Source organism: Lygodium microphyllum, chromosome 17 (genome assembly GCF_053477565.2).
Source record: "Lygodium microphyllum isolate KBCC chromosome 17, Lygodium_microphyllum_v1.1.10, whole genome shotgun sequence".
Classification (NCBI taxonomy): domain Eukaryota; kingdom Viridiplantae; phylum Streptophyta; class Polypodiopsida; order Schizaeales; family Lygodiaceae; genus Lygodium; species Lygodium microphyllum.
The window spans coordinates 131162547-131306725 of record NC_141151.1 but is presented as its reverse complement, the minus strand read 5'-3'; the positions used below and the strand labels follow the sequence as shown (position 1 = coordinate 131306725).

General features: G+C 42.7%; 2 protein-coding genes across 2 annotated transcripts; one reads left to right on the top strand and one right to left on the bottom strand.

Moving 5' to 3' along the window:
* Positions 1 to 36710: 36710 nt before the first annotated feature.
* Positions 36711 to 96675, top strand: LOC148022353 (uncharacterized). The gene is made up of 11 exons (XM_087697977.1): positions 36711 to 37412; positions 37581 to 37656; positions 37895 to 38100; positions 38211 to 38297; positions 38410 to 38502; positions 38604 to 38758; positions 94276 to 94360; positions 94476 to 94562; positions 95080 to 95199; positions 95816 to 95917; positions 96071 to 96675. Exons 1-11 carry the CDS (start codon positions 37035 to 37037, stop codon positions 96236 to 96238), a joined length of 1557 nt encoding a protein of 518 aa, XP_087554103.1. The 5' UTR covers positions 36711 to 37034; the 3' UTR covers positions 96239 to 96675.
* A 16977-nt stretch (positions 96676 to 113652) lies between these two features.
* LOC148022352 (uncharacterized) lies at positions 113653 to 137444 on the bottom strand. Its single transcript, XM_087696847.1, has 10 exons — positions 136482 to 137444; positions 133035 to 133123; positions 132649 to 132749; positions 131700 to 131875; positions 130274 to 131503; positions 130027 to 130187; positions 127168 to 127238; positions 114355 to 114496; positions 114091 to 114240; positions 113653 to 113934 (listed from the first exon to the last, which is right to left on the bottom strand). The coding sequence occupies exons 1-10, from the start codon at positions 136675 to 136677 to the stop codon at positions 113653 to 113655; spliced, it is 2598 nt and encodes an 865-aa protein (XP_087552973.1). The 5' UTR covers positions 136678 to 137444.
* Between the last annotated feature and the right edge of the window lie 6735 nt (positions 137445 to 144179).

Sequence of the window (144179 nt, the reverse complement as noted above, 5' to 3'; positions counted from 1 at the left end):
AGGATTAAGAAATCGGATTGGAAAAGCATAGGGTTTACTGCTATACATCAGGGCACAAATCGTGGTAAACAAGGAAAAAAGAGTGTTTGAAATGATTAATGTCAGCAAGTGAGTGATTGGGGATAGCAAGACCTTGCCCATGAAGGGGTTTAAGGGCCAGGAGAACATAGAAGAGCTCATTTTCACTCTAGCATTGAGAGAGAGAGAGAGAGAGAGCTTCCATTGGTGATTCAATTTGATCTTACCATCGGGGAGTTCTTTGCACACGTCAGGTATATCAAACCCTTCGTCATGTGTCCTTGTTCTGATCTAGAAGTTTGTGTGCCTTGTGATTGCTTGGATCACTAGATTTAATGAAATCATCCTCGGTGTTGCCACCGTCATGCGCAACTTGGCCCGTCCAAGTGGCTTGTTTCTAGGTCGAGTCCCAGAATCGGGCCTCCGTCCTCTTGCATTTAGCCAATTCAGCCCGTCCGAATGAAAAACTAGGCCCTCGGCCCTCGCTCCTCGGCCCATCCGAATGTACCATTCAGCCCTGTTTTGATTCTCAGCCCTCGGCCAACTTGATTTGGCCCAAACCAACTTGGCCATTTCCACTCGATCCTTTTTAACTTGGCCACGTCCATTCGGCCATCCGAGCTGCAAATTTGGCCCCTGTTCCTACTCAGTCCTCAGCCCATCCGAATCCATTACTCGGCCCTTGCAATTCAGACGAGTTGGGCCGAGTCAGATTTTTGTAAATTTTTTGGAAAATTGCACCAGACCGCGCAAACCTTTGTGAGCCATCCTGACACCCAGAACTCGATTCTGGCGCAAGAAATGGGCGAATTCGCAAGATGAATCTGCTTAGCAGCTTGAGTAGGTTGTTGAGAGAGTCAGCACCTTAACAGCAGCCAGCAGAGTCATAGATCCCAAAACGAACCTAAAACGAGTAAAACGACGCAACAAGAAATCCTAAAACCTATCAAGACGGCCAAAAAATTAATCGAACAAGCCTATCAAGCCTAAGACAAAACGAGAGTACATAAGTTACTTAGCCACTCGTTCTTCGCACTCACCTTGATTTCCAGCACTTGAAGTACACCTAAGAATAATCGAAAACCTGATTGAGCATAAGTGCATGGAAAAGAACACACATATACACTTAGTGGAGGTAATTTGAGGATTGTATGCAATAATTAAGAAACTCACTCAAATAAAAGAACTTGAAGGAACCCACCAATAGGAGAAGATTCCAAGACATAGACAGGCAATCGGAGCCCAACATAGGACCAAGCAAACAATGACAAAGACGTGGATCTATCCGACATGCTTAACCTTATCAACAGCTTGGTGGAGCACCAAAATGCAACCATGTCAAAAGAAAGCTCAGATGAACGAGGAACTCGACTTAGGAGTTTTCCTAGAAGTGATCCAATAGTTGGTAAACAACTATGATTCTCAAGCTTGGTATAAACACCACAATAGAACGGCAAAAGCCATCATAGCTGACCTAGGGGAGAAAAGAAAGCTAGCCCACAAAGCATTGCAAGGCATAGACCAGCAGACTAGAAGCTTGAGGTAGAACGCAGAGATGCGAGAGATACAGGAGTGCTAAACCTAGCAGGCAAGAATCAAACTGACCATGAGAGAGCGCTAGAAGGAGACTTGACGTTGAGTGAGCTTCTCATGAAGCAGTTGCTAGATAATACAGTAGTAGAATAGAGCGCTACAGTATTAGCGACGTCACTACTAGTAGGGTTAGGGGTAAACCAAGGCTCCAAGAGCCAGTCTAAGATACCAGTTGTCACTAAGCAGCTTGATAAGTAGCAGCCCCACAATGATCCATACATCTTCATAGAGCAGTTCTAGCAAATCTCGAGGCCAACGATCTCACCGACCTAACTCAGCGCTCTCAAGCATTCGGGCTTTGCTTAGGCGACAAGGGTTGGATTTGGTACACAAGTCTAGATGCCGCAGAGCAAGTGAACTTCAATGGCCTCAAAAACCTCTTCATTAAGAGATTTTTTGAGCCCAGATACTCTGACAACCTGCTATTACGACTTGTGAATATCAAGCAGAAAGAAAAAGAGGACATCCATGACTATGTGACCCACGTGAGGAGTCTCTTCAAGAGAATCCCAACGACTGAAAGAGTAGTGTCGATAGTATTCATCAGTGGAATACGAAATCAGGAGCTTTATAAAGGCTTGGCAGGCAACTCGAGCTTACAACGAGATGCACTAGCTAGGGTGTTCGAAGAAGCCATTCGAGTAGATGACTAGCTGAAGGAGAGGAGCTCGAGGAACTCAAACCAAGAAGAGACCAACTCTAGAAGTTCGGAGAGAGCTTCAGCATCTAGCGAGCGATCAGGCACAAGTACCCAAGATAAGGGAAAGGCCACGGACACCAACCAGGAATTGGCTGACATGAAAATGGAAAAACCAAGATGCAAGAGATGCTAAGACGACCAACGTTCCCACATGTCCAATGTGTGTACTGTGGAAAAAACCACTTGCCAGTCGAGTGTCAAGACCCCAGGTCACGACCTTGTGATGATTGTGGTAGGTTTCGTCACGACGTTGTGCATTGTAGATTGCCTAGAAGACTTCCATACTCACAACTATACAATCAACCTTACCTAGTGAATAGGATGTAACAATTCTTTAGAAGGGGATCCCCATTGGCCCTTCATGCGCCAAATGACGTTAAATTGGTTGTTCCTAGAATGGACATAAATCCTACTGGAATACCTAGACCGCTTGGTCCCTATGTGACCCATCCACCGAGCGATGCTCCAATCCACTACGTGGAAGAGCCCAATGAGGAAGAGACTTACATATTCCCTTACATCTTGCATGATGATGAGAGCAATGCAGTCCTTATGGACTATCGACCAGTATCGGTGATGGCGTTTGGTAGGGGACAAGGTAGAGGCCTAGGAGGGTAGACCCAAGAACCATCATTGGACTTGCGGTCACCCAAGACATGTCTCATCACGTTGTCCTAAAAGGGAGCAACAAAATAGAGACAAGGCTGACCTAAGGTGCCCTGAGTGTGGAATCACTCATCTCTTCGTTGACTGTCCAAAGCGAAAATCATCCTCAAGTTTGGCTAACGTGCCATCCATCCCATTGGGGCTATTTAGTGTCGAGAATTAGGATGGAGAGGCTACACCTATCCCATTGCATGTCATGACCAATACACAAACGAAGCAGGCTAGCATATCACTGCCAAGTCTTAGCAATCTTGACGTAGCCTTGATAGGAAAGAAGAGCCATAGGCAAAGGAAGAAGAGACTCGAAGCTAAAGTCACGCTAAAAATTGAGAGTACCACAATGCTACCTGCTAGAAAGAAATTCACTGACGCTGACCCAGAGACATCAGCCCCAAAGACAGTTGAAAAGGGAAGTGCTAAGGTCGGGGAGGAGTACCCCAACCCAAAGCACCAACCAGAGGCCATCGAGAAGGTGAAGGAGTGGGTAAAGGAGGCCCAAGAACACCTGAAAGATGTTGGGCCCATCTTAGAGGACGAGATCGAGGATCTCTCCAGCATAAGCACACCAGTCTCACCCCCTCGACCAAAATCGAGAGATGCGACTGCGCCACAAGCAATACCGCTTAGGCAAATCCTTAACGCTACGTGCTAGCAAATCAATCAACCATTGGCTAGGACAATCCGAAATAGGAGAAAGAGGAGCAGCCAATGATCTCCTCACCACTCTAGTGACCACCCCTATGACGTTAATCTTGGGAGATCTGCTTAGGCAACATCCGACCCTATGGCAAGAATTGAAGTAGTGGGTTGAAGGATCATGAGAGCAAGCTGCTGCAGACCTACAAGAACATGATGCAGAGATGTAGATACCGATCTTGACGTTGCACTCCGTGCCTAAATCCTTGCACGTTAATGCTTTTTGGGAAGGCACTGAGATGTATGCAGTCTTACCACTAGGCGACACAACAAGGAAAGGGATTGTAAACACAAGGGCGGGAGTTAGTGTACTGAGCCACACAGTGCTCCAGACTTGGGGCAATCCACCTGTCAAGATTGCTAGGTTCAATGTCACATTAGCTAACGAAATGAAAGTGAAGCCATTCAGGGTGCTAGCCAGTAAAAATCGCAAGAGTCCAATTCTCAATTCACTTTATAGTCATTAAGGGAGTGGACTATGATATCCTATTAGGCTGCCCCTGGATGTACAATGCCGCCAGAGTGATCGAAGATTGGGGAAATGGTCTGATCTTCCTAGGCAATAGAATAGAAGCCGTAAGGGTAGAAATGGACTCTTGGAAGACTACACCAGTCGACCACGATGCCATTTCCGCGATACTTAAGGGTGATGCTTAGATCAAGAAATCCTACGGGCCCCTGACTAAGTATATCCCATGTCCTGAAGACGAGTGAGATTGAATGCATGTCCTTGCTACCTTTGACCTGCCATTCTCAAATAATGAGGAGTACAAAAAAGCCATTAAAATGATCAGTAAGCCCAAGGGTACACCCTTGGTACCGATCTACATGATGGCAGGAAATCTTTGCAGAAGACCCGACCCTGTCACTTTCCAAGTGCCAAACAACAAGAGGGAACTCCAGGAGATTTTAGAGTATTTGACCAACAAGCTAGCTGGCAATCCAGCAGCAAATTTCAAGCCACTCCAAGATCTCTTAGATGAACCAAGGTGGCAATGGACTAGGCTGCATGACCTAAACCTCATGTACAATTAGGCCCTAGTCCCCAATCAAAGACACGAGACATACCAAGACCAAGTAGTCAGACGAAGATGCTTCCGATGATGAATACGAAGATTTTTTCTCCTTTAGTGACGAGAGTGAGGGTGAGATAGATACCATAGAATATGACACTGAAGGATGAGAGATAGAACAGATACGAGTAGACTCCAAGCCACAAAGAAAGAACACCTTCAAGATAGAGCGAGGGGTCATGCACGTGGATTGTGACCGCGCTTGGTTGGAACATATAGGAACCATAGACTTTGAATAAGTAGGCCTAACACAACCAGGTGCCATGCCAGTGCTTAGAACAGAATCATCCTCTGAGCTATGACCATCGAGAGAGACTACCTCTTCTAGCAAAGACAGGGGAGTTCGATTTTGAGTTGGAAGTGAGTTCAGAGAGCGAGCCAAAAATACCTAGGCCTTCCAAGACTAGACGTACCAAGGGGGACCTACCGGTCCACCTGAGATGTAAACGGTTAAAGGAATAAAGGACAAAACAGCCTAAGGACGCACGAGCAAATGAACAACGAAAACCACAGGACTTCCCTAAGAGATTTACAAAGTTCAGGAAGGGTGAGAGGGTAGTGGTCTTGTTGGGTGTCAAATGTCAAGGGCAAGCAAGTGAACCCATCGAGGGACCTGCCAAAGTCAAGGAGGTGAACCTAGCCCGGGAAGCAGAAACACCCTGGCCTATCTTTATTGCCGATGACTTGACGAAGGAAGAGAAGAAAAATCTCGTTGCTCTCTTGCGAGAGTATATAGACATATTCGCTTGGTCCTTAGAAGATCTTAAGGGGGTAGATCCGCGTGTAGTGACTCATAACATACCCATGATCCTAGACACACACGGGTCAAGCAGCAACCGTATCCTATGAATCTAAAACGCACTCATGCGATCAAGGAAGAGATTGACAAGCTGATGAGAGTGGGATTCATCTACGAAATTGAGCACACACACTGGGCGTCACCCATAGTCATTGTAATGAAGAGATTGACAAGTTGATGAGAGCGGGATTTATCTATGAAATTGAGCACACAGACTGGGTGTCACCCATAGTCACATAGACTAAGTGTCACCCATAGTCATTGTAAGGAAGAGATTAACAAGCTGATGAGAGCAGGATTAATCTACAAATTTGAGCACACAGACTAGGTGTCACCCATAGTCATTGTAATGAAGAAAAACGAAAAGATTAGAGTGTGTGTCAATTACAAGAAGGTGAACGCTGCCACTAAGAGGGACAACTACCCATTGCCGTACACCGAGCACATGCTCGAGAGAGTGGCGGGCAAAGAGGCCTATAGTTTTTTAGACAACTTCTCTGGATACAATTAGGTGCAAGTGCATCCTGGCGATAGGCATAAGATTGCATTCGCCACTAAGTAGGGTGTCTTTGCCTACATAGTCATGCCCTTCAGGTTGACTAACACTCAGCCACTTTTCAATACCTTATGTACACTATATTTAAAGACATGCTTAAGAAAGAGTTAGAAGTCTTCGTAGATGACTTGTGTGTTCACTTGACCTGGAGAGAACACTTAGACAAACTCCGAGCAATCTTTGAATGGTGTCACCTATATCATCTCTCTCTAAATCCCTTAAAGTACCAAATCTTGGACCATTACCTTCCACATGTATATTGATGCTTTGAAATCTCAACTATCCGATTTAGCTTTGCTAGCAAACAACTCATTGAGACCGAGATGAACTACTTGACGACAGAAAGAGAAGGTCTGGCCATGGTATTTACCGTGAAGAAAATTTGTCATTATTTATTAGCCACGCCTTTCACTTTCTCTGTGGACCATCAGGCCTTGCTATATTTAGTAAACAAACCTTGTGCTACAGGACACGTAGCTCAATGGCTCCTTTTGCTTTTAGAATTCGACTTCTTCATGGTTGTACAAAAAGGAAAGTAGCACTACATGGCCGACCACATGTCACGAATCCCCATGGGAGAGGCCGGATGAGTTGCCAGACGTGCACTTGTTTAGCCTATCCAGTGAGAGAGATTTATTTTGGGTCAACTTGATGCCATATTGGGCAGACGACATAGTCCTAGTGCTTGAGTATGGACATAGTCTAAGTGCTTGAGTATGAACTACCTGAACAATCGATAAAGAAAGCCCAATTTATGTGGCTTATCCTTTAGATCCAACAATATTAGTTGGTAGCAGGCTAGCTATATAGGCTAGGGCAAGACAGATTGTTGCGTAGATGCATATGCGAGCATGAGATGCACGATGCGCTCTCAGAGGCGCACAACGGAATCACTAGAGGACAATTTAGTGGAGATATAACATCCCGCAAGGTGCTGCAGTCTCAACTGTGGTGGCCCACGCTTTTTCACAATGCGGCACAATTCGTTAAGCACTGTGACAAGTGTTAGCGGACAAAGGTCTCGATTTGCAAGGATCAAATGGAGCTAACCCCAATAATTGCATGACAACCCTTTGAAAATGGAAAATTGACTTCATAGGACCCATTAGTCCTGCGACACAATACTCGCAAGCCAAGTGTTGGGGTAAAAGGCCCTTGGGCATGCCCATGTACAGTGATCGCCCATATTCTTTATTTATATATATATGAAAGTGCAATAAGGCTATCATAACATTGTTGACAACACCTACACTGTGTGTGCTCTTCTCTCACGCGTCTCCTGCATCCCTTTCAACTGGTATCAGAGCCACTCCTTCGCAAGCTCTTCCTGACATCTACACAAGGTATGAGATCTTGTTCTCTCTCATTCATTTCAGTCCACATAGGTACATCAGGGTTTATAGGTTGGGGCAGCCATTGATGAGCTTTCCCCTTGAAGCTTGAAGCTTCCCCCCTTGAACTAGGCTTGTTGAGGCTTGGTTTGGAGGCTTCTATTGCCTTCCTTGAGCTTGTGGCTCCCTTGAGTCCCCCCTTCATCAAAAACGTGATCAGTCCCCTCCCTACAGTTTGTGCCAATTTTTGGCACTTGAAAGCAGCTCATGATCCTCTTCCTTCAGCTCCCCTCCTTGTTGGCTATTTATTTGCTGCTGGAAACTTCAGGGCTGAAGCTATTTATGCTATATTTGGGTTATGCATATTGGTCACGAGGTGCTCCTGGCTACTTGGTATGATGTCATGATGTATTTGGACTATGCCACATGTCTTGTTTATGCTCCGGAATGCTTTTATACTGAGATTAGAGCTTGATTTGGGTTTGACTGTCACTTCTTTGTAGGTGGCATTTCATCTATGACATGGTTTATGCCTAGGCTACCCAGTACAGGTTATGATGTCTTGGTGAATACTTTATGCTTTGGCTGTGGATGGCAATTGTTTGAGCTCGTCTCGACATTCATTTGAGTATTCCCTTGAGCAGTTGGACATTGACTTGGCTTTTTTCGTTACAACCTTGGATGCTATATGGGATTTGATGCTCTGATTATGGATCTTGGCTATTACTTGGATGCACTTATAGGTATTGAGCAGTGAACTGCTCCCTTGTTTTGGCAATTGCCTATTGAGCTGTGATTGCTCATTTGCATTTGACATGCGGGATACTTACTGTTCAATGGACTTGGATAGTGCTTGGGATTTACAATTATGGCCGTCTTGCTTCTCTGTTGTATGGTATTTATGCTATTTGGGCTGCTATTGCCCGTGTATGCCAGGGAGTAGTTAATCTTTATGGCCACTCGTGTATGCACATGGTCTGCTACTATGTATTTTACAGAGCCTCTTACCTGGATGCTTTTACACAGATATTTGGGCTTTTATTGGAGCTTGATTCTTGCAGGTATATTTGCCACCTGCCATTCTTGGCTAGACATGTATGTTAATACATGGTATGAGACACTGCAAAGTTATGTATACTCCTATGTTTCGGGGATGCTTATGCATTTATGGCTCCAAGGCATGCTTATGCTTTTATGGCTGCGAACTACAATGGTTGGATATGTCATGCTTTTGTCTGCTAGGCTTGTCCCTGTGGGAGCTTTTGCATCCGTGGTTGATGCCTTTGTGTTCTCCCCTTCTGGTTTGGATGAGTCCCCTTTGCAATATGCTATGAGGAGTTCCAACTCTTCTAGTCATGTAGACAGTCCTCTTGATGAGCCTTTTCTCTCTGATGAGAGTTTCCATGATTCTTTGAGCTCCTTGGATGTATTGGACAACCCTACTCATGCTATTACAGAGCAATTATCCTATTCTACAGGTTTTACAGGTTCTGTTTGCTTTCATTGTGGAAAGACAGGGCATGTGAAGCGTAAATGCTTCAAGTGGATTAAAGAGCAGAAAAGATTGCGCCGCACTAGACGAGAGCAAAGTCAGTGATACAGTAGGTGAGACCATTGTTGATAGTGGTATGGTGCATGTAGTTACCCACGATGATGCAACTAAGCCTAGACTCCTAACATCGTGTTACCCTGCAGATTACTTGCTCAGTGATACGGCCTATACCTTTGATTGGCTTTTAGACAATATGGTATCTTGTCATGTTACTCCGCATAGAGCTTGGTTCTCTTCTTACAGGGAGGTTGACGGATATATTTCTTTGGGCCTTGAGCACGATTGTCATGTTATTAGTATAGGGGATATACACTTGGCTTTGCAAAATGGGTCTTCTCTTATGCTCCGTGATGTCTTGCATATACCTACACCCAATCACAGTTGTGATCTCTATCAATCAATTGCATGGTGCAAGATATTATGTCTCTCTTGGGGATACTTCATGGAAAATCCGTCGTGGTTGCTTGGTATTGGCCAGAGGTGCTAGATATGGCAGCGATTATGTAGTGCATGTCTCTCATGTGGGAGATTCTATGGTTGCAATTATGCAAATACCACATGCATTGTTATGGCATTGTCGCCTAGGCCATGTACAACACACTGAGATGGATGCTTTATGTGATATGGGCTTATTGTTTGCTCTTCCCCATGCTACTTGCCCTCATTGTATTCATGGTTTGTGCAGAGCCTCTTTCGCTTATGGCGATCGTGTGAGGCATGCTCCTCTAGATCTAGTCCACGTTGCAGTATATGGACCTATGCCTTCCCAGTCACTTGGTGGAGCATCGTATTTTGTGGCCTTCATGGATCATGCTACCCACCGTATTTGGGCTTACCCTTTGGTACGGATTGAGGATGTTATTACTATGCTTGATAGGTTTATGGATTCTGTTTGGTAGCAGGCCTAGATGCTTGCAGATGGATTATGAGAGTCATGCTATCTCTCCCAGCTTATGGATCTGTTGTCAGCAATATGGCATTGATTTCTTATGCCCATGGTATTATGGGATTGCTCATGGCATGTGCCTGACTTTATAGGCACAGGTTGCTTCTATGCTTACCACAGCTAGGTTGTCTTATGGCTTTGGGCTGAGGCCCTTATGACGGCAGTCTACTTGGTTAATCGGACGTCGTGTTTCTCTTTGGATGTTATTACTCCGCATGAGGCATGGAGCGGCATGAGACCCTCCTATGATCACTTGAGGATGTTTGGCGCCAGGCATCTGTCAGTATGCCACATGAGCCTATGTCACGCATATGCATATTCCTTGGTTATGGAGATAGTGACTTTACGGCTTACAAGTTTTGGGATTTAGATGCCCAACAGGTTCTAGCAGCCGTCATGTTGTCTTTTATGAGACGCAAACACCTCTCAGGCCTCTTGATGTGCGTTCAATGTGCTTTATGGTTGATTCTACAGCCGTATGTCAGTCTTCCCCTTTGTTGAGGCTGCATACTGTCTTGAGACCCTGTTTGACTTGTGTCCAGGATGCTGGCCCTCTTTCAATGATTGACCTTAGAAAGTTTGTCTGCTCTCTGCTGTCTTTTATGCACTGCCCTGATGCTATGCACCACTCTGATGCTTTACAACCGTGTACTTATAGGTTTGCTGCTTGTTTCATGAGAAGTAGTCATGGTTTGCTCTATTGTCTAGAGCTATGAGACCACTTATCTCCTGGATGTCATGGACTTAGGGATGCTTGACTCTTCTTGTGAGGAGGTTCTCGCCACTTATTGCACAGCTCGCTTTTCGATTGGGCATTGGATGAGATGTCATGATTCCTCACCCTGTCTCTTTTCTTTTTTTTGTTTTTTCACTCCCTAGCCCATTGGCATTTTAGTGGGAGGTTGTTTGGGGTAAAAGGCCCTTAGGCCTGCCCGTGTATAGTGACCGCCCGTATTCTTTATTCATATATATATGAAAGTGCAATAAGGCTATCATAACATTGTTGATAGCACCTACATTGTGTGTGCTCTTCTCTCCCTCGTCTCTAGCATCCCTTTCACCAAGTACATCATTGTAGCCACTGACTATCTAACAAAATGGGCAGAAGCAAGAGCTATGAGAAAGAATGACGCTAGAATGACTGCAAAGTTCCTATGGGAGTAGGTAATCTCACAATTCGGCTACCCCATTGAACTGGATAGTGACCAAAGCACACACTTCATTAATGAAGTGATTGCGCATCTTCTATCCACCTTTCTAATTATCCATTGGAAATCCTCGCCATACTACCCTCAGGCAAAAGGCCAGTCAGAATCCACAAATAAAATTCTAGTAAACATCCTAACCAAGGTAGTCTCTGCTTCGTACAGTGACCGGGATAACAAGTTGATTGGCAACCTTGTGGGCTTACCGCACAACCTATAAAATGACTGTAGGCCAGACGCCTTTTAGGTTGACCTATGGAACTAAAGCAATTCTACATGTAGAGTTCTTCATTCCTAACATGAGGATCGCACTTCACGAACAATGGGAAGAAAAGGAGGCATGGACAGAACATCTAGTTGAACTCGAATGCCTCTCGGAAACTTGACTTCTAACTACCCATGTGCTCATATGTAAGAAAGCACGACGCAAAATATGGTTTGACAAGCGTGTCAAGCAGCACGACTTTGAATAGGGAGACTTAATGCTCTTGTACTACATTAAGGGGCATAAACAGAAAATGAAGTTTAAAGGTCTAGGGCCTTTCAAAGTTCGTGCCATCAGCCAAACTGGTAATGTCAAACTCAAGACTCTAGAAGGTGAGGGCATAGGCTTCTTCAATGGCAGTTGAATCAAGAAGTACTACCCTCCCACGGATCCTCTACATCAACCACTGATGTTAGAACCCCCTGTCAAGGTACGAGTAGCCACAATCACGAAGATTGACAATGAAAATGAGGAAGCTATAGAATCTGCTTACCTCTACATCACAATCACTGCCAAGCAGACATGCACTTTCAATGCCTTGATCGATGAGGAAGAAGACTGCAATGTCTTAACCCACGATCATTGGACCCACATTGGCAAACCACAATTACAGCCCACTACTACCAAACTAAGCCTATATGAGAGCCAATCATACGCACTCCTAGGGAGGTGCAAGGCCGCAATTTCTATCGAGTCTGAGAGCATACCAATGATCTTTTATGTGTTGGCAAACACTAAAGATGCAAGCACAAAGTCATTGCTAGGTCAAACCTTTAAAAAGCAAGCTCATTGCAATGTCGATTATGAGTCGCAGTGTATCCACCTAGCCATTGGCAATGCCTATATAGTGGTAGCTTTCAGCAAGGGTTGCGCAACTGCTTCAAGATCCTCAAAGCCATCAGTAGAAACACCTACATCCAAGTCTAAAGAGGGGGGTGGTGACTTGTTACAACCCAACAAGCCTCTACATCAACAACCCGCTAAGACCAAAGCCAATGCCCATGAACCCCAGTTTAGATGGGTACCTAAACATTAGAGCCTACCACTGAGGAGCAATTGACCACACCTTCGCAAGGCTAAGAACACAACCTAGGAGGCCAAGACAAAGCCACAGTCATCGATGTACGGTCAAGCCACAATGGGTTCCTAAGACCCTATTGCAAGCGCAAGGCTATTATAAGGGTAATGCCTGGATATGGATCCCTAAGGCTAAAACAGCCAAAGGCACTGATCAAATGTTGTCCTCACATTTAACCATACCCATCCATACAGCGTGTTAAGGCCTAAAGCTGCATAAGCCTCGAGACACCAAGCCCATGGACTCACAACTAATTATGCCCATGAGGACCAACCAAGTCTATCAGCCCAAAGCTTAGCCTGCTACTCCCAAACCAGTACCACGTAACTCTACCAAGACTCAAGAAGCTACATCTGCAACTAGCAGTGCCCCATTAGCAATCGAGTCCCAGCCCGTTGTGCAAGGGACCCAACCGCAATCTCAAAAACAACCGAAACCGCAACCATCTACTATCAAACTCTCTAGTTCTGTCAAACCCCAACCACCCATAGGCCTTAGACCCTCCTATGAATGGAAATCATTCTTGACATTGACCGTAGATCTAGCCAAAGACACTGGGGATAATGTGATTGCTTGCCTTAGATGCTTAGATGCCACATTCATGTCGTTGGCTCTGAGCTATGACCGCTTGGACTTGGACCTGTTGCAAGAGCCCTTAGCAATAGAAGTTTGTATGATGCCTTGTTCATGGGACACATTTGAATTTGCATTCGTCAAAGCATCCCACTTAGTTGCAGTGTTGCTCAACACTAAGATATCTAGAAAGCAAGCCATCAAATAGCATCTCATTACATCATACGATAAGTGAGCTACTTTTGTTATCACTGACCAAGAAATATAGGAGTTGAAACAGCTTGCTAAAATCGAATCCATGTTCTTACGAAACTGGTACGCTCTTCGATTACAATGGGAACTCAAAGGATGCCAAATAATGACCAGCGTTGAGCAGCGACACGCAATCAAGACATCAGATTATGACCCAATTTATGTCACTCCAACCTCGTATAGGGTGTTAACAACTATTTGTCGCTAACCCATGGAAAAGCACATCAAAGGACACCCTTACCTTGATCGCCTCCTAATCGAGGAAGGGCTACATATTGCTAGCCGTGTTGATTTTGGTGACTTTCTAATGGATGTCCTTACTTACATCACACACGTAGGCAGTCGGCCCTTCGATCTGAACCATGAAGCTCAGTTGGAGTACAATCCAGATTTCTATGCTTGGCTCATGCGAAGGTAAACACTCGACTCGTATGATGAATACCCTTGGCCTGCTAATCTTCAATCCTAGGAAGGATTCTTCTCAAATCCAGAAGGGGACGGGATAAGATGAGTCAAATCAGAACCAATAGAAATCAAGCAAATGCATAAACACATAAGAAAAAACACACTGTCGTAAAAACCTTAGTCTACACTTAAACACAAAAAGGAAAGAAACAATATTAACTTGTGATTGAGGAAAAATGTCACAAAAACTCTAAAATAAAGGGTGAAAAGTCTAGAATGAAAGTTTATTTTGGAGCTTAAATGTTTTCATTCAACAAACATGAAGTCTTTCTTTTCAGCAAATAATTGTTTTGAAAGCACTAATGGGAATCATGGTTCATGACACGAACGAAAGATGTCGCCGCAAGATCGTGCTCATCGACTCCCTTTCACAGAGGAGGAGAGAATGTAGTACGGTACCAACGTAGAAAATCGTGCTTATAATTAGCTGAAATCCCGTAGTATCCACAGTCTCGAGGAGGTGGTAGCCAACGAGAGGTTGCAAGGAGAGTAGTGGAACAATGTAACCTCTCAAAGTACTTAGAGAAGTTTACGCAGGAGCCTGACCATGCAAAGTGTGTGGAATTTCTGAGATGTAAATAGTGATGGCAGAAAACTTTAATCTCCCACACAAAGGTACCGTCTTCTTGCTCAACCACTTTGCATCCCTTGCTCCACCAGATAAGCCTCCCCTGATGATATCTTTGCTCTAGATATGGGTGCTCCAAATAAGAGACTAACCGCCCCATTGACCAGTTTAAGCTCTCCTACAGGTCTCAAATCAGCCCCAGCATGGACCTGCAATGCATTTAGCACATTAGAATATTTAGAAATAATAAGGTTTAATCTTATCAAGATTAACCTTATTCTTAAATTCCACTCCTTGTAGATCAGCTAATAAAATCGTGGACTTATTTTTTATCTATCCGAACTATCTTGTAAGGGCCATCTGTCAAGATTGTGGGAGAGAAGGAAGGAGTCTCACTTGTAGCTTTCTTGCTTGCACAATGGGGGAATACACACAGAGGTGGAGGCTGAAAATAGTTTTCCTCTTCTTAGTTGTGTAAGCCAAAAGAACTTTTGTACAAAGAAATAGAAGAACCCTATATATGGGTCTCAAACCAAACTCAACTAACTAAGGTGGCATACTAACTGAGCCACGAACTAGAGTAGATAAGGATAGCTGTCATGTAGCTATTATTCATGGGCGGTGTACCAACCGCATCTGCAACTGACACGTCGATGACATAAATGCACAACGATCACCCTGGCATATCACGAGTGGAGCTTGATATCTCAACACTCCCCCTCGAGCTCAATCCCAATTCTTGCACACCAAGTAGGTCTCTGAACTTGCGCAGCTTCTCTGTGCCCAATGCCTTCGTGAATATGTCAGCTACCTGATCCTCTGTGCTGACATAAACTAGATCAATAAGACCTAATAAAACCCTCTCTCGCACATAGTGATAATGCACCTCAATGTGCTTTGTTCTAGCATGATAGACTAGGTTATTTGCCAAGTGTATACTACTCATGTTGTCACAATAAATGACAACTGGCCCATCTGTAGAAGGCTGATGCATATCATAAAGTGGCTTATGCAACCAAGCTACCTCACATGCAGCCATTGCTACGCCCCTGTACTCAGCCTCTGTGCTCGACAAGGCAACTGTAGGCTGTTTCTTGCTGCTCCAAGTGACTGCAACACTCCCAAAAGAGAACACATATCCACTGGTAGATCGTCTATCAGAAATACTACCAGCCCAATCGACATCAGTGTATCCATGCAACTGTATCTGAACCCCAGTCTCATAAAATAGTCCATGCTGCAATGTGGACTTCACATACCTGAGTATGCGTCTAGCCGCATCCAAATGCGATTTCCTTGGAGCCTGCATAAACTAACTTACCAATCCAACAGCATAGCTCAAATCTGGCCTGGTAATAGTCATGTAAATCAAGCTTCCTACTATGCGTCTGTACATAGTAGGGTCTTCCAGAAGCTCACCTGCATCTGCGCTCAACTTCACATTCTGCTCCAAAGGAACTAAAATAGGCTTACAGCCTGTCATCCCATATTTGGACAGCATGTCCAATCCATACTGCCTCTGCAAGAGCTGTATCCCACTTGGTGATCTAATCACCTCAATGCCCAAGAAATAACGCAGCTCTCCCAAATCCTTCATCTCAAACTTCTGCTTCAATAGCATTTTCACATGAAGGATATCTTCATCACTGTCACCTGTCATAATCAAATCATCAACATAAATGACAAGTAGCATAATACCTTTCTCTATTTTTCTCACATAAAGTGAGAAATCTGCCTTGGAAATCTGAAAGCCAATAGTGACAAGATACTGACCTATCTTGTCAGACCATGCTTTAGGTGCTTGCTTCAACCCATACAAGGCTTTCTTCAGCCTGCAAACAAACTCAGGATGAACAGCATGCACATAACCTGGTGGCTGCTCCATATAGACCTCTTCTTGTAAATCACCATGCAAGAAGGCATTCTTTACATCCATCTGATGTAAAGACCATTCCTTTGATGCAGCCATAGCAATGACTGCTCTTACGGTTGCCATCCTTGCAACCGGACTGAATGTTTCTTCATAGTCAATGCCATATGTTTGTGCATACCCCTTGACTACTAATCTTGCCTTGTATCTATTCACAAAACCATCTGCATTGTGCTTCACCTTATAAACCCACTTACAGCCAATTGCGTTATTACCTTTAGGCAAAGGTACCAATTCCCATGTAGCATTTGCTTCCAAGGCATCCATTTCTTCATCCATGGCTTTCTCCCATTTTTCTTTTCCCATGGCTTGCTCAAAAGAAGTGGGTTCTGGTTCCTGTATCACTTTGACCATATATGCATAGTGAATGGCTGTAAATCCATCATATTTCAGTCTATCCACAGGATACCTAGCTCTCGTAGACCTGCGCAAAATAGGTTCACTCCCAGGTGCTCTCAAAACATCCCTGGTCTTCCTTACTCCAGGTGTAACAATAGAAGGAATACCCAACTCATCATCAATGCTCTGTTCTGAGCCACTGGATTCACCATCCACATAAGAGTGACCTGCATTCACATCAAGCATGGGCTGATCAACCTTCTCTTTTCCTTTTCGTGATACCTGCATACCACTATCTGCATTGCTTTGAGAAGATTCTCCTGATCTCAATCTGCCTGTCCATGGCGAAGAATGTGAACCACTGCTAGAGGACGCTCCAGGTCCACTAATATTTTGTGACTGCTGCTGTGAATTCTGTGCAGCATTACCATTTTGTGCATCTACATCATCAATCACATTTACTGGTTTATACCAGCTACTCATCTCATCAAAAACAACATCTCTGCTCACTGTAAACTTACGAGTAGAAGGGTTATAGCATCTATACCCTTTTTGCTGCAGAGAGTAACCAATAAAGATGCACTTCTTAGCTTTTGGATCCAACTTGGATCTCAACTCATCTGGCACATGTACATAGGCAATGCAACAAAAAAATTTCAAATGAGAAATATCTGGTTTCCTACCAATATACCTCTCCTCTGGAGTCATCCCATGTATTGCTAGAGTGGGAGTCCTGTTCATTATATAGATTGCTGTAGCAACTGCTTCAGCCCAGTAAAAATCTGGCAAGTCTTTTTCGTTGAGCATGGCACGAGATACCTCTCCAATATGCCTGTTTTTCCTTTCTGCAATTCCATTTTGTTGTGGGGTATGACTGCATGAATATTGCTGCTTTATGCCATGCTCCTGCAAGAACCTTGCAAACTCATTTGAGAGGTACTCTCCCCCTCCATCTGACCTTAGGCATTTTATTTGCAGGCCTGTTTCTTTTTCAACCATAGCTTTAAGAGTTTTGAAATGCCCAAAAACTTCACTTTTCTTTTTCATAAAATGCACCCAAACTTTTCTGCTATAGTCATCAGTAAAAGTGACAAAATAATGACAACCTCCAAGAGATACAGCTTTAGTAGTCTATACATCAGAGTGGATTAATTCCAATGGCTTCTTACTCTCTTGAACATGTCTAGGAAATGGTTTCCTTACCTATTTTTCAAACTGACAGGCTTCACATACCTTATGCATTTCTGCAACCTTGAATTTAGGCAATCTTGCAACAATGTTTTGGGCCTGCATTGATTTAAGTCGCTGTACATTAACATGACCAATGCGTTTATGCCAGATATCAATATCTGCAACTACACCGGTCCCATGTGCAAACATTGTTGCACTCAATTCAGGCATGTTTGCATCCAATGTAAACATTCTGCCCTTCTTCTTTCCTTTTGCTATCAAGCGATCTTTATTTTTCATATCCTCAACAAAGCATCCATGAGGATTAAATCTGACCTGCAAGCCCTGCTCAACCATTTGACCAACAAAAACCAGATTCTTGGTGATATTCAGGACATGAAATACATCGGACAGGTATTTCTTTTTCCCATCCTGCATAGACAAATGAATTTTTTCAATCTGCACAATAGGATGTGCAGTATCATCACCAGTCTCCACAAATCCTCGTTTTTCCATTTTCTTTGCATCCTCCATTCATTCTGCATGACCTGTCATGTGGTTTGATGCACCTGAGTCAACATACCACACATCGTTGCTTTCTTCTGCACTTATCACAGAATTGTTCATGTATTGCACCATAAACAAATGCTCATTTCTGTCGTCACCCTGTCTACTAGAAGATGCATAATTCCCTTGTTGCAATTTCCCATTCATGATGTCATTCTACTTTTTATAGTAGTCTTTAGCCATATGACCTATTTTACCACAGTAGTAGCATTCAACATTGGTGTTTGCATTTTGGCCTCTTTGCCATCCACCACAACCTCTTTGGCTCCCCCTGCCTCTAGAGTTACCACGTCCTCCTCCATAGGACTCGTTTTCTTGAGTTTGCTGCATATTCTGATTTCTACCACGGCCTCCAAATCGGCCTCCTCTACCTCTGCCTCTACCTCTTCCAGCATTTGAGTAGAAGATAGTTTCTTTTGAAGTTCCTCCTGAAGAAGATGCACCACCATTTCTCTGCTCCTCAAAAATTAGAAGAGCAATCAACTCCTCAAAATCAGAAAATCTTTCACGAACTGAAATGGATGTCCGAAACTGTGCATAATCCTTTCCTAGACCATTTAAGGTCACAGAAACTAAATCATCATCTTCCACTGGCGACCCAATGGAAGCAAGTGCATCTGCAATCTTCTTCACCTTCATGTGGTAGTCATTTATGCTCATACTTTCTCTTTGCACATTATGCAACTCTTGCTTGAGCTGCATTTTCCTGGCTTGCGTATTTGTACTATACATTTTTGACAAAGTATCCCATGCCTCCTTTGGCGTACTTGCATCCTGAATATGCACAATCATAGAGTCTGAAACACTGATAGGCAACCAGTACATAACTTTCCTGGCTCTCTCATGCCATGCTTTGAATGCATGCATTTGCTGTTGATTGGAAACATCAGGAAGAACTGGTTCTTCTTCATTTCCTGCAACAAATTCCCAATATCCTTTTCCCATAAGGAAATTCGTCATTCTAAACTTCCATGCTTGGAAGTTGTTCTTGTCAAGCTTTTCAGTTACAATCTGTGAAAGAGAATCAGACGCCATTACAGAATACTGCAAAAATTCTGTCACTGCAGAGAACACAGCTTCAGCCTCACAAGGGCAAATTTGCAAAACTGACGAAAGTAGTATTTAACCACACAGTCACTTCCTAGTGACGATTTTGCATCAATAGGCAACAAGGATGATTCTGTAACTCCCAATGTCTCTACGCACAGGCATACGATGCAATTTCTACAGTAACTTTTCACCGACCTGTAGAACAGTGGCTGCACAGCATAAAACTGGGCCTTTTCCTGAGTGCGTGCAGAAAACTTCCACCTCCAAAATAGGCCCCGAAATGGCCTCAAATAAAAAAAACTGGGTCGTCGAGGGCTAAAGCCCTCACTTGCAGCATATACTGCCCTCTTGCTTCACCATGAAGGGCGTCTCAACCTGAGACAATGCACTCTTGCAATTTCCGGTTGTGCTACCTGCAGAGATCTGCTCCCAAAACAGAGAATGAAAGCAACACTGCTCCTCTTACCAGAACACCGCGAGCTTGGCTTGCTTTCTTGAGCTCCTTACCACGAACAAGGCTCTGATACCATGTCAAGATTGTGGGAGAGAAGGAAGGAGTCTCACTTGTAGCTTTCTTGCTTGCACAATGGGGGAATACACACAGAGGTGGAGGCTGAAAACAGTTTTCCTCTTCTTAGTTGTGTAAGCCAAAAGAACTTTTGTACAAAGAAATAGAAGAACCCTATATATGGGTCTCAAACCAAACTCAACTAACTAAGGTGGCATACTAACTAAGCCACGAACTAGAGTAGATAAGGATAGCTGTCATGTAGCTATTATTCATGGGCGGTGTACCAACCCATCTGCAACTGACACGTCGGTGACATAAATGCACAACGGTTACCCTGGCATATCACGAGTGGAGCTCAATATCTCAACACCATCCCATCTAGGTTCCAGCTTTCTTGGAAAAAGCTCCCTACGCGCATCGTAATACAAAACTAATTGCCATTTTTTAAAGGTATACTTCTTCTCCTTTAGATCATGCAACCGCTTTATCCGACGTTTAGCTACCTCCTGGTGCAACAAACTCTGCAATTTGAGCTTGTCCAAGTGGGCTATAGTCATAAACCACTCAAATAAGGCATCTTCATCACCAAAGAATGATTGATTGCAAATCTTATGGTCAGCAACTCAATTTCTAGGGCAAGTCACACTCCTCCCCGTAAACTAATTTCAATGGGGTATAGCCAATGGCTCTTTTAAATGTCGTAAATTATACGCCCAAACCGCCACATATAATTTTGTATCCCAGTCCCATTTCTTTTCAGAGACTATCTTGGATAAGATACCCACAGGTTACTTATTGGTACTTTCAACATGTCCATTGTCTTGCGGATTGTAGGGGGTCGTCTTGTATGCTTAATACTCCATGCTTCAGTCAGGCTTCTAATTACCTTACTCAAAAAGTGAGTTCCACAGTCCGATACTATTTCCTTTGGGGGGCCAAAACGGCAGATGATCTACTCAAGTAGGAAACTAGCAGTCTCTTTTGCATTGTCTTGCCTCGTCACCCGTGCTTCTGACCACTTTGTAAAGTAATCAGTTGCTACTATAATGTATCTTTTTTGAGTAGTAGATGATGGGGTAATAGGTCCCACAAAATCGATGCCCCACTTCTCAAATGGAAGGATAGCCATAATAGGCATAAGTGGACGCTTCCTATTCTCTCGATTGTCGTGTCTTTTACACGTATCACATCTCTTAATATAGTCAAATGAATCTTGGAAGATGAACAACCACCAATAACTAGCTCGTAAAGCCTTATGTGCCATCAACCGCCCAGCAAAGTGCCCTCCACAAGCGGAGTCATGGCACTCTTCCAAAAGAAAAGAAACCTCGTCAGGCATCACACATCGGCGATAGATATCATCAACACATTGTCAATATAATGTCCCTCGATCAAGGAAAATTTCAATGCCTGCTGTTTAATCTTCCTCTTCTCGAGTTTTGGTAGAGTATCTCCAGTCTCTCCTGTAGAAAGATAGTGCATTATAGCAACATATACCAGGAGGGAATAGACGCCGTATCAATCTTAAACAATGTTTCCATGTCATTTCCTTTAGCCACGACCTCTTTTGGCTCTTTGAAATCCACAAGACACTCGACAATGCCCTGAAGCTTCGACAGCTTTCTCTTAATCTCATAATCAAACTCCTGCAAAGTGATTAACTACTTTGCTAACCGATCAGGCGGCTGTAACTTATTCAACAACAATCGAAGCCCTTCCGTCTTCGTATAAGAAACGACCCTCTCATAAAGAATGTAGTGTCTGAACTTCTTGGTCACAAATACCATCGCAAGGCACAACTTCTCCATATAGGTGTAGTTAATTTCTGATATGCCCAACTTCCGACTGCAAAAGCTATCGGATGGTACCACTTTTCCTCCCAAATTTGGGCCAAACAGCAGTTGATACTATACATAGTTACTGCTGAAAATATATAAAACATTTCACCCCTTTTAGGTGCTTTTAAAACAGGTGATTTGGCAAGCTCATGCTTTACATCGTCAAAATATACTTTGCAAGCATCACTCCATGAAAACTGACAATTAAAGGATAATAAGTTCGTCAGTGGCAACGTTCTTTCTGCCAAGGCATTGATAAACCTCCGATAATACCCTACCGATGACAAAAAGCTATACACTTCCTTTGGAGTACGCGGTTAACTCATGGCGACTATGACCTTGATCTTTTCAAGATCGGTCGCAATCCCTACGGAACTGATCACATGGCCTAACAAGAGCCCATAAGGGACTTCGAAGACGCACTTCCGTGGGTTGAGAGCTATGCAGAATTGTCTGTAATGCTCAAAACACTTCCGTAAGATAATTAACTGTCTATCTCTTACGGTGGCTGCTCCCAGCTCGTTAATGAATACTTTCAACTCCTCGGGGGAAATGTCACCAAAGGTTTTGTCGGCTGTTCTCTGCCATGAACCTGGTACATTACATAACCCAAATGCCATCACATGATACGCAAAGGTATCGAAGATAGTAATAAACATCGTTGTTAGCTTGTCTTGCTTAGTAATCGCCATTTGGTTATACCCTGCAAACCAGTCCATAAATGAATAGATTTCCCTACCTGCTAGTTGGTCCAAAATTTGGTCAATAAACGGCAACGGGTAGTAATCTTTAATAGTTTGCTTATTCGACTCTCTAAAATCTACGAAAAGCCGGATTTGATTATTATTCTTCTTCCTGATCACAACTTGTCAGCACCATTCAGTATGCTGAACAGGGAAGATCAAACCCGCTTTCTGCAACTTCTGTAGTTCCTCGAACAACCCGCCCTTAATTCAAAAGAAATACGCCTTACTTTCTGACGTACAGGGCGGGTACCTTCCTTTACAGGAATAATATGCACAGCTATACTGGGAGGAATACCTCGAAGTTTGTCATAGCTCCAAGGAAAGATGTCGCAGAACTCCTAAATCAGGGACATAGTCCTCTCTCTCTTCCGAACTGAGCATAGAACCCAAATTGATTGGCTGCGAATCATTAGGCGTACCAAGGTCCAGCTCAATAACATCCGCATCTCTTATTCGATCATGAGGCTCTATCAGCTCATTCAAGGTTATCTGATAAATATCCTCTGTAGTGGACCCTTCCTTAGATCCATCGCTCGATGACATCTCACTATTAGATGGATCATCTACTATTTCTAGTTCAGTGGAGGATAAAGGAGCTCTCTCATTGTGAGGAAACTCAAGGTAAGTATCTACTATTACACAATGGGCACCTCGACCTAGAATCACTCGACCAGCGGGTATATCGACTTGACAATCTGTTCGTAAAATCTAGGGCCTTCCTAGCAAAACTCGATAGTTAGGACATCCTGCAAACCTTATCACCCTAAAGTCCAAATAGCATTCCACGCTTACAACAATAACGTGGACTTTAGAGATGCAACCTTCTGGTTGTCTTAGACTATCATCAGCCATCCTAAGAAGTGTGGAGCCGTCTTTTTGAATTTCGAGACCTAGCCGCTCCATCAAGTCTGAACTTATGATATTGACGGAGGATCCAATGTCCACGATAGCATGCTCTACTAATATTCCATTCACATACGCTAGAACCCTAAGGCAATGCTTTTCAACATGATCGACTCTAGCTATACCCAAAGGTTCTACTATATACCCGATACGCATGATTTTCTTGAATTCCTTGCGTACTCCTAGAGAAAGTTTAATCAATTACAGAAGATTCACATCTGGTTTGACTTCGCAAAGAGAACTTGCTAGGTCAAAGTCATGGTAGTTAGCCAAAGTTCTCTTCTTGCGCCAAACCATTCTTTCCTTTGGTTGTTGGACCGTCGGCTTTAGTGCCTCTTTTTTGACTTTTGTCTTCTTTCTTGGCACCTCTCTATCCTTCTCGGGATCCACTTTACCGTCAATAGGCCTTAGAGTTCCACCTTCCATATCTGGATTTAGGACTCGCTTTTCCCTAGCATCCTACTTAGGGTTTCCCTCGACAGGTTTTACAGTTCCTTTATCACCCTCTTTAATCTTTTGCCCTCTTGTTACAGCTCGTAGATTAGAAGTTTCAACATCATTGACACGTATAGCCTCAATAAGGCTGACTCCATTGCCATGAGGCAACTCTTCTACAATAGCCTTTCCTCGTTGCAATATTTGTCTTGGTCCCTCATCTTGTTGGAGATTATTCCCTTGTGCACGAGGATTAACTGGACCAAGTTGTTTACTTCCTTATTGGAGAGAACTGATCTTACTCCAACAGGTAGCAGCTAAGTGGCCAGACTTTCCGCAAATACCACATTTGACATTCAGGCAATTCCTAGGGAAATGTTGGCCACCACACCACTTATAGCTGAATCTCGAGGGGCTCTTTAGGGCATCGACTCCCTATCAAATTCTATTGATTCTTAAGAAAATTGACATCCACAGCTATTTGTCGATACTGTTCAGAGATCATATCAATGTAGTGCTTCATCATGTCCTTACCTTCACCAAGGACATTAGAGGCACTCGACTTGTAGCCGCGATCGTTAGTTTGTCATCCCATGGGCCTAACCACTTGATTAGGGATTGGCCATTGGCAATTCTCAAGAGACAATCAAATCAAACTTAATAATCACACATTGTCATTTAATCAGAGTTGAGAATTTTCATTAATGAAGTATTATCTGCACTATGTAAAATAGTTTCTGTTTTTAAAGGGAGTCCTACATGCAGACACTTGATTATTAAAGGTCATAATGATTGTGGGATTGCTAATATTAAAGGCCATTTGAAGCAAATGTTTGAGATGAAGAATTTGGGTGAGACAAGGTACTTTCTTGGTATTGAGGTGATAAGATGTGCTAATGGTCTATGGCTATTCCAAATGTAGTATGGCTTAGATATGTTATCCAAGTATGGTGTGATGGTGTGTAATCCTCTTTCAATATCATTGGAGTAAATTTTAAAGTTGAGTGCTAATGTTGGGGATGAGATAGAAGACTCTACTATGTTCGAGAGGATAGTAGGGAGTTTGATTTATGTGACTATTATAAGGCCAAACTTGAGCTATGCTATCGAGCTCATGAGTGAGTTTATGCAAGTACTTAGGAAGCCTCATTTGGATACAATGACATATATTGAGAAACAAAACTTCTAACCTTATCTTCGAAGTTAGCAACCTCAATAAGTGACTTTGAAATACCTCCACGATATCCTCATGATGTGTGTATCTTTTTTTCCCATGTCACCCTCAATATAGCTAATAGTCTCTCTCCTCTTCTTGTTCTTTAATGCATTGAAGTAAATGGCAGAGGGTGCATCCCCATCTCACTCCCACTTAGCTCTCAATTAGATATAAGCAACTTGAAATTTAGCTCTAGCAATGTTGTCTAAAGAAGATATCCTTTTGCAAAGAGAAGCTCTACCATATCTCTTGGCCTTTGTAATCACAATACAATTGCACTCAATCCATGTAGTGATGGGGTCATTGTTTGGCTTTTCAGCCTTTTTCCACATATGCTTGATCCTCATGAGAAATTGAGATTTCGTCTAAAATAACATGTTTAACTTGAAAGGCAATAGTTTGTGTTTAGATCTTCCACACAAGAGAAATCAAAATGTTAGTTGCATAGGACAATGTTCACAATAGTTAGGACCTCAAATCTACAATCAACTACATGAGTCACCAAGCTTCATTATTTGCATAAATGCTATCCAAGCATGACACTCTCCATGACTCACTTCATTGATGGCTATGCCACGAGAATGGGATTTAATTACTTTTACTAGTGTGGTTTGTCTTGCAGGTAGTGCACACTCTTAACATAGATGATTGTGCTTCTCCTCCTTTATCAAGACACCATAGCCATGCATATTTTCTCAGTTTCAAATGCCATATTCCCATTGCCTCTTAGTAGGGTTGGAATTTCATCCAATGTATCCCTTAGTAGGGCCCATGGAGTTGCCCTCCTCCTTGAGATAGTTGAGGTGTAAATCAAAATTACTTGCACACTTTCCCCATCCACCATCACCATTCAATTGTGACAAGTTAGGGACAAGAGAATTCTTAATCAATAACATGGATCCTCCTTTCCCTCGCATATAGCCTTAAGCAATGGAATGTAACTAGGAGCACCAGAATTAGTAGCTCCTTGTTCACCATGTTGAAATTCCCATAACATTGCCATGCTAGGCTTGTGATGCCTCAATATATAATGCAATACATCCTTACATCTCTTAAATCAAAAGACACTTATATCCCAAAAGATCATGGTCACCTTATTTAATACACAATCTATCTTGGTAATAGATCTCATCAAATAGCAATTCATCACCCTCGATTATACCATAATAATTGTAGTCTATCATTTGGAGCCTTGCTAGCTCTTGTTGATGGATAGTCCATTTCCATGGCTGCCAAATTGACAATTAGAGGTTTCTTCCCAATTTAGCCATCCTCACCATCAATAGGGGGAGGCCTCTCCCCCAAGATGAGCTCTATATGCATGCAAAGGGATGTGATATCCCCTATTAAATTTACTTTAGTGATATTTTATAACCACTAATATTAGCCACCCATGATGCCTTAAAATTTGTTAAACCCTTGATTAGTGAGTGTTCTATGGGACTTACCCTTGAAGCATGTTCTTTTTTGCAATTGTAAGCATTATCGTTAATGTATTTCTCATTATAAATGCTAATGTGCTCAACATTTGTTTTCCACATTTTAAAAACTAATGCATTTAGAATTTGAGGTTCCTACCCCTCAAAATTGGAATCAGTAGCCTTAAAAAAGGACTATCTTAAACAAAAGCAAGGAAAATGCTAGCAGGTAAGAACTACATGCTAAACATGGTTAGAAGAGTGTGGGAAATAGATGCATCAAATAATGAATCAAGGGAAATATTCAAAGGTACTTGGTCTTTAAAATTGCCTTTCAAGGACAAGGTGTTTCTATGGAGAGTAGCAATGGGCACCTTCGTAAATGCAAGCAATTTGAATAGAAGAGGCATTTCGAATAGTAAATGTATCCATATAGAAAAGGAATTGCTAAGGCACATTTTTGGGGATGGTGCCTAGTGATGGGCACTTGGTAGGAAGTTCTTCCTTGCTTAGGGTATGAACAACAAGATAACAGAAGCTTGAATCTATGTATTTTTGGAGAAAGTGCCAAATGGCATAGGACCAAGCTATAAGGGTGATGCACACTAATAGAACAATCACTCTATAAGAAATCTAACATGCAAGATCCAAAAGGATCTTTGATGGGTTTAGCCTAGATTCCAATTGGCCTAGAATTAAGCAACAAAGTATGGTGGTTTATGAGGTTAGCTTGTAAGTTTGGTAAACCAAACCAAAGGGATTTGGCTAGGATGGCTCCTTTGCTCAACTAGCCAATCTCCAAAAATTGATTTGGCGATATATTTTGTACTCCAATGTTGAGACATCTATTTGAATCTAACATATGGCACTTAAACCATGCATATACATATACATATATTTGTTGAGACCTCATTGTTGTGATATGTATGAGAGAATACGTTGAAAAGTTAGGATTTGACATTTTGAACCCTTTATCTTTGTGTTGTATGACCAATGATTACTAACATAAGACAGACACAATGGAAAGGGTGCCTTAATGTGAGGCAGTGGATGAAGAGATATAGATCATTGGATTGATGGAAAACCAATTAATGAAGACATCGAACATCTTCTTCTGCCTAATCTTACTACTATATTATTTTAACTATAGGTTACCTCCAGAGGGCTTCCCGAACCTACCCCCTTTTCCAAAACCCCCCCCCTCCCCACCTCCCTTTTTAAAATTAAAACCCTTTCCCCTCTCTCTCACTTATAATCTCTCTCTTTCTTTTCCCCCTCCCCTTTTTAATTAAATTCCTCCCTCCTCCCCTCTCTCTCTCTCTCTCTCTCTCTCTCTCAGATTAAACTTTTAAATATAAAACTTTTGTTTAATTAAAATAAGGAGAGAGAGAGAGAGAGAGAGAGAGAAAATAAGAAAATAAAAAAAGAGCTACTTTCTTATATATATATATATATACACACACACACACACACATATATATACAAAGAGCAAAAAAGAAAGAAGAGGAGAAAGAGGGAGAGAAAGGAAAAGAAAAAAGGAAAAGAGAGGAGAGAGGGGGAGAGAGACATAAAGAAGAAAACGAGAGAGAGAAAATAATAAGAAGAGAGAGAAATTGAATACGAAGAGAGAATTATAGAGACAGAAAATTTAAAAGAAAGAGAAAAGAAAAAAATTAAAGAGAGGAAAAAAAAGGAAAAAAGAGGGGAGAGAAGGAAAAGAGAGGAGAGGGGGGAGAGAGAGAGAGAGAGAGAAAGAAAGAGAGAGAAGAAGAATAAGAAGAAGAAAGAGGAAGAGAGATGGGGAAATAGAGAAAAGAGAAAAGTCTTTTTAAAATTTAAATATTTTTTGAGAAAGAGAGGAAGGGAGAAAGAGGAAGGAGAGAGAGGGGAAGAGAGAGAGAGAGAGAGAGAGAGAGACGATATAATTTAAAAGAGAGAGAAGGAGAGAGGAAAAATATAAAATTTAAAAGAGAGAGAGGGATAGAAGAAAAAACGGAAAATTAAGAGAAAGGGGAGAAAAAGAAAAGGGGGCAAAGAGAGAGAGAGAGAGAGAGAGAGAGAGAGAGAGAGAGAGGGAGAGGAGAAGAAGAGAGTGAATATAAACATAAAGAGAGAATTATATATAGGGAAAATATAAAATTTACATACTTTAAGAGAGACCAAGGGGGGGAGGAAAGAAAGTGAAAGAAGAAGAATAAGAAGATGAAAGGGAGCGACGGATCGAAGGTTGGACTTGAGAGCTATGGCGGGAGAGCAAGAGCAAGAAAGGGAGAGACTAGAAATGGGAACTCCAATAGTCACAATGTGTGACCGGGCCTTCCTTTATTCAAACTGTCACTAAAAGAATAAAGAATAAAGTGACGGTGACGGGCGCCCGCCACCTGCAGTGTGCAGTGGCAGTGATTGTCAGTGTAGTAATACACAAGCAGCTAGGCAGAGGCGCCTTTACCCCCAACAACCTCCCACTTAAAGGCAAATCTGCCCCAGTGAGGAGTGAAAAGAAAAAGAAAAAAGACAGTACAACATGTACACATGTACAATAGGATGAGGAAAGACGTCATCTCATCCCACGCCCATCAACCTTCTAAGGAAGGCAAAGCGCTTTGTAGAGAGGCTTTTCGTGAGCAGATCTGCATGATTCTGGTCAGTTGAGATCTTGAGAAGATCAATAGACTTGTCCTCAACAACCCCACGTATGAAGTGATACCTCACCTCAATGTGTTTCGTCTTCGCATGGAAGACCGGATTCTTGGCTAACTGAATAGCACTCATAGAATCCGAATGCAGTGTAGGGATAGCATCGATACCAAGGTCAGCAACTAAATGACCCAACCAAATGGCCTCCTTATAAGCCTCAGTGGCTGCAACATACTCGGCCTTTGTAGTAGAAAGGGCCGTGCATTTCTGCACCCTGGACATCCAAGAAACAGCACCTCCAGCATAAGTGAATACATAGCCGGAAGTGGACTTCCTACTATCTGCATGTCCTGCATAATCAGAGTTAGTGTACCCCACGACTCCTGTATCTTGGCTGCCATGGCATATGCACATATCTGCAGTGTCCTTCAGGTACCTCATGATACCCTTCATGGTATCCCAATGCTTCTTGCCAAGTGTAGCCATATAGCGTGCCACAACACCAACTGCAAATGCAATATCTAGACGAGTGGCTATCATGGCATACTTAAGACTGCCCCTGTGGATGCATAGGGAATCTTGGCCATCTTGGCCTTCTGCTCATCTGTCTGCGGACAATCAGCCTGTGATACCTTCACATAAGAAGGCAATGGACAGCCAATAGGCTTTACATCATGCATGCAGAAGCGCTCAAGGACTTTATGAATGTACTCCCACTATAACAAGTAGAGGAGTCCCTGATGCCTGTCGCGTCTAATGCGCATACCAAGTATATGAGCGGCCTGTCCCAGATCTTTTATCTCAAATCTCTTCTTGAGCTGAGCCTTACGAGCATCTAGCCCATCATGAGCTTTCCCTGCTATCAGCATATTATCCACATAGAGTACCAAAATCAATAAAGAACCATCACGGGCTTTCTTCGTGTAAAGACACAGATCCATAGCACTCCGGCTGCAGCCCTGTGACTGCATAAAGGCATCAAACTTATGATACCACTCCTTAGGTGCATGTTTCAAGCCATAAAGACTTTTCTTCAATTTGCACACTAGGTGCTGCCTGCCAGGTTCTATAAAGCCCTTAGGCTGCTCCATATAAATCTCATCATGCAAGTCCCTATGTAAGAAAGTTGTCTTGACATCCATCTAGTATAAATCCAAGTCAAGCTGAGCAACCAAAGCCAAGACTAAGCGTAGGGTGGTCATCTTAACCATAGGAGAAAATACCTCGTCAAAGTCCACACCATGCTCCTGCTTAAAACCCTTTGCTACCAATCTAGCCTTGTATGCCGGCTTAGGGTGTCCAGGGGTACTTTTTAGCTTGTACATCCACTTGCATGGCAAAGCCTTCTTGCCCATAGGCAAGGAAACCAAATCCCAAGTGTCATTCTTATGCAGGGAGTCTATCTCAGACTACATAGCCCTCTCCCAGGAGTGACTATCACCCCTACGCATAGCCTCATCATAAGTGAAAGGCTCTCCTGCATCTGTAACCAAGACATAATGCATCGAGGGCTGAAATCTATATGGTGGACGTCTGTCTCTAGTAGACCGTATCACGGCAGGCTCTGCTACCTGTCCAACGCCCTGATCATGAGCATCTACTACAGCTGTAGGCTATCCAACTGGCTATGCAGGAGCTCTCGGCTCCTCCTGAAATATGACCCTGCAGATCTCAACAACTCTCTCAGGCTGCCTATGCATCAACTGACGCTTAATATCCCTCTCATCACATAACTGCTCAAAAGCATGTCAGACATACTCACCTCCATTATCTGTCCTTAAGCATTTTAGCCTATACCCAGACTGGTTCTCAACCAATGCAAGCCATCTCTGAAACATAGCCAAGACATCAGATTTCAGCTTAATGGGATAAGCCCAAACTTTTCGTGAAAAATCATCTATGAACGTAACAAAATACTTTGCATCACCCATAGACTGACAAGGCATGGGCCCACAGACATCCGAATGTACCAATGCCAAGGGCTCACTCATGCATGACCTACCAAACTTTTTATGCGTAGACCTAGTTTGCATGCCATAAAGACAATGCTCACATGAATCAAAACATGCATAATCAAGGGGTCGTAAGTACTGCAAACCAGAAAGCATTTTCATTCCCTTCAAAGACATATGGCCCAAACGGGTATGCTAAAGAGATACATGTGGGATAGAACCCACAGACAAAACATGATCAAGGGAAGAAGCTGATACAATCAAGGGGTAGAGACTGCCAGCCTTGGCACCTCTCATAATCACGTCTGCCACGAGTGATCTTCCATGCAGAGTCTCCAAAACATACATGATATCCTGCGTCATCAAGCTGTCCAGCTGACATGAGACTGCGTATCAAAGCAGGTACATGATGTACATCCTGCATAACAAAATTGCTGCCAGAAGGAAACTGCAGCCTAACATCACTAATGCCCACAATATCAAGAGAGCTGTCATCATCCAAGCGCATAGAACCCAAAACAGTACGGTATGAATGAAACCACTCTCAGCAAGGTGTCACATGAAAGGACGCACCTGAGTCCAAGAGCCAACATTGTGCATACATAGTGTATCTCTGTCATGTGCGAAGCACTAGAAGAAGCTACTAGGATATAATCATCATCATCAACATTCTCAGGCTGCATAACATTGATCTCTTCAATTTTAACACTAGACTTTGTAGGTACCATGCTGCGATCAGAAGACTTATCATGCACTTTGTCTTTCCCCTTATCTTTGTGTCTTTCATTGCACAATTCATGGCATTGTGGCCTAATATGGCCCTTTTTCCCACAATAGTGATAAGTAACATCTGCATTCTTGCCACGGGATTTGCTACGTGACTTCCCACGAGACTTGGACCGAGATAATGCAGTGCGGAATACATCCTGTGACTCATTAAGAGTACCAAGCAAGAAAAGAGGAGTGACATCCTCTGCAAAAGTGATGTCCTGCGAAGTCAAGTTCTTGAGTATAGTATGGAACTGGCTCAAGTGAGCAGACATACTCACATTCTCCTTCATGCGCAAATCCATAAGCTGCTTCAACCAATACATTTGACTCGCTAGACTTTTCTTGTCACAGAGATTCTTGATTTTATCCCACAACTGCCATGCACTCTGTTCTTCCTCAAATACATTGTAGTGAACCTGTTCTGTGAGAGACAATACAATGGTGGACTTGCATAACTCATCAAGCTCAAGCCATTCCTCATCTAGCATAGTTGTATGTGATGCCCGCTTAACCTCAAAGGTTTGATCTGCAATTTCTGCACCAATACCTGCCAAATTTGGCTCTTTCAATAAGAGTAATTCATACCATCAAGCTTAGTGATGTTGAAAATAGCATGATCAGTGGACGAACTCGCCATAATGCAGGCTGGAAGACTGTAGATAGTTCAAAACTGCTTGTTGTTTACTGCAGAAAATGACAAAAAAATCACCAAAATCGAGGAAAAATGGCGAAGAAAGTGGAACCAAAGCTGCTGCCCACTAAGTACTAGTGAAAGTACATCATTTCAGAGTGTTTCAACATGAAAAATCCATGTCAATCCATACATATATGCTTGTTGTAATAAATTTCAGATTTCAGTAAAAGAGAGCTAACAATGCCAAAATTGGATCCCAAGGCAATCAGATACTGCCAAGACTAAAGCCGGCATCATGCATGCATAGCATAAGCATATGACGATCTATAAGCATGAATCCAACACCCAAGTATGTCATACAAACATCTGCTAGTGAGTAGACACACCCCCCAGGCAACGAGACAAAGTGTTCCTGCTACTACCAAAACTTGACACAAGTAGGTGTCAGTTCACAAAGATACAGACCCAAAACTGAGACTTAGCTCATAAGCATACAGTGACAAACTGCTCAATGCATAAAAGTACCATCTCCTCAATGTCTGATAAGCATTCAAGAATGCTCTCACTGGCACAAAAGTCGTATGTACGAGCTCAAGAGCTCAAGCCAAGGCAAGACACAATGTCAATGACATAAGTCCAAGACAATACATCAATAGTACATCCCGAACATGTAGGCGGTAGAGCATCCGTATGTAGCATTCGTAAGCATGTAAGACATCAAATACATCCCAATCCAAAATCTAGCAAGCCAAGTAGCATCCAAGACTATTCCAGATAATCCAAAATGCATCCAAGGTGGAGCTTCAATGAGCACTCAAGCTCAACGTATGCATAGGGTAATCAACCGTGACATGAGCATCAAGCCGTAGGCAACAGATATGCATAAACCCAAGAAGCATCACTGTCAAAGCATATACCAATGTCAATAAGTGCGGGCTGAAATAAGCTCAAGCTTCCAAAAGCATCCGGATTCAATGACAAGCTCAAAGTCGTCCCTCCATGATCAATACATCATAGCATAACCCAAGACATACATCCGGAACCAATAGGCATATGTCAAAGCATGAAATATAGCTTTAGCCCAAGAGTATTCAACATGCATTTACTATTATAAACTGTGTATTTTCAGCCCCAAAATCAGGCCAAAATCATAGCATTACATGTAGCTTTAATCCCCCAATCAATTGGGATGCAATAGGCATCAAACCGGTTATATAGTCATGCTCAAACAAGCATAGACATACAAATACATGTTGTCTCAGACCTGAAATCTGTTGCAGAAGATTTTATCATAAGAATTTGGAAAATCTGACATCACCATCGCGTCCGAAGTGTGCCAAAACTCCAACTTAGACCCTTACCTTGTCTGAATCGGGTTCCGAATGCCCGAGATATAACAAAAAGAGTGATTTTTGGGCCAGATTTTGAAATAGGCGCAATGAAAACGTGAACTGGCTGGGGGGGGTCTGCTGTCCCACGTGTCAACAATGGGGCCCAAAGAGGACACAAATGAGGGCCAAAGAAGGCCTACACCAAGCCTCAGCAAGCCTTGATAGGTTGGAAGCAAGATCCAGGTGAAGGAAGCTCCAAGAGGTGTGAGTTATGGCTGCCCACAACTTGTTTACAACCTGTGAAACCTGAGAACTGAAGTAAACCCTGAAAAAAATTGATTGAATACCTCTGATGTAATGCCCTGAAGGTGCCCAACAATGCCAGGAAAGTGCTTGGGAAGCCAGGGAGTGACGGAAGCTCGAAGGAGTCGGATATGGCTGCCGGGAAGGAGACCCAATGCAAGTAGGAAGTCGATGGGATGCTAAGAATACCACAAATCAAGCTCAAGAGTCGGAAAGCAAAGCTCTGATACCAGTTGAAAGGGAGCGACGGATCGAAGGTTGGACTTGAGAGCTATGGCAAGAGAGCAAGAGCAAGAAAGAGAGAGACTAGAAATGGGAACTCCAACGGTCATAATGTGTGATCGAGCCTTCCTTTATTCAAACTGTCACTAAAAGAATAAAGAATAAAGTGACGGTGATGAGCGCCTTCCACCTGTAGTGCGTAGTGGCGATGACTATCAGTGTAGTAATACACGGGTGGCTAGGCAGAGACGCCTTTACCTCCAACAAAAGAGAGAGAGAGAGAGAGAGAGAGAGAGAGAGAGAGAGAGAGAGAGAGAGAGAGAGAGAGAGAGAGAGAGAGAGAAGCGTAAAGAGAATAAAAGGAAAGAGAGAGAGAGAGAAAATAAGAAGAAAAAAAGGAAAAAAGAGGAGAGGGAGAGAGAAGGAAAAGAGAGCAGAGATAATAAAAAGAGAGAGAGAGAAGAAAAGCGAGGAGAGAAAAAAAGGGGAGAGAAATAAAGAACCAAGAGAGGAGAAAAAATAAACTAAAATATCTTACTACTATATTATTTTAGCTATAGGTTCGAAAAGCCCTGAATCTCTAGAGGGCTTTCCGAACCTAACCCCTTTTCCAAAGCTCCCTCCCTTTCCTCTCTCCTCTTTCTCACGTGTAATATCTCATTTTCATTAAAGCCTCCCCTCCCCTCTCTCTCACTTATAATCTCTCTCTTTCTTTTCCCCCTTCCCTTTTTAATTAAATTCCTCCCCCCTCCCCCCTCTCTCTCTCATGTGTAGGGCATAGATTCTCTCTCTCTCTCTTTCTCTCTTTCTCTCTCTCTTAGATTAAACTTTTAAATGTAAACTTTTTGTTTAATTAAAATAAAGGGAGAGAGAGTCAGAGAGAGAGTGTATGAGAAATATACAAAGAGCAAAAAAGAAAGAAGAGAAGAGGGAGGGAGGGAGAGAGAGAGGGAACATAGAGAAAGATAATTATAGAGAGAGGAAATATAAAATTTAAGAGAGAGAGAGAGAGAGAGAGAGAGAGAGAGAGAGAGAGAGAGAAAGAAAAAAGAAAAAGAGAGAAAAGAGGGGAAAGAGAGACAGAGATAAGAAAATGAGAGAGAGAGAGAGAGAGAGAGAGAGAGAGAGAGAGAAGAGAAAGAATTTGAATACAATGAGAGAATTATAGAGAGAGGAAATATAAAATTTAAAAGAAAAAATAGAATTATAGAGAGATGAAATATAAAATTTAAGAGAGAGAGAGAGGAAAAGAAAAAAGAAAAAAAGAGGAGAGAGAAGAGAGAGAGATAGAGAGAAGAAAATGAGAGAGAGAAAATAAGAATAAGAAGAGAAATAATTTGAACATAGAGAGAGAATTATAGAAAGAGAAAATATAAAATTTAAAAGAAAGAGAAAAGAAAAAAATTTAAAGAGAAAAAGAAAAAGAAAAAAGAGCTACTTTCATTTTTAATTAAAATAGAGAGAGAGAGAGAGAGAAATATATAAAGAGCAAAAAAGAAAGAAGAGGAGAGAGAGGGAGAGAGAGGGGGAACATAGAGAGAATTATAGAGAGAGAAAATATAAAATTTAAGAGAGAGGGAGAGAGAGGAAAAGAAAAAAGGAAAAGAGGGAGGAGAGAGACATAGGGAAGAAAATAAGAAGAGAGAATTTGAATACAGAGAGAGAATTAAAGAGAGAGTAAATTTAAAAGAAAGAGAAAAGAAAAAATTTGAAGAGAGAAAAAAAGGAAAAAAGAGGAGAGAGAAGGAAAAGAGAGGAGAGTGGAGAAAGAAAGAGAAAAAGAATAAGGAGAAGAAAGAGAAAGAGGGATGGGGAAAAAGAGAAAAGAGAAATATATTTAAAATTTAAATATTTTTTGAGAAAGAGAGAAAGAAGGAGAGAGGGGGGAAGAGAGAGAGAGAAGATATAATTTAAAAGAGAGAGAAAGAGAGAAGAAAAAATGGAAAATAAAGAGAAAGGGGAGAAAAAATAGATATATATAGAACATGTAGAGAGAATTATAGAGAGAGAAAAGATAAAATAGAGGAGAAAGAGAGAAGGAAAAGAAAGGAGAAAGAAAATAAAAGTACAAAGAGAAGAAAAGGAGAGAGAAAAATGATTTTTTTAAAAAAGAGAATGAAAAGAGAGAGAGAGAGAAGAAAAAAAAGAGAGAAGAGGGGAGAGAATAAAGAGAGAGAGAGAAGAAAAACGGGAAGAGAAAAAAAGCAGAGAAAGAGAGAACAAAAAAAAACTAAAATAAAAAACAGAGAAAAAGAGAAAGAATTAGACATGAATTTGAAAGGGGAGGAGAGAGAGAAAAAAGAAAAAAGAAAAAAAATAAATTGTTGAGCAAAGTTGCCATTCGCAGCGAAGCGGCCTAACGTTCCACAAGAAAGGTCCCTATGAGGTCACATTGTAGTAGAGAGTCCCTCGTCTCACATCATCTCATTTCACCTCACCTCTCGTCCAAGAACTGAATTTGAAACTAGAAAGTCCCTGTCGTTCATCTTATCTCTCCATTCCATCTCGAGGCGCAGGCGCAGACATCGGGTGCGACAAGGGACCTACTTGCATGCTGCATTTCGCGCTTCGGTAGAGAAGATTAAGCCCGAACAGGGATAGAATTAACACCGTCAGAGAGCACAGGTGGTCAAGTGCTTCTTCCATGAAAGAGGTCAATATCTTCAATATCAGCTGAGTTTGCCTTCAATCTCTTCAATATCAGCAAGCAAGCAAGCGCAGAGCTATGTCCCAAGCATTAGGAGTAGGGGGACCTCCCCACATCAGCAGTAGCTGCAGCCGCAGCGTTAGCAATGGCCCCCGCGCATGCACCATCTGCTCTTCCACAGGTTTTGTAGGCATCCATGGCTCTTTCCACAAGAGCATCCGACTGGCTTCTCAATCCAGGCTTCCTCTCTCGGTGCCTGTGCGTTGTGCAGGCATTCTCACATCCAGCAGTTGCGGGCAGCCTCAGGCATTGCGTAGCGACGAAAAGGAAGATGTGGAACTCATGAAATGGATGTATGAGCAGGGCTTGCCTCCTTGCAAGGTGGAGCTTAGAGACAAATCATATGGATACGACAGCCGCCCAATTCACTATGTCGTTGCCCAGGAAGATCTACAGGTGGGACTGCCTTTGCTTTGCCTTGCCCATTGTGTCTTCCTTTCTGGGTGGTAGGCAATAATAGGTCTTCAATTCTGCAGCTCTGCAATTTCAGTTCTTTGCAGTCTGTATGCACATTGCCTTTCTCCTGCTGTGAGTGTGACTCTGCCGTCAGCTCCTCTTGTGCAGCCTGGAGATGTGGCCTTCTCCGTTCCCAATTCTTTGGTTGTCACTTTGGAAAGAATACTCGGGAATGAGACCATAGGTACGCCCGTTGCTTTCATCAGTCCTTCATGGAAGGCTCTTTGGATTGACACATGGGTTCCTCACGCAACAGTCCATACCCTTGCTTACTGTCAGTTCATCTGCCAGGGGAGTCGTGAAAGTGTGAGATTATATAGACTCAATTGCTGCCTGCACCTTGAAACTCAGCCGTGTTTCAGGCACCAGATTAGCTTGGCTTCTGGTTGCGGATGCTTGACCTCACTATTAATGTTTTGCAGCTGAGCTCTTGACCACGAACAAGCTGTCTGAGCTGGCATGTCTTGCACTGTATTTAATGTATGAGAAGAAACGTGGCAAGGACTCAATCTGGTATCCTTTTATACGTGAGCTTGACAAACAGAGAGGAAGGGGCCAGTTGGCTGTTGAGTCTCCATTGTTGTGGTCTCCTGAGGAGCTGGAATACCTTCAAGGTAGCCCAATGAAGGTATGATGTTTAACCAGGGAGTCTGGCATTCTAACGTTGCAATGAAGGTTCTCAGAATGACAGTAAATTAGCAGGTATATTAAGGTATATCCCTGTTTCTGGTAGGACAGGACCTTGTTTCTGCCAGGCTTGAAGGCATCCGGCGAGAGTACAATGAATTGGACACTGTCTGGTTCATGGCTGGTTCACTCTTTCAGGTCAGCATTCTACCTCCAGATCTTTTACTTAAACAAAAGCTAGATTTACTCATATGAATGGTTGTAAATGATGACCATAGCTGCACTGATTATTATTGGGTGTGCATTGCAGCAATATCCATTTGATATACCAACAGAGGCTTTTCCTTTTGAAATTTTCAAGCAAGCTTTTGTTGCTGTGCAATCATGTGTGGTCCATCTTCAGGTAAGCTTATCTAAAACCGCTGCTGCCACTATCAATCAGTTCTCATGCTTGCAATGATCTCACATACCTTCTTATGTGTGTGTGTGCATTTTGTTCTACAGGATGTCCCACTCGCAAGACGGTTTGCTTTAGTGCCACTAGGACCCCCTTTACTGACATACAAGAGCACCTGCAAAGCAATGTTGAAAGCTGTTGGTGATGCAGTCCAACTCCAGGTAGATCGGGCTTACAATGCTGGAGACGCGATAGTTGTATGGTAAGACAGTCTTCTGAGTTTTGAATGCAGAGTCAAGTAATTATTAAAGTCTGCCTGACATGGTATTTGCACAGTGATGAACCCTTAGCTGGAATAGATTGTAGTTTAGTTACAAGAAGAAACAGAATATTTGGCTGTTTCACCCTTTGCACAAGGTCCATGGGTTATCTGAACGTGGAGTGGTTTTAAATTTCCGCTGATCCAGGAGCCAGAATCACTGATCTTTTAAGTGGGTTGCCAATTAACCAAGGAAGATTCTAAGTGTGACCAAGTGAACTGAATTATAGCTTATGACATGACATTTGGAAGCTTTGGGGTGAATGCATGCCAGTGCTGGGGACACAATCAAAAGACATGTTGGGCTAAGCTACTTCATTCCAATACTTGGCATGCATTTTGGATGTGAAGAACAATGAGCTCTGCTGGTCCATTATGTAAATGTACTCCTCAAATAGATTTCAACCCCCTCAATTTATGGACCTTGAGCCCTATACTTTGTCAAAGAACTTGCATAGTTCTATGACCTCTCAGGTTTGACATGTTAGATCACAAATTTGTCCAAGGGGAATGCATGGAACTAACAGATTGACTGAGTGACTGCAGTGACTTGATAGAAGAAGGCATATGCATAATGGAAGAGGAAACAAGAAGATGAATGTGAGAGTCAAGAAACAAGAAAAATCTATGCACAATGAATGGATGGACTGTAGAATTGTTGGATGCAAATATCTCTGTACAAGCTGGTGTTCTATAAATATAATTATTGCTGACCAAGTGATGGAGTTTGCAACAGGGGAATTGGATCTATGCATTTCACCAAGCAGGCATTCCTCACAAATGTGCTTATCTAGCACGCGTATGCATCATAGTATCTTGAGATAGTGTTTCGGACCTTGTTTCGGACATGTCATTTTGGAAACTCCAATATGTGTTTCAAGATCAGTTGTTCTTTTTCTGGGGTTTTTTTTGGGAGGGGAGAGGGGTCAAAGGACTATGATATGTGTGGAAGATTTCTTGCAACCCAACATCCAACAATTGGTATCAAAATGGGCTTTGACCTCATGGGTAGAGTTGTCAACACTCTTTGCTTCAGCTCTTGCGATTGGGACAAGTTTTGATGAGAATTTTTAGGTTGACAAACATTGGGAGGTAGCCCATAGGGCTTGTTATCAGATTTTTGAATTTGGTTCATTTTGGGCTCCATCTGCACTATTATTAGCACTACACATGCTATTTTGCCTTTTATGTATAACTTTTGACAGCTGGCTGCATACTTCGTCTCCATCACGGTCAATGTCATCATCTTTGGTGCTGTCAATTTTCCAGCCTGACTCGGTGCCCTCATGGATGCTTTGGGTTGCATGCAGGGACTGATCAGTTCATCATTGTAGTTAGCATTCTTTCCAGATTCAGTGCAGATTTCTCTTTCACTCCTGTTGTCTTCTGTCTTCTCCTTTTCTCTCCGTGTTCGTATTCCTCTTCCGTTGTGCACTCTCACATGGTATCATTGCCTAAGTGAGGACATAGAGGTTCCCTTCGGAGAAGATCACCCTACTGCTGAAAACACAAATTTTCAGCCTATTGTTTGTTGTAGATAATGCAGATGTTTTGCATTTTATAGGTGCTTTCGACAAAGGCGAGACATCTACAATTGTTACCTTGCAGGTGCAACTGATTATTCTCTTTGCTTGGGCTGTTCTACAGTCAAAAGCAGCAAATTTAGTGTGTTTGCAGGTCTAGAGACACGGGATATCATTTGTTCCAAGGCTTTGATGACTTAGATGAGGAGGCTATTCCTATCCCTCTGAGAGACGGTGGGATTATTGCAAAGATTGGAGGCTGGAGCCCCGTTTTGAATGGGAACCCTCTCTCGCCAGGTCACACATCAACGCAGCCACCTCCTCCCCCCTCTTGATGTCTCCCATAGGGCCTGTCCTTTTGGCCCTAGGATGCCTATGATGGCACATCAGTGTAGGTGCTCGTTCTTCTTTCTTTGCTCAAAGAAAATTGATTGGATGGATAAAATTATTCGCTTTGGTCTTGTAAGGTGGAGTGTATTTGTTATAAGATCTGAGATACACGCTTGACTTTCTTATATACTTAAAAGATATATGGTGAATATTATACAGACGCACAGAGACACAGAGAGAGAGAGAGAGAGAGAGAGAGAGAGAGAGAGAGAGAGAGATTGACAACACACTAGGGATTGGAAGATGGGCAAGTTCCCTCCTTGTGGAGTTATATTATTGACAAGGAGCAAGCTCCTCCGTTACACATAAATCGGTTTTTACTTGTAGATCTTGGGAACAAGATCATGGTTTCTTGCACGGTATATAACCGGCTAACACAACTTGGAAGTTGGCACCTTTTGATGCTTCTTGAGTCTCTCCTTCTCTCCTACACAATATGTGTAGGGATCTCTTCGAGCTTGATTTCAGCAGAGCTTTCGTAGCAGTTGCACCTTCTCCCCTACACAATATGTGTAGGGGTCTCCTCTTGGAACTTGATTTCAGAAGAGCTTTTGCAATACTTTGTGAGATTCAAACCGCCTTCTCTCCTTCTCTTGCATGTACACAAAGTGATACTTCCTTCACCTCTCCCACATCCAAGGAGAGCCTCCTCTTTCATAGGCTTCAAGAGCTTCTTTTCTTGGAGAGAGACTTGAGTGCCAAGATTGGAAAGGTTGATCTTCATGCAAGATGCGACTGTTCCAGAATCTACTCTGCAGCACCAATTTCGAAATATCTCTTTGTGCGTTGCTCCGATGGAAAAATGTTCAACACGAAAGTTGTAGATCTTGCTGTTTTCGATAACCTTCGCGGCTCGTTTTAAGAGATTGACTTTCTATCGTGAGATATTTTAAAAATGGATTCACCATATCTATTTTAAGAAAAGCAGCTTTTTAAACTCTACTTTTAACTTATGGTCCATGCAACTACCTTGAGCCATAGATAAGGAGAGTTCATTAGATTGCCTTGGGCCTCCACCTTAAGATTGACTTCCCACAAAAGCTTGTGTCACCTTAGACCTTAGAAAGAGAAAATCACTTCTATTCTCACTTCCAGAGAATCACATCTCTGGTCTTTCTTAGTGAGAGAATTACCTCTCTCGTTTTTCGTAGTGAAATAATTACTTCTCTCTTTAATTCATCAAGAGAGAAAAGACCTTAAACCTTGACTTGTAAGGGAGAGGATGACCCCAAATGAATGCAATGTTCATTACACATAAGTAAACGTTCCCCAGGCGTCCCTGGATGCACACATAAATACATATACACAATGCTAATGCACTTCCTCTTCTTAGAACTCAATCCATCTTCATTTATGTGTAACTCCTTGGTTTTTGTGTATACTCTTACACTTGGTAGACACTCCCTTTCCTCTTCATAACTTGTATTGCCTATACTAAATATCCCCGTCACAGTGCTCTAATCATCCCATTAAGTGATGCATTAGGAATACTGGTCTCTAAATGGTCTCATGGCCATGCTAGATCATCATCAACACTTAAAGAAAAGTGAGTCATTAATTTATTGACATAAATTTACTAAATAGAGAATGCGTAATAAGTAATCAATTTAGTGACAATATTCTTGACACCTTTGATATTTGGGAGTTTGTTACCCGTCCTATTTTCCATCTTGTGGAGGATCCGAGAGTGGGATCGACAATGGATCATGGAGCCCTATGGGATTAGCTAAACTCTAGAGGCTGATTCTTCCTTTGTTGAGCAAATAATTCATTACATATTGATTAGCTCTTTAAAACAGCCCTAGAACAATAAATTACCAAAAGTTTCATTGAACCAGAAGTGGTTCTAGAGAATTTCTGTGTCCCACATACCTTATGTGTAGGTCTCTAACTCCCATGTGCAGATTTCAGCCATCAGCTATTGTCTTGCTGTCCAGCCCTTGGTGACTGCAGCACCATCCTCTCTAGCACTTGGTGTTTCCATCCTTGTTGTTGCCTTGCTGCCTGAAGGCCTCGCTCTGCTGCATTTTCGATTGCCATAGCTATCGCTTGTAGTTTCCCCACCATCAACACTTGGATTAGCTTGCGTTTATAGCTCCAGACTTGGCGATAGGCTGATCTCCACTTGGCGACTATATCAGCTTGTGTTTTTGTAGATGGTGTGCTCGCCTGCATCATCCTTGTTAGCCTGCTCTTATTCAGTCTCAGTCTGTCATCTCCTGGTTGTGAGCTCCTGTCAGAGTCTGACAGGAGACAGAGGAGCTCTGTCAGTGTGTTTTTAGGCTGCTTTAGTCAGCATTCAGCCTTGGGCATTTTACAGCCCAATCTGGGCTGTTTCTGGGCTGACTGCCCATTATTTTGGGCAGTCGGACCAGTTCTGGTCAGTCGGACTAGATCTGGCCATAGTCGGCCAGATCTGGCCAGGTCGGCCAGTTTGCTGGCTGGGGGCTATTTATAGCAGCCCCCCCAGTCAGTCCAGCATTCATTCTCTGCAGGTACAGCACTGCTTCCTCCGTCTCCGTCTCCGTCTCCGGCATTGGTGCTGCCTCTGCTTCCAGTCTGTCCTGGTTCCCTCACTGACGCTCCGGGCTGTGTGCAGGGACTGTTCTGTCCATTCCAGTGTATTCAGCATTCATCTCAGTCAGTGCAGACTTTCTTCCTTCATTCTCTGCTTCCTCTCTCCTCTCCTCTGTGTTCGTGTTCTTCTTTCGCTGCGCACTCTCACATGGTATCATCGCCTGATTGAGAGCACGGAGGACGAGAGAAATACCTTACTGCTGCTGCCCACAGTTTCTCAACAGCCAGGCGATTGTCTTATGCGGCTGCCAACAGGTCCATCCCAGCCAGGCGACTGCATCTGGAGGCTGTCCAGCGTGCGTTTGCTGTACACAGGGGCTGCCACGTCATCCAGTGACGCAGCAACATTGCGTTTGCTGCCAGGCGACCTCCTCTGCTGCAGGGCGACCTTCCTACAGCCTGCGTTTTGCTGTTTTGCAGGTCGCTTCTACCCCCGGCTGCTCCTCTCCTGCAGACGACCTCTGTCTGGGCTTGTTCCCGGTGCTTGGTGGTTGGTGACCACATTGCTGGTCCTATTTCGTCAGCGGCACACTTTTCTTTGGTATTTTGCAGATTGGAAGATGTCTTACCAGTTTTCAGGCTTTGAAGACTCAGAGGATGAGCTTCTTTCTCATCATTCCTCTGAGCGGAGGCGGGACTATCGTGAAGTTCGACATCGGGAAGACCCTCCTCGCACTCGTCCTTTTTCAGTCCATGCATCTCAGAGGGTTCCCTCTACTGCGAAGGTTTCTTCCGTGAAGACTGCATCAGATGTGCGGATGCCTTCCTTGATTCCCTCTATCCAGGTGCCGATTCTCCCTTCCTTTCCGAAGAAAGACAAGTTGGATGGTTCCAACTATTCCCTATGGTCATGCAAGGTGGCTTGCATCCTTGATACCTTTGACGTTTGGGATCTTGTTTCTTCGCCCATCGACCGACCCCCTGTGGATTCGTCCGATGGCATCTCTATGGACCGTGCAGCCTTATGGGATAGGCTCAACTCTCGAGCCCGTTCCTTTCTTTTTATGAGTCTCCATGATTCTGTTCTTGTCCATGTTCACAGGTTAAAGACCGCGGCGGAAGTATGGACAAAGCTTGCGTCTTTGTATCAGCACAAGACATTTGCCCACAAGATTTCCCTGGAGAAGAAGTTGCGGATGCTCAGTCTTGATGGTTCTTCTTCCATGAAGGAGCACATCACGAAGATGGAGGATATGCGAGGTGAGCTCGCCTCTCTTGGTCGTCTGATATCGTCTGAGGATATGGCGATGATTCTGTTGACTCAGCTACCATCACTCCGTTATGATGTCTTCTACACCAGCCTCATCACTTCGAGGACCCGTGAGACTCTCCTGTGGGAGGAGCTTTCTCCGCTTGTCTTGGAGCATGACGAGCGACTCAAAGAGGTGGGAGCCAGTGGCTCCACCAAGGCATTTACGGCTGGCACAGGTGGTGGCAAGAAGCAGAAACAAAAGAAGGAGAAGGCTAAGGACAAGATTGAGGAAGACAAGAAGGATGCGAAGGAGAAGAAGCCCAAGTGTCCCCATTGTGGGAAGGGCACTCATCCCGAGGAGAAGTGTTGGCAGAAGTATTCCCATTTGAAGCCTAAGGAGAAGGACTCGAAGGCGGCCCCAGCCACAACAGAATCTGTGTTTGTGCATCTCTTTGTTGAGGAAGACACTGCCCTTGCTTCTACCACACAGGAGAAGCCTTGGCTCGTCGACAGTGGAGCATCTTCACATATGACCTTCCGTCAGGATTGGCTTAAGGATCTTCGTTCCAGAGGGGGTACAGTCACCATCGGTGACAATTCTACAGTTCCTGTTCATGGAGTGGGGACTTTACCTATGTTTTCTGACAGGCGGTCTTCCTCCGCCAAAGTTCTCTATGTGCCTGATTTGGGTTTTAACCTATTATCTGTGCATGGTCTTACTCAGTTAGGTACCCGAGTCATTTTTACTCAGGATGCAGTCACAGTGGAGGATGCTTCTACAGGTGATGCTCTTTGGACAGGTACACAGGAGGGTGGGCTTTATACGCTCACAGCCTTGGTTGCGCGGACTTCCCATGAGCTTGGGCTGCTCTGGCGTGCTCGGTATGGTCATTTGAACCTCGATTCTCTTCGCCGGGCTTCTAGGAGGAAGATGGTGGATGGACTTCCTGATTTCCCTCCTCTTCACACTTTGTGCCCTAGCTGCTTGAGGGGCAAGCAGCACCGGCAGCCTCACCCGCAGGTTGCTTCTAGGTGGGCTACTTCTCCGCTTGAGTTGGTTCATACCGACCTTTGCGGACCTATGGGCACGGCCTCCCTTGGGAAGGCCAAGTATTTGATGCTGATTGTGGACGACTTTAGTCGTTATGTGTGGCCTTATTTCTTGGAGTACAAGAGCAAGGCATACTCCCGTTTCTGTGAGTGGCAGGTTTTTGTGGAGACCCAAACCACTTCCAAGGTTCGTGGTGTTCGAGCTGATCACGGTGGAGAGTTCACTTCTCACCTTTTCTCTCAGTTTTGCAGGGATCATGGTATTCGGGTGGAGTATTCCCATCCAAACACACCATCAGAGAATGGTGTGGTGGAGCGTGCGAATCGGACCATGATTGAGATGGCCCGATCTATGCTGGAGCATAGAAGTCTTCCTCATTTCCTTTGGGGTGAGGCGGTGGCTACATCGGTGCATATACGCAACCGCTCTCCGACTTCGGCGTTACAGGACATGACTCCATATGAGGCTTTCTTTGGAAAGAAGCCTTCCGTGTCCCATTTTCGCATCTTTGGGTGCGATGCTTTTGTCCATGTGGACAAGAAGAAGAGGAAGACGAAGTTCGACTCTAAGTCGAGAAAGCTTATCTTCGTTGGTTATAGTACGACCACGAAGGGATATCGGCTCTATGACCCGACGACTCGGCAGGTTGAGGTGAGCAGGGATGTGATCTTTGATGAGGCTTCGGCCTCTGAGGATCCGATTGATGGTTCTATTATAGATGTTTCTTCATCATCGACGGACCCCCCCCCCCCCCCCCCCCCCCCCTTCTCTCCCTTCACTTTCTTCCAGGATCACCCTTAGCACCCCCCCTATTCCTCCTCCTTTGGCTTCCCTTTCCCCTTTGGTGGATGTGCCTTCGTCTTCTACGAGCTCTTCTACCGCCACTTCGGGATCTTCACGGGATATACAGCCTTCTTCAGATGCGGAGGATTTACCTTCACTCGGTGAGGGGGAGTCCCTCTCCGATTTGGGTGCTTTACAGGTTCCGGAGACCCCCCCGGTCTCCCTCACAGAAGGAGTCTCTCAGGATTCCTTTATGGTATCGCCGGCTCATGCAGGATTCAGGTGTTACTCACTTCCTTGCTTCTTCTACAGGTCCTCGTCGATCAGCCCGTTTACAGGCCCAGCGGGACAGTTCACTATGTGTGAACTATGCTCTTATGTCACAGATTCTTCAGGATTCCGAGCCTTCCACAATGGAGGAGGCTCTTGCACAGGATATTTGGAGACAGGCTATGCAGGCCGAGCTCGACTCCATCGAGCGAAACCATACGTGGGAGCTTGTCCCGCGTCCCGCGAAACGGAAGGTGATTGGTGTGAAATGGGTCGTTAAGACCAAATATCTTGCAGATGGCTCCTTGGACAAGCATAAAGCTAGGCTTGTTGCCAAGGGTTTTGCCCAGCGTGCAGGGTTGGATTACTTTGAGACTTTTGCTCCTACAGCTAGAATGTCCACCATCCGAGTGCTTTTGGCTCTTGCTGCTCACCACCGTTGGCCTGTCTATCAGATGGACGTCAAGTCTGCTTTTCTAAATGGCGTTCTTGAGGAGGAGATTTATGTTTCACAGCCTCCTGGTTTTCTTGTGCAGGGGAAGGAGGATCATGTCTACAGGCTGCAGAAGGCTCTTTATGGCCTAAAGCAGGCTCCTCGTGCTTGGTACCAGCGGATTGACCGCTTCTTTCTACAGAGTGGCTTTGCGCGCTCCGCTTATGATCCCAACCTCTACTTACGGGTTGTGGATTCTCTTTCGGTGTTCCCATCTTGTATGTGGATGATCTTATCATTACAGGGAGCGACACTCAGCAGGTGGAGCATACACGGTCCATTCTACAGCAGGAGTTTGACATGACGGATCTAGGGATCCTTCACTTCTTTCTAGGTCTGGAGATCTATCAGATGGCACAGGGCATTTTTATCTCGCAGCACAGGTATATCTCCGAGCTTCTTTCGGAGTTTGATATGGCTGATTGTCGGCCTATCTCATGCCCTATGGACCCTGAGTCCAAGCTTTTGACAGCTGGAGTTCCTCTTACCGATCCCACCCGTTACAGGTGCCTTGTCGGTTCTCTTATCTGGCTGCTTCACACTCGGCCGGATATCTCCTTTGTGGTGGCTTTATTGTCTTCCTTTATGCAGACTCCTACCCAGGATCACTGGCAGGCGGCCTTGCGGATTCTTCGCTATTTGCAGGGGACTCAATCCTTTGGGATCATGTATGGAGATGGGATTACCCTTTCTGGATGGAGTGACTCTGATTGGGTAGGTGATGTGGATTCGCGACGATCCACTACTGGTTATGCTTTCACCCTTGGTTCTGGTGCTGTCTCTTGGAGCAGCAAGAAGCAGCCTACTGTGGCACTTTCTTCTACAGAGGCTGAGTATCGGGCCCTATGTTCGACCGCTATGGAGGCCGTTTGGCTCCGTCGCTTACTCGCAGAGATTGGCTTTTCCTAGACCGGACCTACGGAGCTGCGGGTGGATAACCAGAGTGCTCTTGCTCTGGCCAAGAACCCGGTGTTTCATGCTCGTACGAAGCACATTGAGGTTCAGTATCACTATGTTCGAGAGCGGATCGTGGATTCGGAGCTGGTGGTGGTCTATTGTCCTACGGCGGCCAATGCAGCTGATCTCTTTACGAAGCCGTTGCCTCAGGCTTCTTTGCTTCATCACATGCGGTTCTTGGGTCTTCAGACTCTCCCAGGAGTTGAGAGGGGGTGTTAGCCTGCTCTTATTCAGTCTCAGTCTGTCATCTCCTGGTTGTGAGCTCCTGTTAGAGTCTGACAGGAGACATAGGAGCTCTGTCAGTGTGTTTTTAGGCTGCTTTAGTCAGCATTCAGCCTTGGGCATTTTACAGCCCAATCTGGGCTGTTTCTGGGCTGACTGCCCATTATTTTGGGCAGTCGGACCAGTTCTGGTCAGTCGGACCAGATCTGGCCATAGTCGGCCAGATCTGGCCAGGTCGGCCAGTTTGCTGGCTGGGGGCTATTTATAGCAGCCCCCCAGTCAGTCCAGCATTCATTCTCTGCAGGTACAGCACTGCTTCCTCCGTCTCCGTCTCCGTCTCCGGCATTGGTGCTGCCTCTGCTTCCAGTCTGTCCTGGTTCCCTCACTGACGCTCCGGGCTGCGTGCAGGGACTGTTCTGTCCATTCCAGTGTATTCAGCATTCATCTCAGTCAGTGCAGACTTTCTTCCTTCATTCTCTGCTTCCTCTCTCCTCTCCTTTGTGTTCGTGTTCTTCTTTCGCTGCGCACTCTCACAATCCTCCACCCCCTTTGCTGTCACTTGGGTCTCCTACTGCCTTAATGATCAGCATTTTGTAGTTTCTCACACTTTGACATCTCTGATTGGTGGTTACGACACTCAGGAATGGTCTCTGTTGGATGTTACACATCGAGACTCTTTAGCTTTGCTCCTGAACATTTTGTACACTCTTAACATTCATTTACAACATTCATTGACTCCAGAGTTCTCTTTTCTCTCTCTCTCTCTCTATTTATGTTTGAGTTTTTGAGTTTTGTGTTTAGGGTTTGAATTTTGTCACGTCATTGTCCGAGTCTTTGTGTTTTAGTCATGCTTATACTTTTTGTGTTTCCTCACATGGTATCAAGAGCACCCTGCGGATATTATGGAGGATTGGTTTTGTGGGAGTTATATGAACGGCATGTAACTGATTCATAATATCTCAAATACCTTCTTCTCGGGATTTCACAATGTCTTATTAGGCTTCTCTTATCATTGGAGGCCCTAAGGAGGCATTATGGGCTTGGTGAGGAAGACGACATGCCACATTCACCTTCACCTTCACCTTTTTTTTCTTTTGCTATTCCAAATTTTAGTCACATGATGGAGGAGGAGTATGAAGGTACTTGCTCATCACCTATAGTCGAGTTTATACCCTTTCTACTGGCTTTGCTACTGTATCCAGACCAGTTGGTGAGAATGATGACCTCTTGATCATGGAGGATATATGACATTTGGGACAATTGGCGACCCATCTTTTTTATCTTAGCTAGGCCTAGTGTTAAGTTTGTATAACCCCTTTGAGTTGTACGAATCAAAACCTTCTTCTATTTCTCCTTTTGGTGTGCAAAATTTGGTTGATTTTTAGTATGCAAATTTCAATAGAGAGGGCTCTCGTAGTAGACATTCTTCATAAGGTATATCTACATCTTTTGTTTCATTTGAGCATGTAAACCAATTTTTTCAAGTCTCTTCTAGCCCACTATACTTTGATCCACACCTTGATTTCCTCTCTTCTTCATTTCAAAACCTCAGATTACACCTCACTTTCGCATCCAATGGACTAGGGGTTGGATCCTCCATCTCTGCTCCTTGCACCTTCTCTTTTTCTACACCATCTTCTACCTACCCTCACTTCAATACCTTTTTGCACCATGGTACCTTGTTAGGGGAAAATGCCACTCTTCAACATTGTGCCTTTCACATACCCACAAGTGAGCACTTCTTTTCACCTTGGGATGGTTGTGATGGGCATATTGTCAAAGGTGGTGCAGCAATGGAAGCGTAGACAAGTGCTGAAATAAACTGCTGAACATAAGACAAAAGAGAAAGAAAACAAAATAACACTGCAAAGCAAGAGAACTCAGAGATGTGCTCGGGAAATGGAATCCATATACCAAATACGAGAATAACACGTACAACAATGAATCACTAGCTGTATGGGCATCGGCACTGGCTTCTCTCTCCAATAGGAAGACCACTTGAAGAATGATGATGATTGAATGAGAGGAGAAGGAGCCACTGAATAAATAGGCCCAAAATATGCCAAACATGACAGCTGGTCGGCCAGCAATAAATGCCTAAATAATCACTAAAATGACCACTGTAAAATGCCTAAATTACCCAGTAATATCAAGCATAGCCCAGACCCATACATGAGTTGACTAGACTGCTAACACTCTCTCTCAAATCATGGGTGATCTAATACAATACAATGATACAATGATAATCATATACAACAAAGAACTACCAAAGTAGAACCATGGAGACCTAAGTAGTGGGTGATCAAGCCACCACCAAGGTGCCTTGGAGAGAACGTGAGGTCAAGGGTAATTGTACTAGCTTCTAAAAATAGAGAAGAGTCATAACATATCTTAGTGTCTGTCCACAATGTCTTGTAGTAGCATACAACACTATCCTATCAAAAATGCCTTTGAATATATGTGACCATGGATTCCCTACTGTTGGTCAAGACAACCAAAGTGTCTCCTCATGTGAGCTCAAGACTAGGAGCCAAGCCCTCGCTTTGTTAAGTAAAATAGCTCATCATGAACCTGGATGTCGATCCCAACTCCAAGATTTGAACTGACATGTTGCTCGTTGGACCTAAAGAGGATAAAATTGTAGATTTTAAGGCTGAATTGAAACATGCATTGGCTTTGTCAGATATAGGCTACCTACACTACTATTTGGGGATTCAATTCACCTAAAATCAGCTTGGTGTCATCATGTCACAGTCACAATATATAGACCACCTTTTTCATAGGTTTAACATGCAAGATTGGAAATCTACGTGCACTCCCATGGAGCCAAGCTTAAAGCTGTCTATGCATGATAGTGAAGAGATATTTGATGTTGCAATTTACAGCCAGGCTGTTGGTTGTCTTATTTATCTTTGCAACACATGCCGTGACATTCACTATACAGTATCTTAGGTTAGCATGTATATGCATAGCCCACGGACCATACATTGATAAGCTATTAAGTGAATCTTTAGATATTTACAAGGTACTTAGTCACATGCATTATTATTTTGAAGATGGGAAGACTTGCATTTGTAGGCTCATAGTGATTCAAATTGGGTTAGTGATGCAGACACTAGGCAGTCTACTAGTGGAGGTTGTTTCTTTTTGGGCCGCTCATGCATTTCATGCCTAAGTAAGAAACAGCCTACAGTGGCTATCTCGTCTTGTGACGTTGAGTATACGGCAACCTTTACTGCAACAGTGCAATGTGTATGGTTATGTAGATTGTTGGTTAATCTATAGATTTTTTGGTGGGTTCTATATCCATTCTTTTTGATAGTCAGAGTGCTATTGCAGTGGCACGGAATCTTGTGTTTCATGCTTGTCGGAAACTCATTGAGATACATTACCATTATGTCAGAGAGAGATGCTATGGAGAGACCAATTTGATGTATGTCCATGTATAGGAGAATGTTGCAGACATTTTTACCAAAGCACTTCCTTATGAGAAGTTTGAGGCTTTTCGAAAGTCCTTGAACTTGCTACCCTTTGGTGATTGATCTTTCTGTATTTCTACCACATTGTCACTATTGGGGGATGCTAGAATTTACCAATTCTATGGGCAATGCCCAATGTTTTAGTTAGTTGGTTTGTAGTGTGAACACAGCTATATTAATAAGTTGTGTCATCACTTCTAGAGCTTGTTCTAGAGTTGAATTAACTCTAGTTGGGTTAGGGATAGGTCTAACTTACTTAAGAGCTATTGTACTTTCATTCTATCATTCAAGCACTTGCATCTTTTGAGCCTTGCTCATTGTCTTGTGTTTACACACACACACACACACACACACACACACTCTCTCTCTCTCTCTCTCTCTCTCTCTCTCTCTCTCCCCCCATTTTCAACATTTGAAGCTAAAGAAAGGTTTAAAGTGTTGGGAATAAAGGGCCATCGTGCCTTTTACATGTGCACGGGTGTGGACACACCCTTAGCACATTTGTACTTTCATATATATATATATATATATATATATATATATATATATATATATATATATATATATATATATATATATCTCTCTCTAAAAACCTAAAGAGGTACACTCATCATTTGTACCCATAAGTCGTTCTCATTTTCACTCTCTACTTTGCACTCTCTCTCTCTCTCTCTGTCTCTGTGCTAATAGAAAACACGGTGTGTCTTGATCCTTGCATCTCGGAGCTCAACAAACTGGTATCAGAGTGGGTTACGAGCGTGAGGTGACTAGGGTTAGGCAGGCATAAGCAGACGGGGGTCAGCTAGACGAGACGGTGGTTAGTTGGACGAAGGCCAGGTGGCGTGACCAGCATTTGACGGCCGGCTGTAGACGACAGGTCCGTTGAGGGCGATAGGGCAAGCGCTGCAAGTGACTAGGTTGCGACGGACTATTGGATGACTGTCCAATGGGGTTGGAGGCGACCACTGCATGACAGGACCAGAGGGCTTCAGCGTGACGGGCGACTGGATGAGATGGCGCACTGACAGAGGGACCAGCTAGCGATGACCAGCGGGGCAGCTGATGACGAACGTGGCAGTTGACGGGACTTGCGCGGCGCGAATGGGCGCTGCCAGTCTTGACGGGTCAATGGACCCGTTATCCAATACATTATTTTCTTCAATTTTTTTTTGAAACTCCTCCCTCTAACCGGGGTTTGCGCGCATGACACAGAGTGTAGATTTGTGCAATCTTGGCCCAGAAATTTGGGGCTTTTCCTGGATTTGGGGATTGTGATGCAAAGCAAGACCATTTGTCTCAGAAATTGTAGGAATTTGTGACATTTCGCCTCCGACATTTGGGGCTTTTCATGTACATGCAAAATTAGGCTGAAATTTACTGAATTTCTCAAAATTGATGCACATTGGGCCCCGTGCAATTTGGGGCTTTTGCTGTTTGGGTAAAATTTGTTCGCCATTTGGTCATTTTATGTATATGCGGGTTTAATTGCATGCAATTTGGACACCTAGCACTTGAAAAAATTTGGGGGTTTTTCTGAAATTGCTCTTTTTTGGCAAAATTGGCATGTTGTATGCATGTCAGAGATAGTGCAAATGTATGGTTGATGCTTTGAGCACTAAAAATTTTGGGGCTTTTGACCGTGTGTGTCAAATTTTGTGCGCGTGGGTACAGGTACAACAGAAATTGCAGCTAAAATTTGGGACTTCTCATGTAATGCGATGTATTTGCCCTTGGAACAGCTGTAATCAGTTGTGGAGTGCTGTAGCACATGGTTTGGTGCTTTTGAAAATTTACTTACAGATCTGAAATTTCTGCTTCTATGTGGTCATTTATTGCTGGTTGGTCCTTGTTTGTACCTTGGTCACTTGTGTGACAATTTGGGCCTGCATTTGCTGAATTTTTTGGTCACATTTGGGATGAAAATATGGCTGGCAGCAGTGACAGTAGTAATCTCATGCACATTAAGAAGCTTGAAGGAGCACATAACTTTGCAGTCAGGCAAAAACAGTGCTACAATATCTTGTTGCAGAAGATGCAAGCAAAGTCGATTAAGACCAAAGGGGCAAAGCCCGCGGATATGGAACAGGAAGACTGGGATGAGTTAAATGAGCTTGCACGCTCAACCATTAAACTATCGATTTCTAATGCCTTGCTTTTTAATATTGAAGGTTTGGATTCTGCATATGCTATTTGGACTCAACTGGAAGAACTGTATGCATAGAACAGTGCCGCAAGCAAAGTGCATTGGCTGAAAAAGCTTATGGATTTGTGTATGAAAGAGGGTACAGTAATGTCTATTCACTTGAGTGAGTTTAACTCCATTTTCAGCCAGTTGGTTGCCAAAGTTCTTGATTGGTGAAGAATTTAAGGCTACATTCTTGCTTTGTACTCTACCAGAGGGTTGGGATACATTCAAGACTGCTATGAGTAATTCTAATGTGATTCTTTTGTATGCTGATGTAGAGAGTGCTCTACTCATGGAAGATTGAATCGGCAGAACAATGCATCCAGTAAATCTTTTAGTGCTTTGCATATACTAGGGGCAGATCATAGCAGAAATGCAAATTTGATAGCAAGGGACGCAGTAAATCACATGGCAAGGATGTTGAATGCTATCATTGTGGCAAGAAGGGTCACTTTAAATGTGATTGCTACAAATGGAAGAAAGAAAAAGGAAAGGGCAAGAAGACAGATGTTAGCAAGGAGGAGAAAAAAGAGAGTTAGCCTAAAAAGAGTAGTGTCAAAATTGAAGAGGTGAATGTAGTCACTCATGACAGTGATAGTGGGAGTGGCGTACTTTTTGTCTCTTCACACTTTAGTACATATACTTTACTTGCAGATACGGATGATGACATGCATACTTGGATTCTAGATTCAGGTGTTTCCTTTCATGTCACCCCTCATCGTTAGTAGTTCTTTGACTATACAGGGGGTTGACATGGTGTTGTCCATCTTTGGAACAACTATGCATGTGATATTGCACGTATTGGCAATGTGCAGTTGCAATTTCAACATGGTTTTGTCTTCACACTTTAGCATGTACGACATGTACCTCAACTAAAGAAGAGCTTGATTAGCACAGGGCAGCTAGATGACGATGGATTTCATACCACCTTTGGTGATGGGAAATAGATGATCCCTAAGGGATCTAGAGTGATTGCCAGAGGTTGTAAAAGTGATACCTTGTATCCTCTCCATGTATCTAGTTTGAGTGATCATGTTGTTGCCGTGACCAAGCAGCCAAGTGTTTCTTTGTGGCATGGCCGGTTGGGACACATGAGTCAAACATGAATGCTTTCTCATTGGGTTACTCGCCTTGTTTTCGTTATGCTGATTTTGAGCATTGTGATCATTGTATTTATGGCAAACATGCACAGACGTCTCATAAAAAGTCTCTTTCTTTGAAATCTTCTCCTCTAGAATTAGTACATTCAGATGTGTATCAAATGTCAGGATTATCTCTAGGGAAAAATAAATATTTTGTCACCTTTGTCGACGATGCCACATGAAAGGTATGGCGTTTATTCTATTTGTAGCAAGGATGAAGTGCTTGACAAGTTCAAAATATTCTTGGCATTGGTTGAAAATTAGATTGATAAGACACTTAAGTGTCTTTGCTCTGACAATGGTGGGGAATATGTGTCCAAGGCCTTTCAGGCATTTGGTGACAGCAAAGGGATAAAGAGGGAGCTCACTGCCCCTCATAATCTGCCCCAAAATGGAGGTGCAGAGTCTATGAATTGGACCATACATGATAAGATTCGTACGATGCTATCTCATGCTGCATTACCCCATGGTTTTTGGGTAGAGGTTGTTATGACAGCCGTTCATTTAATTAATCGGTCACCAAATAGGTATTTGGGGGAGGGGGGGGGGGGGAGTTCGTTCCCCAAGAAGCGTGGTCGGGCAAGCCACCTTCATATGCTCATCTGAAAGTGTTTGGCTGCGAGGCTTTTGTGCACATTCGTAAAGAAAAACGCAGCAAACTTGAGCCAAAGTCTTGTAAATGCATTTTTCTAGGATATGGTGACAAGGGTGAAATAGGGTATAAATTGTGGGATCCTAAGAAAAGGAAAGTAGTTTACAGCAATGATGTTATCTTCCCAGGAGATCGCATGCACAAACAGCCTGAAAAGACTGAGGAGGTCCGTTGGGTTGTATTTCGGGAAGAAATACATTTTGGACAACAAAATGTGCCTGCTGTACAACAGCAAATACCTGCTGTAAATGAACGTGCAAATGTAGAAAATGATGCTGGGAATGATCAGCCAGCTATTGCCCATAATGATGAGCCACTAGATGTGTGTAGGAACAGCCAAGACAGCAAGCTGCTAATGCTGATTTGCAGGCTGAAATGCCAGGATAGCAAGTTGAAAATGCTCAACAGCCAGCAAACAATGATCATTGGGTTAGGAGATCGTCTAGGGCTACTGGAAAACGTGATAGATTTGTTCCTGGTGCAAACAATGTAGTTGATCATGTCATGTTGACAGATTGTGGTAAACCGTCTTGCTTCAAGGAAGCAATGGACAGACAAGACAGTAAGAAATGGATTAAAGCTATGTTGTCAGAGATGGAATCTCTTTGAGAAAAATGGCACTTGGGACTTGGTGCAGTTGCCTAAAGGGTAGAAAACCCTTCCATGCAAATGGGTTTACAAGAAGAAGGTCACTCAAAGTAAACAATACTGCACTGGAATTTCCACAAGGCATCATAGTCAACACAACATTGGCCACTGCTGGCTAACTATCTCATATGCCCACCATTTGCTGAAAATTTCCAGCCGGCATAAACATAGCATAAAGCTCAACAATAGTCTAGAACTGTTGCCAGAAACTCATCGGATGCATCCCAAACTCTTGTTTCTCAACAGTGCTAACTACACAACCATAGTAGAGCATAAACCGAGCCGAATTGTCAACACAGTACCTTGGATGCATGCTGAATACATTTGAGATCCACTATACACGAGAGCAATCCATTCCTGGAGGAGTGGAAGTGCTACCTCCCCCTTGAGTATCAGGTGGTACTCTGGACCCTTGCCCTGCTGAACCTGAAAGAGCACGATCCAAAGTCGGCTCTAACTGAAAGGCATCAAGGTAAAGCTGCAACAACTGAGGATGGTCTGCCAAGTCATCCTCTTCCATCCATTTAGCATCCATTGGTGAACAGTTGTGAAACTTCACCCAATAGCTTATGGAAGCTTTACCTTTGACCTTTTCTCTTTATGTGCCAAAATCTTCTAGGATACCAATATCTCATTCAGCTCCTCTACATTGGATTGAATTTCAGCAGATATATCCTTAGGCACATCAGTATAAAAAGGCCTCAACAAGCTCACATGAAAGGCATAGTGTATTCGCTAGTGTAGAGGCAATTTCCATGATAGCCAGCATTAAGCGGAGCATTTGCATGACCAACACTTATTACTTGAGCCCCAAAAGCACGACGGGGTACCGATGCTTGCCCATATGCGTGATTTTGCACACCAAGCATTATACCGATGCCGCTATACATCGGATTATGCATTCCATGAGCCATACCCGAGTACATTGGGTTATGCAAGCCATGCATTGGTTGCTGAAAATTATGGGGAGGTGTGCCATACCTTCCCACATTCGGTTGCTCATCCACCATAGCATGAAAAATTGTGCTACCACCAAAGTATCCTGGTTGCCCTATCATAGCATGCATGCCCCATTGTCCAAAATCCATTGGATTGGCACTTCCATAATGGCCTTGCATTTGCATTCCTTGCCCCATAGGTACCAACTGTTTAGCTTCATTGGTCTCTTTAGGAGCTTCAAGTGAAGAATTTGGCACTACCTTCAGTGCACCTTGCTGTCCCGAAGGTGTAGAAGTTGACTTCTTCTTCTTGCCCTTGCCGTCCTTCTTCGGAGCATTCAAAAATCGGGTGAACCGAGGATCCTTTGCCAATTCAGCAAAGAGATTTGCTGCTGTCCTCATCTGATTCTTGAACTGGTCATCAAATTCCTCCTCACTTTGTTGGTCATCTATCTCATGACGGCTTGAAGGCCCTGCATCTTGTCCAACAACAACATTTTCAGCTTGTCGTTCATCATGAGAGCCTTGTCCAAGATTAGGCATTGCATTTCCTTCATTCCCATGAGAATGTCCATACTGAGAGGCATCATCATTGCTTGATTCCATCCCACTGTATGAAGACATCTTGCTGTAATTTCTCAGTTGAGCACAAAGATCAACACTAGCACAAAGCTTTGGCTTGCAATCAGGTGCCTTGGGCCCACCAAATCAAGAGATTTGATGTATCCCGGCAATGGAACCTTGAAACCAGCCTTCCTTCTTGGAATGGGTGGTGATAACCTGATTTAAGAGTTAATTACAACAATAAATAAATGCACATAAAATGAAATACACACTTTACCATAACATTCTTGGACAGTAGACTCCTTGTTGGCTTCAAAACTGACGCCGCTTGCGGTATTTCTTTAGCTTCATTCAATTGGAATGAGTACAACTTGAGATTCTTCAATCTCCTCCTGCTAACCAATTGCTCTTGTTGTCATAAATGACCAGCAAGCCTTTTGAGTCATTTGCCCCTTGATTCACCCAGGACTTCTTCTCCAATTTGACCCTTTGGCTGGCCAAATGCTGCCCCAAATCAATTCGGGATGGGTTGGCTCTTGAAATCCCTTGATAATCTTCAATTATCAGCTGCTGATTTCAGTCCCTTGAGCCTTTAATTTTTGGCACGGATCCCAAGGTGGCTGCTAAACCCTAATTTCTGATGTAAATTAGGGTTTATTGCAAAAATTACAGATCAGCCCACCAAAAATGGCTGAGATCTCCTCCGAATGGCTTAGAATTGCTGAGAATGGCTGAGCATAGGCTGAAGGAGATGAGAGAATGCTGTAGAGAGAGAAAATTCTGAGATTTGTCGCGAAGAACTAATCAAAATCACGTGCTGCCCTGCTGTACGAGCCCCAAACGGATGCACCAACAACAATAGGAGCATCAGAGACTGTGATCTTTAGGAGAAAGTGCATCACCAGCAATTGCTAGCTTCCCAAGGTCAAGAATATGCAATCTCTATCACCAAAATGGTCTCCAATGGCTGGGAAATGGCCCCAAAAGCTGGTGGCAACAGTCCAACACCTCTTCCCAACAGCTCCAAAATGAAAAAACGAGATTTTCGTCTCCCTTCAGCCCTATTTAGCCTTTCCCCCACTTGCATGGGAAAGTCTTGCCAAGTGGCAGCTTTCTTAATCCATTTTTCAGCAATTTTCAGCCATTTAATTAATTTTCAGAATTAATTAATTTTAAAAATTAATTCAGCCCTTAATCCATGCCCAGGAAATTGACCTTGCCTATCCAAAAATTAATTGGCTAGGCCATTTGCAACCCAAAGTGGTCCCATGCATTAATTGACCCTTGGACAAGCATTAATCCATTAATTAATGCCTAGTCCCTAGTGTTACCACTGACACTTAATGGCCAATTAATGGTCCTAGGGACAAACTGACACCAAAATTCACCTAGAATCTAACAAGTGTAACTTGTTACAACTTGTGCCTTTACACCCATATTTTTCACAGGATCCTTGGGCCTTCAACTGTAAAAAAAGTAGCTTGCACCTCACATGTGCATCTTTTAATTGCACATTTGATTAATCCTTTAATCAAATGTCAATTAAACATAAGCAAAGTATCAAATTTTCACGTCCTCGTGACAGACAGAGATACCCTTCTCTTCCTTTTTCACCTACCGACCCTTTTATAGGTTGACACTCCGATGCTATGATGCCTCCCCAAGCAGATGGATAGATCACTGGGTGCTTCTCTTTCGGCATCAATGGCACTCCCATCGATGCTTGCTGCCATGGACCTTTGCTCCCTATCCTGCTTGAGTATATGTGTCTACCCCCAGGCACTCGTCGTGCCACCTCTCCCTTCTGGGCCACACAGTTTATTTTGCATTGGCTTTCAAATTTTCATGCTCAAGGCAATAAGATGTATCCGATGTCCACTAAGTCCTTTTGAGCCACAGGAGGATTGCAACTGATACCACGGCCTCGTCGTGACCCCTGCAATGTGCTACGGAGATTGCTTCTACTTCTTCTAGGGTTTCGGGAATGCCACCTCAACAACATGCGGTTCTGTAGTCCACTCCCTTGAGAGACAATGATTGTTGGATACTGTCCCCTCGGCAGTTCACTCCTTCGAGAGAGTGTGATTGTGCAACCCCTTCTATTACTTTGGCTTCGTAGTACACTCCATTGAGAGAGCAATTGTTACCCACTACGCTTCACCTCTCTCCACCCTTGACTACTCAGGTTCGAGAGGCCACCTTTGGGAGTTCAATACCCTAGATTCCTTTTTCGGTATGCTCGATGGCACTTTCTTTGTCATCAACTGATTTGGATTTCGTGATCCATGAGTTTTTAGATTCCCCATCTCTTAGCGAGAGGGATTTAGAGAGGGATGTACTTTTTTTGCTCTCCAAGGAGGCTCCTACTACTTCTTTGGCTTCAAAGGGGGCCCCTCCCCCACCACCCTCAGAGGGGGCACCTCCTTATTATGAAGTTCGTCACCCACCATTTACTCTTTTTTTGGGATGGCTGTCCTTGAGCAATCATTTCTTCTTCTTTGGCTTCAGAGGGGGCCCCTCCCCCACCACCCTCAGAGAAGGTACCTCCTCATCATGAAGTTCGTCACCTACCATTTACTCTTTTGGGATGGCTGTCCTTGAGCAATCATTTTTTCTCTTGATACCCAGGATCTTCAGGTATTGCCTAGATCAGGGCCTTGGAGGTTCACCTACTGCGACTCGGTGACGAGTCCTTCGAATTCCTTCTAGCATGGATTTACTGAGCTAGTGGCTTCTTTCTTGAGGTGGAGTCAGGCTCTGCAGTTCATCGCGTCCGTTGTTCCTTACTATGGGTTACCTTTCAGTCGACAATCTTGGATCTCCGGGATCCTCTTCTTCTTCATCGTATCTCTCTTCACTCCTCTTTCTTAATCTCTTTTTGGGCTTGAGAGGGGGTGTTAAGAAACCACTTCTTTAGTTCACACATTGTATTTAGGGTTTCGTACTAACAACCCCAAAAAGGGCTAGTATCCACGTTCTGGTAACTTTTTTAGTGAGTGCTCACATAGTGGTGTGCCATCCTAGATAACTTATGCCTATAAATAGGCAGTCACTTCATTGAGTTTTCTCTCTCTTCAATCATTTTTGACCACCTTCTTTGGTCACCACACTACTTCCCTTCTCTCACCAGCCCCTTCCATTGCCCTCACACCCCTTTATAAGGACATTGTGGTTCATGACTTGCGGTTGCCTTCACCCTTCTCTTCTGCTTTAGGCGCCCTGTTCTAGCATCAAGCTTTGCGTTTGGAGCATCTTCCACTTGGTGTCACCATCATCTGCTTGGTGTTAGCACCCTTTTTTCATTAGGCTTCACCTTCACTTGTACTTTTCAATGTGGAGATCTTCTCCTTGCTTGGCATCATCATCTCCAGCTTGATGTCAACATTCTCATTACTAAGCATCAGTGATTTTATCACTCTCTATCACAGGGGCTGTTGGGACTTGCGTTTTTGCAGCGTGGCTCTTACTCCATCACCTGGCATCACTCGTCTGTCTCACAGAGGTGGCTGGGACTTGCGTTTTTGCAGTCCGGCTCATCCTCCATCACCTCGCATCACTCGTCTGTCTCATAGAGGTGGCTGGGACCTGCGTTTTTGCAGCCCGGCTCATCCTCCATCATTTGGCGTCATCATTATCCAACTGGCTTTAGCATTTGGGCTGCTCTCGTTGCGTTTGACAGCTCAACCACTTTGGGATTTATGTTTTGTTGTCTTGGTCATTCCCAATATCAGAGGACTGCGGTTTGCTCCCTCGATAGCCGGCGATCATCTTCCACATCTCCGACAACATCAAAGGATTGCGGTTCACTCTCTCAATTGCTATCCTTCGCCTTTCAGTGATTACTTCGATAGCCCATTGCCCAGACGATTGAATTTTACTCCCTTCATTGTGCAAATTTCCCATAGGTGCTACCACTTGATTTAGACAGGGCATTGCAGTTATCTTTTGGGCTTCAGCTCTATTGTATCAACGTTTCTTCTCATGGCATGATTCAGTGCATCATCATCGTGTTCTTATGTTTTTGAGTTTCTCTTCTCTCTCAATGTTTGCCATACACACTGTGTGTTACTCCCCACAAACCCTATAGTCTCTTTGCATTGTCACTTATTTTGACATGGTATCAGAGCAAACTTGTTATTTTTGACTCCAGCACTTCTCTCCTCAGGGTGTGAGTGTTAGAGAGGATCACAGCCAGGCAGGTACAGCCAGCCTGGTGCAGTCCAGTCGGACTGCTGCAGTCGGATCTGCAGCAGTCGGACTGCCACGTGGCAGTCCGACTGCCTGCAGCCATTTTATTCCAGGCTGCGCCCCGTTCTAGGTGATTTTTCGCCTATTTATTGCTGACGTTTTCAGCAGTCTGGCCACTATTCTCTGTCGCAGATTACAGACCGGTGCCGTGCAGATCTCTGTCTCTGTTCACAGATTTCAGACAGCAGACAGTGCAGACTGCAGCAGACTTCGAGGTGGACAGCAGGTCGCATCGTCGAGGTGGAGACACGCAGTCCAGCGCACTGCTCCCGTGTATATCTTTGTATTCAGCATTCTTTATACAGCAGATCTTCAGTGTACACTGTCTCTTTCTCTCCCTTCTCTCTTTGCGTTCTCTCTCTCTCAATCCTACGCTTCCGCACCGCTGCACTCTGACATGGTATCAGAGCAGTGTTTGAGGGCTGACTGAGCGCAGAATCAACCTGAAGAGGAGTTTCCATCGCGACACAAATTTGCGTTTTTTGCGTTTAAGGGCAGACAGGAGGGCTGCGCCTTGGAACAAGGCTGAAACGAGTGTGGGCGCACAGGAAAGGAGTACAGGTGGTGGATTTGCTGCTGTTTGACGCGGAGAAAGTTTGAGTTTTCAACCTAAAAGTGCAGGTTTTGCTTTTTCATCGCCTCCGGCGGGTGAAGAAGCTTCGGGACGCGGAAGAGCCTTAGCAGGCTGAGTTTACCCAGTCAGAGGGGGCTGCTTTTGCGTTTGAGAAGGCATTGCAGGTGAAGATGTCTACAGAGATGGACTTGGAGTTCCAGGCGATTATGGACCGGAAGGTGCCTGTCCTACCGGCTCTTCCTACAGATCAGAAGCTCGACGGCGACAACTACCGCATTTGGCGCGTTATGATGTTGGCCATTCTGGAGTCCTATGATTTGGCGGAGTTGGTACAGGAAGATATTGACCGGCCTTCGGTAAGAGATGAGTCCAAACTCTCTTCCGATGCTCGTGCGGAGTTGGCCAGGGCCCAGTCTCATTGGGACAAACTGAATGCCAGGATTCGATCCTTTCTCTTTCTATCATGCACTACAGCCGTGATTGCTCACATCGAGCACTTGACGGTGGCTCGTGAGATATGACTGGAGCTTGATCAAATGTACAATCGGATGACCCTGATGAAGAGGGTTTCTTTGGAGGTACAGATGCGGACCTTGTCCGTCAATAAGTCTTCTTCGCTAAGGGAACACATTAACAAGCTAAGGCAGCTACAGATGCAGGTTCAGAATGCGGGGAAGCCGATCTCCTCCGAAGACATGGCGATCACACTATTGTCCCAGTTGCCGCCACGATTCGGTACATTTTACTCTGCCCTTATTGCTTCGGGGCGAGAGTCTACTCTTCGGTGGGAGGAGTTGATTCCTATGGTCTTGGACCAAGAGGAACAGTTAAAGGGATAGAATGCTTCCAAGACGGAGGCGTTGACAGGTCAAGCCTCTCAGAAGAAGGGGAAGGACCAAAAGAAGAAGAAGGGGGATCAAGTCCAAGAAGGACAAGGAGAAGGACAAGGACAAAGACTCCACATGCCATATTTGTGGAAAGACTGGCCATTGGAAGAAGGATTGCCCTGACAAAGACTCGAAGGACACCAAGAAGAAGGATACTAAGGATTCTGGAGCGGTGGCTGCACCCTCATCAGCTGCATTTCTACATCTAGTTGTCATTGAGGACGCTTCACCGAATGCTTCTGATGCTGCGATGGCGGCTTCCCAATCTCGAGAGTGGATTATTGATAGTGGTGCCTCACGGCACATGACTCCTTCATCAGATGGTGTTGCCCAGCTGCGATCTTCGCGTGGGCAGGTTCTCATTGGAGACAGCTCTTCAGTTTCTATTGCAGGTCGGGGTAAGATGCAGTTTATTCCGGATGGACGAGGTGGCACCCATACCTCAGAAGTTTTGCATGTACCAGGATTAGGGTACCATCTCCTTTCAGTTCATAAGATTTGCTCCCTTGGTCTTTTGGTGGAGTTTGACAGTTCTACAGTGCGAGTCCTTGATCGTAAATCGAGGAAGGTTCTATCATCTGGATATGAGGAGAACGGCATTTACAAACTGAAGTCTTCCACTGCCCTTTCTACTCTTCTTCTTACCTCACAGTCTCAGTCAGAGTTATGGCATGCTAGGTTTGGTCACCTGAACTATGACTATCTTCGGAAGGCGTCACAGGGACAGCTTGTTCGAGGGTTGCTGGATATACTGGTGAGCCAGCAGCCATGTGTCTCCTGCATAAGGGGGAAGCAGCATAGGGATGCCATTCCCCACACCGCTTCGCGGCGGTCTACTTCACCGATGGAGTTAGTATCTACGGATCTATGTGGCCCTATGAGGAATGAGTCCCTGCGTGGGAGCTCGTACTTCATGCTGATCGTGGATGACTATAGCAGGATGACATGGGCCTACTTTTTGACACTAAAATCAGAAGCTTTCTCGCACTTCAAGGATTGACTTCTCTTTGAGGAGAACCGATCAGGCCGGAAGTTGAAGACCTTGCGATCCGACAAGGGAGGTGAATTTGTCTCTAATGAATTTGCTCGGTTTTGTGCAGATAGAGGAATTCACCAGGAGTTTGCCAATACCAATACTCCACAAGAAAATGGTATTCTCGAACGGAAGAACTGCAGTGTGATCGAGATGGCGCGCACCATGATGGAGCACCGACAGACCCCTCAGGTTCTGTGGGCCGAGGCTGTGGCTACTGTAGTCCATATCCTTAATCGATCCCCTACTTCGGCCGTGGAAGGGATGACTCCATTTGAGGCGTATTTTGGAACGAAGCCAGATGTTTCTTACTTTCGGGTCTTTGGGTGTGATGCCTATGTTCACATTCCCAAAGCTCACCGTGACAAATTCGAAGCGGCTTCCCGCAAATAGGTATTTGTTGGCTACAGCTCCCAGTCCCAAGGCTACCGACTGTATGATCCCGTCAAGCGGGATGTATATACTAGCCGTGATGTGCGGTTTGTGGAGGTTCCGGCTTCTTCAACGGGTGAGGAGCATCCCGTTCTTGGAGATCCAGGGGAGAGTTTGGCTCCTTCTACAGTTTCACTGGAGCCTGTGCCGTTTGATTATGATTCTGTTTCTGACACAGAGTCTACTGTTCCACCGGATCCTTCTGAGGAGTTACCACCGGTGGACATTCCAGAGTCTTCTACTGATGGAGAACGACGAGGGGAGGTTCGCCCTCCTCCTCGCTGGGCCCGTGACACACTCCGTGATTCAGGGATCGAGGGGGTTCCTGAGGAATGGGGACCGCAGGATGGTCCGCGGCGGTCACGGAGACACCAGGCGCATTCTTCGGAGCTTGTTTGCTCCAATTATTGTTTGATGTCCCGAGTTATGCAGGATCGAGAGCCCACCTCCGTGAAGGAGGCTTTACAGTCCGCCCCATGGAAGAAAGCTATGGAAGCTGAGTTGGAGGCTATTGAGAGGAATGGCACTTGGTCACTTGTGCCACGCCCCCCGAAGAAGAAGGTGATTGGAGTCAAGTGGGTCTTCAAGACCAAATATCTCAGTGATGGTACTTTGGATAAGCACAAGGCTCGCCTTGTTGCTAAGGGTTTTGCCCAGCGCCCAGGGATTGACTGTCATGACACCTTTGCCCCTACAGCTCGTATGGCAACCATTAGAGCTGTTCTTGCTTTGGCTGGCCATAGGAGATGGCCTGTTTATCAGCTGGATGTGAAGTCGGCCTTCCTGAATGGTGATTTGAAGGAGGAGATCTACGTTGAGCAGCCTCCTGGCTTTGGTTCTTCAGATGGGAAAGTCTACAGGTTGAAGAAGGCCCTGTATGGTCTCAAGCAGGCCCCGCGAGCTTGGAACGAGAAGATTGATTCGTTCCTCCAGTCTCAGTTGGGATATCGGCGGTCCAAGGCCGATCCGCAGCTGTATGTTCACACTTCCGAGGATGGTTGTGTGCTGTTTGTATTATATGTTGATGATTTGATTGTCACAAGTGATGATGCACAGCAGGTCCAGGAGACAAAGTCAGCTTTACATCGGACGTTCGAGATGACGGATTTGGGGCTACTCCATTTCTTTTTAGGCCATGAGATTTATCAGTCTCAGAGGGGGATTTTTCTCTCCCAACAGAGATATGTACAGGAGCTCTTGGTGTCTTTTGAGATGGAAGATTGTCGGGCCCTCTCTACCCCTATGGATCCGAACTGGAAGGCCACTTCCCACTCAGCTTCTCCTTTGGCGGATGCTTCCCGCTATCGACAGTTGATAGGGTCTTTGATTTGGCTTCTCAACACCAGGGTTGATCTATGTTTTGCTGTTGGGCTCTTGGCAGGGTTCATGAGTGAACCTAAGACGGTGCATTGGCAGGCTGCTCAGAGGATACTTCGGTATCTGAGGGGGACGTCTGATTTGGGGATTCATTACCCCGCAGGGACAGATGGGTCAGATCTTGTACTTGCAGGTTGGAGCGACTCAGATTGGGCCGGTGACGTGGACCAAAGGCGGTCTACAACAGGTTACTGCTTTACTTTGGGTGCAGGTGTTATTTCTTGGAGTAGCAAGAAGCAGCCCACGGTAGCCCTTTCGTCTACTGAGGCGGAGTATCGGGCCGCGTCTTCCACCACGTGCGAGGTTGTGTGGCTTCGGAGACTGTTGGAGGAGCTTGGGTGCCCCCAGACTCATCCTACATTGCTGCGATGTGACAATGAGAGTTGCATTGCCTTGGCAAGGAATCCTGTTTTTCATGCCCGGACGAAGCACATTGAGATCCAGTACCACTTCATCCGAGAAAAGCTTCTGGATGAGACCATCACTGTGGAGTATTGCAAGACGGAGGATAATCTTGCGGATTTGTTTACGAAGGCGCTTCCTCAGGCTCTACTTCGGCAACATTCCAGATCCCTCAGGCTTCTGCCCTGCCCAGGCTCTGAGAGGGGGTGTTAGATAGGATCACAGCCAGGCAGGTACAGCCAGCCTGGTGCAGTCCAGTCGGACTGCTGCAGTCGGACCTGCAGCAGTCGGACTGCCACGTGGCAGTCCGACTGCCTGCAGCCATTTTATTCCAGGCTGCGCCCCAGTTTTGGCGCCCCGTTCTAGGTGATTTTTCGCCTATTTATTGCTGACGTTTTCAGCAGTCTGGCCACTATTCTCTGTCGCAGATTACAGACCGGTGCCGTGCAGATCTCTGTCTCTGTTCACAGATTTCAGACAGCAGACAGTGCAGACTGCAGCAAACTTCGAGGTGGACAGCAGGTCGCATCGTCGAGGTGGAGACACGCAGTCCAGCGCACTGCTCCCGTGTATATCTTTGTATTCAGCATTCTTTATACAGCAGATCTTCAGTGTACACTGTCTCTTTCTCTCCCTTCTCTCTCTGCGTTCTCTCTCTCTCAGTCCTACGCTTCCGCACCGCTGCACTCTGACAGTGAGGTCTTCCCACAATGAGGACACGTGAAATATCCTTTACTCTCCCCCACAAAATCTATAGCAGAGTCAGAAGATGGTTCCAACTTTTTTCCCTTCTTTTTCTTTTGCTTGGCTTGTCTTGTACCTGTAGATAAAGCTACAAAAGTACGGCCGTGCGCACAGTGTCGCAGCATGTAGGGTTGAAGGTCACCACAGGGGTTTGGCAAGAAAATTGGACAAGATAGTTGGAGATGTGTTCTCAAGAGATAAATAGATTACAGTGAATGTTTAAAAGTTCAAGAGGTACTTCATGGTCAATCAAAGGGGTTAGAGAGAGAAGAATGTATGAGAGCTCAAGAGCTTAGATTTCGAAGAAGGTAGAGATAAGAGAAGGGTTAAAAGTTCAAGCCAAGTCCTTGAAGATGTTAATAGAGCTTCCAATTGCATGTTCTTAGCAAAGATTATAAGAGTATCACCTTCTAAGTTTTAACTCAAATCAAGCTTGTTTTTCTTGATTGTAAGAGCAATCACAAACTATGAAATCAAGTACAATATGCTGTCATGTATCATAAACAACTCTGCATCCCATCATTCATACATGATGCCATAGCATGAATCAACTTTGCATGATTACATTCAATGTAGACATAGCAAGAAATTAAGAGAAAAAGCTCTTCTTAATCCAACTCAAAGCATCTAAGAATGGTCTACAAACATTGCCCTGCTATAGGGTACATAATACTTGCATTTTTCTACAAGATATCTTTTGTAGAGAAAGAAATTAATTAAAAGAATATTGCTGTAGCTAATTCTCTGAATATGATTGAAGATATCAGCCCCAAATCAGCCCAAAAATCTTCCGGAATTCACCTTTGATGATAGCATAAACTTTCCCTAATACGGAGTGCATAGATCAACCAAATACAAGTGTCTATCATACCATATGAAACAATAGAGAAGAAAAAGGACCTGCTGTCCACAAAATCACACTGTGGGCTGCCTAAATCAGCCCATATACATGGCATCTACCTTCCAAGAAGACACTTTGATGAAATACAAGAACAGCCCGTATATTCAAGAGCATGTAACAAGCAAAAGGTATCTTGCAATAAGCATGTGGAAGTAGAAGAGAAGAAGGAAATCCTGCTGCCCTTGTCTGCCCTGTTATTGGCTACCTATTTCAGCCCCAAGCATGTTCATAGAGCAATCAAGATGCTCTCTTGATACCCCTTCCATAATGCTTATGCAATGCCAACTTGCATCAAGCATATCAATGCAAGTAAATCCAATGAATAAACATGAATCTTCAAGAAGAGAAAGATAAGTGCTGCTGTCCACAAATCTTTGTTTGGGCTGCCTATTTCAGTTCAAATTCTTCACATAATCAAGTCAAGAGGGCTTCTTGACACACCTCTTTTCAAGCTTCTACAATGGTAGCTTTGTAGCAAGCTCTCAAGAGCAAGAATGAGCCCCTTGTGACAAGATTTAACAAAAATGTAAGAAGATGAACTTCAGCTCTTCAGATTACAGGTTTGGAAGGCTAATAACAATCCCTATTTAACTCTTGAAGGATTCAAGAGAGTGAATTAGATGCCTCTCTTGACATGGGAGATCAGACTCAGCATAGATGAATACACAGTTCAAGAGTAAACCTTCTTCAAGAATCATAAGAGTGCCCTCATGAGTATGGGCTGCTGCCCTTAAATACACAGTTCATCCCTGTTCTACGCAGCCAAGAGTGGCCTTTTATTTTCGTTAGTGCATGGGAAGAGTAGCACTTACATGTCAAGTGGAGTCATCTGTAGTTGCTTGTGGTTGTATGGCTTTCTCTCCCTTTGTTGTGGTTGTGATGGAGCTCTTTTCTTTCCCTTCTAGGATGCGCCCTGTTCAGTCTTGAGATCTGCCCGAAAAATGCGGCGCAGATCAGGCTGCCCCCTTGATCTCTCTCTTGACTATCTCATTAGTCACATAACAAGATACAAGACATATATAATGTCCTATGCGTAGTCAACTTAGTTAACTCCATTTTCCTTGTGACTTGGCTTGCAAATATACTTAACATTTTTGAATATCATAAGTACACAACCACATCATTGGCTTCTAAAAAATGAAACTCAAGGAAGTCTACCAAGGGATCTGCTCATGAACATATTTCTTCTTGCTTAATGTACCATGACTTACAGAACCTGTAGCAACTTCATGTAAGCAATGCAAGGAAAGTTAAGGGTAAGTGATCAAATTCAATCATCTTGTCAAGGACGCAGAGAGCTCCCATCTTTATTCCACCATGCCATATGCTAGTGGTCTTAGGTTTTTAAGATTTATTGTACTAGGCAAGTCTCCATGCAGCATGTCTAGATTTCAAGTGACTAAGTGATATATGTAAAGGATGAAAGTTTTATGTTTAGACCATGGGCAAAGAATCCCATGACAATGGGCTCCACAAGAAATTGACTCACTGTGATGCGCATCTTGCTCAAGAACCAAAGGGACGAGTTCTTCCAAGTGAGAGTCTCTCGATTACGAGAAGTGACTGGTGTAGAACTGTGGGTGACGGAAGACGTGAGAGAAGTGTGCCATAGCTAGGTCCTTCGAAGAAATGTCTGTACCAAGGAACTAAAGCTCATCCCCATCCTGTGGATGTGATCCCTCATCTTAGGGGAATCTGTGAACAAAAAGATGGCGTAGCTTCAAATCAAGAGATAAGTGATGCCAAATGTGTGGATTGGGAAGAGAGATGCCAATCTCCTCCAAATCCCTGTAGTGATGCGGATATGTCTAACATGCATGAGCACAGAATCTGTACAACTCAAAAGAGGAGAAGAGTGGGCTTTGGCATTCAAGCAATCCCATAAAGCTATTGAATCCATGGTCACAACATCATGAGGATGCATGGTAGGTCGGGTTATAGGGACTGTAACAAAATCCCAAAGGTCACAGTCATCAAGGAGACATTCCATGTGGCACAACTATAGAGGGTAGTTTGTCCCATCCAGCTTGTCAGATTCGAAGAGAGAGGGTAGGATTGGCACCTTCTCAGGAGATGCTATCAATGCCAACTGGGGACTAGTAGCCTTGGAAGAATATAATGGGAAAGAGTAATGAGATGGTGGTTGGTGTGAATGATCCCGAACCGCATGATCGCCCATAGCATACACGTTGGCCATAGATGTCCTTCAATAAAGTACATGCAAGAAAGCAATGAAGATGCTGCCATTGGAATATCCTCCATGTGTACAGGGTTCGTCAATATGCTGATCAGAGCGCAAGGTAGACGGGGAGTGTCTGAGGTGCGAGAGACAACTTGATGTCGAGCTGAAGGGGAAGATCTGCAAAATGCAGATATGGCTGCAATAAATGTGGTCAAAACAAGGAAATAACCTGTTGCCCAGTCAAGAAAGAGGCTACCAAGCAAAGAGGGAGTTCATCCAGTAGAAAATACAGTGTAAGAAGGTTTGTTCGCCTGTAAAAACAGGGCACTCAGCCTGTGTGGCAGCTGCCTAGCAGAAGGGAAATAGCCCAGATGCAAAACACAAATAGTGATAGGCTGATCCGTAAGATCTTGCTGAAAATGTAGGTATACTGCTGAACAGGTTGCCCAGCCTGTAGGATGCCACCCAGCAAAGGACATCATCGGAACCAAAACACAGATGCACATAGGCCTGTCTACATGAAAATCAGGTCGCCCAGCCTTAATAATGTCGCCCAAATAAAGAGGAGGTCGTGCATAGCAAAAGGCAAATGTGCAAAGAGCTGATTGCGTAGAAATGAGGGGCTATCCAGCGGAAAGAGGTGCCCAGCAGAGAAGAACACTGCGCTGTTGCAAACACAAAGTTTCTAGCTGCCACAAGGGAGAAAACAGACCACCCTGGTTGAAAACGTGAATCTGCAGTCCCCAAACTGGCAACCAAAATGGTTGGTACCTCGAACAAAGTGCTTCTCTTCAAGATGTCCAGCTGCCACGTGTGGCTCTTATACCATGTGAGAGTTCGCAATAGAAAGAGGAAAGTAAACACAAAGAGGAGGAGAGAAAGAGAATGCACAAGAGAGAAGGAATTATGAGAGTGCGCAATGGAAAGAGAAGAGTGAATAAGGGGAGAAGGAGACATAGAGAGAATGCAGGAGAGAAGGAAAAATGTGACTACAATGGTTGAAGGTACAAGGCTGCAACAGTCAGTCCTAACATGTGGCTCTACACATTAGTGTACGTGCCAGACGGTAGTAGGGGGATGATGTTGGGAATAAAGGCTCACCGTGCCTTTTATTGTGTTCGAGTGTAAATGCACCCTTTCACTTGTTGTACTTGATATATATTTAAAACCTAAAATGTGCTACACTAGTCTTTTGTACTGAACATCAAGTGTCGTGCTCACTCTCTCACTCTACTACTCTCAACTCTTTGCATCTTCACCCTTAGCTTAAGAACATCCTTCACAACAAGGTTGTGCACGCTTCTTGAAGCCAGTGAAGGTCGTCAGGCCGCATGACAGGCAAGCAGGAGCCTCAGGCACCAATTGTCAATGTTTAGTAGGTGCAGGAGAGGCAGTGAGGGACCAGCTAGTGTAGCGAGTAGGAATAGGCGGCATCTTCGTCAATGCTTGCTACAGGCAACGTGCAATAGGTTGACTAGGCCAAATGGGACTTGCATGCGACCAGCTAGGTGACACGCAACCTGGTTCAGGCGGCTGACGAGATAGCAGCCAAGCGGAGAGGACGGGCGACCAAGACCAGTTGCCACAAGCATGGCATGCGCGGTCAGGCGACGATGGGCAAAGGTCAACGTCCTTTATTTTTCCAGAAATATCTGTTTTTTTCTTTTCTTCTTCATCGGGCATTCACACGCAAAGGCACAAAGCCAAAATTTCGTCGAGAAAATTGGGGCTTTTCTCGGATTTGAGGACTTAAATGCAGAAGTGGACAATCTGACTCAGAAATTGCAAAATCAATGCACATTTGCCCATGAAATTTTGTGGCTTTTCACATTTCAGTGAAATTTCTTCACTTTCAATGAAATTTGTGCACACTAGACCTGAGAAATTTGGGGCTTTTGCAGAATTTCATCAATTTGTGCAAGAATTGCATGGTATATGATATGCACTTGGGTACTTGAATTGATGCAATTTGAACGGACTATTCTCTAAAAATTTGGGGCTTTTGACCCAAATTGTCAAATTTGTGCTTGGGAATGCCTTGGGACAGAAATTGCAGTGAAATTTTGGGGATTTCACATGTAATTGTTGGCTTGGTCTCTAATTGTGTCAGAAATTGCTTGAGGAGTGCAGCAAACAACATTTTTTAATTCTGAAAATTCATTTGCAGATCTGAAATTTCTGCAATCTTGGGACTTTCATTGCTGGTTGGTACTCTTGTGCATTGTGGTCACTTGTGTCATATTTGGGCTGTCTTGATCGCCATGAGGAAATCTATATGCAAGAGCCCGATGGTTTTGTTGCAAAGGGAAAAGAGCACATGGTATGTAAACTCAACAAAAGTGTGTATGGGCCGAAGCATGCACCATGAGAATGGTATCACAAATTTGATACATTTATGCAATCTCAGGGATTTCATCATTCTCAAGTTGATCATTGCTTATATACCAAGAAGGCAGCAGATGGCAGCCTTATTCTCTTGGTTTTGTATCTGGATGACATGCTAATTGTAGGCAAGGATGTTCATGCCTTGGACTCCTTGAAGCAGGATCTACACAATAGCTTTGATATGAAAGATCTTGGTGAGGCAAATCACATTCTTGGCATGTGTATACTCAGAGACAGAACAAAGGGTCTTTATCTGTTATAGCAGGAGTATATTACGAAAGTTTTGCAACGTTTAAATATGGAGGGGGAAAAAACTATTAGTGTACCATTGCCTCCACATGTGAAACTTAGTGTAGATGACATCCCTACATTGCATGATGGAAAAGGCTGAAATGGCCAAGATACCCTATGCTTCAACTGTAGCTTGTTGATAGTTCGATGTATGCTATGGTTGCTACATGTCCTGACATTGCATTGGCGGTGGGAGTGGTTAGCAGATACATGGCATATCTTGGTAAAAAGCATTTGGAAGCAGTGAAGGGTATCATGAGATATCTTAAGGGCACAAATGATTTGTGTTTGTGCTTTGGCAAGCAGAAGTTATCTATTGTTGGTTTTATGGATGCACACTATTCTGGCCATCCTGACTGCATGAAGTCTACTTAAAGGATATGTGTTTATGTTACAGGAGGAGCAGTCTCTTGGATATCTAGGCTGCAAAAGTGTATTGCAATGTCTACTACAGAGGCAGAATATGTGGTTGCCGTAGAGGCATGAAAAGAAGCTTTATGGCTTTCACGTCTGGTGATAAAGCTTGGGATTACAGAGGTTCCTATCCTTCACTCTGGCAGTCAGAGTGCTATCATGCTAGCATGGAATCCTATCTTCACGCAAAGACAAAGCACATACAAGTAAAGTATCACTTTATTAGGGATTTACTTGACAGCAAAGGCATTGAGCTTGTCAAGGTACATACAGATGATAATCTTGCATGCCTTACGAAGGGTCTTCCAGTCGAGTGGTTTGCTCATTGCCGCCAGATGATGGGGTTTGGATAGTATATGTGTCTTTCAGCTTTGTACATACATAGAATTAGTTGATTCTTTCCTCTACCTTCAAGCACGTTGCCTTTAGGTGGGAGGTTGTTGGGAATAAAGGCTCAGTGTGCTTTTCACCATGTTCGGGTGTGAATGCACCCTTTCACTTGTTGTACTTTATATATATTCAAAACCTAAAATGTGGTACACTAGTCTTTTGTACCGAATTCGCATCAAGTGTCGTGCTTACTCTCTTACTCTACTGCTCTCAACTCTCTACATCTTCACTCTCAGCTTAGGAACAACCTTCACAACAGATGAGAGAATGAGGAGGGCTGGCTAATCACGAAGGATCAATGATGGATAATGGATAATGAAAGTGGGAGGATAGGCCATCTATATATATAGGTGAAAAAGAGAAAAAACCCTAAATGTGGTCAAACCTCTAAAAAATAGCCAAAAGTACACAAAAAGAAATGCACTAATGTACTCTCCATCTAAAGTGTCTACAACACATAAAATGATAGACAGATAATTTCAGAGTGCTTAATGTCCTCATCTGATTCAGATTGAGGTTTACAGGTAGGAGATGACTATACAAGACATACATGATTGCTAATACCCCCTATCACATCCTTGATGTGGTAGAAGCCCAAGGAGATGCCGATTTGAGGGTGGCAATAAGAGTGGCAATGCCGATGTAGTCCGTCGATGAAAAAAGCCAGCCAAGGAGCAAGACCCCCTCTCCATATAGACATCCGATTAGGTGGAAGGCCATTGAAGGGAAATGGAAATGGAGAGGCCTTGAACGGATCACTCTTGAAAACTCCAGTTGGGGATGGTGAGCTAAGCCTCTAACCCAACTATGAGAAGATATTGAGGAACTATCAAAGGCACCATAAACTACATAGAAATACTAGAGACCAAGGGCTTAGTGGCAGGGAATGGTGGCTCGAAGACGAAGAAAAGGGGTAGCTGCATAAAAAAAAGGCCTAAAGTTGAGTGGAAACCTTGAAGAAACTCCTCACACTCCTAGAAAGTCCCCTTTGAAACATAAAGGGCTAGGAAATCCATAGCCGTATCAGCGATACCATCCCCCTTTGAAAGCGATGGGAGGTACAAGGGAACCACTAAAGGAGATGGTGGGGAATGGGATGAAACGTGTGAAATAGATGGTGCACAAGTGGGAATAGGTGCGGCAATAGAAAGTTGCCTTTGGAGGGCCTTGCACAATGGAAGGGGAATGGAGCATAGATAGCCCTCGCTCTTGCCAACGTGTCACAAAAGGGGGCTCTTATAGAAGAATCCTCAATAAAGATGGCCGGCTCAGTGTAGGCAACATAGGTCTCGAGTCTAGGAAGGCCATGAATTGAGAGGATAGGGAAGCCCAAGTTAGGACCATATAGGCCCTAAAAAATGGAGCTTCATGGATGGTGAGACAATAGAGGCAAGGTGCCAACACCACTAATAGGCGCTAAAGAAATGTCACTAGCAGTGACGATACTCTCACAGAAACAGAGAACCTATAGCGAATCACCTTGGGGAGTCATAGGACTCCAGGCACCACTAGCAATGAGCCAAGGCTGCTCAAAGGAAGAGAGAGTCAAAGAAGGCTCCTTCACTTGATAAATGTGTAGAAACACTAAGTGGAAATTGGGGATGGTGAAGGCTCTGATGTAGATCCACCCTTCACTTCTAGATGAAGGTGAGGGTACATTCTCCAACACTTCTCAGGGTGTGAGGCCTTCCCACAATGAGGACACGTGGGATATCCTCTACTCTTCCATACAAAAGCTATATTAGAGTGGAAGGATAATTCCAACTTCTTCCTCTTCCCTTTGGTCTGCTTGGCTTGGAGATAAAGAAGCATAAGCATAACCATGTGCACGAGCTCCGCAAGAATTTGTCTCATTGTGACGCGCATCCTGCTCAAGTACCAATGGGACTAGCTCCTCCCAAGTGAGAGTCTCTTGGCTATGAGAAGCGAGAAGACTGTTGGGAATAAAGGCCTCTTGCCTTTAAATGTGCTCGGGTGTGAACACACCCTTAGCACTTGTACTTACACATAAATATCTATCTAAAAACCTAAAGGTATACACTCGTCATTGTACCTATAAAACGTGTTCACTCCCTGCTCTGCTCTCTCTCACTCTCTCTGTCTCTACGCACACAACGAACGCCTGCTGTATCGATCTTCGTGCCTAACCCGTCACTACAAATTGGTATTAGAGCGTAGAGTGCATGCTCCCCGAGGTCAAAGGCAGCTCGCGTACAGCTGCCGAGTGTGTGACTGTCGGTAGACAGGAAACGAGTAGCAATTCCAGGTTGCAGGTGTAGGTCAAGAACGCTAGTAGATAGTCGAGTAGTCGGTTGAGGTAGGAAGGATCACGGCAGGTCCAATAGGTGACAACAGGTCCAACGTGGACCAGTGGGCGTGACGGGCAGCAGCGGGGCTCACGGATGGGACCATCGTGATGGGCAGCAACGGGGCTCATGGATGGGACCAGCGGGCAGCACAAGCGATGTCCGCAAGTGACGTTTGCATGGAGCAGCGACTAGGCGCTAGCGTGTCGGGCAGCAGTTGCGACGAAGGGCTCGTGGCGGGTAGGCGCAAGCGACAACGGCTTCATGGCGGGCAGGCGCAGGTGACGTCAGGTCATGTGACCGGCCCCACGGGTCCATAGACACCCCTCGTCACGTTCTTTTAAAAAAAAAGGAAAAATCAGCTTCTACCCCTTTCTTGACGAGGTTTTGCGCGCGCAAGCACAGAATGTTAGATTTGTGCAATCTTGGCCCATAAATTTGGGGCTTTTCTAGATTGAGTGCTATTCATGCAAAATTGAGGCATCTGCATCAGAAATTGCAGACATTGTGCGCATTTGAATTGGGGATTTTGCCAAAATTATTGAAATTTTGCTCATTTGAGTGAAATTCCTCAACATTGGACCCATAAAATTTGGGGCTTTCATTGTATTGGTGAAATTTTGTTCAGTCGAGACAGATTGGCTGGCATTGATGCACATTTGGATCCGGAAAATTTGGGGCTTTCACAAAATTTTGTGAAAATTTGCTAAATTTGCTCGTTTTATGCTTTCGGGAATATGTATTAATGCAATTAGGACAGATTGGTCAGTAAAACTTGGGGGTTTTGCTGAAATTACTCTATTTTGGCAAGATTGGCCTGTTTTATGCATGACAGAGAAAATGCAGATGTGTGGTTGATGCATTGAGCACAAAATTTTGGGGCTTTTGACTGTTCATGTCAAATTTTATGCCTGAGGGTACATGTACAACAGAAATTGCAGCTAAAGTTTGGGATTTCTCATGTAATGTGATGTATATGCACTTGGAACAGCTGTAATCAGTTGTGGAATGCTGTAGTACATGGTTTGGTGCTTCTGAAAATTTACTTAAATTTACTTACAGATCTGAAATCTGTGCTTCTACGTGGTCATTTATTGCTGGTTGGTACTTGTTTGTACCTTGGTCACTTGGGTGAGAGTTTTGGGCTTGCATTTGCTGATTTTTTTGTCACATTTGGGATGAAAATCATGGCTGGTAGCAATGACAGCAGTAATTTGATGCACATTAAGAAGCTTGAAGGAGCACATAACTTTGCAATCTGGCAAAAGCAGTGCTACAATATCTTGTTCAAGAAGAAGCAGGCAAAGCCGATTAAGACCAAAGAGGCAAAGCCCGCAAATATGGGACAGGAAGAATGGGATGAGTTAAATGAGCTTGCATGCTCAACCATTGAGCTATCGATTTCTGATTGAAGGTTTGGATTCTGCATATGCTATTTAGACTCGACTGGAAGAATTGTATGTACAGAAGAGTGCCGCAAGCAAAGTGTATTGGCTGAAAAAGCTTATGGATTTGTTTATGAAAGAGGGTACAGTAATGTCTACTCACTTGAGTGAGTTTAACTCCATTTTCAGCCAGCTGGTTGCCTTAAAGTTCTTGATTGATGAAGAATTTAAGGCTACGTTCTTGCTTTGTACTTTACCAGAGAGTTGGGATACATTCAAGATTGCTATGAGTAATTCTAATGCGATTCTTTGTATGCTGATGTAGAGAGTGCTCTGCTCATGGAAGAAATGAATCGGCAGAACAATGCATCCAGTAAATCTTTTAGTGCTTTGTATATACTAGGGGCAGATCACAGTAGAAAGGCAAATTTGATAGCAAGGGACGTAGTAAATCACGTGGCAAGGATGTTGAATGCCATCATTGTGGCAAGAAGGGTCAATTTAAATGTGATTGCTATAAATGGAAGAAAGAAAAAGAAAAGGGCAAGAAGATAGATGATAGCAAGGAAGAGAAAAAAGAGAGTCAGCCTAAGAAGAGCAGTGTAAAAATTGAAGAGGTGAATGTAGTTACTCATGGCAGTGATGGTGGGAGTGACGTACTCTTTGTCTCTTCACACTTTGGTGCACATGCTTTACTTGCAGATACGGATGATGTCATGCATACTTGGATTCTCGATTCAAGTGTTTCCTTTCATGTCACCCCTCATCTTGAGTGGTTCTCTGACTATACAGGGGGTCGACATGGTGTTGTCCATCTTGGGAATAACTATGCATGTGACATTGCACGTATTGGCAGTGTGCAGTTACAGTTTCAGCATGAATCTGTCTTTACACTTCGGCATGTACGGCATGCATCTCAGCTCAAGAAGAGCTTGATTAGCACAGGGCAACTAGATGCTGGTTTTTATATCACCTTTGGTGATGGAAAGTGGAAGATCTGTAAGGGATCTAGAGTGATTGCCAGAGGTTGCAAGAGTAATACTTTGTATCCACTTCATGTATCTATTGTGCGTGACCATGTTGTTGTCGTGACCGAGCAATCAAGTGTTTCTTTGTGGCATGGCCGGTTGGGATACATGAGTCAAACAGGAATGGAAGTGCTTTCTCGTTTGGGTTACTTGCCTTGTCTTCGTTATGTTGATTTTGAGCATTGTGATCATTGTATTTATGGCAAACATGCACAGACGTCTCATAAAAAGTCTCTTTTTTTGAAATCTTCTCCTCTAGAATCAGTACATTCAGATGTATGTCACTTGTCAGGATTATCTTTAGGGGGAAAGAAATGTTTTGCCACCTTTGTCAACGATGCCACATGAAAGGTATGGTGTTTATTCTATTTGTAGCAAGGATGAAGTGCTTGATAAGTTCAAAATATTCTTGGCATTGGTTGAAAATGAGATTGATAAGACACTTAAGTGTCTTCGCTTTGACAATGGTGGGGAATATGTGTCCAAGGCCTTTCAGGCATTTTGTGACAGCAAAGGGATAAAGAGGGAGCTCATTGCCCCTCATAATCCGCCCCAAAATGGAGTTGCAGAGCGTATGAATTGGACCATATAGGATAAGGTCCGTATGCTGTCTCATGTTGCATTACCCCATGGTTTTTGGGTAGAGGCTGTTATGACAGCCGTTCATTTAATTAATCGGTCACCAAATAGGTCTTGAGGGAGGGGGGGAGTTCCCCAAGAAGCGTGGTTGGGCAAGCCATCTTCATATGCTCATCTGAAAGTGTTTGGCTACGAGGCTTTTGTGTAGGAACAACCAGCAAACAATGATCATTGGGTTAGGAGATCGTCTAGAGCTACTAGACAACCTGACAGATTTATTCCTGGTGCAAATAATGTGGCTGATTATGTCATGTTGATAGATTGTAGTGAACCGTCTTGCTTCAAGGAAGCAACGGATAGACAAACAACATGAAAGGGTACAAAGCCATGTTGTGAGAAATGGAATCTCTCGAGAAAAATGGCACTTGGGACTTGGTGCAGTTGTCTAAAGGGCAAAAAACACTTCCATGCAAATGGGTTTATAAGATGAAGGTCACTTCTGGTTCCTCACCAAAGTACAAAGCAAGATTGGTTGCAAAGGAGTACAAACAGGAGCATGGAATTGACTTTTATGATATTTTCTATCTTGTAGTCAAGATGACTACATTGAGAACCATTTTGGGCTTGGTTGCAGTTGAAGATATGTAGCTTATAGAGATGGATATAAAGATTGCGTTTTTACATGGTGATCTGCATGAAGACATATATATGCAGTTGCCTGAAGGGTTTGTAGAAAAAGGGAAAGAAAAGATGGTATGTAAACTCAAAAGGAGTTTGTATGGGCTGAAGCAAGCACCAAGAGAATGGTATCATAAGTTTGATACATTCATGCAATCTCAAGGCTTTCATAGATGTCAAGTGGATCACTGCTTGTACACCAAGAAGGCAGCAGATGGCAGCCTGATTATCTTGGTTTTGTATGTTGATGACACGCTGATTGCTGGTAGGGATACTCATGCGTTGGATTCACTGAAGCAAAGTCTTCATGGCAGCTTTGACATGAAGGATCTTGGTGATGCAAATCACATTCTTGGCATGCGAATACTCAGAGATAGATCACAAGGCTTACTCTATCTTTCTCAGCAGGAGTATATCTCCAAGGTTTTGCAACATTTCAATATGGAGGGGGGGATAACAATTGGGGTTCCATTGCCCCCATATGTGAAACTCAGTGCAGAGGACAGTCCTACATCTGATGATGAGAAGGTTGAAATGGCCAAGGTACCATATGCTTCAGTTGTTGGCACTTTGATGTATGCTATGGTTGCTACACGTCCTGACATTGCCTTTGCAGTGGGAGTGGTTAGCAGATACATGACAACCCTTGGCAAAAAGCATTGGGATGTAGTGAAAGGTATTATGAGATACCTCAAAGGCACAAAGGAGTTGTGCATTTGCTTTGAAAAGCAGAAGGCATTTATTGTTGGCTTTACGGATGCAGACTATGTTGGTCATGCGGATTGTAGGAAGTCCACTTCTAGGTATGTGTTTACTTTCATAGGAGGAGCAGTCTCTTGGATCTCCAGGCTACAAAAGTGTATTGCCATGTCTACTACAGGGCAGAGTATGTGGTTGCCACTGAGGAATGCAAGGAGGCTTTATGGCTTTCATGTCTGGTGGGAGAGCTTGGCATCACAGAGTTGCCTGTTCTCCATTGTGATAGTCAAAGTGCTATCATGCTAGCACAGAATCCTGTCTTTCGTGCAAAGACAAAGCACATACAGGTGAAGTACCACTTCATTAGAGATGTATTTGACAACAAGAGCATTGAGCTTGTCAAAGTGCATATAGATGATAACCTTGCAGACAGATGATGGGAGTTGGATAGATACATGTATTTCATCTTTGTACATACCTAGACTTAGCTGATTCTTTTCTCCTCTTAAGACACATTGTCTTTAGATGGGAGGTTGTTGGGAATAAAGGCCTCGTGCCTTTAAATGTTCTTGGGTGTAAACACACCCTTAGCACTTGTACTTACATACATATATCTATCTAAAAACCTAAAGGTACACACTCGTCATTGTACCTACAAAACGTGCTCACTCTTTGCTCTGCTCTCTCTCACTCTCTTTGTCTTTCCGTGCACAATGAACACATGCTGTCTTGATCCTTGGGCCTAAACCGTCACTACAGAGACTAATGTAGAACACATCATATGTCAGTGACGAAAGATATGAGAGAAGTATCTTAGCTAGGTCCTTCGAAGAAATGTATGTACCAAGAAATGAAAGCTCATCCCGAATCTCCATCTCTGGATGTGATCCCTCATCGTAGGGAAAATCTGCGATGATAGAGAGCTGTCCTAGCTTCAACTCAAGTGATAATCGATGCCCAAATGTTTGGATCTGGAAGAGAGATGCCAATCTCCTCCGAATCTATGTAGTGGTGCAGAGATGTCTAACATGCACGAGTATAGAATCTATATAACTTAAGAGGAGAGAAGAGCGGGCTCTGGCATTCAAACTATCTCATTAAGTTGCCAAATCTGCGGTCACACCATCATGAGGATCCATGGTAGATTGAGGTATAGGGACTAACAAAATTCCAAAGGTCACAGGTGTCGAGGGGACACTCCATGCAGCACGACCATAGAGGATAGTTCGGATGCAAAGAGAGAGGGCAGGATTGACACCTACTTAGGAGATGCCATCAATGCCAATTGGGGACTAGAAGCCCTAGAAGAATATAATGGGAATGTGTAATAAGGTGATGGTCTGTTTGAATGATCCCAAACCATTCAATGCCCCATAGCATACACGTTGACGGTTGACCATAGATGTCGTTCAATAAAGTACGTGCAAGAAAAAAAAAATGCTGCCACGGGAATAAAGGGAACCAATTAGAGGTGTCCTTAGGATAATTAGGGACCATCAGGCCACGATACAAAAGAAGACTAACTCGGGCAAGGTAGATGGGGAGCATCCAACACAAAAGGAAATACACTATGTGGGGCAGAGGAAGGAAGCAGTAAATGGAGAGGAAAACATGACTTCAATCTGTAATTGCAATCAATCCAGGGGTTGCTAATGTACCAAGAGTGCTTGGAAATGGTATACTTGCAATAAACGCAAATCTGCCTTGATGTTTCTTTGGTGGGTATGGAGGCCGCCCAGAAAAAAAAAGTTGCCTTGGTAAAAAAAGACTAGCCAGTTTGAAACACAGTAGAGAAAGGATGCTATCCACTTGTGAATAGGCCGCTCAACAGAGAATAGTGCCGCCTAGCTGAGAAGAGCTACAGCCTAGCCTTAAAGGCTGCTGCCTAGCAGAAAGGAGGTCGCCCAACAAGAAAAATGTAGATTCATGAGGCGTTGCTTGCAGAAAGCGCAGGCAATGCAAAGCCTAGTCTTAGAACGTGTGTCGGGGGTTGTATGCACTAATACACAGGTGATATAGGGCTCGTTTCTGCAGCATGTGTGCCAGGGGCTGGCTACAAAAAATGCAGGTTTGTTTTGTTGTTGCCTTGCCAATAAAATGGTTGCCCAACTTGTTTGATGCCGCTCAAGTGTAGTAATGGTGCCGCCTAGCTTCCATGGGTAACGCAGCCTAAAAAAGGGTCGGAAATAGGTCATCTTGCCTTGTTTGACTCCAAATGCAAGGTCTGCAGCATGTGCAGTTTTGCCACGTGACTGCAGTCGGACAGTTTGACTACAGTTGGTTGCATTAAATGTAGCCGACCTGTCTATTTCGGGCATTTTCTCGAGCATTCTTTTCAGCCTTTTTAAGGTTGAGTTTCGAGCAGACTTTCACACTTGTATTTGACAGATTTCAGCTTGCTGTTGACGGAGACAGCACTTGGGGCTGACAAAGATCGAAGTCCTCAAGGCGGACACATATGCATATATTCTCTCTGCACCCGTGTATAATTCTACATCCTTATACAACATTCTTCACTGCAGATTTTCTGTGTTTCATTCTCGTTTTCTCTCTCTCTCTCTCTCTCTCCCTCCTCTCTTTGTTTACTCTTTGTCATGGTCATTCGCTTCCGCATTGCTTCACTTTGACATGGTATTAGAGCATTGAAGGGCTGACCCAGGGTGTTGGACCTATTTGAAGAGGAGTTTTCAGCGCGACACAAGGCTATGTTTTCAACGTTCAAGTGCGAGCAAGTGGGCTATGCATCAGAACAAGGCTGAGGCAAGAGTGTGCGTGTCAGAAAAGAGAAGATTTGTTAAAGCTGTTGCTGTTTTTTTGGTGTTAGAGAAGGAAGAAGGCTGTGTTTTTGGCCTTCAAGTGTACATTTTACCTTTTTATCGCCTCCGGTGGGTGAAGAATGTTCGAGAATCGGAGCCAAGAGCCCTAGCAAGCTGCGTTTTCATAGTCAGAGGGGGTTTTCTTTTGCATTTGTGCAGGCATTATAGGTGAAGATGTCTATAGAGATGACATGGAGTTCCAAGTGATCACGGATCGGAAGGTGCATGTCTTACTGGCTCTTCCATCAGATCAAAAGCTCGATGGTGACAATTACCGCATATGGCGTGTGATGATGCTGGCCATATTGGAGTCTTATGATTTTGCGAAGCTTATGATGGAGGAGATCAATCGGCCCTTGGTGAGAGATGAGTCCAAACTCTCTTCAAGCGCTTGTACGAATTTGACCAAAGCCCAATCTCATTGGGACAAGCTGAATGCTAGGATTCGTTCTCTTCTTTTTCTGTCTTGTACAATAGCCGTGATAGTCCACATAGAGCACTTGACGGTGTCTCGGGAGATATGGCTGGCTTGACGAGATATACAACTGGATGACCCTTACAAATAGGGTTTCTTTGGAGGTGCAGATGCGGACCTTGTCCGTGAATAAGTCTACTTTACTTCGGGAATACATCAACAAGCTTCGGTAGCTTCAGATGCATGTTCAAAATGCAGGGAAACCCTTTTCCTTCGAAGAGATGGCGATCACTTTATTGTCCTAGTTGCCGCTATGATTCGGTACGTTTTATTCCGCTCTTATTGCTTCAGGGCGGGAGTCGACTCTTTGGTGGGAAGAGTTAGTTCCTATGGTCTTGGACCAAGAGGAACAATTGAAGGGAGAGAATGCTTCCAAATTGGAGGCATTGATTAGTCAAGCCTCTCAGAAGAAGGGGAAGGATCAAAAGGAGGAGGACAACAAATCTAAGAAGGACAAAGAGAAAGAATCGACTTGCCATATTTGTGGTATGACCGGCCATTGAAAGAAGGATTTCCCCTACAAGGACAAGAAGGACACCAAGAAGAAGGACATGAAGGATTCCAGAGCGGTGGTTGTATCCTCATCAGTTGCTTTTCTACAGTTAGAGGTCATTGAGGACTCCACCCTAAAGACTTCTGATGCTGTGATGACAGCTCCTCAGGCTTGAGAGTGAATCGTGGATAGTGGTGCCTCACGGTACACGACTCCTTCGAAAGTTGGTGTTGCCCATTTGCGACACTCGCGTGGGCAGATTCTCATAGGAGACAGCTCTTCTGTGTTTATTGCTGCACAGGGTGAGATGCAATTGATTCCAAATGGATGTGGTGGTACCCACACTTTCGAGGCGTTGCATGTGCCAGGTTTAGGGTATCATTTGCTTTCGGTATATAAGATTTGTTCTCTTGGTCTCTTGGTGGAGTTTGGCAGTGATGTTGTTCACATTCTTGATTGTGGATTGAGGAAGGTTCTCTCTTCAGGGTATGAGGAGAAAGACATCTACAAATTAAAGACTTCTTCCGCTCTTATCTCTCTTCTTCTTACCTCTTAGACACAGTCCTAGCTATGGCGTGCTCGGTTTGGCCACCTAAACTATGAGTATCTTCATAAGATGTTGCGAGGCTCGCTTGTTCGCGGTTTGCCGGACATAGTGGTGAGCCAACAGCCATGTGTTTCCTGCATTCGGGGAAGCAACATAGGGATGCGATTCCCAACAAAGCTTTGAGGCAGCCTACTTCACCTATGGAGCTTATATCTATGGAGTTATGTGGCCTGATGAGGAATGAGTCCTTGAAGGGGAGCTTGTACTTCATGTTGATCGTAGATGACTACAGCAGGATGACATGGGCCTACTTCTTGAGGCTGAAGTTGGAGGCTTTCTCCCACTTCAAGGATTGGCTTCTCTTCAAGGAGAATCGATCGGGCTGGAGATTGAAGACCTCGCGATCACATAAGAGTGGTGAATTTGTTTCTAATGAGTTTGCTTGTTTTTGTGCAGATAAAGGCATTCATCAGGAGTTTACTAATACCAACATACCTCAAGAGAATGGCATTTTGGAGTGGAAGAATTGAAGTGTGATCAAGATGGCCCGCACCATGATAGAGCATTGACGAATACCTCAGGTTCTATGGGCCGAGCAGTGGCTACGCAAGTCCATATCCTAAATTGATCCCCTACTTTGGCCGTTGATAGGATGACACCTTTTGAGGCTTACTTTGGGACTAAGCTTGATGTCTCTTATTTGAGGATCTTTGGGTGTGACGCTTATATGCACATCCCGAAGACGCAGCGTGACAAATTTGAGGCGGCTTTCCAACGACATGTAGTTGCTGGCTACAATTCTCAGTCCCAAGGTTATCGCTTGTATGATCTTGTGTAGCGAGATGTTTACACAAGCCGAGATGTGTGGTTTGTGAAAGTCTCGGCCACAGAGGGGGGTGAGGAGCACCTTGTACTTGGAGATCCAGGGGAGAGTTGGGCTCTCGAGATAGTTCCTTTGGAGCCTGAGCCTCTTGATGGAGATTCTTTTTCCAATTTTGAGTCTTCTCTTCTATCAATTACCCTAGTGGAGATCCCGCTGGTGGATGTACCGGAGTCTTTAGTCGATGGAGAGCGGCGATGAGAGATTCGGCCTCCTCGTTGGGCCCGTGACACACTTCGTGATTCAGGGATCGAGGGGGTTCTTGAGGAGTGGGAACCGTAGGATGGACCGTGGAGGTCATGAAGGCACCAAGCACATTCTTCGGAGCTTGTTTGCTCTAACTACTGTTTGATGTCCCGTGTTATGTAGGATCAAGAGCCTACATCAGTAAAGAAGGCTTTACAGTCTGATCATTGGTGAAAGGTGATGGAAGCCGAGTTGGAGGCTATTGAGCGGAATGGCACTTGGTTCCTTGTGCCTCGTCCCTCTCATAAGATGGTGATTAGTGTCAAACAGGCCTTCAAGACCAAGTACCATAGTGATGGCTCTTTGGACAAGCACAAGACTCGCCTTGTTGCTAAAGGTTTTGCACAACGCCCAGGTGTCGACATCCATGATACTTTTGCCGCTATAGCTCACATGGCGACTATTCGTGCTGTTTTTGCCTTGGTTGGTCATAGGAGATGGCCTGTTTTTCAGTTGGATGTAAAGTCGGCCTTCTTGAATGGTGATTTGAAGGAGGAGATCTATGTAGAGCAGCCTCTTGGCTTTGGTTCCTCAAATGGGCAAGTTTATAGGTTAAAGAAGGCCTTGTATGGTCTAAAGCAAGCTCCGTGTGCTTGGAACGAGAAGATTGATTCGTTTCTTCAGGCTCCGTGTCTTTTGAGATTGGAGGATTATCGGTCCATTTCTACTCCTATGGATCCGAATTGGAAGGCCCCTTCCCATGCAAATTCTCCTTTGGCAGATACTACTCGCTACCGTCAGTTGATTAGATCATTGATTTGGCTCCTCAACACACCGGTTGATCTATGTTTTGTTGTAGGTCTATTGGCTGGGTTTATGAGTGCTCCTCAATAGGTGCATTGTTAGGCTGCTCAGAGGATACTTCGGATTCTGAGGGGGATCTCCGACCTCAGGATTTTCTATCCAACAGGTACAGGTGCTTCCAATCTTGTTCTTGCAGGTTGGAGTGATTCAGATTGGGCTAGTGTTGTGTATCAAAGGCTATCTACTACAGGTTATTGTTTTATCTTGGGTGTTGGTGCTATCTCTTGGAGTCAAGAAGCAGCCCACGGTAGCCCTATCTTCGACTGAGGCAGAGTATCGGGCTACGTCTTATACCACATATGAGGCTGTGTGGCTTTGGCGGTTGTTGGAGGAGCTTGGTTGCCCCCAAACTCGTCCTACGATCTTGCGGCGTGACAATGAGAGTTGCATTGCCTTAGCACGGAATCCCGTATTCCATACCCGAATGAAGCACATAGAGATTCAGTATCACTTCATCAAGGAGAAGCTTCTGGATGCGACCATTGATGTGGAGTACTGTAAGACTAAAGACAATCTTGTAGATTTGTTTACGAAGGCACTTCCTCAGGCTTTACTTCATCGACATTCTAGATCCCTCCATTTGTTGCCTTGTCCAGGATCTAAGAGGGGGTGTTGAGAGTCATTTCCTTGCCACGTTGGTAGTGCCACGTGGCAGCTTTGCCACGTGGCTGCAGTCAGACAGTCCCACTGTAGTTAATTGCATTAAATGCAGCCGACCTGGCTATTTCGGGCATTTCCTCAGGCATTCTTTTCAGCCTATTTAAGATTGAGTTTCCAGCAGACTTTCACACTTGTATTTGATAGATTTCAGCCTGCTATTGATGGAGACAACGCTTGGGGCTGATGGAGATTGAAGTCCTCAAGGCGGAGACATATGTAGATATTCTCTCTGCACATGTGTATAATTCTGCATCCTTATACAACATTCTTCACTGCAGATTTTCTACGTTTCATTGTCTCTCTCTCTCTCCTCTCTCTGTTCACTCTTTGTCACGGTCATTCGCTTCTGCATTGCTTCACTCTAACATGATAATGGATAATGAAAGTGGGAGGACAAGCCGGCTATATATAGGTGAAAAAGAGGGTAAACCCTAAATGTGGTCCAACGCCTAAAAAATAGCTAAAAGTGCACAAAAAGACATGCACTAATGTGCCCTCCATCTAAAGTGTCTAAAACACATAAATGGGAAACAAAGACAATGTCAGAGCTCCTAATGTCCTCATTTGACTTAGACTGAGACTCATAGGCAGGAGATGACCACACAAGATACACATGATTGCTAGCAGGAGCAATGTGATTACAATGGTTGTACAAGGTTGCAACAGTCAGCCCCAACACACAGCTTTATGCATGAGTGTAGGTGCCAGACAATAGCAGGGGGGTGAGAGAACGAGGAGCTGGCTGATCACAAAGGATCAATGGTGGATAATGGATAATGAAAGTGGGAGGGTAGGCTGCCTATATATAGGCGAAAATAAGGAAAAACCCTAAATGTGGTCAAACCTTTAAAAAATAGCCAAAGGTGCACAAAAAGAAATGCACTAATGTGCCTTTTATCTAACGTGAGTTGCATAAATGTATCAAATTTATGATACCATTCTCGTGGTGCCTGCTTCAACCTATACAAACTCTTGTTGAGTTTACATATCATGTGCTCTTTCCCCTTTGCAGCACATAGATCTCCTCATGCAGATCATCATGTAAAAAAGTGGTTTTTACATCCATCTGTTTGAGTTCCATGTCTTCAAATGCAACCAAGCCCAAGATGGTTCGTAAAGTATTCATTTTGACTATAGGAGAAAAGATCTCATTAAAATCAAATCATGTTCTTGCTTGTACCCTTTAGCAACTAGGTGTGCCTTGCACTTTGGCAAAGAACGAGAAGTGACTTTCATTTTGTAAAGCCATTTGCATGGTATCACTTTTTGCCCTTCAGGCAAATGCACCAAATCCCAAGTGCCATTTTTCATGAGAGATTCCATCTTTGACAGCATTGCTTTATGCCATTTCTTACTATCTTTTCTGTCCATTGCTTCCTCGAAGCATGATAGCTCACCACAATTTGTCAACATGACATAATCAGCCACATAGTTAACACTAGGAACGAACCTATTTGGTTGTCTTTGTACTCTAGTCGACCTACGGACCCAAATTCCCAATGGTCAAGATCTGCTGGCTGTTCAACCTGCAAATCTGCATTAACAGCTTGCTGTTTTGCAGGTTCAGTGCACTGTACAACTGGTTTTGGTTGTTCCAAAGGCATATGTTCTTGCTGAATTTGTGGTACATCATGGACAAAATCTTACTGATTATTTTCAGCATCATTCCCTGCATTTTCAGGAACATTTACTATAGGTATTTCCTGCTGTCCAACGGGTATTCTTTGCTATCTTATTGGTACATCCTCCCGGAATACAACCCCTTTGATTTCCTCCGTTTTTTTGGACTGTTTGTGCATGCGATCTTCTCAAAAGATAACATCATTGCTGCATACTACTTTTCTTTTCTTGGGATCCCAATCAATACCCCATCTCACCTTCATCACTATATCCTAGGAAAATACATTTACAGGACTTTGGCTCAAGTTTGCTACGTTCTGTCTTGCGAATGTGCACAAATGCCTTGCAGCCAAACACTCTCAAGTGAGCATACGAAGGTGGCTTGCCTGACCACGCTTCTTGAGGGACTCCTCCCTCTAAAGACCTATTTGGTGATCGATTAATCAAGTGTACGGCTGTCATAACAACCTCTGTTCATAATCCATGAGGTAAAGCAACATGTGATGGCATTGTACAGACCTTGTCTTGAATGGTCATGTTCATACGCTCTACAATATCATTTTGGGGTGGATTATGAGGAGTGGTGAGTTCCCTTTTAATCCCTTTGCTGTCACCAAAGTTCTCAAAACCTTTGGACACATATTCCCCCCATTGTTAGAGCGAAGGCATTTTAATGTCTTACTGGTTTGATTTTCAGCAAGTGCCATGAATTTTTTGAATTTATCCAAGGTCTTGTCTTTGTGACGATATGGATAAACCCATACTTTGTGTCTGGCATCATCAACAAAGGTAATGAAATACTTCTTCCCCCTTGCTAGAGATAATCTTGGCATTTGATATACATTTGAATGTGCCAACTCTAAGGGTGAAGAGTTTAGAGAAAGAGATTTTTTATGTGACGTTTGAGCATGTTTGCCATAAATACAATGATTACACTGATTCAAAATCAGCATACCTCAAAGACAGCAAATAATCCAAGTGAGAAAGCACTTTCATTCTAGTTTGAGTCATGTGTCCCAACTGCCTATGCCACAAAGAAACACTCGGCTGCTCGATTATGGCGACTACTTGGTCGCGCACACTAATACATGCAAAGGATACAAAGTATCACTTTTGGAGCCCTTAGCAACAATGCGAGGGCCCTTACAAATTTTCCATTTGCTATCCCCAAAGGTGGTGTGATAGTCTTCATCATCTAGCTGCCATGTGCTTATCAAGCTCTTCTTGAGCTGAGGTACATGTCTCACATTATGCAAAACAAACACAGAGCCATGTTGAAATTCCAATTTCACATTGCCAATGCTTGCAATTTTACATGCATAGTTATCCTCCAAGTGGACAACACCACGTACACCACCATTGTAGTCAGAATACCATTCATGATGTGGTGTGACATGAAAAGATGCACGCGAATCAAGTATCCAAGTGTACATATCCTCCTTAGAATTTGCAATCAATGCATGTGTACTCAATGAAGAAGCAAGAAGTACATCACTATCATTGTCATTCTCATGAGTGACTAGATTAACCTCTTCTATTTTCACATTGCTCTTCTTTGCAGGCTGGCTGTTCTTTTTCGCAGTCTTGTTGTCTTCAGTGTTAATGTTTTTGCCTTTCTCTTTTTTCAATTGAAAACAGTCCCGTTTGTAGTGCCCTTTTTTGCCACAATGATGGCACTCCATATTTTTGCCACGAGACTTGTTGCGTGCTTTAATTTTTGAACTGCTCTTTTATTGAAATATGCCTCTAGTGTGCAATGCATTAGAAGACTTGTTTGCTGAGTTATTTTGCCTATCGTGTTCTTCCATCAGCAAAGAACTCTCCACATTAGAATATAACAGCTGAGCATTCGAGTTACTCAAAGCTGTCCAATAAGTATCCCAACTTTCAGGCAAGCGCATAGCAAAAAAGTAGCCTTGAACTCATCATCAATATGGAAATCCAAAGCAATCAGCTGATTGAAAATTGAGTTGAATTTTTTTCAAGACATTTCCAAACCAACAAGATTACATTGCAAGTACCAACTAGCAGTGAAAATCCCAAGATTGCAAAGATTTCAGATTTGCAAATAGTTTTTCAGAATTAAAAAGTGTCTGTTGCTGCACTCCTCAAGCAATTACTGATACATTTAGAGACCAAGGCACCAATTACTTGTAAAATCCCCAAAATTTCATTGCAACTTCTGCTCCAAAATCATTCCCGGGCACAAATTTGACAATTTTGATCAAAAGCCCCAAAATTTTAGAGGGTAATCCGTCTAGATTGCATCAATACATGTACCCAAGTGCATATACCAAACATTTGTTGCACAAATTGAAGGGATTTTGCAAAAGCCCCAATTTTCATGGGTTTAGAGTATACCAATTCCACTAAAATGTGAAAAGCCCTAAAATTTCTTGGGCAAATGTGCATTAAATGTGCAATTTATGAGTTGGATTGTCTTGTCTTGTGCTGAAGTTTCGAAATTGGAGAAAAGCCCTAATTTTCTTGGGCAAAATTGCACGTTGTACTTGTGCGTGTGAAGGCCTGGCAAAGGGAAGACAAAAAATGGCAGAAATTAAGGAAAATTGAAAGGAAAAGGACGAGCCTGTCTTGGTGTTGACCAAGGCCGGCCGTCGAACCTACCACTTGGCTTGCGAATTGTCGCCCCAACTTCCTCGAACCTGTCCTTGCAGCGTGGAGCCCACTTGAGTCACCTTGATTGCCTCCAATCTGTCGCTTGCAACGTGGAGCTCGCCCGAGTCGCCCCGATTGCCGCAAGCACGGGGTGGTTGTGATGATGTGGAGCCCGCCTGTAGATATAGCGAGCACTTTTGAGGGTCTGCTTGTAGAGGCTTTGTACACCGTTTGTCAGCCTCGAACATTGTAAAAGGCACGATGAGCCTTTATTCCCAACAAAGACATTGTAAAAGCTCCTATGTCCTCGTTTGACTTAGGCTGAGGCTCAGAGGCAGGAGATGACCGCACAAGACATACATGACTACTAATAGTTCCATCACCATTGTTGACAACAGAGTTTGTGGAGTTTTCCTTTTGCTAGATATATAGGCTTTATCAATCAAAGTTCTTATGTGGTGGGTTTAGATTTTAACATTTTTTTTGTCCATGGTTTGATATATCTAGGTATGTGGATGCTCTTCACCCAAGATGCTATGATTGTTGCAGACTCTATTTCACGTTCTATTCTTTGGATAGGTATACTAGAGTGTGAGCTTGACAAGCTCACTACCCTTGCTGTGGGGACTTCCCACGAGCTTGGGCTACTTTGGCATGCTTGTTATGGGCACCTGAATTTTGACTCCATCATATAGGCTTTTGAGAAGAAGTTAGTGGAGGGACTTTGAGATTTTCCTCTTGTTCCCACCTTATACCTTAGTTGCTTACGGGGCAAGTAGCATAGGTAGTCTTGTCCATAGGTTGCTTCTTGCAGGGCTCTACTCCACTTGAGTTGGTGCATATTGACTCATATGGATCTATGGGCACGGTCTCCATTGGGAAGGCCAAATATTTAACGCTTATTTTTTATGACTTTAGCAGGTACGTGTGGCCTTTTTTCTAGAGTACAACAGTGAGGCATACTCCAAATTTTATGATTGAAAGGTGTTTCAAAGGGTGTAAAAGCAAGTCATAGAGGAGAGTTTTGCTCCAAAGTTTTTGACAGGTTTTGCAAAGAGCATGGGATTGGGATGGAGTATTCTCTTTTGAACACACCATATGAGAATGGTGTGGTGGAGCATGCCAATAGGACCATGCTTGAGATGGCCCATTCGATGTTGGAGCATTGAGGTCTTTCTCATATCTGTTTGTGTGAGGTAGTTGCTACAACGGTACATATCTGCAACAAGTCTCCGACTTCAGCTTTATAGGATATGACTCCATATGAGGCTTTCTTTGGGAAGAAGCCTTCCATGTCTCATTTTTCCATCTTTGGGTGCGATGCCTATGTCCATGTGGACAAGAAGAAACAAGGCAAGCTCGATCCGAAGTCAAATAAGTTTATCTTCATTGGTTATAGCATGACCATGAAGGGCTACCAGCTTTACGACCCAATGAAACGAAAGATTGAGGTGAGCAAGGATGTGGTATTTGAAATTTTGATGAGGTTGTGGCCTTTAGATGATCTGATTGATGGTGCTTGTACCACAGGTTGTTCTTTGTCAGGACCACAAAACGTATGTAATGAACTTGGGCGACACCCATATCAAGGTAATCATCTCTGGATCAGTGACCAGGGCTAGTGGGTCTTTGAAGTGTTGAGTGGCAGGCAATTGGCATGTGTACTATTGCCCAACTGGACTAGTTAGATGTGTGATAGGATTGTTTGGCTGTTTCGAGATTTGAGGCAAATCCTTCCTAGCTTTGGGATCACCGTTCTTCATCAACTTCCTTGGGGGCATTCACCGCCTATGCTGCTGAGATTGTGGATTGTGATTGGAAGCTTTGGAGGTTTGCAGTTGAACACGGTTGATGGAAGACCTGTCCTGGATAGGATAGTATGCGTTCTTTTTGGATGCAGAGCACAAGGCTGTGAGAATTGCAGATGTGCTGAATTGCAGGTGCCAGGCTGCAGCTGAAGACCTGCTGCTTTTGCGAGGCTTTCAGGGCTTGAAGCACTTGAACAGTTTCTTAACATACATGGGAACTTTTGGAAGATACCCCAAGTTACCTAAGTGATTGGGAGGCTTTGGGCGTCCCTGCATGTTTGAGTGAAGTGTTTCTTTTTCTTTCATTATGAAATCAATGCACTAACTCTTCAGAATATAAAATGCATCTGACAAAACAGCAAGTGTTCTTAATTACTATACTTAATTGTGTTTGAACTTTGAAGATAAGGTAACATACAGTAGGTGTTATTATAATATTAAATAAAATTAAGAGTCGACTGGATTATTTCACTTCTAAACGTAATCTCTTGTAGGTGTGGTCCTCAGGCAAATGCCAGGTTGCTTTTGAACTATGGTTTTGTTGATGAGGAAAACCCTTACGATCGATTATCAGTAGAGGTAATCTCATGATGTTAAACATGCTGCATGTCTGCTTTAATGATTGTCTAGTTCTTTTGAGTCCGAAGTAAGTACTCTTTTATTTGTGGTTTTCATCTTTCTGACTTTTTTCTAGGTGGCACTAGACACAACCGATCCCTTATATCAATCAAAGCGATTGATTGCTCAAAAGAACGATAGGTTAGCAATACAGACATTTCAGGTAAGCTGTGTGCCTTATGAGGTCCTCCTACATGTCCTTTTACATCAGTAATCTCTCTCTGAATTAGGTGATTACGTAAAAAAGTTTTATTTCCTTACATCTCTCTTATTGTTCCTCTTCACCACATATTACATCTTTTGGCAAGTCAGAACTTTTCATCACAAAGGCCTTGATTATTCTTGGGAGGCTAGGTCAACAATCTTGTCTTTTGGTGTGTGATGTTACATTTTTCAATTGTGCTCAGGATGGGGATTTAGGAAGTTTGATTTCCGTTCTAGTGGCTGAGTGGCCTTTCTTAGCTTTTTTTTGGCTTTGCACATTGTTTGCATGACCTTTGCAGGTTGGCCAGAAGACCATCTAACTTTACTTTATTACAACAACTTTAACACGACTGTTATGAAAAAGAAACAGCGTGGGAGGAAGGGTTTCATGTTTTGTTTTGGGGGGTGGGGGTGGGAAGGTCTCACAATACTAATTTCAACTTTACCAGAACTCAATTTATGTTTCATCTTTGCAGATCTACAAGGGAAAGGAAAGGGAAACAGTTCTTGACATGTTACCATTTCTTCGGCTTGGTCATGTTTCTGAACAGGAAGACATGCTGTCTGTTCTATCCTCAGAAGGGCCTGTTTGTGGGGTAAGAAATTAACGCAGTGAGATGAATAGTTGAATTTCCTATGCTGAGAATTCTGCTAGAAACAGAAAGAATATTATAACCTAAGCTCCTGGGAGTACATGGCAGTATTAGCAGCCAGTGAAATGTATATACAAAGTGAGATGGTCTGTCAAGTTATAAACTGTATTGCTACAGGCATATGAAACAGGGTGGTACCCTCCCAATTGAAAGCCTTTTACTGCAGGAAGCATCACTCAGGGTCAGTCCTATTTTATCTGTATTACAAGAGGATGTGATGGACTAATGTGGCTGCTAATTCTGTGGTCTTAATCATTGCTCTTAAATGTACCATTGGAACAATAAATTTGTGGTCTTAGGAGATTTTAACTTGCAAATTTCTTCGCTTGACTTCAAGGAGAGGGAAAGGGAGGGAGGTAGCTAGCCAGGAAGGAGAGCAAGGGAGATGGAATGGAGAATGAGCTAAGGGCAGTGAAGCTTCCAGCAATGTGGCTCTAGAGTTAATGAAATCATATGATGAATAAGATATTACTGATAATATTGCATCATTAAATAGTTCTGGAAAAGACTGGATTAGGCACAGTTTATGACATAAAAATGTTGATGTGGCTATCTGCAGGTTAGTCCTTGCATGGAAAGAGCAGTATTGGAGCAGCTTGTTACTTATTTCAGTGATCGAATAGCCAGATACCCTACGTCTCTTCTGGAAGATATCTCTGTGGTATTTTAAGCGCTCATTGATTATACGCCATAGGGATTGAGGAAGTTGATTTTTTGATTGTGTTATACGTGAGAAATTGGCAAAGTGTGGGATTCATTTGGCTCATGTTTGTTTCTTGTTTATGCACTTACAAGGTCGTATTTGTTTATGCAGTTGGCAGACCCTAACACACCACCCAAAAGGCGAGTTGCAACACAGCTTGTCAAAATTGAGAAAGAAATTTTGCACAGATGTCTGGAGGTGGTCAGTGAAATCATAGAACAGTTGCCCAGCAATACACCAGTTCCTTGCAGTGGGTCTTATGTTCCAAAATTGAAATAGGCCACCATTGTTTCACGGCTGTTGTGGAATCCCTGTTCCATATTAATTTGTGTAATTTTTTGTCCCTCATCCACTTCATTTGTATGTCCTTTCCAATTATCAAACACAATGGTTAATGATAGGAAGTTATATGTCGTTGCACAACAATAGTCATGTCAATACCGCTGCTGAAGAGAATGGACTGACGATCTTAGAAGCACACCACTGTAATCAACAGGTTGATGCTGGAGATTGGTATTCAAGAGAACAGCTGATGGTTTGAGAATGAAGAGGTCATTGTAAATTGTTCACTATCACTGAATGGTCTAGGTTTACCTGCAGTTTCCTTCAGAATGCAAGTTGAAACTTTAACTTGCTTTTTGCCATTTCTTAGTGGATGGTGTTAGTCCTTTCTTCCCATGTCTTCCATCCATGCAATTTTTAATAAGATTCTGATGCATGTTTGTGGTAACTAGTTCAGTAGGATTGCTGCCCTACTACATTCCATCTGAGGTGGTGACTAGGAGGTCAATTTTAATGCCTCGTACACAATACAATATTGAGGTGGTCTTTATAGTGGATCCAAGACTATACCTACCTGTGGGTCTCGATGCTACATCTTATTTCCGTTTCTTTTACATTTCCTATGATTAACTTGTAAGTGGTCTCATGCAACATTTGTATTTGGTTACTTTCCACAACAAATTCTACCCCCTTCAGGAAAAGAATGGAGGTTTTTTCATAAAACTTTTCTAGAGTAGTGCCTTGGATTCTTTTGTATGTTGGATGTAGTATTTGGGAGGAGCACGGGTATTGCTCATGTGGTATGCATTATTACTAGTATGAGCTTGCTCTTATAACAACTTGATGGTGTTTTGTCTCTCTCTCTCTCTCTCTCTCTCTCTCTCTCTCTCTCTCTCTCTGTGTCTCTCTCTCTCTCCCCAAAAACACACACACACAAAGAAACAATACAAGTAGGGAAAAAGAAAAAAACATGTATACGCACATGCATGCACACAGACACACACGTGTGCGTATGTATGTATATACGTATGTGTATGTTTAATATGTGTATTTTCATTTATGGTCTCATAAGTGTATGTATATACATATGTGTGTATGTTTAATATGTGTATTTTCATTTATGGTCTCATAAGTGTGTGTCCTCTCTCCCTCTAATCATTTTTATCTTGCCTCCTTTGTTTTTTCCTCAAGTCCTCTAACTCTCATCTTTTTATTGCATATGTATGTGTTATGTCTGCATGTGTGTATATGTGTATGCATGTGTATGTGTGTGTATACATACATGTATGTGTGCAAATATATATATGCATGCTTAACATGTGTGCTTTCATTTATATCGATGTCTTATCTCTTCCCCTTATCATTTTTCTCGTCTCCTTTTTTCTTGAGTGCCTTGTCTCTCATCTTTTTTCACCTTATATATGTATGCATATTATACGTATCTGTGTGCATGTGTATACGTGTACATGTATATATATATAGTTGTGTATGGATATATATATGTTTGCATGTGTGTAAATGCATGTATGTGTATATGTGTAGGCTTTATAAGTTTGTATCCATTCTATCTCCTCCTTTATTTTCTCTCTTTTGTCTTTTATAGCTCTCTCTCTCTCTCTCTCTCTCTCTCTCTCTCTCGTTGGGGGTAAATGTGCCTTTGCCTAGCCGCCTGTGTATTAGTACACTGACAGTATCTGCGTCTGCACATTGCATGCTGTGGGTGCTTATCATTATCTCTTCGTTTTTTATTCTTTCAGTGACATTTGAGTAAAGGGAAGGCTGGTCACACATTGTGACTATTGGAATTCCCACATTCGGAGTCTCTCTCTCTCTTGCTTCTACTCCTTCCACCGTAGCTCTTGCTCTCGCTCATACTTCCACTTCAAGGCTCACCTCCCTCCAACTGGTATCATAGTTTTTTTCTTCGTGAGCACACTCTTAGCTTCCATTTGAATGGCTACAATAGTCATCTGTTTGTTGGTAGCCATAGCCACTCCATTCAAGATTCTTATCAGTTGCATTCTTCTTGGGTACTCTTTAAGCCTTCTCGAGCAAGTCTTGGAGCAGTCCCCATAGCCCTCACCTTACTAGTGCAGCATCACATTGCATGAAAGAGTCCCTTTTTTAGTAGTAGCTCACGTTTTTCATCTCCTACAACATATCTTCATTAGGCAGCTATATAAGCACTTATATACTTGGTTTTGATGCTTGGTATTGATCCTTTCACTCTTGGCATTTGATTTGAGCATTAAGCTTCAATTTTGGACTGTTATAATAGTCCATAAACTGTCATAAAATAGGGTAGCATTTATATTTGATGTCTACACTCATTGCCATTGGTTAGATGATGCCTAGTTATGCTCGGTTGATGCTTATATATTTCGAGATGGTATGTTATTTCTTGGAATTGATTTTGGATTGATTTAACCACTTCATTTACTTTATTTTGGCTGAGGTTTGTTGGTTGAAAATACAAGGCAGCACTTTGTTTGATGCTTCTATGGTCAGCCTTGTTGGTCTTATGATACCCGGTTATGCTAGGGTGATTTTACATGTACGGGAAATGTTGTGCATGTGTTATGGGTTGGATTTGGAGCTGATTTTGGTGTTGAAATAGCTTGGTTTGATAGTGTATTCACTACTATATACAACAGGGATGAACCTCTTTTAACAAGTATTTTATATTTCTATTGCTTCTGGTTATGATTCGAGTGTTCTATATGCACTATTGATGTGTATCATCGATGCTAGTACATTGGTATATCATATGTCCATGATTTGAGGTGGCTTTGAGCTTGATTTGATGACTAATTTACTCAATTTTGATAGTGAATTTACTATTATAATAATTAGGCTTGAAGCCTATTTAGTCAATGTATGCTCTATCTATTGCTTACACATGCTTCTTGGGTGATTCATTTGATCATACGGATGTATATGGAGGTTGAAAAATGCTTTGTTTTGGTTTCGAAATGCTTGAGTTGTGATTAAGCTGTGTTTTGGTCTACATTAATTGGCATTCGACTACAATTGATATTTTTTTGTGATAGTTTATGCCTATTGCCTATGCTTGACATCTAGGCTTTATGCTTTGATGCTTATGTTAAAAATGTATGCTACTTGGAATGTCTATGTCTGATTGACATTTAGGTCTTCATTTGTGATTGTATTTGAGCATTTTGGAGATGTTGGACACTCTATTTGTTTGCTAGCTACTCGACTTTGGAAGCTTTAATGCTTTATGCTTTATGGGCTTGAGCTACTTTGGGATTTATGCTCTAGATGTATCCTACTCAAATGTCAAATATCTAATCATATATACTTGATATATTTGAGCAGTGCTTGCATCCTCTGCATCTAACTTTCCTTCCAATGGGAGATTCTAGCCAATTTGGATGTATATAGAGCTTTGACTTTACATTTGAGCTTGAGATCGTCGGACATTGACATGTGTATGGTTTCTCTGTGCTTTATGTATGCAGTTCATGCTTAATGGGTTGATTTGACCCTACTCTTGGGTAGGCACATATCTCTATCATGGTGTTGTCAGTTATGTGTACATCTTAAATGGCTCTGTATTGAGCTTTACTTACACTGCACTATCAGCTATGCTTGTGCTTGGTCTCTTTTGTTACTCTGAGACTTGTTACATGCATGACTTTTATGTCTATGAGATGTATCTTGTTTGACGCCTTGCTTGGTTGATAATTCTTGGTGCCTATTTTTCTTTTTCACTCACTATAAGATATATTTACTTCCTGGCAATTGATTGGCTATGTATCAATGATAGCTTTGCTTTTGGCTTCTTTTATCTACTATAGTGATTTACTACAAGCTATAAATTGCAGATTGTGAGCATTTATTGAGGGCAATCATTATTGTTTAACATCCTTTTAGGCATATTTGGTGGACAACTGGTCATTTTAGCAGTTTCTCTTATTTTTAGCTTGTTTTGGCATGTTTACTGTTAATTACAACCTATTTTTTGTATAGTTTGCCTCTGTTTGACTCATTTTGGCTGGTCATCTTAAAGATACGAATTTGTTTAACATTGCCAAGTTGGATGGCACTAACTATGGTTACTGGAAGTCTCAAATGTGACAAGTTTTGGTGCAAAAATTGCAGATTAAGCCACTAAGAGATAAGGGTATTAAACTTGAGAACATGGATGATGATGCCTGGGCTGATTTAGATGCACTATACAAGTTCATTATCATTTTATCACTCTTTGAAGAGGTCCACAATAATGTTGTTGAAGATGAAGATCAAAGTGCATGGAATCTATGGGAAAAGATTCAAGAACTTTATGCAAAGTAGAGCCCTACTTTGCCAATGTATTGGCTTAAACAGTTGATGGATCTCCGCATGAAGGAGGGGACCCATTGTCTGCTCATTTTAGCTTGTTTCATTTTATAATGAAGAATATGCTTCAACAGGGTATTGGGTTTCACGATAATCTAGATCCTTTGTTTCCGCTTGGCATTTTACTCGAGTCTTGGGATGCATTTTGCACTACGATCTGTACTAACAAACTTGATGGGCTGAAATTGAAAGATGTAGAGAGTGCTCTTTTGACTAAAAAAATTAACAGGAAAAACAATGATACTGCTTGCAATTCACATGCTTTATCTGTAAGAGGTGGCAAAAATGGCAAGAAAGATAATAATCATTATGGGAAGGGCTTTGAGAAGTCCCAGTCTAAGTCACGTGGATGCAGCAAGTCTCGTGGATGTAAGTCTGATCTTACATGCCATTATTGTGGGAAAATAGGACACATACGGTCGTAGTGCCATATGATCCGCAATGACAAGTGCAAAGAAAGGGGGAAAGAGAAAGTATAGGAGAAATCCAATGATTGCAGTATTATACCTACAAAGTCTAGCGTAACGATTGAGGAGATAAATCTCATATAGCCTAAGGAGTATGATGGTGACTACATATTAGCAACCTCTTCATGTGATGCCTCTCAGCTAATCGAGGCTCACTCTATGCATACACAATGTTGGCTCTTGGATTCGGGCGCATCTTTTCATGTGACCCCTACCATGAGTGGTTTCATATCTATCGCAGTGTATCTAGTTCTGTGCGCTTAGGTGATGATCGATCTCTTGCTATTATTGGCATTGGTGATGTCACTCTACAGTTTTCCCCTGGTAGCACTTTTGTTATTCATAATGTACATCATATACCTGCATTAGACTAAAAGCCTTATGTCTACTTGGGTAGCTTGATGATGCAAGTTATCATATATGCTTTGGTGATTCTGCATTGAAGATAACTCGTGGCAAGCTTGTTCTTGCAAGAGGTGCCAAGTCTGGCAGCCTCTACCCCTTGGTTGTATCCGGTACTATTGACCATGTTTTATCAATGTGTTCTATTCCACATGTATCTCTCTAGCATGCTCGTCTTGGGCATGTGTCGCTTAAGGGAATGAAAATGCTTAGTGCTTTGCAGTATTTTCCACCTTTTGAAAACTTGCATTTTGAGTCATGTGATCATTGTTTATATGGCATGCAGACTAGGACTTCACATAAAAAGTTTGGTATTCTACACATGGGTGAGCCTTTGGCTCTTACGCATTCAAATGTATGTGGACCCATGCCTTATTAGTCATCATTAGGGGGTGCGAAGGACTTTGCCACATTTATTGATGATTATTTACGTAACTTTTGGGCTTATCCCATAAAGCAGAAATCTGATATCTTGGTCATCTTTCAGCGTTGGCTTGCTCTCGCAAAGAATCGGTCTAGGCATAGGCTAAAATGCCTAAGGATAGATAATGGGAATGAGTATGTCTCACATATCTTTGAGTAGTTTTGTAATGAGCAAGGTGTTAAGCATCAGTTGACTGCCCCTTACACCCCTCCCCCGAATGGTATTGTTGAGCGCATGAATAGGACTATCCAGGAGAGGGTCCGCAGTACGCTTAGCCAGGTAGGCTTACCACAGCATTTTTTGGCTTCCAGGTTGCATAGGAGGTATGGACATGAAAGACTTCCTCATATGCTTATTTGTGTGTCTTTGGATATGAGGCCTTTTGCCATGTGCTAAGGACCAATGCAACAAGCTAGGTTCGAAAAGTGTGAAATGCATTTTCCTTGGCTATGGAGATGCAGGTGAGATGGGTTACTGTCTTTGGGATCCACAGGCACACGGAAAGTCATCCACAACCATGATGTAGTCTTCCATGAAGACAAGATGCATAGGTAGCCTGAGAAAGTGGTTGAGATATGCATGGTTATCTTTTAGCAAGATCCCCTTGCTCCCACATAGCCAGCTAGATAGCCTGCATGCGTAGTGGATGCTCATGGCCAGGATGTTAGATAAAATGTTGGATAGGCAGTGTGGCCTACCTTGAGATGTTCTACTAGAGATAGACAACCTCTTGACCGTTATATGCTCTCCATGGATTATGTCTTGGTTAGAGATGCAGGAGAGCCTCTCACCTATGATGAGGATATGCGCAAGGGTGACTGTCACTCCTAGGAGAGGGCTATGCAATCTGAGATTGACTCATTGCATAAGAATCATACGTGAGACCTGGTTTCCTTGCCTAATGGCAAGAATTCTTTGCCTTGCAAGTGTGTGTATAAGTTGAAGTGTCCCTTGGCCATCCTAAGCCAACATACAAGGCTAGATTAGTTGCTAAGGGTTTTAAGCAGGAACATGGTGTTGACTTTGATGAAGTCTCTTCTCATGTGGTCAAGATGACTACATTGCACTTAGTCTTGGCTTTGGTTGCCCAGCTTGACTTGGATCTTTATCAATTGGATGTCAAGACGACTTTCTTACATGGGGACTTGCATGATGAGATATACATGGAGCAGCTTAAGGGTTTTGCAGAGCCTGGTAAGGAACACCTAGTGTGCACATTGAGGAAGAGTCTTTATGGTCTAAAGTAGGCACTTGGGAAATGGTACCACAAGCTCTATGCTTTTATGCAGTCACAGGGCTACAAACACAGTGCTATGGATCTGTGGTTGTACACAAAGAAAGCTCATGATGGTTTATTATTGATTTTGGTACTCTATGTGGATGACATGCTTCTGGCAGGGGAAAGATCATGATGGCCTAGATGCTCTTAAGGTTCAGCTCAAAAAGAGCTTTGAGATGAAAGATCTGGGACACGCCTCTTATGTATGGTATGTGCATTACGCGTGATAGGTCTCAGGGACTACTCTATCTCACAGAAGGAGTATATTCATAAAGTCTTGAGCGCTTTTGTACGTAGGATGTGAAGCCTATTGGGTGTCCATTGCCTTCTCATTTGAAGGTATCACAGGTTGATTGTTTGCAAATAGATGAGCAGAAGGTCAAGATGGCCAAGATTCCCTATGCATCCGCAATGGGAAGTCTTATGTATGCCATGATAGCTACCCATCCAAATATTGCTTTTGCAGTTGTTGGTGTTGTGGCTCGTTATATAGCTACACCTGGAAAGAGGCATTCGGATGTCATGAAAGGTATCATGAGGTACTTGAAGGGCATTGGTGATATGTGCATTTGTTATGAAAGGTAGGATAGAGGAGTCGTGCGGTACACTGACTTTGACTATGCAGGACATGCAAACAGTAGAAAGTCCACTTCTGGCCATGTGTTCACTTTTGTTGGAGGTGTTGTTTCATGGATATCCAGGGTGTAGAAATGCATGACCCTCTCCACTACAGAGATCGAATGAGTTGCAACTACTGAGGTTTGCAAGGAGGCCATTTGGTTAGGCCGTTTGGTTGCTGACTTTGGTATGACAGATGCTATCCGTCCAGTGCATTCGGATTCTCTGAGTACTATCCAATTAGCCAAGAATTCGGTCTTCCATGCGAAGACAAAACACGTTGAGGTGAGGTATCACTTCATTCATGAGATCATTGAGGATAAGTGCTGGGGGTAAAGGCGCCTCCGCCTAGCCGCCTATGTATTACTACACTGACAGTCACCGCCACTGCACACTGCAGGTGGCGGGCGCTCGTCTCAGTGTCACTTTATTCTTTATTATTTTAGTGACAGTTTGAATAAAGGAAGGACATTGTGATTGTTGGAGTTCCCATTTCTTGTCTCTCTCTTTCTTGCTCTTACTCTCCCGCCATAGCTCTCGAGTGCAAGCTTCGATCCTTCTCACCTTTCAACTGGTATCAGACCTCGGCTTCCCAACTCTTGAGCTTGGCTCGTGGCATTCTCAGCTTCCCATCGACTCCCCACTCGTATTGGGTTTCCTTCCCGCAACAGCCATAGCTTATTCTCTTGAGCTCCCATCACTCCCCAACTTCCCGAGCTTCTTCCCGTCCTATTGAGGCACCATTAGGGCATTGATATTGAGGTATTACTCCATTATTTCAGAGATTTATTTCAGTCCACATGTCTAGGTAAACAGGGCAGCCACCATTGAAGCTTCCAACCTTCATATCTCCTTGCCACTGGTTGTGGGCTGCTAGAGGCTTGTTCCAAGGTCTCTTTGGCTCATGTTTGAGCCCTCCAACCTCTCCAGATCTGCCACATGGACCCGTAGGAGTAGCAACATCATCACGCAAATCTGTGACTAATCCTGGACAGCCACCATTCAGCCACTTCCGCTCCAGCTCCAGCTTGGCATTAAGTACTTGTTCGGGCTCCATTTCGGGCTTCTTGCACATGTATGGATACTTGGCATTGATCCTTTGAGATTACGCATTGGTTTGGTGGCTGAAAACAGTGTTTAGGACTGTTATAAACAGTCCACAGACATTTGATGCTAGTGCTACATTCACAGTTTATGCCTATACTTGTTTGGGCATGACTACATAACCGGTTTGATGCCTATTGCATCCCAATTGATTGGGGGATTGAAGCTACATGTCATGCTATGATTTTGGCCTGATTGTGGGGGTGAAAGTACATAGTTTATAACAATAAATGCATGTTGAATACTCTTGGACTAAAGCTATCTTTCATACTTTGACATATGCCTATTGGTTCCGGGTGTATGCCTTGGGTTATGCTATGATGTATTGATCATTGAGGGACGACTTCGAGCTTGTCATTGGATCCGGATGGTTTTGGAAGCTTGAGCTTATTTCAGCCTGCACCTATTGACATCGATCTATGCTTGACAGTGGTCAGTGCTTTGACAGCTATATGCTCTTTGGGTACATACTTACTCGACGCCTACAGCTTGATGTATTTGTCTTGGCACAGTGTACCATGTACTTGTTGAGATTTTGTGCTCTTTGAAGACTTGGCTTGGATTCTCATTTGCTATTCCAAAATTTTGTATTGGATGTCATTTTGGTTGTGAGAGATCTTTATGGGATGTATGTCTTGCTCATGGATGCTACCTATAGTTGCTTTATAGCCATCATGCTCTTGGGCTGCTATTGAGGCATTGTCTTGGTTACATGTCTTTGGTACTTTGACTTGGTTTGATTGAGCTATTGAGCTCCTTTATCTACCTTTTGTGCCAGTGGGAGAATCTTGTATGCTTGACCGACATTGAGCAGGAGGCTTATGCTATTTGAGCATTTTGCAGATACTTGAGAATTTGGGATCTCTTACACTTAAATGTTGCATGGTTCATGCATTGATATCTTGGAGTTGCTTTTGACCTGAGCTTGGGCTTTGCACTCTTGTGAGCATACACCTACTAGTGTTAGGTCTTGCCAGTGTTATATATACTTTGCCCTACTGTCAAGGGGGTATGCCTACTCCTGACGGATGCTTTGGTGACATGTTTGGGTGTTTGCTCAGGGTCTTGACGACTTTTTGGTGCTGATTTATGCCCGTTTATGGCTGGTCATATCTTGGCTGTCATTTATTGACTTGGTGCAGTGTTTTGGTCAGCAATTGACTCTCATAGTATCCTGCTGTCATTTATTACAACAAGCATATAACTCTGGATTGACATGGATTTTTCATGCTGAAATATTATGAAATGATGTACTTTCACTAGTACTTGATGGGCAGCAGCTTTGGTTACACTTTTCTCGCCATTTTCTCTCGATTTTGGTGATTTTTTTGGCCATTTTCTGCAGTAAACAACAAGCAATTTTGAACTGTCTGCAGTCTTCCAGCTTGCATTATGGCGAGTTCATCCACTCATCATGCTATTTTCAACATCACTAAGCTTGATGGTACGAATTACTCTTATTGAAAGAGCCAAATTTGGCAGGTGTTGGTGCAAAAATCGCAGATCAAACCATTGAGGTTGAGCGAGCATCCGCCTACAACTATGCCAGATGAGGAATGGCTTGAGCTTGATGAGTTATGCAAGTCCACTATTCTATTATCTCTCACAGAACAGGTTCATTACAATGTATTTGAGGAAGAACAGAGTGCATGGCAGTTGTGGGATAAAATCAAGAATCTCTATGACAAGAAAAGTCCAGCGAGTCAGATGTATTGGCTGAAGCAGCTTATGGATCTGCGCATGAAGGAGAATGTGACTATGTCTGCTCACTTGAGCTAGTTCCATGCTATACTCAAGAACTTGACTTCGCAGGACATCACTTTTGCAGAGGATGCCACTCCTCTTTTCTTGCTTGGTACTCTTAATGAGTCATGGGATGTATTCCGCACTGCATTATGTGCCTCTACTGCTACCTTGAAATTATATGATAATGAGAGTGCTCTTCTACATGAAGAGGTTAACCGTAAGAATTTGGATACCTCTCGTGTGTCGCATGCTATAACAATTAGAGGCAGGAATGATGGATATGGAAAGCATGGCAGTGGTAGTAGCCGTGGACGGGATTCTCGGAAATCTCGGTCCAAGTCTTGTGGGAAGTCACGTAGCAAATCCCGTGGCAGGAATGCAGATGTTACTTGTTACCATTGTGGGAAAAATGGCCATATTAGGCCACAATGCCATGAACTGCGCAATGAAAGATGCAAAGATAAGGGGAAAGACAAAGTGCAACATAAGTCTTCTGATTCCAACATAGTGCCTGCAAAGTCCAGTGTTAAAATTGAAGAGATCAATGTTATGCAGCCTAAGGATGTTGATGATGATTATATCCTTGCAGTTTTTTCTAGTGCTTCGCAAATGATAGAGATACACTCTATGTATGCACAGTGTTGGCTCTTGGACTCAGGTGTGTCCTTTCATGTGACACCTTGCTGAGAGTGGTTTCATTCATACCATACTGTTTCATGTGACACCTTGTGGAGAGTGGTTTCATTCATACCGTACTGTTTCGGGTGTCCTTTCATGTGCCACCTTGCCGAGAGTGGTTTCATTCATACCGTACTGTTTCGCGTTTTGTGCGCTTAGGTGATGATAGCTCTCTTGATATTGTGGGCATTGGTGATGTTAGGCTGCAGTTTCCTTCTGGTAGCAGTTTTGTTATGCAAGATGTACGTCATGTACCTACTTTGACACGCAGTCTCATGTCAGCTGGACAGCTTGATGACACAGGTTATCATGTATCTTTTGGAGACTCTGCATGGAAGATCACTCGTGGTAGACTTGTGATTGCGAGAAGTGCCAAGACTGGCAACCTCTATCCCTTGATTGTATCCGCTTCTTCCCTTGATCATGTTTTGTCTATGGGTTTTATCCCACATGTATCTCTTTGGCATGTCCATTTGGGCCATATGTCTTTGAAGGGAATGAAAATGCTTTCTGGTTTGCAGTACTTACCGCCCCTTGATCATGCGTGTTTTGATTCATGTGAGCATTGTCTTTATGGCAGGCAAACTAGGTCTACGCATAAGAAGTCTGGTAGGCCACGCATGAGTGAGCCCTTGGCATTGGTACATTCAGATGTGTGTATGCCTATGCCTTGTCAGTCTATGGGTGGTGCAAAGTATTTTGTTACTTTCATAGATGATTTTTCACAGAAAGTTTGGGCTTATCCCATTAAGCTGAAATCCAATGTCTTGGCTATGTTTCAAAGATGGCTTGCATTGGTTGAGAACAAGTCCGGGGATAGGCTAATGCCTAAGGACAGATAATGGGGGTGAGTATGTCTCACGCGCTTTTGAGCAGTTATGTGATGAGAGGGGTATTAAGCGTCAGTTGACCGCCCCCTACATCCCCCCCCCAGAATGGTTTGGCTGAGCGGATGAATAGAACCATCCAGGAGCGTGTACACAATATGCTTAGCCATGCAGGCCTACCACAGAGCTTTTGGATTGAGGCAGTTAGTACAGCTGTGCATATCATAAACAGATCACCTTCTAGTGGTTTGGATTTTCAAGTTGCAGAGGAGATATGGATTGGAAAACCTCCCTCTTATGTGCATCTCCGTGTCTTTGGATGTGAGGCATTTTGCCATGTGCCCAGGGACAAGAGAAGTAAGATGGATCCTAAGAGTGTCAAATGCATTTTCCTTGGTTATGGGGATGCAGGCGAGATGTGTTGCCTTCTTTGGGATCCGCAAGCGCAGAAAGTCACCCACAGTCATGATGTCGTCTTCCGTGAAGACAAGATGCATAGGCAGCCTGAGAGAGTTGTTGAGATCCATAGGGTCATATTTTAGGAGGAGCCGAGGGCTCGCGCACAGCCAGTTGGACAGCCTACAGCTGCAGCAGCTGCTCATGGTCAGGGTGTTGGACAGGCAGCTGGGTAGGCAGCAGAGCCTGCCGTGAGACGGTCTACTAGAGACAGACGTCCACCTGATAGATTTCAGCCCTCGGTGCATTATGTCTTGGTTACAGGTGCAGGACATCCTTTCACTTATGATGAGGCTATACGCAGGGGTGACAGTCAGTCCTGGGAGAGGGCTATGCAATTTGAGATAGACTCCTTGCATAAGAATGAGACTTGGGATTTGGTTTCCTTGCCTAAGGGCAAGAAGGTTCTGCCATGCAAGTGGGTGTACAAACTGTTGATCTTGTCAAGATCTCAATTAACCAGAATCCTGCAAACTTGGTCCACGAAAGTTTCTTAGTGGAGTATTTTGCCTTCCTTAGGAAGATGATGGGCATAGGATGAGATGATGTCTTTCCTTATCCTATTGTATCTATGTATACTTCTACTTTTTTCTTTTTTCCCTCCTCACTGAGGCAAATTTGCCTTTAAGTGGGAGGTTATTGGGGGTAAAGGCACCTCTACCTAGCTGCCAGTGTATTATTACATTGACAGTACCCGTGCTTGCACATTGCAGGCGGCAAACACCCATCACTTTCACTTCATTATTTATTCTTTTAGTGATATTTGAATAAAGGGAAGGCCGGTCACACATTGTGACTGTTGGAGTTGCCACATTTGGGGTCTATCTCTCTATTGCTCCTACTCCTTGCACCATAGCTCTTGCTCTCGCTTGTGCTTCCACTTTAGGGCTCACCTCCCTTCATCTCTCTCATATGTTTATGTGTGTACATGCATGCATGCATATGCATATACATGAATGTATGTGTTTGCACATGTGTGCATGCATATATGCATAAGTGTGTATATATGTATATTAATGGGTACTTTTAGAATATGCACACATTGCGTGCATGTGTTTAATCGTAAAATATCATTTCATCATGAAAATTTCTCTCTTTTAATAGTATGCATGCATTTTGATGGTTTTAGGATGTGCACACATTGCATGCACATATTCAAATATTAAAATATCATTTTATCTCATATTTTCAATTAGAAAAGAAATTTATCTCTCTAGGGGGAGAGAGAGAGAGAGAGAGAGAGAGAGAGAGAGAGAGCAAGGAATAGCTTTTAAGAGGCTCACATTTGAGTCCTTTCATGATCATATCACCTTTCAAAAGAAAACCTTTCATTTCTTGTGTACACACACGCACACGCACACGCACACGCACACGCACACGCACACGCACACGCACACACACACACACACACACACACACATATAGAGAGAGAGACCACTGATCAACTTTTTAAAGATTCACCTTTCCTTTTTTCCTCATTAAGTCACCCTTCAAAAAATACCCTCTTTATTTCTTGAATACCAAACATCTCTTCTTGTGCCACATTGGCTCTGGGGCTCTCTCCTTAGTTTGGGAGCAGTCACCCATGCAAAACTTTAAATAATAGATAGTAAAGATGATGCACTAACTAGATATATAATCGAGGAAAATGAGTTGTTTGTGAACCTCGTTGCATTTAATACTCAAAGATAGAGACTCTACTAATCTCAAATTATGAAGCAATGTCTTGATTATATAATGAAACATAGATATCAAAGAAGGATTTCCATTATTGATGCCAAAACTTTTTCAAAAGCATGGTTGTGGACAATCCTTTTTCTTGGAAAAAAAAAAGCCTTGGAAGATAGAAGGTTCTAAGTATTTCTTTCATTGAAAAGGGGGTTACCAACAACCTCTTTCGCAACAAATTTTTTGAAATCTCTACCCTCATTGAATAGAGAGAGTGAGGACATAATTGAAGCAATTTTTGAATTTTTTTTCTATTGAAAAGAAAGTTGCCAACACCCTTTTCATGGCACAAAAAATCAAAGCCTGGATGGATAGAAGGTCAAATGCACAATGTCACAGGGTCTTGTGTTACATTCTTATACTATTAACTATCTGACCATTGATAGTGTAGCTATAAAAGTCATGTTGTTGAGTGTAGCTACAAAATGGGAGTTTGGATGTTACATGTATGAGAGAGAGAGAGAGAGAGAGAGAGAGAGAGAGAGAGAGAGAGAGAGAGAGAGAGAGAGAGAGAGAGAGAGAGAGAGAGAGAGAGAGAGAGAGAGAGAGAGAGAGAGAGAGAGAGTTAGGGAATGAGAAAGTTGAGATAAAGAGGTCATGATGGTGTTGGTGGTGGTGGTGGTGTTAAGCAAGAGTAGATGATGCTAGGAGGAGGAGGAGGTGGTGGTGGTAGCAAAGGAGGAGGAAGTGGTGGAGGATGAGGAGGTAGTGATAGAGATGGTGGTGGTGGTGCAAGTGAAGATTCTTGTAAAATGAATAAGTGACCTATGTGGAACAAAAATTGGGGGCTGCCAAAAAAAGCTTACTCCAAACATCTCTTACACACTCATTTCTTCACATTCTTTTCCAACCTCTTACCTCCCTCTTTTCCCAATAGCTACCTCAATGTATTCTTTCCCCAAACCTTTCCTCCCCCCTTCCTCCTAACTCTGTCTTTTCCTTAAAATTTTCAATTTATCCAAAACCCCCAATCATTACTTCCAACCTCTAGTCCATAAATATCCCACCCTCTTCTCCCTACCCTCCTCCTTTTTCCACCACCATCACCTCTCTCTCACCAACCTCCCACCACCTCCCTCCATCACTGCCTCAACCTTGCCAACTTAGCACTAATGTTGCTAATATCCTACCATGTTTGATACTCTACCTCCAACCACCTTTCCTTATGTGGCTGACTTGCTTTCTATTTCCCAAATCTACTTACTAGAATTGCTCACACCAAAAAGAGACACTCGAGATTGTGGAAGACATGAACTTCTTGCTTGTAAGTAAGGCATCCTACATGGTAGCTTCATGTATCTTAGGATTAATATATTTCAAAAATTAGCACTTTCAAAAACTAGTTATGTAGCACTTTGACTTCTAAAAAATGTGGCTTTCTAGCCAATCTTCAATGTCAAATCTAGCAATAAACATTTTATAAAGGGAAAAGGAAAACAAAGTGCACACACACTTGTACTTTGCTTGAAGTCTCAAGCTTTACAATGCATCATGGCCTTGGTCACTTGGCTCCCTTGTTGACCCTGAGCCCCTCCCTTCACACGGACCCCAAGGTATAAATGATATATCTAAGAGGCCTTGGCATGCCTAGTGTTGGTGAGCACTCGCATGCAACTTCCTCATTTGCATGGGATTGGCCCTCTTCAAATGGAAGAAGAATCAATAGCAGATAAGCAACACTTGTGGGAAACAAGAAGCAAATAAAAGGCATGTTAGCTAACAAATGATTCTTATGGTGGTTCTTATAGTGGTACACTTGTTACAATGGATGTGGCATGACCACATGTCTTGTAAAGCATCCTAATCATAAGTATATACACACATAAGGATGATAATTCTGGCAAAGATGCTAGAGTGCTAAAAACAAGAGTTTCACTTCAATGATCATTGCTTATGAAAACAAATGCAAAAATCCTATAGCTAACCATTTTATATATAATGCTTGTTCCAACTAATGCAAGGGATGCACCAAATAAGTGAATAGCCACTTTTTGTTCTAGTTGTGGCCATCTAATCTCAGGAATTCAAGGATTCATTGAAACCTAGCAAGTTCCAAAAGAGTTCCTTAGTCAATTAAGGTTGAGCATACTATTGGTTAATTGCCTAAAAAACAACCACTTTAAGGCTATCCTATACTAGGGCGAAGGAACTAACTGGGTGTAGTAGATAAGGTGTGAATTTGGGTTGAAAACCCTTGTGTAGGTAGGTGACTTCTTTGGATTTAAGAGTTCTTATCATATGCTATATGCTTTGACCATTATACAAACTAGTTGATTCTAGTTGCCATTCAACACTTGTTGGAGGCCTGATGTGTCACATGCCACTATGGATCTACCAAAGCAGGACCAATTTCTCCTAAAATACTTGATAACAATACATCAAGTACTTTGTTTAACAATTCTTGTATCCAACAAACAGAGTCTTGCTTTATACATTAGCCAAAAGCTTGAATTTTATGCAATTTGCGTAGGAGTGGATTGTTGAGCAATGTCTTTAATTTTTTGCAACCACTAAAACATAATAGGTCAGGTTATCACTCAAAGGGGCACAAATCTTGCTTTGTCATGCTGACATAGACATCCCATTTACATTTTGAAATTTGTCAATATATATAAACTAGTTCAAAGGCTTAAGTATATGGGCATGTCACCTTTTAGTTGTATCATACAAAAGATCATCATTCTCGTGGAATGATCTGTGTTGGTTATTGGCAGCTCATTATACAAAATGTCATCAGTTTGTTCAAATAATGTTGTGTCATACATAAGAGGAACATGGTAAGGTCTTTGACTTCAAAATTTCAAATAGCTTGGGGTTTTTGTGGATTTATTTGGATATTGCAAGTACACAACACTGAACTTGTACAGTCACAATGTTGTACTTATCCCTTTGCACCTTTGTTTCCCATGTTCGGCGATGAGATTCTCGAGTGTTGACTTGTTGTTTTTACAGCCTAAGTGACACGGGCAATTCTCATATCAGAGGAACCACCGCAATGAGACGATGGCATTACTAAAATTTATATAGGGGATTAGATGTGGTGAAAGTTCTGCATGGAGGATGGTGGTGTGAAGCGACCTCTTGGGCTGGTCCCGGGGGTCGAAGTCGAGTGTAAAGGCGCGGGGGTTGGTGGCGGCCGCTGTGCTGAGTGCTTGGGTGCGGGCGGGCAAGCACTGGCACCAAAAATGGGTAGCACCCGGTGCGCGTCAGGACCTCGCTGGTTGCCAACTGGTCACCAGCAGCTGGTTGGGGGCGCACCCCCGCCTCCCTCCGGGCTGGTCGTGCGGCGGGGTCCCTTGTCCGTCCATGCGCGCCCGATTTCAATATGCAGAGCACCTGCGCTTTCCAAATCGATCTGTCAGCGTATGTTCTTCTTCTCTGTAACGCAATCCGCACTCTGATGCTTGCTTGAAATAGACAAGCAGTCTCTTTTGAATCATGCATGCATTCAGCCTGTGTTCTTTTTTCCTTCTGTAAATGCAATCCGTAGTCTGATGCTCGACATTAGACAAACAGTCTTTTGAAACATGCGTGCCATCATGTAGTTTGTCCATAACCATTTCCATCACTTGAAATGACGATCGGACAATGGCTAGTTGCTGCTACATTTGAGATGGAGTACTCATGCCAACTTAGTATTGTTTGCTTTATCATTTGAGAAAGATGATTGGCCACTGGCTTTAGTTGCTGCTACATTTGAGATTGATTACTGTATCAATCGAAAAGATGATGGCTTATCACTAGTTTAGATCACTCACCTCGGCCATGCCTGGCCGCATCTCGGGATCTTTATTGATGCACAGGTATGCTGCATGTGCCATGTTGTAGAGCTGCTCCTTGTTGACACATTCTCTGATGCGCTCATCAACCAAAGCATCTAGCCTGTTTGCTTTGAGGAAAGGTCGTGCCTGCAGCAATCAGTCACACATGCTTTCATGGTTTTGCATGTTTGATAATGTCTCAGATGCAATAGTAGATTCTTGTTAAATTCTCTAAAGAGTCTAAAGGTTGCACTGTCACACCCATTCTGCCAATGAAGCTTGTGGAATTGGTGGTAGATTAGCTTTGCATCCAGTTATCAGCTCCATTAAAGTCACACCATATGCATAAACATCAGTTTTTTGACTAAGGGCGCCTGTGTTGATATACTCTGGAGCCAAATATCTGCAGCATACAGCAGTTACAAAAGAGTCATTTTTGCAAAATGCATTGCAAACATGCATAGGGTGCAGAAGCAGCGTCTACTTGAATAAAATGTGCAATATGATATAAATCAAAAGAAAAGATAAAGAAGTGCAAAGGCATGAAAGGAAACCCAAAAGTTTTGACTATTGGGACTCTGTGGGCTCTATGCTTTTACTGTTTCATGAATTGTGTTTGTTTGCTCTGGATGAAATGCTTTTTATCGCAACATTTCATGTGCACATTCTGTAGGCCTTCAAGCAAACATGGTATTAAAGAATCCAAATTTGTCATAGCAGTGAATGATCTGCTTCTTGCACAATATGCTTTTTGGGCTACACTCACTACTAGCAACTGGCCAAACTTGGAAATGGATAATTATTTACCTCCATCAGCTCTTGTAACTTGAGGTACTTTTGTGATTTTGCTACATGTTAGTTTAAAGTAAATACACTTTGTTTAGTTGTTACCTTCATTGCCATAAAAACCTTGCGTTCTACTTGGGTTAGGGTCAAATCTATGCCTGCACTCTAACCAATGGCTCATATATTGACCCCCCTTAGGGTTGAACAGGGAACTACAGTTTCTTGAGGCGCAACTAACAAAAACATCCAATGATGTATAGAGTTGTTCAAACGTCTACACTAGTATCACTTGATACAAAGTGGGATGTCGCAGGAATTTGGCATGTTTTTATTGTAAAAGCTAGTTTTGCAGCCTTAACATTTTCCAAATCTTAACTCTATGCATCTCAAGCGTAATTGCATGTATGCTATGATATTATTTTAAGTACATTCAGGGTAGGGTTTTGCAATTGGGCTTGAGTTAGGTCTATTACAGCTCAATAAAGGAAGTGTATCACCCTTTTGGAATGAGGCCTTTTCTATTGTGAGATCTCTAGTAGTATGTCACAATAGATAAATCAACTACAATAAATTAGAATTAAGGTTGTGATAAGTTCTCAAATTGTTGAGGGGGTACAAAACGACATACAATGAGATGAGGGGAAAAACATTGTCCCCCTTCAACCAAAGAATGATACAATCAAGGAGCTGTAGCTCCCATTTGATACAAAATATCTCAAACGCTGTTGATGGGTAAGGCCTTGGTGAAAACATCTGCTACATTGTCTCTCTTAGAGACATACTCTAGGTCAAAGAGTTGCCAGTTTGATTTGCTTGTGGACACGATGGTAGTGAACCCCAATGGCCTACCCCAATGCAATCTAGCTATTGGAGAAAGGGTAGGCTGGTCCTTGAAGTGCCATAATTCTTCAAGAAGTTGGTGAAGGTATGAGAGCTCAAGGGTAGCACTAAAGCGCTCCTTGTACTCTGCCTCTATTGAATAACCTACAATAGTTAGTCGCTTCTAGCTAGACCAACAAGTGAGCCCAAAGTTGACAGTCAAGTTGTAAGTGCTTTGAGTCTTGTGATCATTGTTTATATGGTAGGCTGACGCGTAATATACCTAAAAAGTGTGGTATGACACGCATGGGTGAGCCGTTGGCTCTTCATTTGGATGTATGTGGTCCCATGTCCTGTTAGTCGTTAGGTGGTGTGAAGTATTTCGTTACCTTTATTGATGACTATACGTATAAGGTTTGGACATATCCTATTAAGCAGAAATCAGAAGTCGTGGCTACACTTCAGCATTGGCTTGCTTTGGTTGAGACCAGTTTGAAATGCCTAAGGTCAGATAATGGGGGTGAGTATGCCTCTAAAGCCTTTGAGTAGTTTTGTGATGAGAGGGGCATTAAGTGTTAGTTAACCGCTCCGTACACCCTACCCCAAAATGATATGGCTGAGTATATGAGTAGGACAACTTAGGAGGGAGTTCGTAGTATGCTTAGTTAGGTAGACTTACCACATCATTTTTCGGTTTAGGTAGTTACTATTGCTGTACACTTGATTAATTGGTCCTCATGTACTTCTCTTGACTATCAAGTTGCAAAGGAGATATAGTTTGGAAAACCTCTCTTATATGCTCATTTACATGTCTTTGATTGTAAGGATTTCTGCCATATACCCAAGGATAAGTGCAATAAGTTGGATCCTAAGTCTAGAAAATGCATCTTTCTTGGTTATGGAGATGCATATGAGATGGACTATCGCCTATGGGATCCACAGGCTCGGAGGGTGATCCATAGCCATGATTTTGTCTTTCATGAAGAGAAAATGCATAAGAAATCTAAGCATATAATTGAGGTATATAGGGTGATATTTCAGAAGGAGCTTCTTGCTATTGTACAACCGGCTAGACAACTTGTAGCAGTGTCTAATGCTCCAGTGGCCCATGTTCCTGATGCTCCACATGATAATAGGTCCCACAGCCTGCTTTGAGGTAGTCTAATCGAGATAGACGATAGCCTGTATGGTTTGAGCCCTCTATGGATTATGTTCTGGTGATAAATATTGGTGAGTTTCTTACTTATGATGAGACCATGTACGGAGGTAATAGTCACTCTTGGGAAAGGGCCATGTAGTTAGAGTATGACTCATTGTAGAAAAATCATACATGGGATTTGGCTCCTTTGCCTAGTGAAAAGTGTGCTTTACCATGTAAGTGGGTGTACAAGTTGAAAAGTATCCCTAGATCCCCCAAGCCAGCATACAAGGCTAGATTGATTGCAAAGGGTTTCGAGCAGGAGCATGGTATAGAATTTGATAAAGTCTTTTCTTCTATTGTGAAGATAACTATCCTATGCTTGGTACTCGCTTTGGTCGCTCAGCTTGACTTGGATCTTTATTAGATGGATGTCGAGACGACTTTTCTTCATGGGGACTTGCATGATGAGATTTATATTGAGCAGTCTAAGGGCTTTGCAGAACTTGGTAGGGACCACCTAGTGTGTAGATTGAGAAAGAGCCTTTATGCCCTCAAGTAAGCACCTAGAGAATGTTACCACAAGTTTGATGCTTTTATGCATTCACAAGGATATTCTTGTAGTGATAAGGATTTGTGTTTATACATAAAGTTGGCTTGTGATGGTAGCCTTATGATTTTGATCATTTACGTGGATGACATGTTGATTGTTGAAAGTGCTCATGACGAGGCCGTTGTCTTGAAAGGTTAGCTCAAGAAGAGCTTTGAGATAAAGGACATGGAATAGGTCTCACATATTCTTGGGATGCGCATTTTGCATGATCGCTCTAAGGGGCTCATTTACTTGTTATAGAAGGAGTATATCCAGAAGGTCCTTCAGCAGTTTTATCTGTAGGATGTTAAGCCTATTGATTGTCCCTTATCTTCTCATGTGAAGGTTAGTCAAGCGCATTGCTCACAGTTTGAGGAGCAGAAGGCCAAGATAGCCAAGATTTCTTATGCATCCGCAGTGGGTAGTTTGATGTATGCCATGATAGCCATTCGCCTTGACATAGCATTTGCAGTGGGAATTGTGCCACGCTATATGGCTGCACCTGGCTGAGCTGCCCGTGTATTAGTTATATTGACAGTACTCGCACTGTGTATTGGTTACCCGCACACTTGTATACTGCAAGTGGTGGACATCTATCACTGGCACTTTATTCTTTATTCTTTTAGTGAATTTTGAATAAAAGAATGGCCAGTCACACATTGTGTGTTGGAGTTCTCATATCTTGTGTGTGTCTCTCTCTCTTGCTCTTGCTTCTTCTATCATAGCTCTTACTTTTGCTTCCGTGCTTTCACTTCAAGGCTTACTCCCTTCACATGAAGAAGGATGTGCTCCTTGCAAAAAATCTTTGGGATTATGTCAGTGGAAAAGAAGTCCGTCTTGGTGATATGGCTCCCACAACTTCTCCACAAGGAGGCTGTAGTCAAAGGCAAGCTTACCACCCCAAAGAATAGTTGTACAGAAGGCTTGGGACACTAGGGATGCCCAAGCATTATCACTATTGCATTGGCAATTCAGCGGTCTATAATCCTACATATCTAGTCTATTGCTACTTCATGAGTAGCATGGCTTACACTTGAGAATATGTTTATTGGAAAAAATGAGATCGCATTTTTTTTTTGAAGAAGGAGCTTGAAAATGTGAAGATGAAAGGAGGTGATGCTATGCAAGACCACATTAATAAAATTTAGGATTTGCGCGAGCAGTTAATGAAGGTAGATGAGTATTGCTCTGATGCTTAGATGATCTCTACAACTTTGAACTCTTTGCCATCTTTTTATTTGGCTTTTCATATGGCATTGAATCTTACAATGTAAATTTCTACATAGACACTTACCTTTCTTCAGTTGGTTAGCTTGTTGTCTCAGAAGAAGAGTAAACAAGGAAGAATTGTGGGGTGTATGTTGTAGCTTCCGAACAGGCTTTTATGGTGAGACAGAAGGGTAAGGGCAATCAATCTAGGGATGCTCTATAGAGTTCTAGAAGCTCAGGAACTTCATAGAACAATAAGAGGCGGGGGAGCACACAAGCTAAGAAGGACAAGTGTCATTACTGTAAAAAGCCAGTCATTATATCATAGAATGCTAGAAATGCATTGCCAAGGAGAAAAAGGAGTTTGAGATGTTAGTTTCAGATGCACGTTTTGTTGCTACTACTATAAAGTTTGCATCAATTGTCATTGACTGTGACTATTGTTTTTTTCTTAGGCAGATAGAGCATTTAGCTCTATAGAGGAGATGCTAGTACTTGGTTCTTTGACACTAGTGCTTCTAAGCACATTATATCCTACGGGGATTTGTTTACCTTTGTTGTTGCAGCTTCTGTTGGCAAATAAGTGCAATGTACGAACAATGCATCTTATCTTGTTAGAGGTGTTGGAGAGATTGTCTTGAAAGCTATTGATGGCTCTACTCTTTGTTTGCTGGATGCTTTATATGTGCCAGGGATAAAGAATAATTTGCTCTCCATTTCTTCTTTAGCAAAATGTGGAACGCAAGTCACTTTTGATAATGATAAATGCATGGTCAAGGATAAGAAATTATTGACTTTGGTACTCAGTGGCACATTATGTCATGGACTTTATGAGTTAGATGCTCATTTGGTTGATCAGTTGGTTTATTTGGCATCTACTATTACTCTTGCTATGTCTTAGGCAGAGTTGTGGCATGCTTGCATGGGGGATGTGAACTATGGTAGTTTGATGCTTATGCAGTGTGAAGGGGGTGAGAGTGCCCAATGGCGTGCAGGGTCAAGGCGTTAGTTGAAGAGCAGAGATGAGCTCAAAGTTAGAGGAAGAGAGAATGCAGAAAAATACGTGTACCGATGTGATGGTACCCAAAGAATAAAAATAATGGATTTATATGTTAGGGTACATTAAGGGTTTGTTCACACCCGTAAGTCTATTTACACAGAGACGAAGGGACTTTACACCCAACAACCTTCCACTTGAAGGCCCGAAATAGTACCTTTAAGCTAACCAACTCCCACTAAACGAATGCAATGCCCATGCCGAGCCTTTGCAAGAGACTTTATTAGAACATCTGCAGGGTTATTTGGGGTTTTGACCTTAGTCAGTGTGACAAGACCATCATCCAAGACCTGTCGAATATAGTGATACCGAACATCTATGTGTTTGGTACGTGCATGGAACATGGCATTCTTAGCCAGACATACTGCACTCTGGCTATCACAACCAATCACTAGAGTACGTGAAGAAAGACCAAAATCCTTGACCAAACGGCCAAGCCAAATAGCTTCCTTAGAAGCTTCTGTGGGTGAAATATATTCAGCCTCTGTAGTACTCAGTGCCACAATTTTTTGCAATCTTCAACACCAAGAGATAGCCCCACCAACCAAAGTAAAAACATACCCACTGGTAGATTTCCTAGTGTCAAGATCTCCTACCATGTCTGAATCACAAAATCCCTACAACTCTAGTGTACCCTTTCCATAGTATATACACTTTTCTTATGTACCTTTCAAGTATCTAAAGATACATTTCATTGCTTTTCAATGTGGCTTGCCAGGGTTGGACATAAATCTGCTAACAACTCCCACTGCATGAGCAATGTCAGGGCGAGTTACAACCATGGCATACATAAAAGATCCACAAGGTGATGCATAAGGTATACCCTTAATGGCACTAGCAGTTGCATCATCCTTAGGGCAATCAGCTTTGCTAAGCTTTGTATGTGGCAGTAAAGGTACACCAAGAGGCTTAGCATCAGCCATATTAATCCTGTCAAGTACTTTGCTGATGTACTTGTCCTGTGAGAGAAACAATAAATGCTGCCCTCTGTCTCTTTTAATGCGCATGCCCAAAATGTGTACAGCTGCCTCCAAATCTTTCATAGAGAAGGCTGAACTCAGCTGCCTTTTAAGAGCATTCAAAGTACTCTTATGCTGTCCTGCAATCAGCATGTCATCCACATATAAAACCAGCACAATAAGGCTGCCATCATCAGCCTTTTTAGTGTATAAGCAGTGATCTGTATGACTGCGTTTAAATCCATGGCTGAGCATAAAGGTATCAATTTTTTTGTACCATTGTCTAGGGGCTTGTTTCAGCCCATATAAGCTGCGTTTTAGCTTACAAACCAAATGCTCTTTTCCTAGAATAGCAAATCCTTTTGGTTGTTTCATGTACAGCTCTTCATCCAAGTCACCATGAAGAAAAGCAGTCTTCACATCCATTTGATCCAACTCTAAATCCAAGGACGCAGTGAGAGCAAACAAAACACGGAGCGTAGTCATCTTCACCATTGGTGAAAAGACCTCCTGGAAGTCTATGCCTTCCTTTTGTGTATAGCCCTTAGCAACCAGCCGTGCCTTATACTTGGGCTTCCTATCAATACATTTCACTTTGTAAACCCATTTATTAGGAATAGCTTTCCTATCCTTGGGTAAAGGTACAAGCTCCCATGTGTTATTTGCATATAGAGACTTCATCTCTTCTTGCATAGCAAGCTCCCACTTTCTCTTGTTTTCACATGACTGTGCCTCTTTAAATGTCAGAGGCTCACCCTCATCAGTCAACAAAATGCAATCTAAAGATGGCTGAAACCTTTGTGGCTACCTTCTGACACGTGTAGACCGTCTTACCCAATGATCTATATTATCAGGCAGTGGGCCTACATCCTGAGGAATGCGCACACTATCACCAGGTGGCTGATTTTCAGCAGTTTCTTGCTGCTGTAATCTGTTTTCAGCATGTTCTTCTTGCTGTCCTATTTCATCCTGTGCATCTATTTGTTGTCCATGATCTTCTGGCTATAGCAAAATAGGTTTCTGCTCATTTTCAGCATCAAAAGGGACAGAATTTTCAGCTAATGGCTGCTGAATGACTAACTGTTCATGCTGAAATTTGACCTTCTTTTTATCAAGATCACCATGTGTAGCATTTTTCAGCTAATGGCTGCTGAATGACTAACTGTTCATGCTGAAGCCTCATTAAATACTACATCTCGGCTGCGTATTATCTTCCTGCCCTGAGGAAGCTAAACTCTATAACCCATCTCTCCCTCATCTCCATATCCCATGAAGATGCCCTTTATGGATTTCATGTCTAGTTTGGTCCTCTGTTCTACAGGTACATGCACAAAGGCATCACAGCCAAAGACACACAAATGGTCATATGAAGCAGGTTTGCCAGACCAAACCTCTTTAGGAATGCCATTTTCCAATGCACGATTGGGAGAGCGATTGCATACATGAACTACAGTTTTAAGAGCCTCTCCCCAAAACTGTTGTGGGAGATTAGCTGTGGACAACATGCATCTGACTCTCTCACAAAGTGTGCGGTTAAATCTTTCAGCCACACCATTTGATGCAAGATTTTAAGGGGCTGCCAACTCTCTCTTAATGCCATGCATCTCACAAAACTTGTTAAATTCTTTTGAGACATACTCACCCCCATTATCTGTTCTTATGGCTTTTAACTTAAGCCCTTTTTGTGTGGTAACAAAAGCATAAATTTTTTTAAAAGAGTCCAACACTTCCTTTTTGCTCTTAAGTACATACACCCATGACTTTCTACTGAAATCATCAATGAAAGTAACAAAGTACCGTGCACCCCCATACGAATTAACAGGCATTAGTGCGCACATCAGAGTGTACTAAGTCAAGAGCATTAGACTTCTTAACGACACCAGAGTAATAAGGAAACTTCACATGTTTTCCATATAAGCAATCATTATAAAATTCGGGATCAGAGCCTTTTATATCAAATCTCCCTAAAGAGAAGAGAACTTGAAGGCCTTTTTGGTTTATATGACTAAGTCTTTTGTGCCAAAGCTCTATCTGTGAATGGACATGAGCCACAGCCAAGAACTTGCCGGGTAATGCTTTACAATGCAAGTAATATAAAGTCCCCCTTTTGTTGCCTTTAACAATCAGCATAGGTCCCTTATGGACCTTCCAAGATCCACCACCAAATGTAGTAAAGTACCCTTTAGCATCAAGCTGCCCAACTAATAGTAGACTCTTCTTTATGCCAGGTACAAATCTGATATCCTACAAAATCAGTGTTGAGATATCGAGCTCCACTCGTGATATGCCAGGGTGACCGTTGTGCATTTATGTCACCGACTTGTCAGTTGCAGATGCGGTTGGTACACCGCCCATGAATAATAGCTAGATGATAGCTATCCTTATCTACTCTAGTTCGTGGCTCAGTTAGTATGCTACCTTAGTTATTTGAGTTTGGTTTGAGACCCATATATAGGGTTCTTCTATTTCATTGTACTTGAGTTCTTTTTGGCTTACACAACTAAGAAGAGGAAAACTGTTTTCAGCCTCCACCCTTGTGTGTATTCCCCCATTGTGCAAGCAAGAAAGCTACAAGTGAGACTCCTTCCTTCTCTCCCACAATCTTGACAATCAGCTCTTGGCCATTTTCAAGAGCCAAGTGAATGGTGCCAACACCCTGTATCTCACATGCATAGTTATTACCCAAGTAAACCTTGCGTAGGCAACCTGCAGTGTATTCAGAAAATGACTCCAAAGAGGGGGTAACATGAAAAGAAGCACTGCTGTTCACTATCCATGATTGTGACAGCCCATCATGAGCTGAAAGTAAGGCATCAAGTACCTCCTTTTTGGTGATGTGCATATTACTTGTTGCTGCCATAATATCTGCATCATTAGATGAGGCTACAACAAGTATCTCTTCGGTGTTGGGAAGCTCTTCAATGACCACACTGGATGCAACATTTGCCTTTGCAACTTCTTTTGAGGAAGAGCTGTCATCATCTTTCTTTTTCTTACCCTGCTGTTTCTTTCTTTCTTGCTCTTTGTTGAAGTACCGGCAATCGGGCTTTTTATGCCCTTTACGCCCACATTGATAGCATGTGACATCCTGCTGTTTGCCCTTGCTTTTACTTCTGCTTTTACCTTTACTGGCTGCATTACCCCTCTTTTCAGACTTGCCTCTTACATGGTAAGCTGAGCCATTGCTTTCACCACTAGACTTTCTTTTGATTTCTTCATTGAGGATTGAACCTCTAACACCATCAAAAGTCAAAGTGGGGTTGTTGCTAAGTGACACAACCAAAGATTCCCAACTGTTAGGCAAAGTCATCAATAAGAAAATAGCTTTTAATTTATCATCAAAAGCTGTCAAACTAGAGTTGCAACTGACCCAAAACCCCTGTGAAAGTACTCAAATGCTCAAATGCTGGCTTAGACTCATCCAACTCCATGTTCACAAGTTTACGCATAAGATGCACTTGATTCATAGGAGTTGTATTTTCATAAGTGTCCTTAAGCTTTTTCCATATAGCATAACTCGTATCAAGATGCTTGATGTTTGTAAGTACATCATCAGACACTGCCATCTTAATGTATGCAATAGCCTTCTTATTAAGTCGCCCAATCCACATCTGTCATAGCTGCAGGCTTAGTCTCCAAGAAAGCATCTTCACAGTCCTTGAGAAAAAAAATGCCTTGCATCCTATCCTTCCACAAGTCAAAGCCAGTGCCATCAAACCTCTTGATTTCAAAGAGGGATTTTGTGTCTCTGTTGCTAGAAGCATTTGCAGCCGTTTTTCAGCAATACACCAGAAATTCAATGCTGAAATTTATGACAGCAAAAATGAGCTGAATATTCAGTTGATTTCAGCCTAATTTTTTAGCAAATAATAGCAAGATTCAGTCCAAGTACATGTACAGCAGTAGAATGAATGACTTTCAGCAGTATGACTGCAATTTCAGCATACAATAAATGCATACATCACTGCCAGATAACTCCCACTTCAGCAATATCACCAAAAATACATTTGCACCAATCCCAGATCTGCAAATGATCACTAAGATTGCTGCAACATGAATAATCAGCAATACATCAACTCAATGGGAGCTGCCCAACATGTGTACTGCATATATATGTGCTCGTATCAACTTGTGATACCCCAAAACACCAAGAATTCTCTGCAATTTCTCCAAATCGCACAAGCGGGAGATAAAAATGCTCAAATCACTCTGCTTATGGCAACAAGATTGCTTCAGAAATATTCCCAAAGTGCATTTCACGCTTTGCCAAAATCCATAGATTTCAGTAAAAACCCCAAAATTTCACTGACCAATCTGCCATGATTGCATTAATACATGTTCGTGAAAGCATAAAACGGGGAAATTTAGCAAAAATTCACAAAATTTTACAAAAGCCCCAAATTTCTCGGGTCCAATTGTGCACCAATGTCAGCCAATTTGACTCAGCTAACCAAAATTTCGCCAATACTGTAAAATCCCCAAATTTTATGGGTCCAATGTTGAGAAATTTCACTCAGATGAGCAAAATTTTAGTAAATTTGGCGAAATCCCCAATTCAAACGCGTACAATGTCTGCAATTTCTGACGCAGATGCCTCAATCTTGCATGAGCAGCACTCAATCTGGAAAAGCTTCAAAATTTTGGACATAAACTTGCACAAATCTGGGCTCTATGCCTCTAACGCGTGAACCCTTGTTAAGAGGAAGGGGGTAACTTTGAAATCAAGGAAATTCTTTATTTCTTTTTATTAAAAAGAAACTGACGAAGTCACGAAAAAGGGGGGTCCGTTGACCCTGTCCCGACGGTTGTCGTCGCTTGGTCGTCGCCTGGTCCCGATTGTCGTGCTACCGAGTTGCTTGCCAACGCCTGGTTGTTTCTTGGTCCCAGTCTTCACGCTGGATACGAACTCTAGTTGTTTGCTCCATGCCACCTGTTACAGGCAGCCGCCTGTCGACTGGTCCACTGCCGTCCCTGTCGTCATGCTAGACTTGCCACCTGGTTGCTCGATTGTCGCCTGGACTGTTCGTCACCATACAACAAGTCACTTGCACACGCTGCAGTGTCACTTGCGACTTGACTGTCGTTTGTGAGCTGCCAACTACTCGTATCCTTTTGGTGGTCTTGAGAAGCGCACGAAGCCTTAAGCTTTGATACCAGTTTGAAGGGGGTGAGCGTGCGCAATGGTGTGCAGGGGCAAGGCATTAGCTGAAGAGCAGAGATGAGCTCAGAGTTAAAGGAAGAGTGAAGGCTGAAAAATAGGTGTACCGATGTGATGGTACATAAAGAATGAAAATAATGTATTTATATGTTAGGATACATTAAGGGTGTGTTCACACCCGTAAGTCTATTTACACGGAGACGAAGGGACTTTACACCCAACACAGTGTACTCAGATGTTAAAAGGCTTACCTCTCTTGGAGAGACCTCGTGAGCACATTTGTGAGGGATGCATTTTAGGAAAAATGCATCGGTTTTTTGCTGTCTCTGGCGGAGTTATGGCATGCTGAACTATGACAGTTTGATGCTTACGTAGCGTACTTAGATGTTAGAAGGCTTATCTCTCTTGGAGAGCCCTCCTAAGCACATTTGTGAGGGATGCATAGGCTTTCTTTTTCTCATGATGTTGCTTTTAAAGCTACAACCGTGAGGGCTTAAAGCCTTTGTTTGCTCGGAAGGACTGAGTGCGCATTGGATGCGGCTTATTGCCTTGAACATAGTAAGGTGAGAGCCGATGTAGAACAATCTCTGTGGCCTAGAAAGGAGAGGTAGCACAATGAGTGCTTGGTGGAAGATGCATATACTCCGGTGGGGTAGGGAGCAATGGTTGATGTTGACAATCTTTGGGGGTGTGACCGTTTAACATAATCACCTACGCTGATCATAGACTTTTTACAAAGTTTTTGTTGTTTGTGATGGTGAAATCATAGTGAAATTAATGGTGAACATAGACATCAAAGACTTGTACTGGTAGGATTTAAAGCTTTCTCCAAAATGTTTGGAGATTGTCTACATGGTTTTGATTGGAGTAATATTCAAGGATTGGATTTGATGGATCTTAATGTGGATAAAGAGTACCAAGTTAATGGAATGTGTGCATTAATGTCGTCTTGCAACCAAGGGTAAAGTCCTCTCTCCAATATCTGTTGACACCTCTATAGACCCTTTGAAAGCTCCTCTAAAATGTAGACTGAGGTGCCATAATCTTGAGAGGACACGAGACTTGGCATTGTCACAAGACAATTTTGTTAATGAGGGGATTTTTGTACTTATTTAAACATAAATCTCTCTTGTGCTGCTGTTTTTTAAAACAATCTGCTAGGGTAAAGGGACCAATGAGGACTCTATAACATGACATGGACATAGCCCAATTTATGCATATATACATTTAAACGATGTTCAATTCATGTTGTAGAACTATTTCTTATTCAACATCATTTAAAGCACCTATGAGGCAAATACCAAAGTTTTGATTACTTTTTCCAAAATGTTGAAATATTGAATCTATGCATCTTACCCAGTTGCTCCGATGAAGCATGTTTCGTTACCCACTTCAGCTGGTAGCCACTTTAGTCCTGTTTCAGCAATCTGTTTCAAGCAAATCAGAAAGTCGTTACTCAACACAACCTAGGTAAGTGACATGTGAGCTGGAAAGCAGCAATTTTGTATATCTTTTGTATCTTTGCAAAATTCCAGTAACCAATCAATACAAGTGCAGCTCTACCTGTGTTATAGGAACTGCGATAGAATTAGTAGCTCCGCAGTGAAGCAAATAAAGTGCCAGTTTAGTGGCTAGTTAGAGCTTCATTGGGCAAAGCAACATGTTGTGAAGATTGAGAAGACAACATAAAAGTAACATGCTTTTCTTTTAGACTAAATATACATATCCAACATTTAAGCCAACATTTCCACAACTTCTTTTATATAGAGAAACATGGCACTCTTAAATTTGTGAAAACAAAGAAGAGGCAATGGAGACACTAGAGATGTGGGATGAAGTAATTTCAATCACCTAGTTCCCAACATTGAACTACCTGCATATTCTCTTGTCAGTATCATGTAAAAGGAATATGCTAAAGCATGAATGGCCAGCAGGGATAGCTGTGAATGGAGGTACCACTTGGACAATAGGATCAGTCATGCCAGGGGTGTTTTCTCCCAAAGTTCTCTGGTTAGGCTTCTTTAACCAGGGTTAGGTAAACAGAATATCAGTTAGCAAGCCCAAAGTTGAGGAGGTTAAGGAAGGAGTGCTCTGTCAAAGCAAACTTGTAGCTGTTCTGAGGGCTCACAAAAGCCCAAATCATGGCTCATAAAGCTCCTATAGCTTGCCATGGGCTTCATATAATGAGTCCTCTCCAACTTACCCAAAGGATTCTTAACGTTTTTGTACTGGCTTTGCTAACCTACTCGACTTAAAATGCTCAACTTAACCTCCTCATGCGAACTTTCTTAACTTGGGCACCTCTCACTGACACTGGCTACTGACAATTGGCAGTCACACTTCTAGCCTCAGTTGCTGCCCAAGCCTAAGGGCATGGGCTTGTAGCATATACCCCTGGCCAATGTTACACATCTTCCAAGGCTAGCAGTTGGGCAGTCAGCTAAGGGCAGCCAGTGTCAATGGGCATCGTCCAGGGCTAGGGATATTTAGTTTTAAGTAGGTTAAAGTCCTATAAAAAGGACCATCGGGGGGAGTTGTAGGAGAAGAGCCAACTCTAGCCCTAGGATAGCTTAGCACGTACACTTGAGGGGTGTGGGATTCCGATTTTGATACTTGGAAGCTAAGGTCTGGTCGTTATCGCTACCCTTACGCTTGGAGATGAGGGTAACAATGTGATGGCTTCATGGTTTGGAGATAAGTTAGATGCCAATCCTTCTTTGTTTTAAGCTCTATGTTTATTTATTGTCATGTTAGGGTATGTTGCTTGATCAAAGGTGGGTCAAACAAGGACCCTCACCAGTGTATCACCTTGGGGGCTTTGTAAGTTGTGCTGGTCATCAGTTAACCAGGGGTGGCATTTGCAACATGCTTGATGATAGTATTGGAGGCTTTGCCCAGCCGTCAGGTATTAGAGCCCTCTGTGTCAAGGCCAGAGGAGGTATGGGAGGTCATTGAGAGCTTCATAGGGTGACACATCTGGAAGGCCCACAACCAGCTGGTCTTCACCGGTGAACGCAGAGAGCCCTTTAGTGTATGCCACCTTGGCAGAGCACTGGTCTTACATTATTTACTGCCTTCATGGGTGCTCAGAGCAGTTTAGGAAGACTCAGCTCCTTCACATGTCACACCATGGGCTAGCAACCCCGGGGGGTGTACACCCTGCTTCCATTCTTTCCCCACTCCATCCTCAGAGGCCTTGCACTACTCATGTGATGGAATTTCAGCTCCAGCTATGCTCTCGAGTCCTTACACTTCTTGGATGTTTTCTCATTAACTTTAAGCTTTTGTGCATACATGAAGCAAAGTAATGATCATTAAGGCATGGCTTTGTGGCATACATTTAGATAGATGGAGTGTCCTACATGGACTCAAAGGCCTGGGAGCAACATCACGTATGGTGTGGATTTGTAGGATGTGCCCACATGGAAGAGCTTCTACATCGCTTTGTTTTGATGAGGTTAGGAGCCATACTTTACTATGCAAAAAGTAATGGAAAACAAAAAACTGAGTACACTGCCTGTTGCTCACTCTCTGTGGTTTCAGTTTCATGCGTCTTTCAGTCTCACACATCCCCACAAAAAGGGATCTTTCTTACAAAAAGAATCTCAATGTTGTGCGTAAGACTCAGAATAACAATGTAGATTGTTGAGTAGCTTGCAAGACAAATGAGGTAGTACAATGATGGAATCCAATTTTTGGTTTCTGATAATTGCTACTAGGCTCTTTGGACTTTACATCAACATAAAACACAATTTACTATCTTCAAAGGCCTCCTGAGCTTTATGTACTTGCTCAGGATCTCTATGATAACTAGATTTCTTGCTTGAACCTATTTACACCTCATAAATACTGGGTACCACTTTGGCTAGATGAAACCTTTTTAAAGAGTTGTCTCTGATCTATCCTGGTTGGTCCCTGGTCCTTGACATCAATATGAAGTGTTGGAAGTCTGGGTCATAAGGAATTACCAAAAGTCTATGTATATGTAATATTATGTGAACAGTGGCGGGCATGCTTCCAGCTCAGCTACGTGAAAGTACACAGCTCAGAAATAAGCTTGTTTTTTTATCATTGTTCTTGGATCTGAAACTTATAAAGGAACCTTCTAGATAGACATATTTAAGATTTATGCCAAATTCCAGTTCAAATGAGGAGCAGAATAGTTTCTTTTTTTGCAACCTTAGGTTTTCCTATAGTTAAATGTCTCCGTGTTACCTTTGGCTCATAATCATCAGTGACAAGAATGTTTTTGGATCTGAAGTCTCCATGGATGATAGGATGAGAACCAGATCCTTCGTGTAGATAGCAAAGTCCTTCTGCTGTTCTGATTGCAATTCTTTGTCGAGTGTCCCATTTCAACTGGTCAGGATTATTGGCTGCATTATAAGCCCCCAAAAAAGTTGATCCACTAAAGCCAATGACTAGAGAAAAATAACAAAGTCCTAGAGAAATTGATACTTACAGGATAGGAACCAGTCAAGGGAGTGGCTACCAACATGTTCATACACAAGCATACGCCTTTCATTACAAAAGCCAATCATGTGCACAATGTTTGGATGATTAACTGCACTGAGAAGGTTAACCTTAGCCAGAAAAATCTCATCACTCCAGTAATTTGCAAGCTGATGCTCTTTAACAATGACCATCTGACCATCACCAAGTGTGCCGCTAAAGCTATTTATAGGACTTCCACCAGACAAATAAGTCTCTTGCGAGAAGCCATTTGTGGCTTTTTCAAGCTCTGAGACATCATATGGTCGAGATCTCTGAGTTGAACTTGTTGGAAAAATGGTAGTATCATCAGGTGTTTGATTGGTATTATTAAATTCTCTGGAGTTACTTTCATTTGACACATTCACAGTGCTGTTTAGAGCTGCACTTTCCAGTAAGGTATGGAGTTTAAGTTCATCTGGTAGCCTTCTGGGTTTTGGGAGAATGACATTTGTGTGTGGTTTAGGTGTGGTATAGCAGCTTAGATAACTAACATCATTTGTCTGAGTATCACAAGTCATAGTTGGTGAATATGAGCTACTTCCTAGACAAGTGAATATGTTATTTGCTTCATCTTTATTAGGGTCTAAACTGCCTCCAGTTTTGGCTGAATCATTAAACAAAGCACAAGGTTCCAGTGCTGGTTTTGAGTCCAGTGCATCGAGTGACAATGAAGATCGTGCGGATGTAGAAGGTATACTCGTTCCATATATTGCATCTTTTGAGATATTGAAACAGTAATCCTCTGCCCACACATTTTGTGACACTGAAGAACTCGGAGTTGCTGGTTTTGTCTGAGTATCACAAGTCATAGTTGGTGAATATGAGCTACTTCCTAGACAAGTGAATATGTTATTTGCTTCATCTTTATTAGGGTTTAAACTGCCTCCAGTTTTGGCTGAATCATTAAACAATGCACAAGGTCCCAGTGCTGGTTTTGAGTCCAGTGCATCGAGTGACAATGAAGATCGTGCAGATGTAGAAGGTATACTCGTTCCATATATTGCATCTTTTGAGATATTGAAACAGTAATCCTCTGCCCACACATTTTGTGACACTGAAGAACTTGGAGTTGCTGGTGCACTGGGGCCATATGTAGCCTCTGTAGCAGCATTGGCAAGGTGTAATAGATCCTTCTGCTGTGATATGTATTGTAACACACCTGCACATCTAGTGAAAGTGTAAGGAACTTGGGGAGATCAAACTGCTCTTTCTGTGAGCTTCATGCTGTCAAGCTTATATGTTTATTTACATGTACTGAAGACTAAATCACCTGCATGGGGCAGAACTTGCCATTGTATATGCTTACGAAGTTCTCTAACAAGTTGTGATTGTGTAAATCTGTTTTCTTTGTTGGTGAAATACTATAGAAGAAAATCAAAAGAATCAGGTGCTACCTTGGTTTAATGTAGCTACAGCTGTAGCAGGTAAATGTGCCACCTGAAGTGCCACAAAACTAGAGGATGTAGCATGATCACACCATTTTTGGCCACTGTATCGTTGCATGACATGAAGTGTACTTCCTCTCTGCTTGACCATTGTAAGAAGAGATTTTTCATACTTCATCATTGTCCTGCTATATGATTCGTAGTTTTGATTAGAGGAAATTGTCTATTCTCGAACATGATTCTACTGCACTTGTGAAATGTGTGTTAAATTCATGCAGATAAACATTAGGAGAGGAGAACAGGTTTTATTGATACTCTCAAGACCAGTAAGGTCTATGAATTCAAAAGTATATGGGAGAAAAGCAATTAAAGGATTGTATTAAATTGAGTGGTGTTTCCCAGTCTGTCACTATTGAGTTGTGCCATGATCTCTTAGCTGTCATGTAGAGGATTAGATTCACAAGATCATATGGCCCTTGGAAGTTTTCAATTGTGTATGAAAGAATATCCTTTGAGGTATTGAATAGAAGAGGTGTTGAATGAACTCATCTGATGGAAGTGTCGGTATTTCAGGTTCTTTTAGATCCACGGCATGAGTGGGCATGATATAGCAGACACTTGCATACAAGCATGCATGTGCAAGCACACATGTACACAGTTCCCGAAGTCTCCCTTTATATATATGCATGTATTTATGTATGTCTGTATGTAAAAAATCTGGCATTTTTCTAAAGAGATCTTTATTCTTGGAGCTTGCTACTCTACTGCATGCTAGTGCAGTGCTCTCAACGTGTGGCTTCTACTCAAGGAGCAATTTTGTACATTTTTCTAAAAAGATCTTTATTCTTGGAGCTTGCCACTCTACTGCATGCTAGTGCAGTGCTCTCTCAAAGTGTGGCTTCTACTCAAGGAGCAAGGAACTTGCCAGAATTTGACTTTGTATGAGTGGATAACATACCTGTCTAAGAATATCAATGTACCGTCAATGTCTAAGAGCTCCTCAATGCTAGCTTTATTTACACAAATATGACCAAGCATGACCATAATCTTGAACTGAACCTGCAGCAGAGAATGCATATGCTCATTATTGTTCCATAATCTATGCATATATGCACGTGTGTGGAAGGGCTTTGTAACTTCAGGATGTTACAAAAACATTTATTGTATACATGTTTATTCTAACACATACATCGATAACTAGACCTAAATTGAGCTTCAACATACTTAAATGGTCTATAAGGAACATGGTAATAGATTAGCCATGTGAATATGAGAGAGAGAGAGAGAGAGAGAGAGAGAGGAGAAGAAGAAGAAGGTTTTTGTGTACAACTTAGAGAAAGTAACCTTTTGTTTTGAGCTTTGTGTCTCCACTTTTGAGCATTTTTCTCGGACGCTTCTCTCCAATGGTAACATGTCAATTAGACTAGGTGGCTCTGGTAAGAAGATTTTGTAAGCACATTAATTAAGCTATTCAAACGTAGAAGTATTGATTAGTGAGACATAGGTAGATGAATCAAATTCAGTTGCATGTGAACTTGAACACTTGGTGCAAAGGCAGATTTACATACGCACGATTGAGATCCTTGACAAATTTCCAAATTTTCATCGAAGAGGCATTGAGTAGGGCCATGTTTGGACAAATGATGAGTTTACATTTAACCAAATTTGGAATTTGCACACATTGTTAGCTATGGTTTGTTTTCATGAAATGATAAATGTGAAGAAGAGCATCATCCCCACAAACAAAACTCTCAAATCTAGAACTATTATTTAGAGACAAAAATGTCTCAAAAAGTAGTGTAAATGTAAATAATGGCAAGTTATTGTGTGTCTGGGCAAAAAAATTATGATTTGTATGTTTGGACAAATAAGTGTACATTTAACCAAATTCAGAATTTGCACATCTCGTTAGCTACAATTTATTTTCATGAAATGACAAATGTGAAGAAGAGCATAATCCCCACAAACATAAAACTCTCAAATTTAGAATTATTATTTTGAGACAAGAGTCTCAAAAAGTAGTGTAAATGTAATTATGGGCAAAAAAATTATGATTGTATATATCCACTTTGATGGGCATGTGTGTATGAGATGCATGTGTTTAGTGTTTGTGATACACGTGTGTGTGTGTGTGTGTGTGTGTGTGTGTGTGTTGCATATAATAGGTACACATGTTAAGTTTTTGTAATACATATTTGTGGGCGCTCGTGCGCATGCATGTGCTTGTGATTTGATTGAATCATGATCTAGCACATGTGTACTCTTAAAAGAAAGAAAGATGATGCTATGGAAGAGGAAGTATTGAAGAGTGCCTTTGGATGTGTCAAGAATAGTGGATTGTTAGGAATAAAATAACATGATTGGTGAGAACTTTAAGCTTTTTGATAAAATAGTTGAGAATTTTTAAGTTTAGTTACAAGATTGGGCTCTAAGAAATGGCATTGTGAAATCCTCATGCAATGTTCCCTTGTCAAGTTAAATAATTATGGAGGTATATCATTTCATGATACCCACAATATGCAATTAAGAACAATATATGCAATAAATTCTTACAGTAAAAACGAACATTGAAAAATGGAAAAACGAACCCCATTAATATTGATCTTTTAGTGCATGACTAGGTCCTTAGTAATGGGAATACTATTTGCCGAACAAGAAAATAGTTTACCCATTGTTCCTCAACAAAAATGTCATCTACTAAGGAATGGCTTAGAATGTAAAACACATTTAGTTGCTTATTAAAGCATGTAGCAATTTGTAATTGAATATCATTTTTTGGTGGTTGTTGATGGTCCCTTTGGTATGTAAACACCCCCATTTGATCATTGTGACTTGGATTAGAAATTTGGCTACTATTTTGAATAGTAGAAATTCATTGATTTTTCATCCTATTGCATTAATAAGTACGACGACTTTGGTGTATCTCATTGAGTTAGTCCTTGGGTAAATAGGTGGAGCTACTACTTGAGCTACAACAAGCATATTTATTTCTAGATTTAACTACGAATGTTACGTGGAAGTGCCCTTGCATCGAGGGCGTTTATTGTGCATTAGGTAATAGAAGGTTTTAAACATAAATACATAAGCATAATTGACTATATGGGATCTCAACCAAATACTATAAGTGAATCCCTAATGAGAGAGTATGCATCACAAGGAATGACCATAGAGTATGCAATTTGATTACTTTTCTTTAGATGTTTGTAACTTTTGTTTAACAAAATTGTTGGAAACGAACTCTACATGACATAACTTAGCTTAGAATTATTCATCGTTAAGCAAGCTTAGGTATCTACAACTTGATTCTCTTTATAAATTCAATGCAATAACGATGCTTTGCCACATGACCCTTTGTCTCTTTAGAATGGAAGCACATGATTGCATGTGCATCATGGATGTCCTCCATGTTGTTACATTTTGTATTTATTTTTCTTTTAGGTGTGTGTTCTAGATGTTGCACATGTAACACCCGATTCAACTTCTATGCTTATTGATCACATTTCACATGTATAGTGTTGAAATCATACATGTAGCATTGTACTCACTTGCATTAAAGTCCTTGTGAAAGTTGTAGCACAATCTAGCACCACTCTTTAGGTGTCCAATGCAAGCAAAATTGAACAAATGTTTTAGTTTGTCTAACCCATCTAATGTGCTCAAAAGCAAGGCAATTAATCTAGTTTAATAGATTATTGAACTTTTAATCAAAACCCTTGGATGGGATGAGGTCTTACAATTTCTTAATCTTCTTGTGGAACTATTTGAAATGTCACATGTGACTTGTTGCTGTGTAACTGGATATTGACATAGAGCAATTTGCCACTTGATTCGAATAATGGCTCTCACTTGTGAATTACATGTTCCTTCAGAGCCTTCCATTCTCATAACTGGTCTTATGATAGAATCATACAAATATAATATGATAATTAATTTCATGTTGGGTAGTAACCACCTACTCATTAACTTGTGGTTCGCACATCTAGGATTACACGCCATTCAATCATAACAATGTCAGGGCTCTTTGTAAGTAGGCTTCCATAACCATCAATCAAGGTTTTCAATGGTCTTAAAATAATTGTATCTTGGACTAACATAAGTAATTGGTCATTGCTAGAGCCACATTGGAAGCCCAATGCTTGTTTTATATAATGTATCTTCATGTCATAGAATAATGTTTATGTTGGACTAGATTGTGCTTTGAGTCCCCTAAAACTAGGAATCTTTAAAATAGATGTACAAAGCCCCCTAAAAAGGCTACGCACATTAGAGTGTGAAATCCTATTGTTGTTGAAATAATCACAAGGCTAATATGGTTTTCTAGCAACTACTACCACCATTCTTACCTAGGATTTGTCACATACTACCCATAATTAAATTTTGTGATTTTAGAAGGAAGTAAGGGTTAGAATTTGGAGAAGGTCTCGTTACTTGTTTTAAGGCTAACCAATATTTGTTTCCCAAGTTCATTATTGGGATGCCGAATTTGGGCTATAAAATCCATACCAAACAATTTTGGTCTTTTGTTGAGAAGACCTCCAAAATTGGTGGTTAATGTGCTTGGGAATTGGATATCTTTTGCATATACATAAAAGATCTCTCTACTCAAGAAGATTGATATGCATAACATCTTGTAGAGACGCGTTGTAACAATGTTTAGAAAAGGTAAATTTGAAGGAATATTGGATGTGTATAATCAAGCTTAGGGGAAGCTGAACGAACAACATCGCCATTGCAAGGGGAGATTGATCACTTGAAAATTGCAAAGCTAAGAAGGGACATTGAAGCACTTACTTTGATTAACGGTAGTCTCCGGTTCAAGGAAACCAAAAAGAGAGAGAGAATCGCCACCTTGAAGCATTGGCAATGCCCAGAGCAATAATTTGTGGACCTCTTCATAATCATCGAGTTCATGTGTCAACATGCTGGTTACATTTGTGAAAACCACCACATTGCTTGGTGCCTTAGGAGAGATAGAGAAGTTTCCCATAGCAATTTGGAGTACTTTTCCCCCCTTTCTGGTACTCTTATGATGAATGCTAGAATTGGAAAGGGTTCTTTAAGCTACTCTTTCTATGATGAATGCTAGAGTTGGGGGGGTTTTCTTTTCATGGAACAAGTGCTTAGAGCTGACAAGGGTATGTATAATAGCAAAGGTGAGCTAGTGTAGAATACCGTATGAAGCCATAAACTAGTGTAGGTGAGGGAATGCTCGCTCGGGTGGCCTAGACCATGACCAGCTTATCAAGGAGGCGCTGTCTCTGGCACAAGGAGGACTGTTGCAGGTCATGGCCTTACTCATGCAGAGAAGAAGAGCGAGTGAAGGCGGAGGGGGTAGAGACACCATTGGGTCAGCATGAGAAGCCGGATGGGGAGACGGTCAGGGCCATTGAAGATAGAGATCAGAGGCAAGGACGTCCGTGTTGGGATTAACAGAAGGAGTGCGAAGAAAGGGTGGTCAGCGCCATCGATTGTGAAGGCAGGGCTAGAAGCTGCAATGGCGGGAGGAAGGGCTGAATTGCTGGGATCCTGAAGGTTTCTGCGAGGGGGATGGGGGCGATGGAGGAGGAGAGGTGGCAGGAGGCAGTGCGTGAGTTGACGAGAGCATGACTATGGTTGGAGGAGCTGGGACTGTTCCTATTATTGCGCCACGATAGCTTGCCAGGCGCCATGCCCACACTGTATCAAGTGATGAGAGGGAGTGCGAGGGAGACGGAGACACAGACAAGGGGAGAGAGCAGGCAGCGCGCCCACGTCTCGCATCCTTTATCGATAACAACGCTCAAAGACAAGGAGAAATGGGGGGGGGGATGGAAGAACCCCTCTATTGTTGTTTGCCTTGTCCTATCAGCCACCCTCAAGGACAATGAGACTCCATAAGCCACCACCCTTGATATTTTGCCGGTGCAAACTATGGAAGATCCCCTTATTTAAGTTTCACACCTTGGAATATGCCCTCAAGTTGAGGTGCTCCCAATGCCTCCTCTTCTTCAAATAGCATGTGTTTGCATGTGTGCATGTGTGCCTATCATACGAAATGGACGAAGCACAGTTGGCCTTGAAACTGCCCCCCACTTTCGAAACATGTATACCTTGACACTCTGAAGAAATCTTTTGTCTCTTACATTCAAAACTCTCCTCTTTGTGACTTCTTTGTCTTTTTATTGCATGCCCCTTTTTTTATTCGACCAACATATTTTGTCTCAAACCTCTCCTCTTTGTGGCTTCTCTGTCTTTATTGCATGCCCCTTTTTTAATTCGATGAACATATTTTGTCTCAAACCTCTCCTCTTTGTGACTTCTCTGTCTTTATTGCATGCTCCTTTTTTAATTCGATGAACATATTTTGTCTCTTACATTCAAAACTCTCCTCTTTGTCACTTCTTTGTCTTTATTGTAGGTCCCCTTTTTTAATTTGATGAACATATTTTGTCCCTTTCGTTCAAAACTCTCTTTGTGACTTTCTTTTGTCTTTATTGTCAATCACTTTTTTTAATGTCTTGTATTGTTCATCCTCTATCCTTTTGTTAGATAGGTGAGAATTCCAAAAGTCATAAAGAGATGTAGAGGTAAAAGGGATTCTCAAGCATCATTTAACCATAGCAAAAACAAACCAGTTTGAGTGAGGTGGTGTCGAATGAACCATGAAACGCTTTATAATGAATAAGAGCAACCAAAAATGCCAAAAGTTGGCTGACCAACTTTTAGCATAAAACTTTGGTAGTGACAAAATTGCAGTTATGACTGACATAAGACAACATTTGCAATCGAATGGGGCGTATTTGCTTGCATGAAAAGGATGGGCTAGGTTATTCAGAGAGGGTGGGCTAGGTTGTTCAGAGAGGATGGGCTAGGGCAAGGCCAAGCTCAATAAGTAGCCTTTAAGTCTTTGCAAGATCTAAGTTCCACTCCGATCTTAAGAAAACATCAAGATTGAGGAAGGACATTCTTGAGGTCCTAATATTAGGTAACTTTAAGCCCAAGTCTTCCAAATGGATATTTAAAAGCCTCATGGAGGATGTGATGTTGAGGAGTATCACCAAGCGAAACCTGAATGACCCATGGCTAAATGTTCAAGTCTATTACAAAGGCACAGATCATAATAAAGGGAGCACTCGAAAAAATATCTAGCATTGATGCAAAGGCAAGAATGATGATGTATGGCCCCACCATGTCTAGATTCATAATAACTAGCTTGGGTGCTCTAGATGCAGGAAACACCAATGCCACAGAATTTGCCATAGTAGAATTATACCAAACTAGAGGAAGAATATCTAGCATTGATGCAAAGGCAAGAATGATGATGTATGGCCCCACCATGTCTAGATTCATAATAACTAGCTTGGGTGCTCTAGATGCAGGAAACACCAATGCCACAGAATTTGCCATAGTAGAATTATACCAAACTAGAGGAAGGTTGACCTTTAAGGATAGTACTCACAACAAGAACTTGGGGGAAGAGTAGTAAGACAACAATGAATCAGAAAACAGAGGTCAACAAGAAAAAAAACCAAAAGACACAAAGGGGACATTGAACTCGAGGGAATGAGGGAGCATGAAAAATAGAAAAAATATTGATGGAACAAGTACGAGAGCGAGGACTTTAACTAGGCCATCAAAGAACTCCTTAAAGAAATTCCAAGAAGAGGAAACATAATACCTCAAGGACTAGGAAATTTTGCTCACTAGCATGTGGGAGTCTTTCTTGGAAGATGTGCATATGAGGGAAGAGGAGCTAATGAGAAGGATGTGAACAAATTTTGAGAAAAGGCTTGGAGCTTTGGTAAGGGGAAGCAGAAGGTTGTGGATGGACCAACTATACTAGAAGTGGTAGTTGCCCTTCAGGCCTTGCAAGTTGACATATAGGAAATGAAGAAGGAAAAAGTAGGATATATCTCCTTGGGAGGAGATAAAAAAACAACAATTGGAATGTCGCACAAGCTAGCATGACCAAGATGGATGACCAATAGTAGTTATAGGAGGAAGGTAGGTTGTGCTAAAACAAGTGTGTGAGGAGCTATGCAAAGAGAAGTCATAAGCCATCAATGCAAAAGGCATATGCTCTAGGTACAACTAGATGAGTCCAAAGACACCTATAAGGGATTTGTGCTACAATCTAGATAACACCATTAGGAGCCGCAAGCCTAGATGGATATGAGGAATGAAGAATTGGAAAATAGGGGCAATGAATTAGAAGACAAAAAAAAGGAGTTGCAAGACAAGGATAAAGCAGTAAAATTAGAAAAAAAGAGGTGGAGGAAAACAGAGAGCTAGAAGAGAAGAATAAGCAAGTAGACAGGAGAAGTAAGGAAGTTGAAGAGATAATTAAGGAGTTGGAAGAGCTAAAAGTTCACATGCATGACCTCGAGGTAGCATAAGAGCAGGAGTAAGAGGTCAAGGCCCAATTGGCTAAACTGATAGCTAGCCTCATAGAAGCTGTGACTAGGATAGAAGGAGGAGTGGAATGGGCTAATGCTATTTTGCTCCATTGAATGACCTTGAAGCTAGCCAACCCACCTTTTTAGAAGAACTTTTGTAGAGAATAACTCTCCATGTGCAAACATGTCCTCAATTTACAATAGGAATTGTATCTTAAGGTTGTGATGTTAGTCATGAAAATGCATGTGGATTATGTGGAAGAGTCAAAGGCACAATTGAGCCTCGCCTCTTCTACCTTGGAGTTTGTAGGTTTTTTTTTTTTGTTTTTTTTTGTTTTTGGGGGGGGGGGGGGGCAGTTTGGGAAAGGGGGGAGGGAGTTCAAGGCAATAACTTAGGAAACCACTAGGGAGAGGCTAGAGGTCCATCTATGCACAACACATTACAATGACCATGACCTCAAGGCCATGGATTTATGGACAAAGCCCTTTCTTCTAAATATTCATTCCCAACCCAAAATTGGAGTGGAATCACCATCCATTGAGATGCCATCAATAGAAATGCTAGAGCTCCCTGACAATGATGAGGAGGAGATAAGAGAAGCACAAGATGTCGAGGAGATGACCCAAGAACAATGCGAGGTCTACAAAATGTTAGTCGAGGCCTTGAAACCCCTTGCGCAGAAGGTGATGGATCTCTTGCTAGATACCAAGGTAACATAAAAAAAGTCAAAATAAAAAGTGGTTATACTACAAACAAAAAAGTATAATTTAATCATTAAATGATTGTGCAATGTAGAAACCTACCCATGCTTTAATCTACTTTTCATTCCCAGCAAGAAAAGAGTCTTCTAAAGTTGGTTTTGGGGTCTCTTGGATTTTTATTTAAGTTAACTCTCAGTAAATACAAATTTTAAAAGCAAACTCCTATGTTTTACATGCTTTGCTAGCACTCTTGGGTTCGTTTATTTCACCAGTTTGATGTGCACATGATACCTGCATGAATTTAAGGGAGATAATTGAAGATATTAAAGTGGAATTTAATAGAAATTCAAAACAATGGTTGTAAAGAACTATTATGTCTTGTAGTCATGTTCTTCCAAATTTGCAAATTGGCAATGCGACTTCAATTGATAAGATGTACTCTCTGGTGTGTTCATGATTCATAATGTTTTTAATGATATTGAATATTGGAAATTGCAATGGTGTTCATTGTTCTATTTTGTTTTCACTTTCCAATGCTTTTTGTTCATTAGTTTAGAGTGGGTTTTCCTTTATTGATTACACTTAAAAATTGTTGAATGAAGGAACAAGGTCCATAGGCTAGAACAAATACATCTTCTTAAATTCAAGGGCTCAAAAAATTGGGACATTGAACATTGTACCTTCCTTTCTCCCCTTTACAATAGTCTCTACCATGCATTTGATGATAGGGGTGTTATGGTGGATTGGCTTGTGTATCTAGTTGCGAGTGGTGGTAGGCAAGCCAAGTGTATTGATCATATACCAAGATGGGGTAGTGCCACTCTAGTTGCCTTGTCCATGTGCCGCTAGGAAACTTTTTGAGATAGCTACTCCTAACACTTTTGAGGTGATAGCTTTTGTAGAAGGCTTCCACATCTTGTTGGTTAAGCCATTTCTATGCTATATTCTCTCTAGTCCTAATGAGTAACTATATTCATGCTCTTTATGCTAGAGTGTATACCAATCTGTCATGCTAAAGTTCAAACTTGTTCTTTTGTTGAAGTAACATATTAGGCTGCAAAACCAAGGGCTCTGATGTTGTGTATTCCATTTGGGTTTGAATTGAACTCAGTGGATGGGTTAATCTTGCTAGTCAAAGATAATGTAATTGGATTCTTAGATTGATTGGAAGTCATCTTGGTCTTAGAATTTTTAGCTATATTTTTAACAAGGATCTTGTAGAGGGAGGTCATAAATCTTTAGATATTTTTTGGGTCATCTCTTGTAGATCTTTTTGGGAGACTTCAGACATTTAGAAGTACTAGTGACTACCTTGGGTGAATCTATCACATCTATCCCTAGAGAAGAGACAAGGTTGCATTTATTGAAAGTAGTGATGATCTTGATGCTTGGTAAGCTCAAAAGTGTATCTAATGTGCTTCATAGTCTAATTCACATTTGATTGCATGCTTGAAAGGTCTTCCAAGAAAGACTCCCTTTCCCATAGCTTCTTGATTTGGAATCACATGGAACACAATAGGTAGGCTCTTAGTTTCTATGGTCAATAATTTTATATTTCCTACGAGAGGGTATGGTGATCCTCCAAAAGGTCTATGTAATCAAGAATACATATACTCAAGAAATACATGAACTCATTATATCAAAACCTAGCATAAACAAGTACATACTTAGCTATCATCACTTCATTACATAATTCAAGAATAGAATATGCACATAACATATTATTTGGAATACACAAAGAAGTCTATAGCAAAGAATAGTTTGCTCATCATATTCCATTGCATTGTGCCTTACATTGATTACATTGTATTTCATTATAGTATTTGCTTACATTCTACTCAAATGACACATTTCTACAAACATGATTGAATACATGACTCTTGACTCCTTAGTTGCCTCAGACATCTTGGTCATTCAAAGTTGGCTCATCTTGAGCAGTAACCAAGGGAGTGTGAACATGATTAGGGTGAACTAGAACCACAACACGAGCCAAAACTCGAACCATTGGAGAAGGAGCTTGGAATAGAGTTAGAGTGCTATGGAGTAGGAACAAGCACTAGTCATGGTCCACCCTGTCAGGGAGCCATCCAAATTGTTGGGGGTAAAGGTGCATGTGCCTAGCCACCCATGTATTACTATATTGACAGTACCCACACACCTATATATTACATGTGGTGGGTGCCCATCACTGTCACTTTATTTATTCTTTTAGTGACATTTGAATAAAGGAAAGGATGATCACACATTATGTGATTATTGGAGTTCCCACATCTTGTGTGTGTGTGCCTCTCTTACTCTTGCTTCTTTTTCCATAGCTCTTGCTTTTGACATTCGAGGAGCTTGTTTATCCTTTGCTTCAGCCCATATTCAAAGCTTCAACTCAAGCTTTCGTGGCAGCCATTGTTTCTTTCTCTTGAGATATGCATTGACTCCTTCCTCCTTTTGACTTGTTCTAGCTTGCTTGCTGAGGAGCTTCCCAAGGCTTAGCCTGAGCCTTATTGAGTGCTTATTGAGTTGAGAAGTAGCCATTTTATCCGTTTTGAGTGGATACAAAGATGCTATAGAAGTCATGGACAGCTATGGCAACTTGATAGCACTATCGTATTTGGGCCATAACTTTTGCATATGGTATCAGATTTAGGTATTCTATAGCTAGAAACGAAGAGTGACAAGGGCTAAAAATTTAGCTACTCATAGAGTTGATTATGTATAGTTTTCTATTCTCTATTTCACACACAAAAAAAAAGTTCTAGTTTGGATAGCAAACAGTAAATTCTATAATGCATGTTTGATACTTCGAGGATGCTAATTTGGTGCTTGGATGGTCTAGTTATGCTTTTGGGAATGATTTGAGCTTAAAATAGCTCAGATTTCATTGCCATTTTAGTGCTATAATAGTAGGACAATAAGCATTTATCAATGAAAAGATTATGCCTAACTAATGCTCATTGATGCTTTATGGGATATTTAGTGGATGTACTACTACTTCAATCGTTCTGTATACTTTCGGATATGCTATGGCATGCTTTTGTTACAATTACAAGCTTGAAGAATCTATTAGGTTTTATGCTTGCCGGCTTATGCTTCATGTATCTTGGATACTTGGATGTCATTTACATGATGTTTTGAGCTTTATTTACTCATTTGGCATTTGAATTTTGCTTCAGTGAAAGCTACTCGGCTTTATGTACTGAGCCACATTGGCACTTGGATGTACTACTAGAGCATTTGGTTTATGTCGTTGAGCTTGAGCTTACTATAGTGATATAGTGGGACTCATTGTGACATGTACATGCTCTCTTGATATTTATTGGATGTGGTTACCCTATTGTAGGTTGATTTGATCTCTTGGCTTGGACCTTGTATATCTGTCACGATGTTGTTAGGGGTATTTATATGCTTCTGGATTATA

Coding starts and splice junctions, on each gene's coding strand:
- LOC148022352 (XM_087696847.1), bottom strand. CDS start 136,677: ATGGGAAACTTCTCTATCTCTCCTAAGGCACCAAGCAATGTGGTGGTT. Junction 132,750..133,034: donor CACAAAGCTCAAAACAAAAG/GTTACTTTCTCT, acceptor TCTCTGCTGCAG/GTTCAGTTCAAGATTATGGT. Junction 131,876..132,648: donor ACATTGATATTCTTAGACAG/GTATGTTATCCA, acceptor ATCATATAGCAG/GACAATGATGAAGTATGAAA.
- LOC148022353 (XM_087697977.1), top strand. CDS start 37,035: ATGTCCCAAGCATTAGGAGTAGGGGGACCTCCCCACATCAGCAGTAGC. Junction 38,759..94,275: donor GGAGACGCGATAGTTGTATG/GTAAGACAGTCT, acceptor AATCTCTTGTAG/GTGTGGTCCTCAGGCAAATG. Junction 94,361..94,475: donor ACGATCGATTATCAGTAGAG/GTAATCTCATGA, acceptor ACTTTTTTCTAG/GTGGCACTAGACACAACCGA.